Consider the following 144,179-nt stretch of genomic DNA (forward strand, 5'->3'; position numbering starts at 1 on the left):
ACTTGAACTTATTTACATTACCTAACTTGCTATGCAGATGCACATGAACTAACATGCTGTACAGACACACATTGTGTAACAATCTATAACAGTTACATTACTCAAAAAAAACATGCTGTGTGGACTCATTACCTAAGAAACTGTACAGAGTCAAACATTACCTAGCATGCTGTACAGACATTATGTAACATGGTGTATAGCCTCACGTGATCTAATTATGTTCTATAGAATTACATTATCTAACATGCTGTACATTCTCACTTTACCTATCATGCCACACAGAACCACATTACATAACTTGACATATAGAGTTGCACTACCTAACAGGACTTATAGAGTGGCATTGACAGACATGCCATATAAAGACACATTAATGCGACTCTATAGGGCATATGAGGTAATGAGACTCTGCACATATTCTTTGCTGATATTCAGTTTTCAATTCTTTTATTTTTCTATGATCAAAAAATTATTTTGTTATGTTTATAAGATTGTCACCCAGAAAGCATATACATACAATGACATGGTAGAGAATTACCAGACTGGTTTGCATAGGTAAGAATATAACACACAGACACATACACACACAGAGAGAACAACAACAATAACAACAACAACAACGACAACAACAACAAAAATCAATAAAAAAGAGATAATGAATTTGAAAGAGAACCAGAAAACATTCTGGGAATGTTTGGGGTGAGAAAAGGAAAAAAAAATTATGTTATTATAATCTCAACAATACATGGAAATAATGTACAATTCTTATACTTAAAAATTAAATATTCTACATTTTATACTTTGTATATATGGAGAAACCAAATTTTATTTTTGGGTATTTTACTTAAACTAAAGTAATAATTGAACACTTTAAAAACTAAATTACTGTCAGCCACATAAAATGCATTTTATACAAAACTGATGTAAAGTTATACAATATGGCCACTAGAGGGCAGACAAAATCTGTTATACTGTTCTTTTTCTCTTTTCCTTTTTTTTTGGTATTGGGTATTTTTTATTTACATTTCAAATGTTATCCCTTCCCCCACCCATCTACCTTCCCCTTCCCACCTACCCACCCTGACATTTCCCTACACTGGGGGATCCAGCTTTGGCAGGACCAAGGGCTTCTTCTCCCTTTGGTGCCCAACAAATCCTGTGCTACAAATGCAGCTGGAGCCATTGGTCTGTCCATGTGTACTCTTTGGATGGTGGTTTAGTCCCTGGGAGTTCTGGTTGGTTGATACTGTTGTTCTTATGTGGTTGCAAACCCCTTCAGCTCCTTCAATCCTTTCTCTAACTCCTTCAATGGGGACCCTGTTCTCAGTTCAGTGGTTGGCTTCGAGCATTCACCTCTGTATTTGTCATGCTCTGGCAGAGCCTCTCAGGAGAGCTATATCAGACTCCTGTCAGCATTCACTTCTTGGCATCAGCTATATTGTCTGGGTTTGGTGGCTGTATGTATATGGGCTGGATCCCCAGGTGGGGCAGACTCTGAATGGCCTTTCCTTCAATCTCTGCTCCAAACTTTGTCTCCATATCTCCTCTTATGAATATTTTTGTTCCCCTTTCTAAAAAAAAAAAACCCAAAACGAATGAATGAAAATCCTATATATGTAGCTATAGCTGAGGCCTATGAATGAAAAAAATGAAACTCCACTTGCGATTCAGTCACTATAATTAAAATTTAGATGTTCAATTTTAATTTAAAATGAGTTTATATTTTACACATAAAATTTCACAGTTTTCAGTATTCATAAACATTTCTCAGCACTATGGTCGTTTTGTATAAATATGTGTTGTGGTGTGTGTGCTTGTAGGTGTGTGTGTGTGTGTGTGTGTGTGTGTGTGTGTATGTGTGTGTGTGTGTGTAGTTATGTGTGGACTCATGGTTGTCGATGTCCGTCGGTAATGTTCAGTGTATTTCTTTTTGTTCTTCATCTTTTATTTTGATGCAGAGCTTCTAGCTGAACCCTGAGTTCAGCTTTCAACTAGTGTAGCAAACTTGTTACAGGGACTTCCTTTGTCTGCCTTCTTTACCAGTTTACACAACTAAATTTTCTTTGGGTTTTGGGGCCCCAAATTCTGGTGCTATGCTTTGGTGATAGGCCTTAACTGGCTGCAACAATGGATTTTGTAATATGTCATTTTAGATGAACATGAATAAATAAGGAAATGAGTAGAATTAAAGATCTAAAAAGTTGATTTTACTTTTTTAATAGGTAAATTAAATTTTGAATGTTAATATATTTTAAATGTTAACACATTTATTTCTGAATATTAATACATTTATTGTCTTGTTTAAAATTTTTGTTTGTTTGTTTTTTTTTTGGTTCTTTTTTTTTTTTCCGGAGCTGGGGACCGAACCCAGGGCCTTGCTCTTCCTAGGCAAGCGCTCTACCACTGAGCTAAATCCCCAACCCCTTTTGTTTGTTTTTATTATTATGTATATGTGTTGTTAATACATTTGGTATGTCTGCTGTGCAATAGGAGATATAATTTTATGAAATTAATTCTCTCATTCTGAGGATTGTATTTATTGAATTTAGGTCACAAAATTGTGCAGTTATTTTCATGAAGCTAGTTCACAGAAAAATATAAACATAGCTGAATGTACACAACTATACAATTATTCATAGTCAAATTCCTATTATTTTGTCAACTATTCTCTCAGGTTAAGGTCAATGTCTATGATAGTTTAGACACTGAATGTCTCAAAGGCCCCCCCAGAAGCATAGGTTTAGCTCTTTATGCCATTGGAGTGAGGTTTTAAAGGATAATGCAGACCCTAGTTCTTGAATTTATCCCTTCCAGGCTTGTACTGAGAATCATTTCTCTCAATCTTGACCTGGGTCACCTACACTAGAAACTCAAAGAATATGAGGCTGTCATATGTGAGTACAAAATCTCATCTGTGAGTCAATGAAAACTTTTCTCATTCTAAGTTAATTCCTGCAAAACTTGACAGCTATAATATAGGGCTGACTAGTACATTGCTGTAGGGTAGATAGCACATATAGTCCAATCAGATGTCCTGGCTTTGGGCTTTGCTTTTTTTGCTTAATAATCACGAAACATTAGGAAATTTTTGACTGCTTCTGGATTGGAGAAAATAATCTCATTTTTTTTCAAAGATTATATAAGCATAACAGATAGCTTCTAATACATAGTAAAGAAAGCTGTACCATAAAGCTGATATTATATTTCTACTGTTGCTATAACAAACTACCATTAGATGTGTGGGCTGAAGACAGCACAAAATTATCTCATAGTCTAAAATCTTATATCTAAAATGGTCTTAATAGGTAGAAATAAAGTATGGGCGAGCATGCACTACTGTCTATGGGCTCCCAGAAACCCATTTTCTTTTCCTTTTTATCTTTCCAAGGCTTTTCATATAGCTTGCCTAGTTGACCTTTGGCTATTCTCAAATCTAGCCAATGGCAAGTTCAACAATTTCTACATCTCATTCCCCCAAGACTGATTCTTCCATCTCTCACTCTCCAGCATTTAGATGGCCTTTGCATTAAGATTATTGGATTATTTTATATAATTAGGATAATCTTTATTTTAATATTAGGTTAACCTTAATTGTATATATCATTTTAATGTCCATTTACTACATAATTAATGTATTCACAGACTGCAGGGACTCATCCCTGGACATGATTTGAGAGATGCATCCAAGCCTGGAAGGGATAAACTCAAGAACTAGGGTCTGCATTATCCTTCAAAATCTCACTCCAATGACATAAAGAAGCACAGTTTAACTTGGCTCCAAAAACTTAAGCAGTGTTACATAAAAACTCACCATATTTGAACCATCCCTAGAGTTCCAATTAATTATATTGTCAATTCAATGTTAAATAATACACCTAAGCCTCATCTCTCAAAAGTCCAAATACTTAACCATCAAATTAGGTGTGGACCACATCCAGAGATGTGAGACCAAGCACTCTGATGACACAAGCAAGTGGATCTTTGTGATTTATAGGCTGACCTGAACTGCAAAACCCAGGAAGTCATACATAGAGTTTTCTTTAAATAAACAGACATACATAAAACAACACATAAATAAATAAAAATGTAAAAGAAAGAACATAGTAAAAGATTTAAGATGGGGAAGCCCTGCAAAAGATGTCAGTACAATGGAGCTGTAAGAACTGAATAACCTACAAGATCACTTGTCACACAATTACTGTGTAGGACTTCTTCCCCATATACTAGAGATGGAATATTTCCTTTTGGTATCACACACATCTTTATACATTTGCCAAATGAAAATGTTATGGAATTTCTAAGAATACTTATTCCCTCCTCTAGAGCTGAGTTAATCACTTGTTTATTTGTACTCTATCGGTATTTAAAAAACGTCCATTGTGTTGTATGACCAGTGTAATAGTAATAGTAATCTGTTGAAGTAGTGCTTGTCTGCCAACTTGTAAGGTAAATTAGATTATCCATCACGTTATGAATTTTACTGATCTGAAGAAATTTCTCCATCACCATCAATAATGTCTCAGATCTCTGTGTGCTACAGTCTCTTTGTTTCTCCGTAGAAGCATTAGTATAATTATGATGAATGTATTTTATGTAGAAGGCATTTTTGGACCCGAAGGACCACCACCAAAGACCCGCTTGTCCCCAAAGACCACCGGAGCCGAGATTCAATGCAATCAGCAAGAGGTTTATTAATTTAGATTTCCAATATGCCAGGGTTTCTCAGCCTTCAGACAGGAACTGAAGGAGAAGAACCCCGCCCTACAGATACATGTTACTTTTAAGCACAAAAACCACAAGAGCTGCAGGAATGGGGAGGGGGACATCAAGGCATAAAAGGATTGGTTGGACTCCTTCGCCCCTTGACTTCATTGGTCCACGTCGTGGTTACTCTATTACTGGTGACCTTTCTGGGTGGTGGAAAGCCTCTGGCGGTCCTGCAGGCCATGAGAGTCATGGGACTCTGAGGACTGGGTGTAACTAGGTCACAAAACCACAAATAGGTGGGGGAGGTATAACTGGTGGATTTCCCAGCAGGGGAATTTTTCTTAGGGGAGGGGTGTAGCTTGTGGAATTTTCCTTTGGTTCCACAATTCCCCCTTTTTCTTCTGGATGATTTCAATCATGGAATCATAACTCATCTTTTGTAGATAGGGTCTGATACCGTTATTGTAACATTAAGACCTGGGCAGAACTTATCTGCTCTTGGATAAAAGCAACTAAGCAATTAAGAATGCAATGGTCAAAAGTGAACAAAAGAAGCAGAATTAGTAAGGGTGCCAGGAGGGTGGAAATTAAAGTGATAAACCAGGGGGACCTATTGAACCAGGACTCGAACCATCCTTGGTGGCTTTCTCTTTCTATTTGTCTGCTAGCTAAGCGTTCTCTCACTTTGGCCATGGAATCTTTAACAACCCCAGGATGGTCTAGGTAGAAACAACATTCTTCTTTTAAGGCTGCACACAGGCCCCCTTGTTGTAAAAACAGCAAATCTAGGCCCCTGCTGTTTTGCATTACCACTTCAGACAGAGAGGTCAAAGACTCCTGGAGTTTTCAGACAGAGTCTTCTATGGCCTGAATAATCTATATCTATTGCTTCTCTCAACTGATTATAATATCCTGGTTGTTAGGCTAGCGCTGCTACTCTGGTTCCTGTCCCAGTAGCCATTCCCAGTCCTAGGAGCACCACTAGGGTTATGCTTATGGGTTCTTTTCTAACTCTGGTATAGGTAACTTGCCACTCATCAAGAAAAGATTCCTCTGGATGGTAGATGACTCCAGGGACTAGCTGGACTAAAACACAATTGTCTTGGGAATTATTTAAGACTTCTAAAGAGACACAAGGGGTGAGGCCATTTCTACAGGCCCACCACCCATCTGAGGGTGGTAATAGGTATCTAGACTGATTTGTTACTGGACCTTTATGGGAGCAAAGTTGAGCATGTGTAGCTGGGATGTTACCGACACATAATCCTTTTCCAGAGACAGGTGACATAGTTAGTTTTGAATCTCTCCTTCTTTGTTGCCATCGACAGCTCTCTGCAGAGGCTGCTGGGGCAGACAGGTTGGTATTATATCCTATGACCTCATAGTAAGGGGGAGAGATTTCATAGCAAATCCAACAGGCCTCGGTAGCCTCTGGGTTAGTGGCATTGAGAACTTTGAAAGCCCATTCAAATAGATTAATCATCCTACCTGTGGTCTCAGGGGCTGGGGCCAAGGAAGTCTGAGTTTCAGTTTCGGGGGTAGTAGCGATGGTCACCTGTCGAGGTGGAAAAGCAAGTGGGGATAGTACCCCATTTGGCCCTATGGCAATTGGGGCCAAGGATTCAATTTTCAACCTGATGGTCATTAGAAGACTGGTATATCCAGAGGGAGGCCCCATTGTTTCCCTATTACCCATTCTCGGTCTTCTTTTCCTTTATCAGTGAAAGTAATATTGAGTCTATTACAGGTAAAATTGAGACACATTCCTTGTCCTGACCAAGTTCCTTGTGTTCCCTGACCCAGGCACCACTGCCACCATTAATTTTTGATACCTGTCTCTTCTGTTTCATAAGGGTGGGCACGATCTATGATTACAGCATCCCAGTTAGATGTAGGTTTCCAGTAGGCAGTGCCAGTGGTCTCGCAGCCCCACTCTCTGCAGTAGAAATGTTCAGCTCTTCCATACCTGTGCACTAGGCCCCTATTTCCACCATCTCGGGGTCAGGCATATAACTCCTGTCTTCGGAGTCTGGCCTGGAGTTGGGGGTGGCTACATCTGAATTTCTGGTTCCCTATACCACCTGAAGAAGGGCATGGGCATCTTCCTGACTTGCAGCTTGGGACTCGTTCCCAAGGTTCTATCTCGGGAATATCCCAAGTATCTATGCTGGCTGCCAATTCACATAGATCTGGGAATAGCTGTGGCCACCAAGTCCAGGGAGGTGCAGTGTGACTCGTGGGCCACACTACATCCCCTGCTTGTGACAGTACCTGCCATGTGAGTCATTGGGTCTGATGAGGGCTGTGTCCCTCAGGAGAGGCATGGTTGGGGCCAAGGAGGGATACTAGGATCACCAGACTCACACCTTTTGTGATTGTCGGAGTCTGATCTTTAGCAGGTCTGGGGGTGGCGCAGCCTTGACATGAGAGGTGTGGATCCAAGTGGCGATGCCATCGACCTTCACTGCAGTGGGTGATGTGAGCAGGATGAGGTATAGTCCTTTCCACCAAGGCTCGAGTGTCTGGGAGCAGTGACACCATACGTAAACCGAGTCCCTGACCTGGAATGGGGTGAGTTGTCTGGGGATTTCCTGGTTGAGAAGCCTCAGCAAGCTGTGCCCACACTTCTTTCTGGACCACTTGAAGTCCCTTTAGTCTGGCATATAAATCATTATTACTATAACAGGTCGGTTCAATCACTTCTCCTAAGGTTGTCAAAGGGGGAGGGGCCCCATAGAGTATCTCAAAGGGAGTCAGGCTAAAACGGGAAGGGTGTTCCATACACGGAACAAAGCCAAGGGAAGGAGGACTGTCCAGTCTGTACTGCCAGTCACCATGGACAATTTAGTCATGGTCTCTTTTAATGTTCTATTCATTCTATCTACTTGATCTGAACTTGGGATCTGTAAATGTAATTTCCCATCTGACCCCAAATACTTGGCCACTCCCCGACTTATCTGGGCAATGAAGGCCAGGCCATTATCTGACCCGTTTACCTTGGGGACTCCAAACTGGGGAAAGATTTCTTCTAGGATTTTCTTAGCCATTACCATGGCTGTTTTGCTCTTGATGGGGAAAGTCTCAACCCAACCAGAGAAGGTATCTACAAAGACTAAGAGATACTTGTTACCATATTGGGCAGGGTGAATTGAAGAAATAAAGTTTCATAGTTTTTTAAAAACAAGGTTTTGAGAAATACATCTGGTGGTCAGGATGCCTAAGATAAACTTCTGAGAGATACATGTAATGTCATGATGCCCAGTGATTTGAAATAAGTTTTGGTGATCAAGATTCTGAATAAGCTAATTAAGACAAAACAAAACAAAACAAAACAAAACAACAACAACAACAAATAACTGTTCTCAGAAAGACCCCTTCCCCCTCCCTGTGGTATATTCCAAGAACAACTGCAAGATGTCATCCTGACCGTGCCCGACTACCCAGTTCACCCCCTCCCCCACCCTGTCTAAGGTACGTGCCAACTTAGCTCTTTCCCAGTGATTCGGCAAGGCCAGGTGTAGGACTGGATGAGGAAAGTGACCAACTGAGCCAAGAACAGCCCCTTGAACAGGTCAGCCAATACCTGACCAGATCCTTTGTCCTGTGTGCCACCAATGAGAATAGGCCAGCTAACCCTGTTGCTGAAGTCTGCCCTCTGGAATGAATAAAAGTCGTGTGCTTTTTGGGTTTGGGGTTGCCTCTCCCTGCATGGATGAGCAACCCCACATACGTGGATTTAAAACCTTTCAACCTGCGTGCTATTGCAGCAGTCACTTTGTTAATCTGTGCTCTGTGGGTTGCACTCCTGAGGTAAGGCCACTATGGGGTCTTACAACAGAACCTCAGTGAAGTCTACCTCCCAATACGCTCCAGGGCGGTCTTCTCTCAGTTTCTTTCCTGGTTCCATCTTGTTCCTGCAGGCACTGACCTTTTCACACAGTATGCAAGCTTGCACTATCTCGTCAGGCATGGTAGCTAGTCCCAGGATATGATTGTTTTTAACATAGTGGAGATCAACTTTCTGGCACCCAGGTGAGTCCATTGATGCATCTGCTGGATCATGGACCTTGCCTCTTCTGGTGGTAGAATGTTTTTATCCACCTTAGTCTTCCAAACCCCAAAGTGGGATTAAAGTCTTTGTTTAACTTAGCCATCTTCTTAAGGTCATCACAGGTATAGGTGAAGGCTGGGGTTTTCTCTGGTGGTGGTTCCTGAACTGCCAAGGCCGACACTGTCCCATCTGTGTTAGCTACTTCCCGGGCCACCTGGTCCACCAGTTGATTTCCCTTGAGTACTGGGGTGTCACCCTTTTGATGCCCAGGGGAGTGTATAATGCTCACCTTGGTTGGCAAATGAAAGACCTCTAATAGGGCCAGGATCTCGTTCTTGTTTTTGATCTTCCTGCCAGCTGAGGTCAAAAGTCCTCATTGTTGGTATATGGCACCATGCACATGTGCCGTGGCAAAAGCATTTCTGCTGTCAGTATAGATGTTTACCTTTTTGTCCTTGGCTAGCTCTAGCGCCTTGGTCAGGCCAATTAATTCTGCTTTCTGGGCCAATGTGTCTTCGGGCAGGGGAGCTGACCATATGATGCACTTCCCACCCAATACTGCTGCTCTGGCCCATTGCTTACCTCCTTCTAGGTAGCTGCTTCCATCAGTGAACCAAGTGATATCCGTGTCTGGGAACAGTTGGTCAGTAAGGTCTCCTCAACTCCCGTGTACTTCAGCCAGGATTTGCTGACAGTTGTGGATGATTGCAGTCCCGAACTTGGGGTCAGGCAGTAGTGAAGTGGGATTTAGAACAGCAGCAGGGGTAAACTTAGCACAGTCAGCATTTAGTAACAGCGTCTGGTAATGAGTCATTCTGGCATTAGTCAGCCACCTATCAGAAGGCTGTCTCACCATACTTTCTAAGGCGTGTGGGGCTGTTACCACCAAGTCTTGTCCCAAAGTCAGTTTGTCTGCATCCTTGACCAAGGCTGCTATGGCTGCCACAATCCAGAGGCAGGCCAGTCAACCAGCAGCCACTGAGTCTAGTTTCTTTGATGGATAGGCAACCGGGTGGTTCCAGGGTCCTAACTTCTGAATAAGGACCCCCTTTGCAATGCATAGCAGTGGACAGGTTTAGTCACATCAGGCCGTCCCAAGGCCGGGGCTGATAGTAGGGCCCGCTTAATGTTGAAAATCTGTTGCTGGTCCTTTCCCCCATTCAAAGGGGGTGCTTTCCCTGGTGAGAGGGTAAAGCGGGGCAGCCATCTCTGCAAACCCAGGGATCCATAGGCGGCAGAACCCAGCCCTTCCCAGGAACTCTCGGACTTGTCGATGGGTCCTGAGAGCTGAAATTTGTACCAGCATCTGTTTTCTGGCTTCTGAAAGCCATCGCCTCCTATCTTTTAGGGAATACCCCAGGTAACTGACCTGCTGTTGACAAATTTGAGTCTTCTTAGCTGAGGCGCAGTACCCAAGGGTGCTGAGTTCTTTCAGGAGTTCCTCTGTTCCACGGACACAATCGTCTTTCATGGCTGCTGCCCAAAGAAGGTCATCTACGTACTGCAAGAGTGTCACCTGGGGGTTCATCGCTCAGAAAGGTGCCAAGTCCTGGTGCAGGGCTTAATCAGAAATGGTGGGAGAGTTTTTAAATCCTTGAGGCAGTCTGGTCCAGGTCAGCTGCCCTGAAATCCCAGAGGCAGGATCTTTCCATTCAAAAGCAAAGATAGACTGACATTGTGGGCTCAACTTTAGACAGAAAAAGGCATCTTTTAAGTCTAGCACTGTGTACTAGATTCTTTCAGGTGGCAATGAACTCAAGAGGTTATAAGGATTGGGCACAGTCCGATAAGGTCACTCGTTTGTTAACTTCTCTCAAGTCCTGGACAGGGTAGTAATCATTGGTTCCTGGTTTTTGAACAGGTAGAAGAGGGGTGTTCCAGGCAGACTGGCATCATACCAACATCCCCTGCTCTAGAAGGCACAAAATGTGGGGCCAGATACCATCTTGGGCCTCCTTGCTCATGGGGTATTGTTGGACGGCTATTGGGGTGCCTGCGGCTTTGATTTCAACTATGACTGGTGTTCTCACTCTGCAGTTCCCATACCAGCTGTCTCCGCCCATGCCCGAAGGAATCTAGTCATCCAGTCCTGCATATCCACTGACGTAACTTTGGGGACTTCATATAACTGGTGTTGATCCTCTACTTTCATAGTGAGAACTTGGAGTGGTACTCCTCTGCTGTGAACACATCTTGGTGAAAGTGAATCTGGGCCCCCACTTTGGACAGCAAATCCTGACCTAGCAAGGGGTAGGGGCACTCTGGGATGACCAGGAATGAGTGGGTTACCTGGCCCACGCCAAGGTCCACCGTTCTTCGGAAAGTCCAGGAATACTGTCTGTTCCCAGTTGCCCTTGAACCCAAGATCTTTTGTTTGAGAGAGGACCTGCTGATTTGAGGAGGACAGAGTGTTGAGCCCCCGTATTTACCAGGAACTGGACTGGCTTCGCCTTCACACTCAACGTTACCCTAGGCTTGGGGAGGGTGTCCAAGCCCCTTCCTCCCTAGTCACTGTCTTCTAGGGCCAGGGCCCGTGTCTTGGGTGGTCCCCACTTCTTCTTTGGGCAGTCTTTGGCCCAACGACCTTTTTCTTTGCAGTATGCACATTGGTCTTTCCCCAAAGACTGCCTTTTGCCCTGGTACCTCTCTTCCTGTGCTCTCTTCTCTCCTACCACTGTGGCCAAGATTCTGGTTAGGTTTCTATCCTGTCTCCTCTCATGCCTTAATTCACGTGCCTTGTTCTTTCTGTCTTCTTTCCTCTTTCTCTTCTTCTGTCTCTCTTTTATTATAAACCTTATCTGCTTCTTTCACTAAATCTTACAAGGAAAATCCCTGCAATTCATCTGATCTTTGTAACTTTCTCCTTATATCAGGGGCTGCCTGGTCTATGAATGCCATAGCCACTGTGGCTCTGTGCTCCTCCAAAGAGGGGTCGTAGGGTGTAAACCTACGGCAAGCTTCCATCAACCATTCTAAGAACACAGTGGGCAACTTGGTTGGACCCTGAGTAGATTCCCTTACCTTAGCCAAATTGGTAGGGTGTCTCGCTGTACCTCGGAGACCTGCCACTAAAGCCTGGCAGTAGACCCTCAGATGCTCCTTACCGTCAGGCGTATTGAAGTCCCAAGGTGGTCGAGTCAGTGGGAAGCCCACGTCTATCTCGTTGGGCAGCTGTGTAGGCCTCCCGTCATTGCCAGGAACATTTTTCCCAGCCTCTAAAAGGACTCTCTGTCTTTATTCAGTGGTGAGGAGGGTCTGAAGAATTTGTTGGCAGTTGTCTCATGTGGGCTGGTGGGAGAAAACAAGATTCAATTAATTCTCTTAAGGCCTGGGGATTCTCCGAAAAGGAAGAATGGCGGGTTTTCCAGTTATACAGATCACCAGAGGAAAAAGGCTAATAATTCGGGGACTGGTTACCTTGATCATCGGGTGGCCCATATGCTCTAAGGGGTAACACGGAAGTGGTGTCTGAGGTCCCTGTCCTGTGGCTCCTTGTACCCAAGGCTGGCTATTCCCTCGCTCCCTCCTCTACTTCCACTTCTATAGCATTCTCAGTTGAGGCCAAGGGTGCAGGCAGGGTGTCGACAGGGGCTGCCTGGGACACCACAACTGGCTGCAGAATGAGAGTAGGAAGATAAGGAGGTGGAGATCTGTGAGAAGCAGGTCAGTCTGGAGGTCTGGATAGATATCCTTTTCAACAGGCTTGTCCATTTTGTTGTTGATTTCATCTCTAGGCACTCCTTGGAGGGCCAAGACCTCACTCTCACTCTTGAGGCTCCCTGAAAGTGAAACAAAGGGCCAAGCCCACAGAGGGGGAAAGAGAACCAAATCCTCCCAGACCAGAATGTGGGAATGGCCAGAAGGTCTTGGCTGAAAGAGTCTGTTCTTCACTCGTCTCACTTCCTCTAAGAAAAAGGAACCCTCAGGAGGCCACTCTACCTGAAAAGTGGGCCACTCAGAGGCACATAAGGTCTGCCACTTAGATTTCTTTATTTCTACAGATAGATTATGAGCCCTTGTTCTAACTTCAGTCCAATGGTCAAGAGTCAGAGAAAGAGGGGTAGACAGTGACTGTTCCATCATCCGTTTGTCACACAGAAAGACAGCCAGAAGAACAACAGACAAAAACAGAAGTGCATGAAAGACCCCCTTCCAGAAAAGGGATTATACAAGCCCATCCCTAGGCCCTCTACCATAGAAATGACAGATGAATTTTAATACACAGGCCGGGAACTAAAATAAGCCTTATGAGAAAGTTCAAGAAGTTCATATGAGTCCCAAGCTTTGTGGGACAAGCTGACCCAGCATTTAGACAAAATAGCCCCGAAAAGAAAACAAAATGCAGAAACTAGACTAAAATATGGGCATTGCTCCATGGGCCACCTGGCAGGGAAAAAGAAACAGTCCCTGACCCCCTGGGAGACCCGACCACCATGTGCTTTTTGCTAACTCATTGTTATGATTATAGCCAAAATAGGTAATATACATGTATGTTTCATTTATTCCACCAATCACATCCCTGTAACCATGCATCTGCTTCTGTAAGCCTGCTTCTGCTCCCCAAGATACTATAAAAAGCCTACCCTGGATCTGTTAGGCGCGCCAGTCTTCCGAATTGACTGGGATGCCCACAGATACCTGTGTTTCCTGATCAATAAAAATCCTCTTGCGCATTGCAGCCTGTGGACTCGGACTGGTCATTGGGGCTTGAGGATCTCCCTCCTGAGGGAAGATTCTCGCTGAGAGTCTTTCAGTTGGGGGCTCGTCCGGGATCGGAGATCCTCTGCCTAGAGACCACCGACCACCCACCGGGAGGTAAGCTGGCCAGCATTTGTCTTGTCTTGTCTTGCCTTGTGTTGTGACTTGTTCTGTAAATGCTTAGTTACTTGGCTTGGGTCTAGACTGTTTGTATTTGGGCGTGCCAGAGAAGGAGCTGACGAGCTCAGACTTCTCCCCCGCAGCCCTGGAAGACGTTCCAAGGGTGTTAGGAGCCCGATTTGTCGGAGCTCAGTCCGTATCAGAAGGATACGTAGTTTTGGTGGAGGGTGAGGGATCCGGACCCTCAGTGCGCCCCTCCGACTTTTTACTTTCAATTTTGCGCCATAGCCGAGTGGCGCGCTTGACTGTTGCTTGTTTGATTGTTGGGTGTGTTTCTCTTGTTTGCTCTCTAATTTACCTTGAAACTAACATGGGACAGTCTTTAACAACGCCGTTGAGTCTTACTCTCGACCACTGGAAGGACGTCCGGGACCGAGCGGATGAACAAGGGGTCGAAATTAAGAAGGGGAAGTGGCAGACCCTCTGCACTTCTGAGTGGCCAACTTTTGGAGCCGGATGGCCGGTGGATGGTACTTTTAACAAAACTGTTATTTTACAGGTCAAGGATCAGATCTTCCATAAAGGACTACATGGACATCCTGACCAGGTGCCTTACATTATCACCTGGGAAAGCCTTGCCTTTGAGCCCCCTTCTTGGGTGCAACCTTTTGTAGACTTAAGTTGGCCCCCTACTCCCTCAGCCCCACTTGCTCCTCTCTCAACCCCTTCCTCTCTCTTTCCTGTCCGGACCAAGAAGGAATCTCCTAAAGCTACATCCAAACCTAAGCCGGTGCTTCCGGAAGATTCTAACTCTCCCCTTATAGATCTCTTATCTGAGGAGCCTCCTCCATACCCTGTATCTACCAGGTCACCTCAGGAGGCAGAAGCAAGATCGTCTGCCCTCCCAGAAGCTGAACCCCAGTCTGAGGCAGCATCCTCTCCAATAGCAGGGAGACTACGCCATAAGCGGGAAACAGTACCGGATTCGACTTCGCAGGCCTTTCCCCTTAGACAGGGAACGGGAGGGCAGACCCAGTATTGGCCTTTTTCCGCGGCCGATATTTACAACTGGAAGCAGCACAACCCCCCTTTTTCCAAGGACCCAGTGGCCCTTACTGAATTAATAGAATCTGTTTTACTTACACATCAGCCCACTTGGGATGATTGTCAGCAGCTTTTACAGGCCCTTTTGACTTCGGAGGAGAAACAGAGGGTGTTTCTGGAAGCCAGGAAGCATGTCCTGGGGGATGATGGGCGTCCTACTCAGCTGCCTGATGCACTGGATGATGCATTTCCACTCACAAGGCCAAATTGGGATTTCAATACGGTTGACGGTAGGGGACACCTACGCCTTTACTGCCAGTTGCTTTTAGCGGGTCTCCGAGGGGCTGCCCGGCGCCCAACCAATTTGGCTCAGGTGAAGCAGGTATTACAGGGGGCCGATGAGACCCCCTCAGCTTTCTTAGAAAGACTAAAAGAGGCCTATCGCATGTACACACCCTATGATCCAGATGACCCAGGGCAGATGACGAGTGTTTCTATGTCCTTCATCTGGCAGGCTGCGCCAGATATCAGGGCTAAGTTACAGAGGTTGGAAAACCTACAGGGTTATACACTGCAGGACTTGCTTAAGGAAGCAGAAAGGATTTTTAATAAGAGAGAGACCCAAGAAGAGAAGGAGGAAAGATTACGTAGGGAGAAAGATGAGAGGGAGAGAAAAAGGAGTAAGGAGCTGAATCGGATTTTGGCCGCCGTAGTTCAGAGTCAGGGAAGGAAGGGAGACAGGAAGGGAAATCGAAAGGGGCTGAAGCTGGACAAGGATCAGTGTGCTTACTGCAAGGAGAAAGGACATTGGGCCCGAGATTGCCCTAAGAACCCTAAGAACTCCCGTGGACCCCGGAAGAAGCCAGAGACCTCCCTTTTGACCCTAGATGAAGATTAGGGAGGTCAGGGCCAGGAGCCCCCCCCTGAGCCCAGGATAACTCTTGAAGTAGGGGGGCAGCCCGTTACCTTTCTAGTGGACACTGGAGCTCAACATTCAGTCCTCACCCAGGCTCATGGACAGCTCAGTGACCGTACAGCCTGGGTGCAAGGAGCCACTGGTGGCAAGACATATCGATGGACAACAGACCGCCGGGTTCAGCTGGCTACTGGTAAGGTGACTCATTCTTTTCTACATGTCCCAGATTGTCCATACCCTCTACTGGGCCGTGACTTGCTCGCTAAACTAAAAGCACAAATTCATTTTGAAGAAGGAGGGGCCCGGATAACTGGTCCCCAGGGGACCCCTCTCCAAGTTCTAACCCTTCAATTAGAGGACGAATATAGACTATATGAACCGGGACATGACCAGCCACAAACTACAGAAATAGACTCTTGGGTCACGAAGTTCCCACTAGCATGGGCAGAGACTGGGGGAATGGGACTAGCGCTTCAGCAGCCTCCTTTGATTATTCAACTAAAGGCCACGGCAGTTCCAGTTTCTATAAAGCAGTATCCCATGTCACAGGAGGCCTACCAGGGAATAAGACCACATATTAGAAGGCTTCTAGACCAGGGCATTTTAGTCCCTTGCCGGTCACCATGGAATACGCCCTTGCTACCTGTCAAAAAGCCAGGAACTGGAGATTACCGGCCAGTACAAGATTTAAGGGAGGTCAATAAAAGGGTAGAAGACATCCATCCGACTGTCCCAAACCCTTACAACTTACTCAGTACTCTGCCCCCCACACATACTTGGTATACGGTTTTGGACCTGAAAGATGCTTTCTTTTGTCTCCGGCTCAGCCCGGAAAGCCAACCTTTATTTGCTTTTGAATGGAAAGATCCAGATTTGGGACTTTCGGGTCAATTGACTTGGACTAGACTGCCCCAGGGATTTAAAAATAGTCCCACTCTGTTTGATGAAGCTTTACATTGAGATTTGGCTGATTTTCGAGTCCAGTACCCCTCTCTTATACTCCTGCAATATGTTGATGACCTGCTTTTGGCAGGTGCCACGGAGAGGGCATGCCGTTTGGGGACAGAATCCCTCCTACAGACTCTGGGGCGCCTGGGCTATAGGGCCTCAGCGAAAAAGGCCCAAATATGTCAAACTCAAGTCACTTATCTGGGATATCAGCTGAAAGATGGACAGAGGTGGTTAACCTCAGCTCGAAAACAGACTGTGGCTGGCATCCCGGTTCCAAAAAGCCCCCGTCAGCTGAGGGAGTTCTTAGGCACGGCAGGATTCTGCCGCCTCTGGATCCCGGGTTACGCCGAGATGGCTGCTCCCCTATACCCGCTTACTAAACAAGGGACATTGTTCCAATGGGGGTCACAACAACAAGAGGCTTTTGACAACATCAAGCGTGCCTTATTGTCCTCCCCTGCCCTTGGCCTCCCAGATGTTACCAAGCCTTTCGAGCTGTTTGTAGATGAGAAGAAAGGCTATGCAAAAGGAGTTCTTACACAAAGACTAGGGCCCTGGAAGCGGCCAGTGGCCTATTTATCAAAGAAGTTAGACCCCGTTGCTTCAGGATGGCCACCTTGCCTGAGGATGGTAGCAGCAATTGCACTCCTGACTAAGGATGCTAATAAACTGACCCTAGGACAGCCTCTGACTATTTTGGCACCTCATGCGGTAGAGGCCCTGATAAAACAACCTCCTGACCGATGGCTCTCTAATTCCCGCATGACTCATTACCAAGCTATGTTGTTAAACACGGAGAAGGTCCAGTTTGGTCCAGTAGTGGCTTTGAATCCTGCTACCCTACTCCCCTTACCGGAAGGAGCTGAGCCACATGACTGCCTGCAGATTTTAGCAGAAACACATGGAACCAGACCAGATCTAATGGACCAGCCTCTTCCGAATGCTGACTACACCTGGTATACGGATGGCTGCAGTTATGTTGCGGATGGGGAGCGGAGGGCCGGAGCTGCCATCACCACCGAAGATGAGGTAATCTGGGCAAGTGCCTTACCTGCAGGTACCTCCGCTCAACGAGCTGAGCTCATTGCCTTGACACAGGCTCTTAAGATGGCAGAAGGTAAGAGACTAAATGTATATACTGACAGCCGTTATGCATTTGCTACCGCACATATTCATGGTGAAATCTACCGGAGACGGGGATTACTTACATCAGAAGGAAGAGAGATCAAAAATAAGGCTGAAATCTTAGCTCTCTTAAGGGCTCTATTCCTACCAAAAGGACTGAGTATCATACATTGTCCAGGACACCAGAAAGGACAGAGTCCAGAAGCCCGGGGAAACCGGCTGGCCGACGCTTCGGCTCGAAAGGCTGCGGAGAAAGGACAGATCCTGACTCTGGTCAGTGCAGATGACCATGAGCAAGTTTCCCCATGGCCATATGATTCAGAGGACATAAACCTCCTAAAGAAAATGGGGGCAGTATACTCTCCTCGACTAAAAAGATGGGTCTATAAAGAAAAGATTGTCATGCCTACAAAATTGACTTTTGAATTAATATCTTATTTACATAAACTAACTCACCTGGGAATCAAGAAGATGAGAACTCTCCTGGAGCGAGAGGAAGTAGGTCTTTACCTTTTGGGACAGGGTCAGGCCTTGCGAGAAGCGACTGAAAACTGTAAAGCTTGTGCCCAAGTGAACCCAGGGAAGGTGAAAAATGGTATTGGGACTCGTCCCAGGGGGCATCGTCCTGGCATCCATTGGGAGATTGATTTTACTGAAATCAGACCAGGCATGTATGGTTACAGATATCTGCTGGTGTTTGTGGATACATTTTCAGGATGGGTCGAGGCCTTTCCCACCAAACATGAGACTGCAAAGGTAGTCACCAAGAAACTTCTTGAAGAGATTTTTCCCAGGTATGGTATGCCGCAAGTCCTGGGATCGGACAACGGGCCCGCTTTCGTTTCCCGGGTAAGTCAGTTGGTGGCCAAATTACTGGGGATTGATTGGAAATTACATTGTGCATACAGACCCCAGAGTTCAGGACAGGTAGAGCGTATGAATAGAACAATTAAGGAGACTTTATCCAAACTTACGCTTGCAACTGGCACAAAGGATTGGGTTTCCCTCCTCCCCTTAGTTCTTTACAGGGCCCGGAACACACCGGGCTCTCATGGGTTGACTCCTTTTGAGATAGTATATGGGGCACCACCCCCATTTATTGATTTCTTTAATTCCAATATTGCTAATCTTGCTAATAGCCCTTCCCTGGAAACCCATCTACAAGCTTTGCAGCTCGTGCAAAGAGACATCTGGAGACCTCTAGCTGTGGCATACCGGGACAGACTTGATCAGCCGACTGTGCCACACCCGTTCCAGGTGGGAGACCTCGTATGGGTACGCAGAGACCAGATTAAGAATCTTGAGCCCCGGTGGAAAGGACCCTACACTGTCCTCCTGACGACGCCAACCGCCCTGAAGGTGGACGGAATTGCTGCGTGGATCCACTCTTCACACGTCAAGGCAGCCCAACCGGAGGAAGCCACCGCACAGCAGACATGGAGAGCCCAACGCACCCGGAACCCCTTAAAGCTGCGACTCACACGCGTACACTCCTGACACTAATCACCCTGAGCTTGTGCTGGAGGGAGGGGGTTGCTGGACAACCAAGCCCTCACCAGGTTGTCAACCTTTCTTGGGTTATAGGCAACTTGGAGACGGGGTGGACACAGGTGTTAGCCAACGGTGCTCACTCCCCAGGCACCTGGTGGCCTACTCTAACCTTTGATTTATGTCAGTTGGCAAAAGATTCATGGGGACGTACTGCGAAATCTCACCGCAATTCTTACCCCCCTTGCCGGCATTCTAGTTGGTATGTCTGTCCGGGAGGGAAAAGGACCGCCCAATGTGGGGGGCCAGAAACCTTTTACTGTGCTAAATGGGGGTGTGAGACTCATACTAATGGACCCTGGAAAGCTAAAGGGGGAGATCTCGTGACTTTTACTGGCTTAGCTGGGGAATCCAACATCCAAATGAGGTTCACTGAGGCAGGAAAGAAACATGATTGGAAATCTGGGGTACGGTGGGGTCTCCGCCTCAATACCCCTGGGCAGACCCATCCGGGCCTGTTGTTTTCTCTCCAACTGGTTCGAGAGCGAATTGCCCCAGCCGTAGGACCTAACCTAGTCCTAAAGGATCAAAGAACCCCCTTACTTCCGGCTCCAGCCCATTTGCCTAGATTCACTCAAACCCCTCTAGTAACCCACTCCTTCACAAGTAGAGATTCTGCCGCTCCGACCACTCACGCCCCAGGTACAGGGGATCGGCTACTTAATCTAGTAAAGGGTGCATATCTAACTCTCAATTATTCAGATCCATTTAGAACTCAAGAGTGCTGGCTATGTCTAGTCTCCAGCCCACCTTACTATGAAGGAGTAGCAGTTTTAGGCAATTACACCAACCAGACTATAGCCCCAGAGAGATGTTCTGCTAGTCTCAACCATAGATTGACACTGCCCGAGGTCACAGGACAGGGGCTCTGTATAGGAACCGTGCCACCCACTCATCAGGCACTCTGCAATGTCACAAGAAAAGCTCCCACTGGGAAATATTATTTGGCTGCCCCACCAGGCACTTATTGGGCCTGTAATACTGGACTAACTTCGTGCATTTCAGCCATTATTTTAAATCAAACATCTGATTATTGTGTACTGACAGAGATTTGGCCCAAAGTCATCTATCATGAGCCTGAGTATGTGTATTCTTATTTTGAGGAACATCCACGGATTAAGAGAGAGCCCATCACTCTGACTTTAGCCCTGTTGATAGGAGGAATTACCTTTGGAGGAGTAGCTGCAGGGATAGGGACAGGAACGACTGCCCTTATAGAGACAGGCCACTTCCGTCAATTACAAGCAGCTATGAATGCAGATTTGAAAGCAATCGAAGAATCTATAAGTGCTTTAGAAAAGTCTTTGACATCTCTGTCAGAGGTGGTCTTACAGAACAGAAGAGGGCTTGATATGATGTTCCTCCGAGAAGGTGGGTTATGCGCTGCTCTGAAGGAAGAATGCTGCTTTTATGCTGACCATACTGGGATAGTAAAGGACAATATGGCCAAACTCCGTGAGCGTTTAGCACATAGGCAAAGGATGTCTGAGTCCCAGCAGGGATGGTTTGAAGGGTGGTTTAATCGATCCCCATGGTTTGCTACCCTGCTATCAACTTTGATGGGACCTTTGATAATCCTACTCCTGATTCTCCTATTTGGACCCTGCATCCTAAACAAATTAGTACAGTTCATAAAAGATAGGCTTTCAGTTATTCAAACTTTTGTGTTAAGACAACAGTACCAATTAGTAGAACAACAACCAACTGAAGTACCTTAAATGACTCAATAAATGAGTGAAAGATTCCACTCAAGGACAAAAAGAAAATGGGGGAATGAAAGACCCCCTTCCAGAAAAGGGATTATACAAGCCCATCCCTAGGCCCTCTACCATAGAAATGACAGATGAATTTTAATACACAGGCCGGGAACTAAAATAAGCCTTATGAGAAAGTTCAAGAAGTTCATATGAGTCCCAAGCTTTGTGGGACAAGCTGACCCAGCATTTAGACAAAATAGCCCCGAAAAGAAAACAAAATGCAGAAACTAGACTAAAATATGGGCATTGCTCCATGGGCCACCTGGCAGGGAAAAAGAAACAGTCCCTGACCCCCTGGGAGACCCGACCACCATGTGCTTTTTGCTAACTCATTGTTATGATTATAGCCAAAATAGGTAATATACATGTATGTTTCATTTATTCCACCAATCACATCCCTGTAACCATGCATCTGCTTCTGTAAGCCTGCTTCTGCTCCCCAAGATACTATAAAAAGCCTACCCTGGATCTGTTAGGCGCGCCAGTCTTCCGAATTGACTGGGACGCCCACAGATACCTGTGTTTCCTGATCAATAAAAATCCTCTTGCGCATTGCAGCCTGTGGACTCGGACTGGTCATTGGGGCTTGAGGATCTCCCTCCTGAGGGAAGATTCTCGCTGAGAGTCTTTCATGCACACAAAAACGAAAGCAAGTGGCCACCTTGAGGTTGCCACAAAACCAAAACTGATTCAGACAGGAGTTCTCTAAAGCTCACCGAAGATGGATGAAGGGGAGCAGATTCCACTTTTCTTTCCCAGTGGGATTCTAAGGCGTCCCCTAGAAATCTTCCCTCACCTAGAGTGTCCTCCAGGCAGTGGCCTGTGATGTCCAGCATGTCTGCCCATCGCAACTATAAGCCCCTCTTGGGACCCACAGCGACCACTGAGGGGTCTCCAACCCCTCTCTGGGCACCCAAAACAGAAACAAACCAGTAAGATATAAGACAGAAAACAATACGAAACATAAAACACAGAGTATAGCCTTAGCTCGAGCATACCCCCGAACCCGGCATGCGTAAGTCAAGGGGGCAAGCACGATCTCAGACGAGCCCCCAAATGTTGGACCCTAAGGACCACCACAAAAGATCCGCTTGTCCCCAAAGACCACTGAAGCCGAGATTTGATGCAATCAGCAAGAGGTTTATTAATTTCGATTTCCAGCATGCCAGGGTTCCTCAGCCTTCAGACAGGAACTGAAGGAGAAGAGCCCCGCCCTACAGATACATGTTACTTTTAAGCACAAAAACCACAAGAGCTGTAGGAATGGGGAGGGGGAAATTGAAGCATACAATGGTCTCTATGAGGGTTGGACTCCTTCGCCCCTTGACTTCATTGGTCCATGTCGTGGTTACTCTATTACTGGTGACCTCTTTGGGTGGTGGAAAGCCTCTGGCGGTCCTGCTGCCCATGAGACTACTACCTGATAGTCATGGGACTCTGAGGACTGGGTGTAACTAGGTCACAGAGGACAGGGCATAACTAGGTCACAAAACCATAAATAGGTGTGGAGGTATAACTGGTGGAATTTCCTGGCAGGGGAATTTTCCATAGGGGAGGGGTGTAGCTTGTGTAATTTTCCTTTGGTTCTACAGAATTATTAGCTGTACTCTCCCCAAAGTCTTCCCCTCTGCCATCTTTCCTGGCTTTTAAAGTTCCTCTTAATCCTGCAAACTCCCCTTTTCAGGAACTGTCCCTCTGTCAGTCCTTTGTCTCTCTGTGATAGTCTCTTTTAGTGTGAGGTGATTTCTTTATATTGGGAAACAACTATAACTCAAGTTTGGAGGTTACCAGATTGAAAATATGTAAGTTGACTTTGGAATCTAAGAAAAGATTAAATGAAAAATTTCAATGATTAAATTTTACACACACATTATTAAAGAGTTTGCTCCTGTGGAGGAGAGATGATAACTTCATAACCAACTATCAGACTGAGCATGGGTATCCTAATGGAAGAGTTAAGGGAAGGATAGAAGGAGCTGAAGGGGTTTTCAACCCCATAGAAAAAACAACAATATCAACTAACCCCCCCCCCCACACACACACCCTGCAGAGCTCTGAAGTTCTCAGGGACTAAACCACCAACCAAAGAGTACACATGGAGGGACCCATGGCTCCAGTTGCACATATAGCAGAAGATCACCTTATCTGTCATCAATTGGAGAGACCCTTGGTCCTGTGGAGGCTCAATGCCCCAGCATAGGAGGATGCTAGGGTGATGACACAGAAGTGGATGGAGCACTTGCATAGAGACAGGGGGAGGGGGAATGGGGTAGGAGGGTTTTTGGAGAAAAAAAAACAGGGAAAAGGGACAACAATTGAAATATAAATAAATAAAATAACCAATAACAATTAACAAAAACCCCAGTATCCTCTAACTTAATGAAAGTTTAACTGACACACTAGTCACAAGGCCCATCTATGCAACCACTTTGTGCCCCAACCTGCAGTGGGTTCAGCAGAGACCTGAGGATGGGGCGAAAGAATGGAGGACAGGAGACACAAAAGAAGGAGAGCAAGTCCTTTGTCTGATCAAGCTCTCAAACTTCATTTCAGGGCAGTGGCTTATAAAAACAAACAGGAAGACTACACAGGGCCCAAGACCAATTCATCACCCTCACCAACATCCCATTGTTCTTTTCGGTTCCTGCAATCCTAAACAATAAATTGTGGGTGTACTGATAAGAACAGATAACTGGAAGCTCTGATTGGTTGGTATTGTTGTTCTTATGGGGTTGCAAGCCCCTTCAGCTCCTTCACACCTTTCTCTAATTCCTCCAATGGGGGTCCTGTTCTCAGTTCAGTGGTTTGCTGCTGGCTTCATATGTAACAGTTAATAGCCTTGTTGGGGCACCAGTGGAAAGGGAAGCCCTTGGTCCTGCCAAGGTTGGACCCCCAGTATAGGGGATTGTTGGGGGGGGTGGTAATGGAGGGTGGATGGGGAGGGGAACACACATATAGAAGAGGAGGGGGAGGGGTTAGGGGGCTGATGGTCAGGAAACCAGGAAAGGGAATAACACTTGAAATGTCAATAAGAAATACGCAATTTAATAAAAATTGAAGAAAAAAAAAACAAAAAACAAGAACAGATAACTGGCTGGGTTTCCCAGACACAGAGGCTGCATAAGTGGGCCTGAAACATTTCTGAGAACATTCCTGAAACAAAGGGTGTAAAAGTAGGCTTGGCTCCTGGCAGTTTGGTACTTAGATTTAGGATGCTGGTTTAGTAAGAAACTTTAAATTGTTTTGGGTGTTACTGAGGGTTGAAACTGGGGCCTTGTGCATGTAGGAGGAGCCATTTCTCATGGAGCTACGTTCTAGCATCTTTTACTTTTTGTTGCGAGACAAAGTCTCATGAAATTTCTGGAGTCACCCTTGAGTCTACTATCAATTCAGCCAGTTCTTTAGCTGAAATTCATCTACTCTAAACTCCCAAATAACTACAACCCTGATTGGAGATGTATTTTCAAAAAGAGTTTTAAAGGTTTTGTCCTAACTCTCTAACATCTTCCCTCAGCCTTTTAATAAATATATAAATTGGCTGGAAAGTTGTTTAGTTTTTTAGAGTTTGTATGGAGATTTATGCCTCAGAAATCCATAGATTTCATGTCCAATGAAACGTCACCAGAAATATTTGACAAAGATATTGCTACAAGAACCGTATGTGCAGATGCTTTGCTGAAGTTGTTTATCAGCTATAGGAGTTCTGAGGTAGAATTTTTGACTCTAACCAAGTAAGTGAAATATCTGTATGACAATAACTTCAAATATCTAAAGAAAGAAATCAAAGAAGACATCAGAAGACTTAAAGATCTCCCAGGCTCATGAATTGACAGGACTAATATAGCAAAAATGTCCATCTTACTAAAAGCAATCTACAAATTCAATTCAATCCCCATCAAAATTCCAACTCAATTCTTCACCGAGACAGGAATAGCAATTCTCACATTCACCTGGAATAACAAAATACCCAGGACAGCGAAAACTATTCACAACAATAAAAGAACTTCTGGGGATTCATCACCCCTGAGCTGAAGCTGTAGTACAGGACAATAGTGATAAAAACCTCATGGTCATGGTAGAGAGATAGGCAAGTAGATCACTGGAATAGAATTGAAGACCAAAAAATGAACCCACACACCTACAGTCACTTGATCTTTGACAAAAAAGCCAAAACCATCCAGTGAAAAAAAGAGAGCATTTTCAACAAATGTTGCTGGTTCAATTGGAGGTCAACAAGTAGTAGAATGTAAATTAATCCATATCTATAGCCTTGTATAGAGCTCAAGTCCAAGTGGATCAAGGCCCTCCACATAAAACCAGAAACACTCAAACTAATAGAAGGGGAAGTGCAAAAGAGCCTTGAATACATAGTCACAGGGGAATTTTGGCCCGGAAACCGGGAAAGGGAATAACACTCGAAATGTAAATAAGAAATACTCACGTTAATAAAAAAAATTAATAAAAAGAAAGAAAGAAAGAAAAGACACGAATGGCTAATGCTCTAAGATCAAGAGTTGATAAATGGTACCTCATAAAATTGCAAAGCTTCTGTAAGACAAAGGACACTGACAATAGGACAAAATGGCAACCAACAGATTGGAAAAGATCATTACCAACCCTATGTCCAATAGAGGGCTAATATCCAAAATATAGAAAGAACTCACGAAGTTAGACTCTAGAGAATCAAATAATCCTATTAAAAATGGGGTACAGAGCAAAACAAAGAATTCTCTACTGATGAATCTTGAATGGCTGAGAAGTACCTAAAGAAATGTTCAACATCCTTAGTCATCAGGGAAATGGAAATCAAAATGACCCTGAGATTCAACTTCATACCAATCAGAATGGCTAAGATCAAAAACACAGTTGACAGCAGATGCTGGCTAGAATGTGGAGAAAGCGGAACAGTTGCAGGTGAGATTGCAAGCTGTTAAAATTACTTTGGAAAACAGTCTGGAGGTTCCTCAGAAAACTGGAAATAGACCTGAAAACCCAGCTAATATCACTCCTGGGCATATACCTAAGTAATGCTCCAATATATAACAAGGGCATGCTATAATATGTTTATAGCAGCCATATTTATAATAGCCAGAAGCTGGAAATAACAATCTACATGTCCATCAACGGAGGAATTGATATAAAAATTGTGGTACATTTACACAACGAGTACTACTCACAAATAGTAGTGAGTACTACTCAGCTATTAAAATCAATGACTTCATGAAATTTTCAGGCAAATGGATGGAATTAGAAAATAGTTCCTGAAGTAGAAAATATCTTCTGAGTGAGGTAACCTTAACACTAAAGAACACACATGGTATGTACTCACTGAGAAGTGAATATAAGCCCAAAAGCTAAAAATAACCTAGAAACAACCCACAACATAGGAGACTTAAGAAGAATGAAGAGCAAAGTACGGATGCTTTGATCCTACATAGGAAGGGGAATGAAATAATCACAGGAGGTAGAGGGAAGGAAAGAGGAAGAGGAGGGAAAAGGGGTGCAGAATCGGGTATAGGAATGGACTTCGGAGAAGTATAGAGGGTCAGGAAATTGATTAGAAATATGTAGCAGTGGGGGATAGTGAACTGGGGGAAGCCAGTAGAAAGTCCCAGACTGTAGAGAAGCAAGAGTTTCTCAGGACACAATGATAATGACTTTAGCCAAAATCCCCAACAAAGGGGAGAAAGAAGCTATAGAGACCACCTCCAATAGATAGGCATGGTCCTCAGTTGAGGGATGGGCCTACTTACCCATCTCAAAATTTTTAACCCAGAAATTTTCCTGACCAAAGGAAAGACATGGACAAAATATGGAACAGATACTGAAGGAAAGGCCATCCAGAGACCTCCCCACCCAGTGATCAATCCCATCTGCAGATACCAAACCCCCACACTATTGCTGATTCCAAGCAATGCTTGTTGCCAGGAGCCTGCTATTTTTGTTCCCTGAGAGGTACTGCTAGCACGTAACTAATATAGATGCAGCCACTCACAGCCAAACATCAGACTGAGTCCAGGGATCCCAATGGAAGAGCTGGGGGAAGTACTGAAGGCACTGAAGGGGATTGCAACCCCATAGGAAAAACAATATCAACTAAGTGGCCCACTCAGAACTCACAGGGAGTAAACCATCAACCAGAGAATATATATAGAAGTATTCATGGCTTCAGCTACATTGTAGCAGAGGATTGACTTATCTGGCATCAATGGGAGGGGAGGTCCTTGGTCCTGTGGAAGCTTGATGTCTCAGCATATGTGGATGCTAGAGTGGTTACGCAGGAGTGGGTAAGTAGCTGGAGAAGTACTCTCATAGACACAAAGGGAGGGTTATGGGATGTGAGTTTGTGGAGGAGAAACTGGGAAAAGTGGAATATCATTTGAGATGTAAACGAATAAAATGATTAATGAAAAATAATGTGCTTTAAAAAGAGAAAAAGTGTACAAATTAAAAGTAAAATCACTAAGATGAGAAACACACTAGCTGCCATTAGTAGTAAATGAGAATTTATAGGTAGCAGCAAAAACCATTAAAAAATGAAACACTGAGAAAAAAGGCAAAAACAAAAACAAACTAAAAGAATCAAAACAATTAAAACATATGGACAGCAGGGAGTGCACCCAGTGCAGGTCAATGTAAGAGTAACCGCAAGTTTCAGAGCAACAAAGAATGAACACTTAATAAAACACAGACAAAAGTAGATGTCAATCTAGAATTATAAAAGAGCATCAGAAACCATAACCTATGTTCAACTGAAGTTATTCTTAATAGTCTTTTAAACCATCATCAACTTGTGAGAAAAAGGTAAAAGCTTATCATTTTTGTTTACAACATGTAGAAATAAAAACAGGTTGGGGGTAGGGGCAGAGATGAAAATAAGCTGTTGTGATTTGTATGGTCTATATGTAAGACACATTGTAAAATGTGAATAGACACACTGCAAAAGCTAAAACAGACATTATTTGGGGTGTTTATTTCTTATTAACAAATAGTTATTTACTCTTAAGGCAGCAAGAATAAGATAAAGTGATTAAAACATTCATTTAAGAGGGTAGGACATCTGCCCAAAGGCTCATGGCTCGGAAGGACACAGGCCCCAAGGTGAAACCCACTATTGTTCTTCTGCTTATATCCTGTACTAGCTGATTTTGTGTGTCAACTAGACACAGGCTAGAGTTATCACAGAGAAAGGAGCCTCCCTTGAGGAAACATCTCCATGAGCTCCAGCTGTAAGGCATTTTCTCAATTAGTGATCAAGGGGTTAGTGCCCATTGTGGGTGGTACCATCCCTGGGTTCTATAAGAAAGCAAGTTGAGCAAGCCAGTAAGTAACTTCCTTCAATGGCTTCTGCATCAGCTGCTGTTTCCTGATTTGCTTGAGTTTCAGTCCTACCTTTCTTTGGTGATGAACAGCAATGTAGAAAGTGTAAGCTGAATAAACCCTTTCCTCCCTAACTTGCTCCTTGCTTATGATGTTTTATGCAGGAATAGAAAGCCTGACTAAGACACATCCATAGAGCCAGGTTTCTATGAAGCCTGACCTGAGAAGCTTCCCTTTTACAATCAATAGTAGTCAATAGCTCAGCCCTAGTGGGGCATTTTAATACTGTTCCCACCCCTCTTAACATTTAGAGGACATCAAGGTTAATACACTCACAAAAATCACAGTGGCTGTGGTTATGTGCATAAGCTCAAGCCAGACAAAATTCATCAGAGACAAATAGAAGAGGAACTCAGAGTGCCCACCTCTCACTCAGGTGCTGTTTGCAATTGACATCTACTGGGGGCTGTTCATTCTTCTTTGGGGGTGTGGTCATGATCTGGGGAATAGCACTGCATCCATTCACATATGGGAAAGACTAAATGGACTTAGTGGTTTATCAAATTGAAAAAAAATTAAAGAGGACATGAAATTGATCTATTTGTATATATATGATTGTAAATGAATAAATTAATTACAGATAAAAGAAAGAAAATAATGAAAAGTAAACAACAAAATGATAGGAAATCAAAATCTAGATGAAAATGACATTATTAATAACATTAATTAATACTCTAGCTAAAAATTGGAGATATTGAAATGAGTGCAATCCAAAACTTTCTCTTAAGATATATACATATATATAATATTATGTTTATATATACATTTTGATAGGTTGTTTATGAGAGAGTGTAGACTATATTTTAAGTGTATAATGTTCATTTTGACATTTCAAGTGTACTGATTTTTTATATTTCCATATAAATTTTTTCTTATGATAAGTGTAACATATATAAATACATATAAATATATATATTTGTAAATGGAGGAAAATTAGATCATACTAGCCTTAGTAAAAATAGAGCTGGAGCAGATAAGTTAATAAAAAAATCAAGATCCCAATGAAAACTATTTTGCAGTAATAAAGTGGTTTATATAATGATAGCTAGTTATTTTTTAGAAAACTTTTAGTATTTTTTAAATGCAGAAAATAGTGGTTTTTTTTATTATTTTTAACTTGAGTATTTCTTATATACATTTCGAGTGTTACTCCCTTTCCCGGTTTCAGGGCAAACATCCCCCTAATCCCTCCCCCTCCCTTCTTTATGGGTGTTCCCCTCCCCATCCTCCCCCCATTGCCGCCCTCCCCCCAACAATCTAGTTCACTGGGGGTTCAGTCTTAGCAGGACCCAGGGCTTCCCCTTCCACTGGTGCTCTTATTGGATATTCATTGCTACCTCTGAGGTCAGAGTCCAGGGTCAGTCCATGTATAGTCTTTAGGTAGTGGCTTAGTCCCTGGAAGCTCTGGTTGCTTGGCATTGTTGTACATATGGGGTCTCAAGCCCCTTCAAGCTCTTCCAGTTCTTTCTCTGATTCCTTTAACAGGGGTCCTATTCTCAGTTCAGTGGTTTGCTGCTGGCATTCGCCTCTGTATTTGCTGTATTCTGGCTGTGTCTCTCAGGAGTGACCTACATCCGGCTCCTGTCTGCCTGCACTTCTTTCCTTCATCCATCTTGTCTAATTGGATGGCTGTATATGTATGGGCCACATTTGGGGCAGGCTCTGAATGGGGGTTCCTTCTGTGTCTGTTTTAATCTTTGCCTCTCTATTCCCTGCCAAGGGTATTCTTGTTCCCCCTTTAAAGAAGGAGTGAAGCATTCACATTTTGATCATCCGGCTTGAGTTTCATTTGTTCTAGGCATCTAGGGTAATTCAAGCATTTGGGCTAATAGCCACTTATCAATGAGTGCATACCATGTGTGTTTTTCTGTGATCGGTTTACCTCACTCAGGATATTTTCCAGTTCCAACCATTTGCCTACGAATTTCATAAAGTCATTGTTTTTGATAGCTGAGTAATATTCCATTGTGTAGATGTACCACATTTTCTGTATCCTTTCCTCTGTTGAAGGGCATCTGGGTTCTTTCCAGCTTCTGGCCATTATAAATAAGGCTGTGATGAACATAGTGGAGCGCATGTCTTTTTTATATGTTGGGGCATCTTGTGGGTATATGCCCAAGAGGGGTATAGCTGGATCCTCAGGCAGTTCAATGTCCAATTTTCTGAGGAACCTCCAGACTGATTTCCAGAATGGTTGTACCAGTCTGCAATCCCACCAACAATGGAGGAGTGTTCCTCTTTCTCCACATCCTCGCCAGCATCTGCTGTCACCTGAGTTTTTGATCTTAGCCATTCTCACTGGTGTGAGGTGAAATCTCAGGGTTGTTTTGATTTGCATTTCCCTTATGACTAAAGATGTTGAACATTTCTTTAGGTGTTTCTCAGCCATTCAGCATTCCTCAGCTGTGAATTCTTTGTTTATCTGTGAACCCCATTTTTAATAGGGTTATTTGTCTCCCTGCGGTCTAACTTCTTGAGTCCTTTGTATATTTTGGATATAAGGCCTCTATCTGTTGTAGGATTGGTAAAGATCTTTTCCCAGTCAGTTGGTTACCATTTTGTCCTAACCACAGTGTCCTTTGCCTTACAGAAGCTTTGCAGTTTTATGAGATACCATTTTTCAATTCTTGATCTTAGAGCATAAGCCATTGGTGTTTTGTTCAGGAAATTTTTTCCAGTGCCCATGTGTTCCAGAAGCTTCCCTAGTTTTTCTTCTATTAGTTTGAGTGTATCTGGTTTGATGTGGAGGTCCTTGGTCCACTTGGACGTAAATTTTGTACATGGTGATAAGCATGGATTGATTTGCATTCTTCTACATGTTGACCTCCAGTTGGACCAGCACCATTTGCTGAAAATGCTATCTTTTTTCCATTTGATGTTTTTGGCTCCTTTGTCAAAAATCAAGTGCCCATATATGTGTGGGTTCATTTCTGGGTCTTCAATTCTGTTCCATTAGTCTATCTGTCTGTCTCTGTACCAATACCATGCAGTTTTTATCACTATTGCTCTGTAATACTGCTTGAGTTCAGGGATAGTGATTCCCCTGAAGTCCTTTTATTGTTGAGGATAGTTTTAGCTATCCTGGGTTTTTTGTTATTCCAGATGAATCTGCAAATTGTTCTGTCTAACTCTTTGAGGAATTGGATTGGTATTTTGATGGGGATTGCATTGAATCTGTACATCGCTTTTGGTAAAATGGCCATTTTTACTATATTAATCCTGCCAATCCATGAGCATGGGAGATCTTTCCATCTTCTGAGGTCTTCTTCAATTTCTTTCTTCAGAGTCTTGAAGTTCTTATTGTACAAATCTTTTACTTGCTTGGTTAAAGTCACGCCGAGGTACTTTATATTATTTGGGTCTATTATGAAGGGTGTCATTTCCCTAATTTCTTTCTCGGCTTGTTTCTCTTTTTTGTAGAGGAAGGCTACTGATTTATTTGAGTTAATTTTATACCCAGCCACTTTGCTGAAGTTGTTTATCAGCTTTAGTAATTCTCTGGTGGAACTTTTGAGATCACTTAAATATACTATCATATCATCTGCAAATAGTGATATTTTGACTTCTTCTTTTCCGATCTGTATCCCCTTGACCTCCTTTTGTTGTCTGATTGCTCTGGCTAGAACTTCAAGAACTATATTGAATAAGTAGGGAGAGAGTGGGCAGCCTTGTCTAGTCCCTGATTTTAGTGGGATTGCTTCAATTTCTCTCCATTTAGTTTAATGTTAGCAACTGATTTGCTGTATATGGCTTTTACTATGTTTAGGGATGGGCCTTGACTTCCTATTCTTTCCAGGACTTTTATCATGAAGGGGTGTTGAATTTTGTCAAATGCGTTCTCAGCATCTAATGAAATGGTCATGTGGTTTTGTTCTTTCAGTTTGTTTATATAATGGATCACATTGATGGTTTTCCGTATATTAAACCATCCCTGCATGCCTGAATAGTGGGTTTTATTGTCAGTTCTCATGTATGTAGCATAATTTATACAAATCAATTTAAGAAGAAATAATAAGCAACCATATTAACAACATTTTCAATATATATGAGACAAAATTGATTAAAGATGAAGAAATGAAAATGAAACTGCATTTCAATATTCTAGTAATAAGACAATATTACATACATTGGGTTATAAACCCCATGTGAATAAATGTGGACGCATTACTACTACCTTATGAATCAAATATTTCAGTCAGAATGAAAACTAGAGAATGAAAACAGAATTTGTAATGGACATTAGTGTGGTTCCTGAATGAATGGTGATGCATCTGAACCAACACAATGGAACAAGACTTCTATATGAGGTTGAGAGTAAGAACTATGCGTTTCATCTCTCACATATAGCACAGTGATCTATTAAGCTATAAGGAATTCCCTGAAAAGCCTCTAAGAATTTATGCATGTTTTTCATGTGTTCAAGAAGATAAAGTAACTGACTTTACCATAACATTGATTGAAAATTGGAAACCGAAGTTTTTTGTCTTGTTTGTTTTGTTGTTTTGTTTTGTTTTGTTTAACACCATTTAAGATAGTGCTTGCAACATCTAATGAAATTTTAACACTTAAGAGATCATATTGCTCCTGCACAGGACCTGTGTTTGGCTCCAATAGGAACATCTATCATATCACAAGTACTTGTAACTCCAACTTCAAGTGATCTTGGCAGTACACACACACACACTTACACACACACACACACACACACACACACACACACACACATTCAGAAATAAAAACAAGTCTTACCAAAAGAGCAAGGAAGATTGCTTAGAGGGGAAGGGTGTTTGTTGTGTAAGCTTGGTGAAATGAATTCAATCCCAGGCACCACATAAAGATGGTAGTGAGATCCACCTCCATAGAGTTGTCCTCTGACCTCCACCATGTGCCATAGCACATATCTTTCCCTAACCTAGAACAAAAACAAGCACACATACAAGCACATGTACACACACATTGAGAGAAAGAATAATTTTAAAAGGTACCAATAATCTTCATGATTTAAACAAAAATTTGATAAATTTATAGCAAGACCTAAAATTTACACAATCTCTTTGAAAGCATTTAAAGGTTTAACTCATCAACTTACAGTAGCTATAGATACTTGCTGTAGTTTAGGCTAATCAAATACTACCATGAAGTGTGGTAGGGAGGTTTTGATGAACCAACTGCAACTGAGGAACTATTTGCAGTTGCCAGCTGCTGGGGAAGATGTGATCACTAGTATGCTTCAGAAGAAAACCCTGTATTCATGAACATGATGACAGTACTAACTGGACTTCTTGGATTCCCACAAAAGAAAAAGAAGTAGAGAAAAGAAGAGGATGAGAAAGAGAAACAGCAACAGAAGATGTAGTTGGGAGGATGACACCAAAGGAAAAGTTTTGTGTGGTGGATGTGTTCATAGTTAATTATATAAATGCATTGACTTCTCAAGGAATAAAAACATCAGAAACTTCATTCCCAAATATTTACATAATATTGGAAGTTACTATGCAAGTCTTCAAAGGAGGACAACAACTGATAGTACTCCCCAGCTGTGATGCCTATGCAATACAACAACCAGCACAGCACAATAACCCTAAGGATGCAATTGTGGCACTGATATCTTGGCAGTAATCGATAGCTGTCAAATTTTACTTGAGGCTCCTCAACAGGAGGGTATTCATGCCTCTTAGAGTAGGTGAGTGGAAACCTACTCATCGACCAAGGCTAGTTTGATTGTGGATCTAAGAGAAGCTTCCACAGCCATTTTATTAAACCAGCAGAACTCCTGACTGCATTCAAAATACTGTGCCCATACCCACAGATACACATAGCTCTTATTATTCATCAAAGAAACTTCTACATTCAATAGACATAGACCATTACAGAATATCACAACTAGTCAAAATGGAGAGAATAATTGATCCTACAGTGTCCAGTGCCAATGTATACATCTACAACACAACTTCTGGACATAAAGCTCAGGGAATATTGTGAAAGGGTGGAAAGATTGTAGAGCCATAGGATTAGGAAGTCTGCAATGAGATGGTTTCTCCTATAAATGACAGGGATGATTTACCCATGATATTTCAATAATTTGACTGTCTAAAGAAGACTTGAACAAATGCAATAGATAGTCTAACATGGTTTGAGGCAATCTCTTAGGGACCTCACTCTAGAGAAAGAACTACATGAAATTAAGGAATATGGGGAGTGGTATAAATAATATTGTCCAGGAACAAGTTCCTTAATTGTTCAGATAAGTGGTCAGCCCTGAAATCATGTTCATCCAAATAACACTAAATGGGCTGAGAAGGTTGCTTTTACATATTTATGCACAGATAAAAATGTAACAATTACAAGTAAAAAAGAGTCCATGAATTTGAAAGTGTGTAAGAGAATTTTATATGGAAGGGTTGGAGGAAGGAAAAGGAAGAGGAAAATGATGTAAAATACTGACCTATAACCATTACAATTTTGTCTCAGTGTAAAGATGGATATAATGATCAAGAAAACCCAATAGTGTAGAAATAGGACTACCTAAATACAATTAGTTCATACTTTATTTACAAAGTTACTCACCCATTTATTACAGATAGCATAATCTTTTAAACATTTTTCTGAAATAGGCAGACATCTTTCTACCAACAAAACTACCCAGAATCTCTACCCTGTATCACATAAAAACAGAATATAAGTCACAAGAATAGTGACATCCATTCATCAAAAGCAACTTCTAAAAGAAATTCTGAAAAACATTTGTATTTCCAATTAAAGAAATGAATAATGTAAAGTTAAAATAGATGTGAAAATTACATTTACTCCAACTTTGAAAGAGGAAATAATACAAATTTAGATAAAATATTTATTTTGGCAGAGTTCAAATTTTAGTGAAATCTAATCATGGACAAATATTTTATGCATTTGCTAATTCAACTGGCCAAGAGTCAAAACAAATGTTCATCTGGAAATTTAAAAGTCTCCATTATGGAGTGCCTTCTTATTATATTTAGGTTACCAAGGGACAGTCTTGTAAACACACACACAAAAAGTCTAATAATGCATTAGCCAGCTGTGAGAAAAGAGAGAATAGTTTAGGTCTAGAAAGGATTATTTTTGATTTCTTTCTTTTAAAAATCATACATAGAGTTTTAATTATGCAATTTAAGTTATAGTCCACATAAATTCCTAGTACATACTAATGATATTATTTCTATGTCTGATAATACACATAGGCTTGGCAGCCAGTACATATTTAGGTACCTGTTACATATCAGTGAAAGAAATATAATGCATATGTTCGAGGAATTCTTTTTTGAAAGACACCAGACTTTATGGAAAATACCATAGATAACATGCTACTCAAGGGGATAACAGTCTGGGAGCTAGTAATATCCCACTTAAAGACAAGTATAGTAAAGCTTATGAGAACCAAATGAAAAGAATAAGAGAAAACCCAGTTGAGGTGTGTATCTATCATTTTCTATTCACTTCAGCTAAAGAGGACAACCAGGTTCTAGTGATCCTACAAGTATATGGGAATGTATTTCTTAGTGTCTATTATGCTCTTTCCACCCTCCAAATTCAAATTGGATTACTATTGGTGTAACCAAGCTGGAAGCTAGAGACTCTTTTTTGTTGTTGTTGTTTTGTTTTGTTTTGCCCAGACTGTATTTCTCATTTTGCCACTTATATATTTTTTTTAATTAACTTGAGTGTTTCTTATTTACATTTCGAGTGTTATTCCCTTGCCCGGTTTCAGGGCAAACATCCCCCTAATCCCTCCCCCTCCCCTTCTTCATGAGTGTTCCCCTCCCCATCCTCCCCCCATTGCCGCCCTCCCCCCAACAATCACGTTCACTGGGGGTTCAGTCTTAGCAGGACCCAGGGCTTCCCCTTCCACTGGTGCTCTTACTAGGATATTCATTGCTACCTCTGAGGTCAGAGTCCAGGGTCAGTCCATGTATAGTCTTTAGGTAGTGGCTTAGTCCCTGGAAGCTCTGGTTGCTTGGCATTGTTGTTCATAAGTGGTCTCGAGCTCCTTCAAGCTCTTCGAGTTCTTTCTCTTATTCCTTCAATGGGGGTCCCATTCTCAGTTCAGTGGTTTGCTGCTGGCATTCGCCTCTGTATTTGCTGTATTCTGGCTGTGTCTCTCAGTAGAGATCTACATCCGGCTCCTGTCGGCCTGCACTTCTTTGCTTCATCCATCTTGTCTAATTGGATGGCTGTATATGTATGGGCCACATGTGGGGCAGGCTCTGAATGGGGGTTCCTTCTGTGTCTGTTTTAATCTTTGCCTCTCTATTCCCTGCCAAGGGTATTCTTGTTCCCCTTTTAAAGAAGGAGTGAAGCATTCACATTTTGATCATCTGTCTTGAGTTTCATTTGTTCTAGGCATCTAGGGTAATTCAAGCATTTGGGCTAATAGCCACTTATCAATGAGTGCATACCATGCGTGTTTTTCTGTGATTGGTTTACCTCACTCAGGATGATATTTTCCAGTTCCGACCATTTGCGTACAAATTTCATAAAGTCATTGTTTTTGATAGCTGAGTATTATTCCATTGTGTAGATGTACCACATTTTCTGTATCCATTCCTCTGTTGAAGGGCATCTGGGTTCTTTCCAGCTTCTGGCTAATAGAGATAAGGCTGCGATGAACATAGTATAGCACGTGTCTTTTTTATATGTTGGTGCATCTTTTGGGTATATGCCCAAGAGAGGTATAGCTGGATCCTCAGGCAGTTCAATGTCCAATTTTCTGAGGAACCTCCAGACTGATTTCCAGAATGGTTGTACCAGTCTGCAATCCCACCAACAATGAAGGAGTGTTCCTCTTTCTCCACATCCTCGCCAGCATTTGCTGTCACCTGAGTTCTTGATCTTAGCCATTCTCCCTGGTGTGAGGTGAAATCTCAGGGTTGTTTTGATTTGCATTTCCCTTATGACTAAAGATGTTGAACATTTCTTTAGGTGTTTCTCAGTCATTCGGCATTCCTCAGCTGTGAATTCTTTGTTTATCTCTGAACCCCATTTTTAATAGGTTATTTGTCTCCCTTGCGGTCTAACTTCTTGAGTTCTTTGTATATTTTGGATATAAGGCCTCTATCTGTTGTAGGATTGGTAAAGATCTTTTCCCAATCTGTTGGTTGCTGTTTTGTCCTACCCACAGTGTCCTTTGCCTTACAGAGAAGCTAGAGACTCTTAGTTTAGCTCACACAGCTTCATGACTTGAAATCAGAAAGTATGTCAAGGTAAAAAAAATAGTGTGTACCTTGAAAAACAAGTGGAGAAATGTTTTTGAATATAACATCAAAACTTCACACTGATCTTTCTGTAACGAAAATGCTTTTCTCCGATCTCATATTTTGTGTAAGTCCTTAGACAATTTGACAGCTTTTATCATTCATAAACCTTTAATTTAGTTTCATGTTGCTTGCTTTATTAAGTTATTGTCTTAATATTCTTTCAAATTTTCAGATAAGTATACATTTTATTTATATCCTCACTCCACATCCGAACTTCAGCTTACCCAAGGACAGCCATCACATCTCTCTCCTAACTTCACACCTGGTTTTTATATTATTTACTTGTATTTGTTATTTCACTACATAGTCATTTACAAAATTAACCACTGAGTTCTGTTCTTGCTATCTATTCATATGTGAATGGGGGTGTGGGTTTATCCACTGGGGCATAGGGGATCCACCAGAGGTCACACTCTTAAAGAAAAGTGACTCTTCTTTACCCAGGAGTCATCAATTGCCAATAGCTCCTCAGTTAGGGAGCACTCAGTAGCACTTTCAGCCTCCATTCAGAAAGTTTACCTGGATTGATTTTTGCACAGGTCTTATGAAGATAACCACAATGGCAGTGAGTCCATATGTGTTGTAGTCATGTCCATTGAAAAGACAACTCTTCACAGCACTCTACATGGCCTTTGTCTCTCACATTCTTTCTGTTCCCTCTACCTAGATATTCCTGAGCCATCACAGGAGGATATTGATGTAAGTGTATCATCTATGGCTCCAAAGTCATCATACTTATTTTCAATACTTGGAATAGTAGCGCCTCTCTTCATTAATCACTACTCAACCCAATAAGTTTCACTGGTTGGGGACAGCAAAAATCTATAGATATAAACATAAATGTTTGGAGGGCAATTTGAGCGCATGAACATTTAGAAAAATAATAGCAATAGCTTCCTCTATAGGGTCTATAATTTTCTTAGCATTATTATTTTGTTATTAAAACCTAATTTAGAGACATCAGTCAGATCTGAAGGGACACGATCAAAAGCTCCCTGCACCCAAATCCCGTGGGAGGGAGAGCAAAACCTTCAGAAGGGTAGACACGCCTGGGAAGTCAGAAGAGACTACACTGCCCACATTTCTGACTCCAGAGGAAAACACCTAATGCCATCTGGGACCCAGGTGCACGGGGGCTCCCGGAAAAGGTGGCACAGGCCCTCCTGGTTGCCGCCCTCATCGAGAGCTCAAAAGCAGCCCCCCCATGAGCAACTTGAGCCATGGGACCACAGATAAGACCAACTTTTCTGCTCCAAGCGACCTGCCTAGTGGACTCAGGACACAGGTCACATGAACAGCTGAAGACCAGTAGACAGGAAAGACTACATGCCTGAAAGCAGAACACTCTGTTCCTATAACTGGCTGAATGAAAACAGGAAAACAGGTCTTCAGGACTCCTGACACACAGGCCTATAGAACAGTCTAGCCACTGTCAGAAATAGCAGAACAGAGTAACACCAGAGACAACCTGATGGCGAGAGGCAAGCGCAGGAACACAAGCAACAGAAACCAAGACTACATGGCATCATCGGAGCCCAATTCTCCCACCAAAGCAAACACTGAATATCCAAACACACCAGAAAAGCAAGATCTAGATTTAAAATCATATTTGATCATGATGCTGGAGGACTTCAAGAAAGACATAAAGAACTCCCTTAGAGAGTGTGTCCTTGAGCTCTTGGTGAGGGTGGCAACTAGGAGTCTTTGCCACCTTTTCTGGGAGCCCCCGTGCACCTGGGTCCCAGATGGCATTAGGTGTTTCCTTCTGGAGTCAGAAATGTGGGCAGAGTGTAGTCTCTTCTGGTTCCCCAGGCGTGTCTGCCCCTCTGAAGGTTTACCTTTCCTTTCCACAGTACTTGGGTGCAGAGAACTGTTGACTGTGTCCATTCAGGTCCGGGGTTGTCTGGACTGCCGTATTGTTTCTTTTAAAGGCCAACTGACATGGTAATAACAGAAAATATTCATCCCACACTGCTAAGAATTGGAATTTAATTTGGCGAAAAATAAACATATTAAGCCACAACAGTATTAATATAAGTCACAGGCATCTTTCTTGATAAGTCTTAAAACTGGACAGAAAAGTCTGTTTCTTCTTTAGTTATTTTCTCTCAGTTAAGACACTTTGAAAAACAAGCAAGTAAATTCCTTTCACTTTGTTTATATTATGTATGTTTATTATTCAAAGGTAGAGAGATATAATTCACTTTTCAGTCTAGGAGAAGGAATCACAGTCTGCTAGTCAATCACCAAAATTTATGTGGTTTTCATGACAGTGAAAAACAAACTTAGACTCTTAATCAAACTAAGTCTGGCATATAGTCTGTAAATACTCTGAATCCACTGTATTATTTATAAAGCAGCAAGCAGTTTAAATAGCCTAATAATTAGGACTAGTTTTGATTCTAAAACAAAACCATAGAGTAAACTTGGTGATTTCATAACATGGATAGTTTTCCCAGAGGCATAATTTTTGCTACAATTAGATGGCGATTACTGAATAAAGATACAATTATCTTTAACTATGACTTTTTTTCCTATAATTTCTTATACATACCCACAAATAGAACTTATCCACTGACATTGATCAGCAGTCATGCTTTTAAGAGTTTGGAATATAATAAAAGATGGAGGAAATTTGACATTGCCTCATTGTTAAAATTATGGGCAAAAATTTCTTCATTATTGTTTCTTTAAATAAAAAACAGTCAAAGTATTTATTATAAAACAATAAAATGATAAAGAACTTCAAATAAAAATATGAATATACAGCAACTTAAAAGAAAGTGATTGAAAGATGAGAAAAAACAAAATTGTTTGTTACATTTCTTTTTTTTTTCTTTTTTTTTTTAATTAACTTGAGTATTTCTTATATACATTTCGAGTGTTATTCCCTTTCCCGGTTTCCGGGCAAAAATCCCCCTCCCTCCTCCCCCATCCCCATCCTTATGGGTATTCCCCTCCCAACCCTCCCCCCATTGCCGCCCTCCCCCCAACAGTCTAGTTCACTGGGGGTTCAGTCTTAGCAGGACCCAGGGCTTCCCCTTCCACTGGTGCTCTTACTAAGATGTTCATTGCTACCTATGTGGTCAGAGTCCAGGGTCAGTCCATGTATAATCTTTAGGTAGTGGCTTAGTCCCTGGAAGCTCTGGTTGCTTGGCATTGTTGTACATATGGGGTCTCGAGCCCCTTCAAGCTCTTCCAGTTCTTTCTCTGATTCCTTCAACGGGGGTTCTATTCTCAGTTCAGTGGTTTGCTGCTGGCATTCGCCTCTGTGTTTGCTGTATTCTGGCTGTGTCTCTCAGGAGCGATCTACATCCGGCTCCTGTCGGTCTGCACTTCTTTGCTTCATCCATCTTGTCTAATTGGGTGGCTGTATATGTATGGGCCACATGTGGGGCAGGCTCTGAATGAGTGTTACTTCAGTCTCTGTTTTAATCTTTGCCTCTCTCTTCCCTGCCAAGGGTATTCTTGTTCCCCTTTTAAAGAAGGTGTGAAACATTCACATTTTGATCATCTGTCTTGAGTTTCATTTGTTCTAGGCATCTAGGGTAATTCAAGCATTTGGGCTAATAGCCACTTATCAATGAGTGCATACCATGTATGTCTTTCTGTGATTGGGTTAGCTCACTCAGAATGATATTTTCCCGTTCCAACCATTTGCCTATGAATTTCATAAAGCCGTTGTTTTTGATAGCTGAGTATTATTCCATTGTGTAGATGTACCACATTTTCTGTATCCATTCCTCTGTTGAAGGGAATCTGGGTTCTTTCCAGCTTCTGGCCATTATAAATAAGGCTGCGATGAACATAGTGGAGCACGTGTCTTTTTTATATGTTGAGGCATCTTTTGGGTATATGCCCAAAAGAGGTATAGCTGGATCCTCAGGCAGTTCAATATCCAATTTTCTGAGGAACCTCCAGACTGATTTCCAGAATGGTTTTACCAGTCTGCAATCCCACCAACAATGGAGGAGTGTTCCTCTTTCTCCGCATCCTTGCCAGCATCTGCTGTCACCTGAGTTTTTGATCTTAGCCATTCTCACTGGTGTGAGGTGAAATCTCAGGGTTGTTTTGATTTGCATTTCCCTTATGACTAAAGATGTTGAACATTTCTTTAGGTGTTTCTCAGTCATTCGGCATTCCTAAGCTGTGAATTCTTTGTTTAGCTCTGAACCCCATTTTTAATAGGGTTATTTGTCTCCCTGCGGTCTAACTTCTTGAGTTCTTGTATATTTTGGATATAAGGCCTCTATCTGTTGTAGGATTGGTAAAGATCTTTTCCCAATCTGTTGGTTGCCGTTTTGTCCTACCCACAGTGTCCTTTGCCTTACAGAAGCTTTGCAGTTTTATGAGATCCCATTTGTCGATTCTTGATCTTAGAGCATAAGCCATTGGTGTTTTGTTCAGGAAATTTTTTCCAGTGCCCATGTGTTCCAGATGCTTCCCTAGTTTTTCTTCTATTAGTTTGAGTGTGTCTGGTTTGATGTGGAGGTCCCTGATCCACTTGGACTTAAGCTTTGTACAGGGTGATAAGCATGGATCGATCTGCATTCTTCTACATATTGACCTTCACTTGAACCAGCACCATTTGCTAAAAATGCTATCTTTTTTCCATTGGATGGTTTTGGCTCCTTTGTCAAAAATCAAGTGACCATAGGTGTGTGGGTTCATTTCTGGGTCTTCAATTCTATTCCGTTGGTCTATCTGTCTGTCTCTGTACCAATACCATGCAGTTTTTATCACTATCGCTCTGTAATACTGCTTGAGTTCAGGGATAGTGATTCCCCCTGAAGTCCTTTTATTATTGAGGATAGTTTTAGCTATCCTGGGTTTTTTGTTATTCCAGATGAATTTGCAAATTGTTCTGTCTAACTCTTTGAAGAATTGGATTGGTATTTTGATGGGGATTGCATTGAATCTGTAGATCGCTTTTGGTAAAATGGCCATTTTTACTATATTAATCCTGCCAATCCATGAGCATGGGAGATCTTTCCATCTTCTGAGGTCTTCTTCAATTTCTTTCTTCAGTGTCTTGAAGTTCTTATTGTACAAATCTTTTACTTGCTTGGTTAAAGTCACACCTAGGTACTTTATATTACTTGGGTCTATTATGAAGGGTGTCGTTTCCCTAATTTCTTTCTCGGCTTGTTTCTCTTTTGTATAGAGGAAGGCTACTGATTGATTTGAGTTAACTTTATACCCAGCCACTTTGCTGAAGTTGTTTATCAGCTTTAGTAGTTCTCTGGTGGAACTTTTGGGATCACTTAAATATACTATCATGTCATCTGCAAATAGTGATATTTTGACTTCTTCTTTTCCGATCTGTATCCCCTTGACCTCCATTTGTTGTTTGATTGCTCTGGCTAGAACTTCAAGAACTATATTGAATAAGTAGGGAGAGAGTGGGCAGCCTTGTCTAGTCCCTGATTTTAGTGGGATTGCTTCAAGTTTCTCTCCATTTAGTTTAATGTTAGCAACTGGTTTGCAGTATATGGCTCTTACTATGTTCAGGTATGGGCCTTGAATTCCTATTCTTTCCAGGACTTTTATCATGAAGGAGTGTTGAATTTTGTCAAATGCTTTCTCAGCGTCTAATGAAATGATCATGTGGTTTTGTTATTTCAGTTTGTTTATATAATGGATCACGTTGATGGTTTTCCGTATATTAAACCATCCCTGCATGCCTGGGATGAAGCCTACTTGGTCATGGTGGATGAGTGTTTTGATGTGCTCTTGGATTCGGTTTGCCAGAATTTTGTTGAGTATTTTTGCGTCGATATTCATAAGGGAAATTGGTCTGAAGTTCTCTTTCTTTGTTGGGTCTTTGTGTGGTTTAGTTATAAGAGTAATTGTGGCTTCGTAGAAGGTATTCGGTAGTGATCCATCTGTTTCAATTTTGTGGAATAGTTTGGATAATATTGGTATGAGGTCTTCTATGAAGGTTTGATAGAATTCTGCACTAAACCCGTCTGGACCTGGGCTCTTTTTGTTGGGAGACCTTTAATGACTGCTTCTATTTCCTTAGGAGTTATGGGGTTGTTTAACTGGTTTATCTGTTCCTGATTTAACTTCGGTACCTGGTATCTGTCTAGGAAATTGTCCATTTCCTGAAGATTTTCAAGTTTTGTTGAATATAGGTTTTTATAGTAAGATCTGATGATTTTTTTAATTTCCTCTGAATCTGTAGTTATGTCTCCCTTTTCATTTCTGATTTTGTTAATTTGGACGCACTCTCTGTGTCCTCTTGTTAGTCTGGCTAAGGGTTTATCTATCTTGTTGATTTTCTCAAAGAACCAACTTTTGGTTCTGTTGATTCTTTCTATGGTCCTTTTTGTTTCTACCTGGTTGATTTCAGCTCTGAGTTTGATTATTTCCTGCCTTCTCCTCCTCCTGGGTGTATTTGCTTCTTTTCGTTCTAGAGCTTTTAGGTGTGCTGTCAAGCTGGTGACATATGCTCTTTCCTGTTTCTTTCTGCAGGCACTCAGCGCTATGAGTTTTCCTCTGAGCACAGCTTTCATTGTGTCCCATAAGTTTAGGTATGTTGTACCTTCATTTTCATTAAATTCTAAAAAGTTTTTAATTTCTTTCTTTATTTCTTCCTTGACCAGGTTATCATTGAGTAGAGCATTGTTCAATTTCCAAGTATATGTGGGCATTCTTCCTTGATTGTTATTGAAGACCAGTTTTATACCGTGGTGATCAGATAGCACGCATGGGATTATTTCTATCTTTCTGTACCTGTTGAGGCCCGTTTTTTGACCAATTATATGGTCAATTTTGGAGAAAGTACCATGAGGAGCTGAGAAGAAGGTATATCCTTTTGTGTAGAGGGCCGCAATATCATTCGCCACCGCTAGATGGCGCTGGCTTCCACTGCGCCCCATGTGGAAGGCCAGGATAGCCTCTGCCATTACATGATGGTGCCAGCCTTCGCTGCGCCAGCCAACTTCCCTTCAGGAAGTTAACTGGGTGCGCATGTGCAAGAGTGCCTTCATGCCAGGTCTCTCCCCACTCTGGGGCGTGCCTATGAGATCATGGGTAAGCAACCAATCAGGCGTGGACACCCCACATTAGGGTGTATATAAGAAGCACCATTCTGGGCCTCGCTCTCTCCTCTTCAAGATGTAATAAACGCTTTGCTGCAGAAGGATCCTGGTGTCCGCGCGTCGTTCTTGCTGGCGAGACGTTGGGCGCGAGATATTTGGTGCCGAAACCCGGGACAAAAGCCTCACCATCACCGACGCCGAGGAGAGCCTTCGTTCGCGGAGAGGGTCCAGAACTGCAGGTCGAGAGGTAAGCTCTGAGAGGCATGTTTGGTCTTGATACAGCATGTCAGAGACAGGCGGGATGAAAGATTAAAGAGCTCAAAGAGAAAAGGTGCACATAAGAAAAAAGGCCCTTCCAAGGACTTTAGATCCGAGGAAGCGAGAGATAGGGGAAAGGACGCCCTGAAAGAGAAACAGGGAAAGGAGGAGAAAGCCCCGAAAAGGAAAAGCCTTTATCCGGTAAAGGAGTTAGAGGCTTTGGGGCTTGATAGTGCAGAAACAGACGAGCTTAGCCCCTCTGAGGAAGAGGATTTAGAAGATGAGGCAGCTCGCTATGAAGAAGAAAGATATGGGCCTAGGTGGAGAGCCACTGTGAAGAAACCGAAAGTTATGGATCCTTTGTGGGCAAGGCTGGTAATTTTGTTTATTTTTTTCTTTGTGTGGGAAGCCGTTACAGCCTTTAGGACAGTTCAGAGGGTCCTTGCAGAGCAACAAGAAAGTATGTCAGAGGGAGAAAAGGTCTCGAAAGAAAAAAAGAAAAGAAAAGGAGATAAAAGGAACACAGCATTTTGGGAGAAAAATTTTGTCTTTGTGCCTGTAAGAAGTGTGCTTAAGCTCCGGCTTTGCAAAGTCATACTGATTAGGCTTGATAGAGGCAGACCGCCTGAAAATTTATTCAGGAAAATCAAACAAAAGGACATCTCAGTGCCCGTGCACAGCCTGATGGAGTTAATGTAATTGGGTTGTGAGTGAAAATATTCAGGACTGTGTTTCACTTCCATACCATTGGTGAATGTCAGCCGTGCTGCTCAGATAATATATCTCAGTATCTTACAGGAATTGGGTTTCAACACGTTGGTGGACTAGTCCAGGAATTGAGACAATCCATCGCCCATATCGACTCCACTCGAGTGGATAGTCACCGTGAACACCATCTGGTTTTTTCCCTCTTTGTCTATTGTCTGTCCCTGGTGCACCAGGATGTCCCCATGTCTGTCAGTGTATGTCTGTGGTTTTTATTTCTCGTTGTTTAAATGTTTTATGTTTCATGTTCAAAAGAAAAAATGGTAAAAACTTTATCTGCTGGTCGTGCACACCTTGACTTGGTTTTAACTCGTTTCAAAAGGGAACAAATGAATAAAAAACAGTTTCAATCAGGTCTTTGGACCCCTATGCCTGGAGCCAGGTGTCTAGATTAGCTGGAGAAGCTGCCTAGAGGCTAAGCGTCTACACGAGCTGATCTTAAAGGTGCCAACAGCTTCTCGGCTTCTTCCATACAAGAGTTGATAGCTGTTTCTCTTAGAAAAATCCCTGACTTAGTATTTGACTCAACAGGTGACAAGGTGCTTCTCTTAAAATCATAGCTAAAAAGGTAAAAATGGTGTTTGGTCTAAATATTAAAGATATGTGTAGCCACTTCAATTTGTTTCTGATTGGTTTTAAATGTGTAAATATGCTCTACTTGCCTTGGTTATGGACTATTGGCTTTCAAGTTGTTGGATATGGTTAAAAAGGTATAATATTGGTAACAGAAAGTTGACATAAAACTGGTAATTTGGATAGAGTCATTCTAGACAACATGTGGCATGAGCCAACCCAGGGAAACAGGTCTAAATTGAGATAATTTTTTTATGGAATTCTTACTCTAGAAACCAGGCTTCTAAAAGAATTTAGGACAATGTCTCTTTGTTGAGGTATTGGAGACCGCACCATCATGTGTTGATATGTAGGAAATGGCAGTCAAACTTCGTAGCATGAAGGATAGACTTGGTGTCTTGGAGACTGGATTTTGGAGACTAGATTGTTGGAGGTTGAGTTTTGATTTCCAAAGTTGTGGTTTGCCCTGAAGCTATCTGTATTTTAATGCTAATCCCACTGCCCCAAGGACAGCTGCCTAATCACATACTCAGAACTCAGGTGACCTTGTGGTTGTGCTCTGGTGTTACAAAGAGAACTTAAAGATTGTGATTAAGGATTGCCAGTGTTACATTGACTAACTCAAACTTATTTTTAATTAAGAAAAAATCAAACAGGTAGAGATTGTTACAAGATTTACGAAGGATTGATGAGGTTTTGGAACTTGTGAGAACATTACAGCCAGTTTACTTACTCCAACTGCCATTTCAAGATAGATTTAGAGGATTGATTTTGAGTTTTCATTTCGTGAGCATGCTTATAATTTTAGAGAGCCCATAGAGTGATATCATTAAGAATGGCTAATAGCCTTATATTATGTAATTTTGTTGCTTCTTCGATGTAAGAAGTTAGAACCTTAAATCTTTCAATGTATATGGAAATTTTTACTACAAACCTTTGCTCTCAAAATGAGCTTTAATATTTGGGGAGTAGCTGTTACACTACTCCAGATAAGAATATTTGAAGCTAATTTTAAGCTTCTAAGGATATGTTAATTGGCTAAGTACCTCACCCTACCAGAGGACTTAGGTCTTGGTTATGCACATTGGAGATAAAGCTTCAGCTGTGTTAATACAGAATTGTAGACTAGAGTCATGGAAGTATTTTAAAAAGAAACCTGGTGAAACATATCTTATTCCAAACAACATTTAATTGGTTATTACAAAATACTGATATTTGGCCTATTACATATACAAATTTTTCAGACCAAATTGATAATTTTACTCTTTACATGCTTTTGTACTTCCTGTATATTTGTGCATACAACCTATAGGAAATGCGCTTACTATATTTATAGGTGGTTCATCTAATGAAAAGGCTACATGTATGATTGGATCATTTGTTTATTCTCTTGAGTTTCTATTGCTTCAACACAGATTATTACATTCTGTAGTTTAGCCACTGTTTTTAAATCAAACTTTCTATTCACATACTGATAGCCAATGTGTGGCTTGTAGTTTACAATTGATTTCAATTACTTAATGCTTTATTAGAGACAGGTTTTCTACTTAAAATCAGTGAGTGATTTCAGTATAAATTGTCTGACAACTCACTGTCCTTTCAGTGCTCTGGCTCAGACAACTAAACAAAACCATAGACCCAGCTCTTTGAAAATGGTAATGGAGTTGATAACACACCCTCATGAAAAGAGGAAGACTCCATTTGCTTACTTTCAACTCCCAGCCTCACCCTGCCAGCTCAGGGATTTCTAGTACGACTGAATCTGGACAATATTTACAAGATTTGACATTTCTAATTAATGCTTATGTTTAGGTAAATAAAGTTTGTGAGGTGCTAGAGAGATGGCTTAGTGGTTAAGAACACTAAATACTGTTCCTTTATAGGACATTTAAGAACTCAAACTGGATTGCCTGGGCTCTTTAGCAAGGGAGGACTAGATACCAGACAGCTTATAGTCCTTACATAAAAACAATTAGTGAAAAAAATCTCATTCTTTATATATCCAATACAATTATGCTGGAGACAATAATTTGGTATACAAGTCAATTTGTAAATACAAATGCTCAGTGTCCTCAATTTAATCCTCGAGGACTTACCTTAATAAATAATATCTTTACTATATCTTAATAAATAAAAAGGGGGAGTTATCCCTGTATGCTAAATAATGCTCCTTTTATTTCAATTTTAAAATTTGGATGCCAAAGTTTATGGCACCCTACAACTAGGCATACTTCTGCCTAGGTGAAATAGAGAGATCCACATATTGGCATGATCCTGTCCAGATATTTTATATGGGGAAGAGGGAATGTTTGTGTTTTTTCTACAGGATGCTACAAGAGTGTGCCAGCTGCCTGAGTGGTTGCTGAGACTTGCTGATCCTGGTTGCATAAAGATTCAGCTCTCCTGGTTCGGGTCCCTGGAGTCATTCCTCTGCCCTGAGAGGAAGATAGAAGATTCCCCTTCATCCTTTGTCATCACAGAGATTTTGCCATTGCTGCAGTCAGTGTTACCGCTGCGTGTGTCCCGTCCCACTATGGCCTGCTCTCTTACCCTCTGTACACTGCTGCTTGCTGGGGAAGACTGAAGTCCAGCCGTTGCTGCCCCCTTCATTTTCCCTGGTGACTCTTGCTGCCTTAACTGGTCATTTTACAGACTGTAGCTTTACAGGAATGCTACCTGCATAAAGCTACAGTGGACTGGGGAACTCTGTCCTGGTTATACAGATCTCAGAAATGGTTCCATTGTCTGCTGGTTGTTCCAGAGAAAAATGACTGATCCTAAACTGTCCTGGAAAAGACCTTGATACTTTTGCTGCTATTGTAGCAGCCATTACTGCTGCAGACATTGTGTCTGCAGTGTCTTTAGTTATCCTCCCCCAATCTATTGTTAGACAAGTACAGTGGGTGAACTTTCTGGAGTAGCTACTAACGATTTGGAATGCTACATTTTATTATAGGAGCGGCTTGACTACGGCCCTTGGTGGTAACAGCTGAGGAGGACCAAATGAGGTGCCCACTACTTATCGGGAGTGGCTCTGTCTGGTGCAGCCCTATGCTGTGGATCAGTGTTCATACTTGGTTGGTTTGCAAACTCAGATCTCAACAGAAACGTGACAAGGCCGTTATCACTCAAGCACTTGTGGCCATTGTACAAGGGGCCTCCCCTGGAATTTGGTTATCTATGCTGAGGAATTAGTCGGTATCTGAGTTCTCTGCTCCTGCACCCCATGGATCTGTGGATCCATTGCACTGGGAGGAGAGAGACTCACTCTCGGTATCTGAGTTCTCTGCTCTTACACCCCATGGATCTGTGGATCCATTGCACTGGGATGAGAGAGACTCAGTGATCCTTTGATCAGCCCTTGCACATCGCTGAGGTTTCCTCATTGCACGCGATAGGGTGATCATGATTTGCTATAAAATAATTGATTTGTTATAAAATAAATAAATAGGGGGAGATGTAGAGGGCCGCAATAACATTCGCCATTGCTAGATGGCGCTGGCTCCACTGCGCTCCACTTGGAAGGCCAGGATAGCCTCCACCATTACAAGATGGTGCCAGCCTTCGCCGTGCCAGCCAACTTCTTTCAGGAAGTTAACTGGGTGCGCATGTGCAAGAGTGCCTTCGTGCCAGGTCTTTGCCCACTCCGGGGCGTGCCTATGAGATCATGGGTAAGCAACCAATCAGGCGTGGACAAGCCACATTAGGGTGTATATAAGCAGCACCATTCTGGGCCTCGCTCTCTCCTCTTCAAGATGTAATAAACGCTTTGCTGCAGAAGGATCCTGGTGTTTGCGCATCATTCTTGCTGGCGAGACGTTGGGCGCGGGACACTTTTGCTTTAGGATAGAATGTTCTATAAATATCTGTTAAGTCCATTTGGCTCATGACTTCTCTTAGTCTGTCTATGTCTCTGTTTAATTTCTGTTTCCATGATCTGTCCATTGATGAGAGTGGGGTGTTGAAATCTCCCACTATTATTGTATGAGGTGCAATGTGTGTTTTGAGCTTTAATAAGGTTTCTTTTACGTATGTAGGTGCCCTTGTATTTGGGGCATAGATATTTAGGATTGAGAGTTCATCTTGGTGGATTTTTCCTTTGATGAATATGAAGTGTCCTTCCTTATCTTTTTTGATGACTTTTAGTTGAAAATTGATTTTATCTGATATTAGAATGGCAACTCCAGCTTGCTTCTTCCGACCATTTGCTTGGAAAGTTGTTTTCCAGCCTTTCACTCTGAGGTAGTGTTTGTCTTTGTGTCTGAGGTGTGTTTCCTGTAGGCAGCAGAATGCAGGGTCCTCGTTGCGTATCCAGTTTGTTAATCTGTGTCTCTTTATTGGGGAGTTGAGGCCATTGATGTTGAGAGATATTAAGGAACAGTGATTATTGCTTCCTGTCGTATTCATATTTGGATGTGAGGTTATGTTTGTGTGCTTTTCTTCTCTTTGTTTTGTTGCCAGGACGATTAGTTTCTTGCTTCTTCTAGGGTATAGCTTGCCTCCTTATGTTGGGCTTTACCATTTATTATCCTTTGTAGTGCTGGATTTGTAGAAAGATATTGTGTAAATTTGTTTTTGTCATGGAATATCTTGGTTTCTCCATCTATGTTAATTGAGAGTTTTGCAGGATACAGTAACCTGGGCTGGCATTTGTGTTCTCTTAGGGTCTGTATGATATCTGTCCAGGATCTTCTGGCCTTCATAGTTTCTGGCGAAAAGTCTGGTGTGATTCTGATCCGTCTGCCTTTATATGTTACTTGACCTTTTTCCCTTACTGCTTTTAATATTCTTTCTTTATTTTGTGCATTTGGTGTTTTGACAATTATGTGACGGGAGGTGTTTCTTTTCTGGTCCAATCTATTTGGAGTTCTGTAGGCTTCTTGTATGCCTATGGGTATCTCTTTTTTTAGGTTAGGGAAGTTTTCTTCTATGATTTTGTTGCAGATATTTACTGGTCCTTTGAGCTGGGAGTCTTCACTCTCTTCTATACCTATTATCCTTAGGTTTGATCTTCTCATTGAGTCCTGGATTTCCTGTATGTTTTGGACCAGTAGCTTTTTCTTCTTTACATTATCTTTGACAGTTGAGTCAATGATTTCTATGGAATCTTCTGCTCCTGAGATTCTCTCTTCCATCTCCTATATTCTGTTGGTGAAGCTTGTATCTACAGCTCCTTGTCTCTTCTTTTGGTTTTCTATATCCAGGGTTGTTTCCATGTGTTCTTTCTTGATTGCTTCTATTTCCATTTTTAATTCCTTCAACTGTTTGATTGTGTTTTCCTGGAATTCTTTCAGGGATTTTTCTGACTCCTCTCTATGGGCTTCTACTTGTTTTTTTATGATTTCCTGGAATTCTTTCAGGGATTTTTGTGACTCCTCTCTATGGGCTTCTACTTGTTTTTTTATGATTTCCTGGAATTCTTTCAGGCATTTTTGTGATTCCTCTCTGTAGGCTTCTACTTGTTCTCTAAGGGAGTTCTTCACGTCTTTCTTGAAGTCCTCCAGCATCATGATCAAATATGATTTTGAAACTAGATCTTGCTTTTCTGGTGTGTTTGGACATTCCATGTTTCTTTTGGTGGGAGAATTGGGCTCCGATGGTGCCGTGTAGTCTTGGTTTCTGTTGCTTGGGTTCCTGCGCTTGCCTCTCGCCATCAGATTATCTCTAGTGTTACTTTGTTCTGCTATTTATGACAGTGGCTAGACTGCCCTATAAGCCTGTGTGTCAGGAGGGCTGTAGACCTGTTTTCCTGTTTTCTTTCAGCCTGTTATGGCGACAGAGTGTTCCTCTTTCGGGCGTGTAGTTTTCCCTTTCTACAGGTCTTCAGCTGTTCCTGTCGGCCTGTGTCTTGAGTTCACAAGTCAGGTCACTTGCAGCAGAAAAGTTGGTCTTACCTGTGGTCCCGAGGCTCAAGTTTGCTCGCGGGGTGTTGCCCAAGATCTCTCCGAGGCAGCAGCAACCAGGAAGATCTGTGCCGCCGTTTCTGGGAGCTTCAGTGCACCAGGGTTCCAGATGGCCTTTGGTGTTTTTCTCTGGCGTCCGAGATGTGTATGCAGAGTGCAGTCTCTTCTGGTTTCCCAGGCGTGTCTGCCTCTCTGAGGGTTTAGCTCTCTCTCCCATGGGATTTGGGTGCAGAAAACTGTTTATCCAGTCTGTTTCCTTCAGGTTCCAGCGGTGTCTCAGAGGCAGCGGTCCTGCCGCTCCTGGGCCCTCCCCCACGGGAACCCAGGGGCCTTATACAGTTTCCTCTTGGGCCAGGGATGTGGGCAGGGGTGGGCAGTGTTGGTGGTCTCTTCCGCTCTGCAGCCTCAGGAGTGCCCACCTGACCAGGCGGTCGGGTCTCTCTCCCACGGTGTCTGGGAGCAGAGAGCTGCTACGGGCCGGGCGTTTGTTACATTTCTAAACTTACAATGTATTTTATTGTGGAAAATTAAAACACAGAGAGCTTAGATTTTACTTGTTATCATTATTTTATTCTCATCCTTTCTTTTCACTCTCCAATTCCTGTGTCTTAAAAGTATAACATGTAGGCTTTTGTTGTTGTTGTTGTTGTTGTTGTTGTTGTCATTATAGTTGCACATGAATAAGAGCACTTCTCGAGTCTCAGAGGAGACTTAGAACTTTACCTTTTGCATAGTTGTAAATGTTAATATTACAAGATTCATTGTAGTGAACTGGAAGAAATTTGCGTTTTTGAGTTGAATATTAGTATTTTGGTTAATCAGGAAAAGAATTTTATAGTTTAAGATGCATTTGGATGTTGAGTTGACAAGGGACAGAGTACCGGGGATTAACTTATTATGAACTTGATCTAACTGAGAGACAGGAAAATAACAAACCAAACCTATGGACATATGCTAGCACATTTTCAGATAAGATTCAGATCTCGTCTAAATGAGGTCATACAATCAAATGGGCTGGGAACCTGGATGAAATAAAAGAGGAATGAGGGAAATCTTGGCCGGGCTTTCTCTCTGCAACCTGGCTACTAGGACATGAGCATCTCTGTGCTGCCTTACCTCCCTAATGGAATGAAACTCTAAAATCTTGAATGAACTAGAAATTTCTCTTTTAAAGTTGAATTTTGTCACAATGACGATAAGTATTCCAAATTTAGTCCATCCACATGCTATTCCTCTTCCCCTTTGCCTCTGATATATAATCTTAATAATGTTGATGGTCTAAAGTGTGTATTGGTCAGAATACTCCTTGCTCACAAATCCTCTCCCTTTAAAAATCAGCTTCTATGAGCTGAGGTTTTTCTTCACAGGAAGAGTTTTCATAGCAGTCAAGTATTTTTTATCTACGTTTATCTTGTGTTTTTTGAACCAGAAATCTAGTACTATGCTTTATTGGTTATAACAAAAGTATAAGAGAGCAAGGCCATGTGCATGATACTTCCTTACCAATGTGATGTCACCTTCCCTCTTATCCATTGGCTAGAGTAGCAGGTATATTAGATTATATGTAAGCAGAAGAAAACTCATTAAAGAGTCTCAGTTTATTCTGCTTTTATATTTATCAAAACAAATATTTTATTGGAGATAGTGTGAGCACATCTAAGATTAGAAAAAGTCAAGGTTAGTAAAATAGGAGGTAGCTAACAATGATCTCTAGTGTTCCTGAATATAAGAGTGTACTGAAAACTAAGTTTTGGCTTTTCACAGGAAGCAAATTAAAATATCCCCACTGCCTTAGGAAAACTACTGTCCTTATAACTCAAAGGTTGAAAGATTTATTTCCCTGTAGACCAAAGTTTTAGCAGATCGATTAATAGAGTCTGTTCTTCTCTTCTGCTGCCATGTGCAGCAAGAAAAATGTGTTGATTATACCATTTCAAAATAGTGTACACAAAAGTCAACTTGTTGAGCTGGTCTAGCCTACTGTGCACAACTCAGAAATTGGGAACCAGAAAATAATCATTCTCTGTCCACTTGGCAGTAGCAACTGTCCTGAAGGTCAGTGGTTAGCAGGAGGATCTGGAGCCCAGAATGGCTCTTGCTTCACAGCTTCTGATCAAAGGAACACCATTGCCTCACCTCAGCAACACTTGTTTTCTAAAACTTAGGAAGGGCTCAGAGCAATGCTCTCTTTCCCTCTGGACATACAATGTGTCCCAGGATTTAGGTGTCACAATATTGTGAGGGAAGGAAACTTCCATTGATGCCCCCAACTCGTCCATAATGGGTTCTCTTTCAGCACAGAGCTATTTTTTTTTATTTTGGCTTCTCCTACAGAAGAGAAACCTCTCAGAGTTGAACCTCTGTTAGGATAATTGCAAACACCTTATGAAGCAAGGCAATAAATAAATTAGTCTCATAATACTAACATAAGCCCCTGTAATTCCATGACTTTTAAGGATATAGTAGTGAACTGTCTTAAATAGTGTCTATGTAGCCAAAGTCTTTAGTATCTCAAAAACACATAGTGAAATAACAATTCTTAGCCACTGGGATACCATAATGGCTCATGATTATCATGAGCCCTTATGGCTGAAAGTGACCCAAGATGCTTAATCTCATTGTGTGTTAGGATATAAATCGATTTTAAAGTCATTCATTTTCTCATGAAGCACTTTCATTGAAAAGAGTCTTTTTGTATAAAGTGGAGGAGCAAACTTGAACAATTTTCACTAAATACCATGATGCTTAGTTCCCAAAATGCAAAATGTAGATGGTTTTTAAGAAAGAGAAGAAGAGACTGACGGACACACAATCAGAACACCTGCATAAGAAATGGAATAATTCATGTTGTGATTCCACTTCACTCTGTATGTGCATGTTTCCTCTTCCCAAGTGTGATTTTTGAAGGAAGGAGAGAAGATGTGCGAAGAGTCTTGTCAGCTGTACTCAGTTCCAAAGAAAGAATGTGATTTTCTGGAACATAGTCTGTGATAGCAGGAGAGCCTGGCCAGGAGTGGGTTATGTTTGGCTGGATAGCTGTTGGCACTATAAGAAATATTAAAAATGTAGATTTGAGAAAGGAGGAAACAGACTCAAGGAAAATTGAAACCCAGATGTAATCCCGAGGGTGTGAAGCAATGGCCAGCAGAGAGTTAACACAGTTTTGCCCTCTTTTTCTGGACTCACTAGCTTCAGTATTTCACTTAAATTAAGCAAACAATTCTCTTATTGTTAAGAATGGGGAATACCTGTATGGGGGAGGTGGAGGGGAAGCAATGGGGGCTTATGGACAGGAAACTGGGAAGAGGAATAACATTTGAATTGTAAGTAAAGAAGTATATCTAGTAAAAAATTTAAAAAAAGAATTAACAGAAAAAGAAATAATAAAATAAATGAAAAACAGGAAAAAGAAAAAATGAATTTTACTAAATAAATATTGGAAAGAATCATTTATTCCATATACTTTATACTTTTTTAAGTTTTACTTTTTTATGATTTATGCTATCCAAATCACAGGTGAATAATAAATCTTGGTTATCTTAGGCTGTCTATAGATTAAGATAACTTCCAAAGAGTTTGCATTTTCAGTTCTCAATAAGCAGTGATTTTTATATGGGAATTCAAAGATTTTATCTCTTTTAGGTGTAATGTCCTACCTTCTTAAAACCAAAGATGGCATACTTTGTTAAAACCTTGATAAGATAAAATAAATCACTATTAAAATTATTTTTAAAAAGTCCAAAAAATTTGTTTTTACTATTCTGGGCTTTTTGTTTGAATTTGAGAATTGCTCTTTCCATGTCTTTGAAGAAATGTGTTGGAATTTTGATGAGGATTATGGTAGATATTTGGATTGCTTTTGGTAGGATGGCCATTTTAAGTTTAACTATGTTAAATCTACCAATTCATGAGCATGGGAGATTTCTCCATTTTATGAGGTCTTCTTTAATTTCTTTCTTGAGAGATTGAAGTTCTTGTTACATAGATCTTTCACTTGTTTCACCTTAAGATAGTTTATATTATTTGTGACTATTGGCAAGGGTGTTGTTTCTATAATTTCTTTCTCAGCCCATTTATCATTTGTATAAAGGAAGGGTACTGATTTATTTGAGTTAATTTTATGTCCACCCACTTTGCTGAAGTTCTTTATTAGCTGTAGAAGTTCTCTGGCAGAACTTTTGGGGTTAGTTATGTATACTATCATATCATCTGCAAATAGTGATACCTTGACTTCTTCTTTGCCAATTTGTAGTTGCCCAACAGTGGGGAGAGGGAGCCTGTAGAGTCCACCTCCTGTAGAAAGACAGAGCATCAATTGGAGGGATGGGGTTGAGATCCCACAGTCAAAAACTCTGACCCAGAATTGTTCTTGTATAAAAAAACTGCAGGGACAAAAATTGAGAAGAGACTGAGGGAATGGAGGTCCAGTGTTTGGCCCAACTTGGAATCCAGCTTAAGGGGAGGCTCCAAGGTTTCACAATATTACTGATGCTGTAGTGTGCATACAGACAGGAACCTAACATGGCTGCCCTTAGAAAAGCCCAATGAGAAGCTGAAAGAGTAAGGTGCAGATACTTACACCCAACCAATTGGCAGAAGCCAGAGTCGAATTAGCTGGAAGCAGCTGAGGAGGAGTATGACACCATAGGAAGACCAGCAGTTTCAACTAAACCAGACACCTGAGATTTCTCAGACACTTGAGTCACCAACCAGGCAGCATACATGAGATGATATGATATCCCTGACACATATGCAGCAGAGAACTGCCTGGTCTGGCCTCAGTGAGAGAAGATGCACCTATTCCTCAAGAGATTTGAGGCTCCAGGAAGTTGGGAGGTCTGATGGGGTAGGGGTGACTTGGGTAGGAACATTCTCTTGGAGACAGTGGAGGAGGTATGGGATGAGTAACAGACAGAGGGCAGACCAGGAGGGAGAATAGTGACTGGACTGTAAAATAAGATTAAATAATAATAATAATAATAATAATAATAATAATAATAATAATAATAATAATAAATGACAAAAAAGGAATCAATTCTCAAGATTTGTAGCAACACACATTGCTACTTTCCTCCTAAAGACAAGATATAGGAAAATCCCAGCAGATATGCTACTTTAATACATAACCAACATAAACATGCCAGGCATGCCTGCACACACCTTTATTCTCAGCACTCCAGAGGCAGGGGCTGGGAGATCTCTGTAAGTTGAAGGATAACCTCCTCTATGTGTTCTAGGCAGCCAGCCTCCACAGTGAGGCCCTGTCTAAAACAAGAAAAATGTAAAAAAGTTTTCTCCCATTTGTTGCAGCCATGTTGCCTCTGGAGACCACATTGGTACCTGTAGCCCATGTTGTCATCAGAGCCCTGTGGAGCCAAGGGCAGTGATGATGCCTCTGGTCCATGCTGCAGTTGAGAACCATGTTGATGACTATGGTTTGCCTGCTACTGGATACCATGCTGAGGACAATGTTCCGTGCTGACTCCAGAAGCCATGCATATATTTGTGGTTTGTGCTGTTGCAAGAAAACATGTAGAACTTTGTGGTCTATGTTGCAAACCATGTAGGATTCCATGATCCATGCTCCCATTGAGTGTAAATAGCAAGGCATTTACTTTTGCCATGGTATTGACTACAGACTCACAGTTGTGAGTCAGAGACATATAAGGCTTCTGTGACAACCTAAACAAACCAAATTTAGACAACACAGTGCTGATCCAGGATCTCAGTGGTGGTCACAACGTTAGGTGCCCCATCTGTATTTCCATTCACCACCTCTAACATGGAAATTTGATTCTCATGTATCAGGAAATCAAATTTTTCTTAAATATATAAATTGAATTTTACAATTCTGACCTTACAACCACAGTGCCACTAGGAAGAAAAATAAGCAAAATGTAGACAATTGAAATTGACACTTCAGAAGCAACATTTTTCTGGACATAGTTATCAAATTTCTGCTTACATTTTATGGACCATCAATCTATGTGGAAAGCCTGAAAAAATGTTTTCTAGCTAGACAAGTGGCTTCCTTATTAAAAAACAAAAAACAAAAACACAGAGTTTACCAATAAGAAAGTCTGTCAAGTGAAATTAGCATTCTACCTCTAAACTCAGGGTTCTCAATGATTTCCACTTGTCTTAGTCACAGCACATGGCTGTGATTCTATAGAGGTGTTCAATACAAAAAAACAGTAGTGGAGGGAACTGAACTGAACTGAACTGCAGCTGAACAAGAAATTAAAGATAAAAGAAAAGATGTTATGGAGAAAGACCAATGAGACTCAGTGTGCAAAGGTCAACAGCATATAGCATACAGCATTTTACATTAGGAAAAGAAGGATTTGGTTCTTGTCACTGGATTCCCTCCAAGGCCTGCTGAAGCTCCTTGGAATCACAGGAGCACAGTTTCTTAAAAAGATCCCTTCAAACATATCAGAAAATGAACAGCCTCTTTCCTTTGTGTTTGAGTAGCCTGTTTGCATCTGGAATGCAGCAAACACATTATCATATCCTTTGAAATAAGGAATAATGAAAGACAAAAACAAAAAACAAAAACAAAAAACGCTCTTGTCTGACTGCCAATTTTGTTTAGTGGAACCAGTTAGTAACCCACAAGAATGTTATCAGGTTCTAATTTTATTCTGGGTCTCCCTTAAACATTCTTATAGCCACATGTCTATACACTCTCTGGGTTTTGACTCCTGGAATTTTTGGTCTACCTTCTATTCTATTTGGTCTCTGCCTTTCTGAGTTAAAAATAGCATACTGAGATGAGAAGCACATGATATTTACCGTTAATATGGCTCCTGATTCCTGGCTACATCTTCCTTGTAAAATTGTAGTGACATGTCTTGACCAGGCTAATGAGAGTTGGTGTGCAGATCTGAGAAGGCAATCAATTTTGGTTCCCACACAGCTCCCAAGCTTGGGCAGGTTCAGCATCAGCTGCCTCTCTCTGTTTCTCCATTGTGTCTTCCCTCCTTACTGGCCACGCGTTGGTCCTCTCATTTTATCTTTATTTCTTTTCCTCTTATAAGACACACATTTAAGTAATATCAATCATTTAATCCAAAGTTACAATAATTGTCATTTTCAGAAAGCACTCCTTCACCCTGTGCCAGGAATCCAATCAGAAAAATCTGGAATCTCAGAGAACTTCTGTTTTGAAGGTGACAGGCCTGTGTAAAGTGTTTGCTAAAAGTTTCCTGGGCAAGCTGACTGTTTACTTTTGTAGAGACAGAGTTTCACAAGTCAAAGTTTGACTCATCATCAATAGCAGTGTCTTTGGCCACTTTTCCTTTTATATTTCTGTTCTACCTTTGTGCATTTCCGACATATTCCACTCTTTATTTTTCTCTACTAAAAAAAGTTCTTAGCATTGCCATTGTCTTTTTAAAAATAGCCCTCCTTATTTTACAAAACATTTTGAATACTGTCACGTTGCCAATTGCATCTCAAGGGTTTGTCACACAAAACCAGCCAAATGCATTTAAACTAGCTGGGTTACATTTCAATGCCTCTCCCAGGCTGTATCACCTGGGCAATGAAGCCATTGAATTTTCCTTGGACCAAAACAGACATTCTCAGGTTTTGGAGATAATTAAAAAAAAAAACCTTCTGGCCCAAATAAAAAATAGAAATAAATTTATTCTTTTCTGTCTACATATACAATAAAGGTTTTCATTATAAAATTTTCATATTTATATGTATATACATATATATGAATATATATAATAAAACTTCGCAAATTTTAGCACCTTTGTCTCAATTTCTTTTTCCTTTTCCCCCTCTTTCTTCAGTTTGACTCTTATTCCTGAAACTTCTCTCTCTCTCTTTATATATATGTATATATATATATATATAATTTACATTAGACATAACAGAGGTATTTTATCTTCCTCCAAAAATTTAAGATTGTTATGCTTCTATGAGAACTCCCAGTTCTCTGTCACTGTCCTTCTGCCCCACAGTCTTCAACCTTCACACTATGATTATACACAGTTTGCATATAGATTTCTAGTACAAAAGAAATACATTACTTTTTCTAAACATTGATATGATTTTCAGTTCAATGCATTTTTTGTCAATGTTATTTTTTCATACTTATTAGCATCTACTTCCAACTGTAGGCAATAGGAACCACATCACCTTTATTCCTTTAATGTGTTGATGGACATCAGACTAGTTTCATTTCCTAGCTATTGTAATAGTAAACATGGACAGATAAGAATACGAGTGGTAGGTCTTAAGTCCTTTGAATGTAAGTAGCCACCTTTTTTTTTTTATTAACTTGAGTATTTCTTATATACATTTCGAGTGTTATTCCCTTTCCCGGTTTCCGGGCAAACATCCCCCTCCCCCCTCCCCTTCCTTATGGGTGTTCCCCTCCCAACCCTCCCCCCATTGCCGCCCTTTCCCCAACAGTCTAGTTCACTGGGGGTTCAGTCTTAGCAGGACCCAGGGCTTCCCCTTCCACTGGTGCTCTTACTAGGATATTCATTGCTACCTATGAGGTCAGAGTCCAGGGTCAGTCCATGTATAGTCTTTAGGTAGTGGCTTAGTCCCTGGAAGCTCTGGTTGCTTGGCATTGTTGTACATATGGGGTCTCAAGCCCCTTCAAGCTCTTCCAGTTCTTTCTCTGATTCCTTCAACGGGGGTCCTATTCTCAGTTCAGAGGTTTGCTGCTGGCATTCGCCTCTGTATTTGCTGTATTCTGGCTGTGTCTCTCAGGAGCGATCTACATCCAGCTCCTGTCGGTCTGCACTTCTTTGCTTCATCCATCTTGTCTAATTGGGTGGCTGTATATGTATGGGCCACATGTGGGGCAGGCTCTGAATGGGTGTTCCTTCAGTCTCTGTTTTAATCTTTGCCTCTCTATTCCCTGCCAAGGGTATTCTTGTTCCCCTTTTAAAGAAGGAGTGAAGCATTCACATTTTGATCATCCGTTTTGAGTTTCATTTGTTCTGGGCATCTAGGGTAATTCAAGCATTTGGGCTAATAGCCACTTATCAATGAGTGCATACCATGTGTGTTTTTCTGTGATTGGGTTACCTCACTCAGGATGATATTTTCCAGTTCCAACCATTTGCTTACGAATTTCATAAAGTCATTGTTTTTGATAGCTGAGTAATATTCCATTGTGTAGATGTACCACATTTTCTGTATCCTTTCCTCTGCTGAAGGGCATCTGGGTTCTTTCCAGCTTCTGGCCATTATGAATAAGGCTGCGATGAACATAGTGGAGCACGTGTCTTTTTTATATGTTGGGGCATCTTTTGGGTATATGCCCAAGAGAGGTATAGCTGGATCCTCAGGCAGTTCAATGTCCAATTTTCTGAGGAATCTCCAGACTGATTTCCAGAACGGTTGTACCAGTCTGCAACCCCACCAACAATGGAGGAGTGTTCCTCTTTCTCTGCATCCTCGCCAGCATTTGCTGTCACCTGAGTTTTTGATCTTAGCCATTCTCACTGGTGTGAGGTGAAATCTCAGGGTTGTTTTGATTTACATTTCCCTTATGACTAAAGATGTTGAACATTTCTTTAGGTGTTTCTCAGTCATTCGGCATTCCTCAGCTGTGAATTCTTTGTTTAGCTCTGAACCCCATTTTTCAATAGGGTTATTTGTCTCCCTGTGGTCTAACTTCTTGAGTTCTTCGTATATTTTGGATATAAGGCCTCTATCTGTTGTAGGATTGGTAAAGATCTTTTCCCAATCTGTTGGTTGCCGTTTTGTCCTAACCACAGTGTCCTTTGCCTTACAGAAGCTTTGCAGTTTTATGAGATCCCATTTGTCGATTCTTGATCTTAGAGCATAAGCCATTGGTGTTTTGTTCAGGAAATTTTTTCCAGTGCCCATGTGTTCCAGATGCTTCCCTAGTTTTTCTTCTATTAGTTTGAGTGTGTATGGTTTGATGTGGAGGTCCTTGATCCACTTGGACTTAAGCTTTGTACAGGGTGATAAGCATGGATCGATTTGCATTCTTCTTCATGTTGACCTCCAGTTGAACCAGCACCATTTGCTGAAAATGCTATCTTTTTTCCATTGGATGAATTTGTCTCCTTTGTCAAAAATCAAGTGCCCATAGGTGTGTGGGTTCATTTCTGGGTCTTCAATTCTATTCCATTGGTCTATCTGTCTGTCTCTGTACCAATACCATGCAGTTTTTATCACTATTGCTCTGTAATACTGCTTGAGTTTAGGGATAGTGATTCCCCCTGAAGTCCTTTTATTGTTGAGGATAGTTTTAGCTATCCTGGGTTTTTTGTTATTCCAGATGAATCTGCAAATTGTTCTGTCTAACTCTTTGAAGAATTGGATTGGTATTTTGATGGGGATTGCATTGAATCTGTAGATCGCTTTTGGTAAAATGGCCATTTTTACTATATTAATCTTGCCATTCCATGAGCATGAGATCTTTCCATCTTCTGAGGTCTTCTTCAATTTCTTTCTTCAGTGTCTTGAAGTTCTTATTGTACAAATCCTTTACTTGCTTGGTTAAAGTCACACCGAGGTACTTTATATTATTTGGGTCTATTATGAAGGGTGTCGTTTCCCTAATATCTTTCTCGGCTTGTTTATCTTTTGTGTAGAGGAAGGCTACTGATTGATTTGAGTTAATTTTATACCCAGCCACTTTGCTGAAGTTGTTTATCAGCTTTAGTAGTTCTCTGGTGGAACTTTTGGGATCACTTAAATATACTATCATATCATCTGCAAATAGTGATATTTTGACTTCTTCTTTTCTGATCTGTATCCCCTTGACCTCCTTTTGTTGTCTGATTGCTCTGGATTAGCTACCTTTTTTATTCAAAATTTTCTTAAAAACCTACATAAGGAACTTAATAAAATATCCCATTATTGAGACAGTGTAATGTTTATTTTCTGATATTCACTCAATAGAGTTGCAGAAACATTTTGACTAAAGTAAAGTTATTTACTGTTCTTATGATCGTAAAAGGGTCATTGAAGCTGGGTCATCACTGATGATACAGGTTTTTTCTCCTGTTCTCTGCTTCATTATATTTTTCAAGACAGAAGCCATCAGCTTATTTATTTTTCATTTGATTAATTTTCCTTGCTTATATCTAGATACATTGCTTAAGATGTGTTACTGTTTCAATTCTATGCTTTCTGCCCTTTTAGCCCATTCCCAAATATAGATGGGTTTGTATTTCTGGCAAAAGTCCACGAAAGGAAAATTATGTAAGTTATTTACTGTTATGATAAATTTATCGTAGGGTCTAGAGACATGGCGCTGTGATTGTTAAGAACAGACATTACTCTTTAAGAATTCTCAAGTTTGGATCCCACAACCTACTTTAGGTGTGTCACCACCAACCCTAACTACAGTTCCAGAGGAATCTTATATTCTCTTCTGGCCTCTGTGGGAACTGCATAAGTATATACCCATACACAGATGCATGCATATATATTATTAAAATGAAATTTCTTTTTATATGATAGAGTTTTATTATATAGCCATGCTGGCCTAGAAATTGATATATAGACAAATCTGGACTTAAATTCAATGGTCTTTGTGGTTCTATGTACTGAGTAATAAGATTAAAAGTGTGAAATACCATGCCAGACTGAAAAAATAAATCTTAAAAAGTATTTATTATACCTTAGGAATATAGCAATAGATTGGTTCAATATGGAATGCAAGAATGAATAGAGACTATCATAATTATAGATAAAAATGGTTTTCTAGTTCTTTTGTGTTGCTGAGAAACTTGACACTATTCTGATAACTTGTGCTTCTGTATAAAAATCTAGCTTCAGGAAGAGAAGAGATCACTCAGTGATTTAAGATTGTTTGCTATGCTTCTGTGAGAATCCTAGTTCAGATCCTAATACACATGAGCTCCACCTTCAAAAAGAATAAAACAGAGATTGATGATGGAGGGGGAAACTGGAAGCCTTCATCTGATCAACATATGTACTTGCACACACATGGACTAAATACCAGACATAAACTATACACATTACAGCACACAGACACAGGCACACAGAAAGACAAACAGACAGACAAACAGACAGACAGACAGACAGACAGACACACACACACACACACACACACACACACACACACGCTCACTCACTAAAACACCCAAAAAACTCACACACTGAAATACCCACACCCAACCACACATACTGCTTTATCTTCTCAGATCTTTAGATTATTTTTCAAAGTAGGCGCCTTTGGATTTTTGGATTTTCCACTGAGACTCCTTGGTTATAGATTTTTCCTTTATTATTATTTATTAATTATTTTGTTTACATTTCAAATGTTATTTCCCTTCCTGGTCTCATCTTCACAAACCCCTTATCCCCCCTCCCATTTACCTCTAAGAGGGTGTTCCCCCACCCACCCACTCCCACTTCACCCCTAAGGCGTCCCCTTTCCTAGAGTATCAAGCCTCCACAGAACCAGTGCCTCCCCTCCCACTGATGCAGATGAGGCAGTACTCTGCTACGTACATATCAGGAGCAAGGGGTCCATGATATACTCTTTAGTTGGTGGTTTAGTACTTGGTTATAGGTTTTATGCTTAGTACTTAAGACCTCTCAGTTTTGTGAGAATCTGTTTCAATATTAAATTCTTTGTTTGGTGGTGATGCTTTTAGATGTGAATTTTTCATTTTGTTGAAAATATTTTTTCTCACAAATTATATTTGGAAAATAGTTTGCCCTCCCTCTACTCCTCCCAGTTCCTCTCCATATTCCCTCACATTCCAATCCACTTCTTTTTCATCTCTCATTATCAAACAAATTCTAAGGGATAAAAATAAAATAAAATATAATCTAAATTTGAAGCATACACACACACTTTATAATATTTATACAATATTGTATATAGTATAAGTATGCATACATACATAAACATATAAATTATACATAGATATATAAATATACACACACTCACATATACATACAAACACACACACACACACACACACACACACACACACACACACACACACACACACACACAAAGGACCTGGTATGGACCTCTTCACATCCTGAAGCAAGGCCTGAACATACTATCTCAGCCTCTATGAGTTCATATGAGCTTTACTCATATTGATTTAGAAAGCCTTGTTTGCTTCGTGTCCTCCATCTCTTACACTCTTACACTCTTTCTGCCTCCTCTTCCATAGGGTTCCTTAAGCCCTGAGGAGAGTGTTTTGATGGAGAAACATATTTAAATCTGAGTGTTCAAATGTCTCACATTGTCTGCATAATATTTGGCTTTGGTTCTCTGTCTTCATTACCAATTGTTCCAGGAGAAAGCTTTTCTGATGCTGGTAGAGCAAGGCACTGATCTATGAATATAGCAAAATGTCATTAGGAGTCTTTTATTGATAATTGCTATCTTTTGTAAGTACTGTAGTATTTTGTTTTACCCTAAGTCTCTTACCTATTTATTCTTAGTTTTTGTCACTCAAGCAGTATCAAGTATGGATTTCATATCCTGGGATTGATCTTAAGTTGAATTGGTTATTGATTATTTACTCCCACAATCTTTGGGCCACCATTCTCCTAGGATATCTGGTATGCAGGACACCAATGTCTATCAAAAGGGTTTGTTGTTGTTGTTGGGTTAGTATTTATGTTTTGCTTTTTGATTATGTGCCAAGTATCTTCCCATACTAAAGACACCAGCACATATCAGTGAAGACTCTATGTAGGCACCAGCTCATTCTCTCTACATTCAATGAGCTGTTTACATGCTGTTTTCCTTAATGGACCTTTTCCTGTAGTTTTTGGAGAATAACCTATAGTATTGGCAACAGCCTGGGTTGTTTTGTGGTTCATATGGGATCCATTTGGCCAACAATTTAATAACATTATAACCTTTTTCACTGAGACTGGAAGCTTTATTGGCAAGAAATGTCCAGTTGGGGCTCTATCTTCTCCCTTATTTTGCTATTTTATTTATATTGCCCCCATACATATATACATTTTAGAAAGCTTATACTGTATTGTCAATGTCTAGTGCATTGGGGGCCCTGGGTACGGTCACAAACCATCAGGACACAAGGGGTGCAGAGCAAAGGCAGCTATGAATATGTATTACTACAATTTCCATTTTGGCAAGATACCATAAGATCATTATTCTCATGATACCAGGAACAACTGAGGCAAGACTAAACAAAGAAATATGACTAAACAAAGGTTTCTTCCCAAAATATTCACATAACAAATCACCCCTCTTCTTTTTTTTAAGAAAAAGGGAAACTTTTTCTTTATTTAGTCTTATTATCAAAGTATACTCACCGTAACCAAGAGAGCATGAGAACTGCTTCCACAGAAACAGGACACAGCAGAACATAGTTTAAGGCCAAGATGATAAAAACATTTTCTTCTCAAGGGTAGCATTCCAGCCCCTACTTGCACCTGTCACCAGTCCTTACTTGACCCTGCCTGGGAGCTGCATTTCTATGCTTCCTCAATTCCTTCTTTTTTCTTTTGTTTTAAATGTAACACTTTCCGTAACATAGCTAAATGTCCTTCTAGGGGTTTAATCATGTAAAAATAAAGCAACATAATACATAATGTACATAATATTGTGGCAAAACTAGCTCCCCCCAAGCTATGGAAAGTACTTTGAAGCCAAGCCTTGGGATCTAATCCTGTCAATTGATCAGCCAATAATTTAGCTATTTCCTCAGAGGTAGTATCTTCTAGTTGTTTACCAAAAGATGTTCGAACATCATATTTCAAGGCCTTAATTACTTTTGTAGCACTATCATTACCTTCTAAATTGGCTTGAATTAACTTCCAATCATGTTCTGTATCATTATATAATGCAGGAACACAAAAAGTAGTAGAATTTCAATCACATCTTAAGTCCACATATTTTTCAATAGATAACATCTTTCAACTCAACCATTCTACTGTTTGTTTTAAAACATCTACTTGAAGTTGAAGTCTAGTATCGATTTAGTTTGCTCTATCCATAACTCATGTGAATCTTTACACCAGTCTTCAAGAAGCTGCTTTGTCTAAATAGATGTCTTTAATGATATGCTGGAAACTGTTGCCAAAGTAGCAATAGTAATAAGGCTTAAAATAGTGGCTACAATGGCTCCAATAATTCTTTTACTTCTCTTCAGCAGATTATTTTTTCCATCTTTATTAACTTGAGTATTTCTTATTTACATTTCAATTGTTATTTCCCTTCCTGGTTTCAGGGCCAACATCCCAATCCTCCCCCCATTACCACCCTCCCACCAACAATCACATTCACTGGGGGTTAAGTCTTGGCAGGACCAAGGGCTTCCCCTTCCACTGGTGCTCTTACTAGGCTATTCTTTGCTACGTATGCAGTTGGAGTCCAGGGTCAGTCCATATATAGTCTTTGGGTAGTGGCTTAGCCCCTGGAAGCTCTGGTTGGTTGGCATTGTTGTTCATATAGGGTCTCAAGCCCCTTCAAGCTCTTTCAGTCCTTTCTAAGATTCCTTCAACGGGGGTCCTGTTCTCAGTTCAGTGATTTAATGAAGGCATTCACCTATGTATTTGCTGTATTCTGGCTGTATCTCTAAGGAGAGATCTACATCTGGTTCCTGTCGGCCTGTACTTATTTGCTTCATCTATCTTATCTAGTTTGGTCGCTGTATATGTATGGGCCACAGTTGGGGCAGGCTCTGAATGGGTGTTCGTTCTGCCTCTGTTCTAAACGTTGCCTCCCTATTCCCTCCCAAGGGTATTCTTATTCCCCTTCTAAGAAGGAGTGAAGCATATACAGCCATCCAATTAGACAAGATGGATGAAGCAAAGAAGTGCAGGCCAACAGGAGCCGGATGTAGATCTCTACTGAGAGACACAGCCAGAATACAGCAAATACAGAGGCGAATGCCAGCAGCAAACCACTGAACTGAGAATAGGACCCCCGTTGAAGGAATCAGAGAAAGAACTGGAAGAGCTTGAAGGGGCTCGTGACCCCATATGTACAACAATGCCAAGCAACCAGAGTTTCCAGGGACTAAGCCACTACCTAAAGACTATACATGGACTGACCCTGGACTCTGACCTCATAGGTAGCAATGAATATCCTAGTAAGAGCACCAGTGGAAGGAGTAGCCCTGGGTCCTGCTAAGACTGAACCCCCAGTGAACTAGACTGTTGGGGAAAGGGCGGCAATGGGGGGAGGATGGGGAGGGGAACACTCATAAAGAAGGGGAGGGGGAGGGATTCGGGGATGTTTGCCTGGAAACCGGGAAAGGGAATAACACTCGAAATGTATATAAGAAATACTCAAGTTAATAAAAAAAAAGGAAAAAAAAAGAAAAAAAGAAAAGCAGATATATTGTCAAAATAAAAAAAAAAAGAAGGAGTGAAGCATTTGCATTTTGGTCATCCTTCTTGAGTTTCATGTGTTCTGTGCATCTAGGGTAATTTGAGCGTTTGGGCTAATATCCACTTATTAATGAATGAATACCATCTGTGTTTTTCTGTGATTGAGTTACCTCACTCAGGATGATATTTTCCAGTTCCATCCATTTGCCTATGAATTTCATAAAGTCATTGTTTTTGATAGTCTTCAGCAGATTATAAAAAATTCAATAATTACATGATTAAAAGGATCTTGAGACTAATGACATCACAAATTAACAGGCTATACATATAATTTTTGCTGAATAATCGTAATAGAATCTTGATTCATATTAAACTGAATAGATGAATTAATGCATGAATACAAATGACAGTTAATAAAAGCAAATCCATTAGTAAAATTAAATCTACCTATTAAAAGCAAACATGGCATAGGAATACAAGTAGTAACTTTTTCTTTCTTAAATGTGGTAAAATTATACTGATAGGCAGATTGAGAAGTTCCAGAAAAGCTTCCATTAGCAAACACAACTTCTTTTAATGCAGCATCAGTCTTCCACAAATGAGTTTGAAGTGCAGTGGGATCTTCCACAGAGGCCAGTAGATTACCAGCAATGCCACCATCTCCCCACACAATCTCCAAGCATCCATTAAGGTGTTTATTCTCCTCTCCATTCATTCTGGTAACATTAGACAAATCACAAGTTGTAACATTCCATTCTGACCATGTATTAATAAATTGACCATAAGGACCCCAATTCATCCATTTATCTTGAATAATTTTTCCAAATGTGCCAAGGTAATTTTTACAAATGAATGGGTGATATTTTAAACCTATGTAAGTAAATTGATCACAAATAGGATATACTGACTCACTACCAAATGTAATGTTATTCCAATTTGGTTTATAGAACAAGCTGTCAATCACTATAGACGAGTCCTGGAGCTTGTAACATTTATTCCTGGTAATAGCCAACTTTGATAGCCCATTTGGAGGCATGGTATCTCTCCTAAACATAAAGGCATCTTAGAACCAGCATAAGTAAAATTATCAAAACTCCATCATGGTTATTCAAATAAGTCAAATTATGATAAAATATTTGGAATAGTGTATAACAAATCTGTTTCTCCCCAATAACAGGCTCAAATAAAGGTGAATTAGGAATATAAGCCCAATAACTCACATTGGCCTCAGCAGAAGATAGTGTAAGTAAAGCCCAAAGCACACATTGCTAAAAATAAATGCTCAGCAGTAAAGGACTTTCCCGTACAAGACAATATTTTTTTGTTCTTCAGTGGTTAAATGCTTCACCTGACCCGACGTAGGTAATGGGATTGTCACTGCACATATCCTTCTCTGTCATCTTTTATCAACCTTAAGAGAAGCCATGGTCTCCGTAACAGAGGACACCTCCTTCAGGTGGTGAAGGACTTCCATCAGGAGAAAATACAGCTCGTTTAATTGGATTCCTACGGGGGTAGGACACAGTTCTTATCAGTTCGTGCTTGAATTCATCTTCCGGGTAACCAGAATTCTCTCCCATCCTGTAACGAGACAAAACCCTATCTCCTACCTAAATACAGTAATGTCTCTTCCTGCCATTCAGTATCTCGGGCAATTTTTATTCATACTGGCTGTTCCGTGCCTTCAGGGGGAAGTTCAATAAAGTCTCTATCTGCTCTTGATGAAACTTCACCTCGTGGTAAATTAAGAAAAGTAATAACAAATAATACTTGTGCCAATATAGCTCTGGGATTAGTCTGCAAACTCCATTCAGGCTGTGTAAGGTCATCTTTTTTCCTCCTTTTAAATTTTATAATTTGCTGTTTCAAGGTATGGTGAACTTGTTCAACAAAAGCTTGTCCTTGTGAATTATATTCTATACCAGAAATATGTATGATATGATATTGTTGACAAAATTGTTTAAATTTATAAGAAATATATGTTGGTCCATTATCAGTTTAATTTTAGAGGGCAGTCCCATAACAGCAAACGTTTTGCATTCTCCAGGCAATGGCGTAGCGCATACAAATTTTGAAAAAGTATCTATGCTTACATGTATATATGAAAGGCAACCAAACTCAAAAATATGGGTTACATTCATCTGCCACAACTCATTAGGTTGCATTCCTCTGGGATTAGTGCCAGACAGAATACATCTTGTATATAAAGGCTTAGAAATAGGACAATTAGCAATAATTTGTTTGACTTGAGAATAGGGAATTACATATTTAATATGTAAATATCCTGCATTGGCATGATTATGATTATATTCTTCTTCTGTGGTAGCAAATGTCACTAACTGGTCTACCATGTGATTGCCAAATGTTAAACGTCCTGGCAATTTTGAATGTGATCTAATATGAGTAATAAATATTCTAGAGTATCGTAATAACAATAGTCCTCTAATATGTGAGAATAAAAATTTTAATATGGGCTTAAATGTAGAAACAACAGCAGTTGTAATTCTGTACTACTCCTACAACATAAGCTGAATCAGCTATAATATTTACATCATGAGTCAAATCCTGTGATACATGAATTACTGCTAATAATTCATTTTGTTGTACTGACCCAAAAGAAGAATCTTGTACCCAAAATGTATCTTTGGTCCAATAAGTACTCTTGGTTTTAGAGCCATCAGTAAACACAGTAACAGCAGATGGTAATGGTTCAACAGAAATAAGTGTATTTATCACAACTTTTTGTTTTCTAAAGAAATCCCATAATTTACTATTTGGAAAATGAAATTCAATATTTCCAGTGTAAGAAATCATGACTAATTGAAAAACTTCAGAATATGCATTAAATATCCAACTTTATCTTTACTTAATGGGGAAACAATAGCAGCACAATCATATCCCCACAGTGTAACAGGTCTTTGTCTGCCTTGTTGAACAATTAAAGAAATTTGTTCCTCATAAGAGAGAGAAAGGAAGAGGAAGAAAAAGGAGGAGGAGGAGGAGGAGGAGGAGGAAGAGGAGGAGGAGGAAGAGGAGGAGGAGGAGAAGGAGGAGGAGGAAGAGGAGGAGAAAAGAAAGAAAGAAAGAGAGAGAGAAAGAAAGAGAGAAAGAAGGAAGATGGTGGGAAAATGAATCCCAGTGATGTTCTGTTATACGAATGGATTGAGGCCTTTGTCATTGGTGGGACTTCCTCATGAAGCAGGTGGGAATGAGCACAGATCCATGGCCAGACAGCTCTGAAGCAAATGTCTCCAACAGGTCCCTCCCTCTCAGAGCTGGGGGAACCCCTTAGAAGAAGAGGTAAAGAGGGTGGAGGAGTCAGGGGAATAGAAGATACCAGGAGACTATGGCCTTCTAGAGCCTCTGAAGTAGCTGGATAAGGTTCACGTGAGTTCACAGAGAATGAAGCAGTAAGAAAAGAACCTCCAGTGGTCTGCAGTGGGTCCACTGTGTGTGTGTGTGTGTGTGTGTGTGTGTGTGTGTGACACACACACACATATATATATGTATATATGTATATATGTATACATGTATTTACATCATATACATATATATACATATGTACATATGTATGTACATATATGTATATATACATATATATGTATATATGTATGCATATATGTATATATATATATATATATATATATATATATATATGCTTCCAGCTTAGTGTATTTATAGAATTTCTGAGTGTATGATGTCTCTTGTTTTGTGTCTCACTCTTGAGCTCTTTCCCTTCTATTGATTCACATTGTTAAAGCTGATGTAATTTTTTGTTGTTTATTTTCTTGCTGTATATTTTTATTGGGTTTTGTTGTTATCTTTTAGTAGTCTGTTCTTTTTTAAGGAGAAGAAGAAGGGGAGTAGATCCAGATGGGAAGGGATATGTGGTGAGTTTAGGGGGACTGGGAAGGAAAAGGAAATTGTGATCAGGATATATGGTAAAAAGAAAAGTATTTATAATAAAATAAAAGAAGCTGCCAACTTTGAAATTCCAGATAGAAGACTGAAAGTTCATTTGAGAACTCTAACTAGATGTAAAAGAAAAAAGAAAATAAACATTTCATAGTTTACTTATATCATTGATATAAAGACACAGATTAATGGAATGGATGGAAAAACTGGATCTATCCTGCTGTATCTAAGAACCACAACTTAACATCAAAGATAGCCATAACCTCAGGGCAAAAGAATGAAGAAAGATATTCTACGGCAATGAACCTAAGGAATAAAATAGTGTAGCAATTTTAATATTTAACAAAACATATTTTAAACCTAAACAAAGCAGAGGAGACAGGAAAAGGCACTATATACCATAAACGGAAAAATCCACAAGAATTATATACCAATTTCTCTTAAGAACAGAGGCATTCATTTTTAAATTAATTATTTGTAAACGAAATCAAAGAGAAAACATAAAGACAATCCATTATGATCAAGTAGAATTAATCCAAGAGATGCAAGAGTTCAACAAACATAAATTAATAAGAATAAACCACCATGTAAACAAAAATGACCTGGAGACACTAGTGATACAAGGGACACATTTCAGCATAATCATGGCAATCAATCCACAGAATGCCTACAGCCAAATCAAGCTAAATGGAAAGAAATTTGTCTTACTTAGGATTTTACTGCAGTGAACAGTAAAGTAAAACCAATGCAAGTCTTATAAAGTACAAAACTTAATTGGGGCTGGATTACAGGTTCAGAGGTTCAATTCATTATCATCAAGGCAGGAGCATGTCAGCATCTAGGCAGGCACAGTGCAGAAAGAGCTGAGTGTTCTACATCTTCATCTGAAGGCTGCTAGAAGAATACTGACTTCCAGTTAGCTCAGATGAGGGTCTTAAGTTCACACCCATAGTGACATACCTACTCCAACAAGGCCACACCTTCTAATAGTGCCAATCCCTGGGCCAAGCATATATAAACCATCATAAAGCTCAAAACATTTCCACTAAAATCAGAATCAACATAATGATGTCCACTCTCTCCAATCATATTAAATATAGTTCTTAAACTCTTAGCCAGAGTAGTAAGACAAATGAAATAAGATCAAGTGGATACATATTGGGAAAGTGTCTTATTTGCAGATGATATGATTATACAAATACATAACCTGAAAAATTCCAGTGAGAAATTCCTATAGCTGATTAACACTTTTAGGAAAGTAGCAGGACATAAAAATAACTCCCAAGCAGCTCTCTGCTCCCAGACACGGTGAGAGAGAGACCCAACCGCCTGGTCAGGTGGGCACTCCTGAGGTTGCAGAGCGGAAGAGACCACCAACACTACTCACCCCTGCCCACATCCGTGGCCCAAGAGGAAACTGTATGAGGCCTCTGGGCTCCCGTGGGGGAGGGCCCAGGAGCGGCAGGACCCCTGCCTGAGACACCGCTGGAACCTGAAAGAAACAGACCGGATAAACAGTTCTCTGCACCCAAATCCCGTGGGAGGGAGAGCTAAACCTTCAGAGAGGCAGACAAGCCTGGGAAACCAGAAGAGACTGCTCCCTGCACACACATCTCGGACGCCAGAGGAAAAAGCCAAAGACCATCTGGAACCCTGGTGCACTGAAGCTCCCGGAAGGGGCGGCACAGGTCTTCCTGGTTGCTGCCGCTGCAGAGAGCCCGTGGGCAGCACCCCACGAGCGAACTTGAGCCTCGGGACCACAGGTAAGACAAAATTTTCTGCTGCAAGAAAGCTGCCTGGTGAACTCAAGACACAGGCCCACAGGAACAGCTGAAGACCTGTAGAGAGGAAAAACTACACGCCCGAAAGCAGAACACTCTGTCCCCATAACTGACTGAAAGAGAGGAAAACAGGTCTACAGCACTCCTGACACACAGGCTTATAGGAAAGTCTAGCCACTGTCAGAAATAGCAGAACAAAGTAACACTAGAGATAATCTGATGGCGAGAGGCAAGCGCAGGAACACAAGCAACAGAAACCAAGACTACATGGCATCATCGGAGCCCAATTCTCCCACCAAAGCAAACACGGAATATACAAACACACCAGAAAAGCAAGATCTAGTTTCAAAATCATATTTGATCATGATGCTGGAGGACTTCAAGAAAGACATGAAGAACTCCCTTAGAGAACAAGTAGAAGCCTACAGAGAGGAATCGCAAAAATGCCTGAAAGAATCGCAAAAATCCCTGAAAGAATTCCAGGAAAACATAAATAAACAAGTAGAAGCCCATAGAGAGGAGACACAAAAATCCCTGAAAGAATTCCAGGAAAACATAATCAAACAGTTGAAGGAATTAAAAATGGAAATTGAAAGCAATCAAGAAAGAACACATGGAAACAACCCTGGATATAGAAAACCAAAAGAAGAGACAAGGAGCTGTAGATACAAGCTTCACCAACAGAATACAAGAGATGGAAGAGAGAATCTCAGGAGCAGAAGATTCCATAGAAATCATTGACTCAACTGTCAAAGATAATGTAAAGCGGAAAAAGCTACTGGTCCAAAACATACAGGAAATCCAGGACTCAATGAGAAGATCAAACCTAAGGATAATAGGTATAGAAGAGAGTGAAGACTCCCAGCTCAAAGGACCAGTAAATATCTTCAACAAAATCATAGAAGAAAACTTCCCTAACCTAAAAAAAGAGATACCCATAGACATACAAGAAGCCTACAGAACTCCAAATAGATTGGACCAGAAAAGAAACACCTCCCGTCACATAATTGTCAAAACACCAAATGCACAAAATAAAGAATATTAAAAGCAGTAAGGGAAAAAGGTCAAGTAACATATAAAGGGAGACCTATCAGAATCACACCAGACTTCTCGCCAGAAACTATGAAGGCCAGAAGATCCTGGACTGATGTCATACAGACCCTAAGAGAACACAAATGCCAGCCCAGGTTACTGTATCCAGCAAAACTCTCAATTAACATTGATGGAGAAACCAAGATATTCCATGACAAAACCAAATTTACATAATATCTTTCCACAAATCCAGCACTACAAAGGATAATAAATGGTAAAGCCCAACATAAGGAGGCAAGCTATACCCTTGAAGAAGCAAGAAACTAATCGTCTTGGCAACAAAACAAAGAGAATGAAAGCACACAAACATAACCTCACATCCAAATATGAATATAAAGGGAAACAATAATCACTATTCCTTAATATCTCTCAATATCAATGGCCTCAACTCCCCAATAAAAAGACATAGATTAACAAACTGGATATGCAACGAGGACCCTGCATTCTGCTGCCTACAGGAAACACACCTCAGAGACAAAGACAGACACTACCTCAGAGTGAAAGGCTGGAAAACAACTTTCCAAGCAAATGGTCAGAAGAAGCAAGCTGGAATAGCCATTCTAATATCAAATAAAATCAATTTCCAACTAAAAGTCATCAAAAAAGATAAGGAAGGACACTTCCTATTCATCAAAGGAAAAATCCACCAAGATGAACTCTCAATCCTAAATATCTATGCCCCAAATACAAGGGCACCTACATACGTAAAAGAAACCTTACTAAAGCTCAAAACACACATTGCACCTCACACAATAATAGTGGGAGATTTCAATACCCCACTCTCATCAATGGACAGATCATGGAAACAGAAATTAAACAGTGATGTCGACAGACTAAGAGAAGTCATGAGCCAAATGGACTTAACGGATATTTATAGAACATTCTATCCTAAAGCAAAAGGATATACCTTCTTCTCAGCTCCTCATGGTACTTTCTCCAAAATTGACCATATAATTGGTCAAAAAACGGGCCTCAACAGGTACAGAAAGATAGAAATAATCCCATGCGTGCAATCGGACCACCACGGCCTAAAACTGGTCTTCAATAACAATAAGGGAAGAATGCCCACATATACGTGGAAATTGAACAATGCTCTACTCAATGATAACCTGGTCAAGGAAGAAATAAAGAAAGAAATTAAAAACTTTTTAGAATTTAATGAAAATGAAGATACAACATACTCAAACTTATGGGACACAATGAAAGCTGTGCTAAGAGGAAAACTCATAGCGCTGAGTGCCTGCAGAAAGAAACAGGAAAGAGCATATGTCAGCAGCTTGACAGCACACCTAAAAGCTCTAGAACAAAAAGAAGTAAATACACCCAGGAGGAGTAGAAGGCAGGAAATAATCAAACTCAGAGCTGAAATCAACCAAGTAGAAACAAAAAGGACCATAGAAAGAATCAACAGAACCAAAAGTTGGTTCTTTGAGAAAATCAACAAGATAGATATACCCTTAGCCAGAGTAAGGAGAGGACACAGAGAGTGCGTCAGAAATGAAAAGGGAGACATAACTACAGATTCAGAGGAAATTCAAAAAATCATCAGATCTTACTATAAAAGTCTATATTCAACAAAATTTGAAAATCTTCAGGAAATGGACAATTTCCTAGACAGATACCAGGTATCGAAGTTAAATCAGGAACAGATAAACCAGTTAAACAACCCCATAACTCCTAAGGAAATAGAAGCAGTCATTAAAGGTCTCCCAACCAAAAAGAGCCCAGGTCCAGACGGGTTCAGTGCAGAATTCTATCAAACCTTCATAGAAGACCTCATACCAATATTATCCAAACTATTCCACAAAATTGAAACAGATGGAGCCCTACCGAATTCCTTCTACGAAGCCACAATTACTCTTATACCTAAACCACACAAAGACACAACAAAGAAAGAGAACTTCAGACCAATTTCCCTTATGAATATCGATGCAAAAATACTCAATAAAATTCTGGCAAACCGAATTCAAGAGCACATCAAAACAATCATCCAACATGATCAAGTAGGCTTCATCCCAGGCATGCAGGGATGGTTTAATATACAGAAAACCATCAACGTGTTCCATTATATAAACAAACTGAAAGAACAGAACCACATGATCATTTCATTAGATGCTGAGAAAGCATTTGACAAAATTCAACACCCCTTCATGATAAAAGTCCTGGAAAGAATAGGAATTCAAGGCCCATACCTAAACATAGTAAAAGCCATATACAGCAAACCAGTTGCTAACATTAAACTAAATGGAGAGAAACTTGAAGCAATCCCACTAAAATCAGGGACTAGACAAGGCTGCCCACACTCTCCCTACTTATTCAATATAGTTCTTGAAGTTCTAGCCAGAGCAATCAGACAACAAAAGGAGATCAAGGGGATACAGATCGGAAAAGAAGAGGTCAAAATATCACTATTTGCAGATGACATGATAGTATATTTAAGTGATCCCAAAAGTTCCACCAGAGAACTACTAAAGCTGATAAACAACTTCAGCAAAGTGGCTGGGTATAAAATTAACTCAAATAAATCAGTTGCCTTCCTCTATACAAAAGAGAAACAAGCCGAGAAAGAAATTAGGGAAACGACACCCTCCATAATAGACCCAAATAATATAAAATACCTCGGTGTGACTTTAACCAAGCAAGTAAAAGATCTGTACAATAAGAACTTCAATACACTGAGGAAAGAAATTGAAGAAGACCTCAGAAGATGGAAAGATCTCCCATGCTCATGGATTGGCAGGATTAATATAGTAAAAATGGCCATTTTACCAAAAGCAATCTACAGATTCAATGCAATCCCCATCAAAATACCAATCCAATTCTTCAAAGAGTTAGACAGAACAATTTGCAAATTCATCTGGAATAACAAAAAACCCAGGATAGCTAAAGCTATCCTCAACAATAAAAGGACTTCAGGGGGAATCACTATCCCTGAACTCAAGCAGTATTACAGAGCAATAGTGATAAAAACTGCATGGTATTGGTACAGAGACAGACAGATAGACCAATGGAATAGAATTGAAGACCCAGAAATGAACCCACACACCTATGGTCACTTGATTTTTGACAAAGGAGCCAAAACCATCCAATGGAAAAAAGATAGCATTTTCAGCAAATGGTGCTGGTTCAACTGGAGGGCAACATGTAGAAGAATGCAGATCGATCCATGCTTATCACCCTGTACAAAGCTTAAGTCCAAGTGTATCAAGGACCTCCACATCAAACCATACACACTCAAACTAATAGAAGAAAAACTAGGGAAGCATCTGGAACACATGGGCACTGGAAAAAATTTCCTGAATAAAACACCAATGGCTTATGCTCTAAGATCAAGAATCGACAAATGGGATCTCATAAAACTGCAAAGCTTCTGTAAGGCAAAGGACACTGTGGTTAGGACAAAACGGCAACCAACAGATTGGGAAAAGATCTTTACCAATCCTACAACAGATAGAGGCCTTATATCCAAAATATACAAAGAACTCAAGAAGTTAGACCGCAGGGAAACAAATAACCCTATTAAAAAATGGGGTTCAGAGCTAAACAAAGAATTCACAGCTGAGGAATGCCGAATGGCTGAGAAACACCTAAAGAAATGTTCAACATCTTAAGGGATAAGGGAAATGCAAATCAAAACAACCCTGAGATTTCACCTCACACCAGTGAGAATGGCTAAGATCAAAAACTCAGGTGACAGCAGATGCTGGCGCGGATGTGGAGAAAGAGGAACACTCCTCCATTGTTGGTGGGATTGCAGACTGGTAAAACCATTCTGGAAATCAGTCTGGAGGTTCCTCAGAAAATTGGACATTGAACTGCCTGAGGATCCAGCTATACCTCTTTTGGGCATATACCCAAAATATGCCTCAACATATAAAAGAGACACGTGCTCCACTATGTTCATCGCAGCCTTATTTATAATAGCCAGAAAATGGAAAGAACCCAGATGCCCTTCAACAGAGGAATGGATACAGAAAATGTGGTACATCTACACAATGGAATATTACTCAGCTATCAAAAACGAGTTTATGAAATTCGTAGGCAAATGGTTGGAACTGGAAAATATCATCCTGAGTGAGCTAACCCAATCACAGAAAGACATACATGGTATGCACTCATTGATAAGTGGCTATTAGCCCAAATGCTTGAATTACCCTAGATCCCTAGAACAAACGAAACTCAAGACGGATGATCAAAATGTGAATGCTTCACTCCTTCTTTAAATGAGGAAAAAGAATACCCTTGGCAGGGAAGGGAGAGGCAAAGATTAAAACAGAGACTGAAGGAACACCCATTCAGAGCCTGCCCCACATGTGGCCCATACATATACAGCCACCCAATTAGACAAGATGGATGAAGCAAAGAAGTGCAGACCGACAGGAGCCGGATGTAGATCTCTCCTGAGAGACACAGCCAGAATACAGCAAATACAGAGGCGAATGCCAGCAGCAAACCACTGAACTGAGAATAGGACCCCTATTAAAGGAATCAGAGAAAGAACTGGAAGAGCTTGAAGGGGCTCGAGACCCCATATGTACAACAATGCCAAGCAACCAGAGCTTCCAGGGACTAAGCCACTACCTAAAGACTATACATGGACTGACCCTGGACTCTGACCCCATAGGTAGCAATGAATATCCTAGTAAGAGCACCAGTGGAAGGGGAAGCCCTGGGTCCTGCTAAGACTGAACCCCCAGTGAACTAGTCTATGGGGGGAGGGCGGCAATGGGGGGAGGGTTGGGAGGGGAACACCCATAAGGAAGGGGAGGGGGGAGGGGGTTGTTTGCCCGGAAACCGGGAAAGGGAATAACACTCGAAATGTATATAAGAAATACTCAAGTTAATAAAAAAAAAAAAAACTCCCAAAAATCAGTACCCCTCCTATATAAAAATGACAAATTAACTGAATAAGAAATTAAGGAAACAATACTTTTCACAATAATGTTAAATAATATAAAATATATTGGAGTATCTCTAACCAAGAAAGTGAAAGATTTTTATGATAAAAACTTTAAGACATTGAAGAAATTGAAGGAGATATCAGAAGATAGGTAGATCACCAATTCTGTCTTAATCAGTGTTCTACTGCTGTTAAAAAATATAACCACTAAAGCTCTTTAAATGAAAGTATTTAATTGTGTCTGGCTTACAATTTCAGAGTCTTAGTCTATTGTCATCATGGCAGGAAATGTGTCAGAATGCATGTAGACATGGTAGCATAGTAGTTAACTGAGTGTTTTATATCTGGATCCCCAGGCAGCATAAAAAAAGAGAGAGAGAGAGCTACTGAACCTGTCTTGGGCCCTGGAAACTTCAAAGCCTGTCTCTGGTAACATATTTTCTTCCAAAAGTCCACACCTACTCCAACAATGCCGCATCTCCTAATACCTGCCAAAGAGCATTATTTGGTTTCATGAGATTCCATATATTAATATTTTACCTTAGTACCTGTGCTAACATTGTTATGTTCAGAAAATCAACCTCTTGAAATGGACTCTGAGTAGAAGAAACTCTGGATACTATCTAGAAGCAATTAACTGGTGACACATGGGAGATTGACAGAGTTCTCATTGCAATTTTGACTATCAGAAAAGGACCTAATAACAGTCCTACTATAAAAGAGCTTAGTAAACACTGATATGGTTTTAGGAATTCATATATGATCATCATTAAGAATTAAGAAGTCATCCATTTGTCTATATGGCATCACTACAAGACAGTACATCTTCATAGATCTGCAGAGATCTGCTCAAAAGGGTGGGTTAATATCTAGTGGTTGTTATATATGTTTAATAATAACATGGAAGGCATACTAAAAGCAGGAATCTTTCCTAAAATGATTTTTTCTAGGTCTTGCCTATGGGAGCTTTCTCTCTCTCTAACGCTCTCTCTCTCTCTCTCTCTCTCTCTCTCTTTCTCTCTATCTCTGTTTGTGTGTGTGTATGTGCAAATGTGTGTGTGTGTGTGTACATGGTGTGTGTGTGTGTGCGCACATACATGTGTACAAACATATGCACAAACATATATCAGGACAGTTTTCTAGTATAAGCAATCATATACCATCACCCTCTCCTGTAAGAATAAGTCCAAGTGGGTTTAACTTAGATAGGATATGATCCTAAGAAAAGCTGTATTCTCCAGATACTTTGTTAAACTAAAAAACATGGATATTACATAGATCATTATAGTGGTTCCTTTGGCTATTTTCCACTCTCTTAAGAATTTTTTTACATTACAATGAAAGTAAGTTTTTAGCATTGGGAGATATGGAGTCTGAAGTGGCCACATCCTTTAGCAAGACTTGACTTAACCGTAGTTGAAGGGGAACACCAACCCATTCACAAAAGTTTCAACTCAAAAATTGTCTTGCATCCAAGATGTGTAGAAATAAAGATAGAACAGAGATTGAGGAATGGCCAAGTAATGACTTGTCCAACTTGAGACCCATCCTGTGGAATGAGTCTCCCAGAGAACAATCTTTAGCACTATTAATGATACTCTGCTATACTAGTAGAGAGGTGCCTAGTATAACTGTCTTCTGAGAGGCTTCATTTAGCAGCTGATGGAACCAGGTGAAGAGACCTATTTGGCTGTGGAGCCAATATTGAGTGAAGCTTGAAAACTCTTGTGGAAGAGCAGGGAGAAGAATTAGGGGAGCCAGAGAGTTCATGGGCTCCACCACAACGAGAACCACAGAGTCAACTACTCAGGGCCAATGGGGGCTTGCAGAGATTAAACCACCAACAAAGGATCATTCTTGGGCTGGGCTTAGGCCACCTGCACATATGTAGCAGATGTACATGTGAGTCTCCTAACAATTGGAACTAGGACTCTGACTTCAACTTTGTTGCCTACGTTTGGATCTCTTTCCCCTTGCTGGGCTGCCTTATTTGGCCTCAGTGAGAGAGGATGCACTTAGTTCTGCTGAGATGTGATATGGCAGGGCATGTTGGTACTCAAGGTGGGCCTCCACTTTTCCGAGAGGAAAAAGAGGTGGGGGAAGAGGGGAAGATGGCACTGAAAGGAGAGTAGGCAGGGGGCTGCAATCAAGATGTAAAGTGAATAAAGAGGGAAAGAAAGCTTCTAGTAGAAAAGTATGTGTGGAAAAAAGCAAAAATCAGATTTGATGACAAAATGCTTCAAGTTTGAGATACAGTCCTTCAAATGTAATGATTCTTAACCTGTAGGTCACACTCCATACAGGGGTTGACATGTCAAATATTTTGCACTTCAGATACTTAACACTATGATTCATAACAGTAGCAAAATTACATCTAGAAAGTAGCAACAAAATTACTGTGTGCGTAGGGTTCACCACAACATGAGAAACTATATTAAAGTGTTGCAGCATTAGGAAGATTGAGAGTCAGTGTTAATGTAAAACTGCATCTAGTTTTAGATAAGTTTTATACAATTGATAGGAACTTAATATTTTGTTCATACAGTAAAAATCATAATAGAATTTACATTATAAATATAGTAATGCAATTTCTGCATGGAGAGATTCCTTTTAGATAATCTGCTTATTTTGCCATGATTAATGTTCAAATACATTGTTCAAGTAAAACCAGTACTACATGGAAACAGAAATTGTTCCTCTGCAAGATTTTCTATACATAAATTTGAAAGTAAAATGCTAACTAGCATATTTTACCTGTATACCAAAGCCAGTGATAGCCATTCTTTTATGGAAAACTACAGAATAATTCAAAAGAATGTGGAAAATATGAGCAGAATTCCTCAGTCTTGCCACATGTGCCTGGCACCTAGATCTGGATTATGCATTCCAATTACTGAAGACCCTTAGGAATCTGGGAGCCCTTGATCTAACTATGAGAAAAGACAAAAAACCAATATGTTTAAAATGAGTCTGTGGAGATTTCTCAGTGCCATGCATCTATAATCCTAATAAAATTGCTTTTAAAAATAGGGATTTACAAGAGTAGTTTATATATCAATAAACACATGTATATATGTTATATTTATCAAAACAGTACCTGCGAGTCTGCAAAAATGAATTCATATGAGAAGAATTCCTGTGGGAAGAGTGCTAAAGTGAAATAGAAAAATCTAGCAAAATCATCGAGGTGTAAGGCAGTACAAATAAAGACTGCAGCAGAAAGCTGTATAAATATAAGCCATTTAGACAAGTATTTCAATAACAAAGAGATCAACCAAATTGTGTGGTTATATCAGAGGTGGACAACCTTTCTGTCAGTAATCAGATGGCAAGAGTTTCAAGTTGCACAAACCAATATGGAGGCACACACACACACACACACACACACACACACACACACACACACACACACAAATGCAATAGTCATCAAAAGGAAGAATTCCAAAAATCGACAATTGAATTTGGGAGTTTAAAGTCAATGCTCCTAATTAAGTGGTCCATTGTAACTGTTTCTTTCTGTGATGGGATATTTGTTGCTGGTCCAAATCCACATGTTGAAGATTTCAGCCTAAACTTAACATTCTATGTAGAGAAGGACTGATAATAATGCACGTTAAGCTATGTTATGAAGGTGAAACCATATTTTTCAGGAATTACTTCATTTTAAAAATGTATTGGGGAGATTGTTCTACAATGCCTCTGTTCAAGTGGGTATATTTTGTATTAGGGTGATCCTAGTAGACTCAAATAGTCAATAGGTAAGTTCCCCATTGCATTGAAGCCTTATCTCATGCACAGGGAGGAATAGATCTTAAAGTGTGTTAAAGAAATGTGTCCCTATTTAGGAGTTTGCATGTGAAATGAAGGTACAAAAGTCTATATAGCAAATGAAGGTATAGACACTTATGACCATCGGGTTTTTTTTTTTTTTTCTGTAACAAACATGAGGTTTATTGATAGGAACCAGTGCACTGGGGTTGAGACTCATATCCCAGGCAGGGCAGAGGAATTCGATCCTGAGAGGCTGGGAGAAAGGGTATTTAAAGGAAGAAGCCACAACCCAAGGGGGCAGGGATAGCGTCATTGGAAAATGACAAGGAGAAGCTTCCTGTCTCTCAAGATTGCTTAACTTTATGGTCCGCTAGTTCCTAGAAGCTTCCTGCTTCTAAAGGTTGCTTTCTAAGATTTTAATTTAACTTTATGGTCAGCTAGTTCCTGGAAGAAGCTTCCTCTTATCTTTACTAGGTTGGGATCTAAGGGCCTTATCTTAACCCCTTTTATCTGGACCCTGGGAGAGCAGGTTCAAGAAATGTGACCCTTTATTTACTTACAGGTAGAGGGCAGAGTCTGGAATTTGAGGTATTTAGGGCTTCTTAGGGGTGAGACAGCATTCCTGAACTTCTGGCTTTTTGGCTGTATTTTTTATTCTTTAATTCCCTACTTCTTCTACTGGCTAGTTCTAATCATAGAACTAAATTTTAGTATCTTTATATTATTGGCTCTCTTGTCCTCCTAAAACATGATACTGTTCGCATAACATCAAAATCTGAACAGTACTCACTCTTTCTCTAATGAAGGTAACTAGTTAATTTAACACACATGGACCTATAATCAGAAGCAGAAGCAAAACTAAAAAGGGTCCCATAAGGGAAGATATCAGAGAAGTCATCCAAGGAGATCTACTAAACCAGCTCTCGAACCATCCCTGATGCGCTTCTCGGTCTCTGTCTTTTGTCTAACCTTTCACTAAGTTTACTCATGGAGTCTTTAATTACTCCTGAATGGTCTACATAGAAGCAACATTCTTTTCTTTAGTGTAGCACACAGACCTCTTTATTTAAGGAATATCAGGTCTAATCTTCACTTATTCTGAAGGACTATCTCTGAGAGGGAGGTTAGGTATTCTTGGAGGTCAGCTAAAAAAAGTCTTTTTCACTCTTTTTATATCTAAGTAAATGGCAGTTCTGAATTCTCCATAAGCTTTGTGTTGCAGGGCAACAGCAGATGTCCTTGTAGCTGCCCTTGCAGCACCTAGACTCAGCCTTAGGATAGCCCTAAGTAATTCTCAACTCTCTTTTTTGTCTAAGTCTTTAGCATTAGGATTCCAACCTGGACACTATCTGAACCTACACACAAAGGTCATGACTTTTAGAACTTCTAAACTTATACAGGTTGTGATCCCTGAGGCACAGTCCCAAGAAGTGTTAGGAGTACTAACATATGCAGTGTTATATCATTTGCAATAGAAATCAAGTCTATCCGCACACCTAACCTGATGGAACCCAGGGCAAACATGAAATTCTTGTTTTAAAGCACACTCCTCAAGTGAGCGTTATAGCAAATCCCCAGTCATGTCTCTGATGTATCCACTTATCTGAAGTTCAAGTCTAGGGAGCTTTTGCAAGATCTGAGTGTCCCTCTAGGTCCCAGCTCTCAGCCCCAAGTTCTAGTACGTGACTGGTGAGGCCTGAGAATTGACGTCTGTCAGGGTGGTCAGCAGCACCAGGTACAGTCCTTTCCAGTGAGGCTCGAGTGTCTGGACTCCGTGTCATTGTATGTATCTAGAGTCTCTGACCTGGAACTGATGAGTTGTCTTGGGGGTCCCCGAGTCATAGGCTGCTGTCAGCTGTGACTAGACTTCTTTCTGTATTACTTGTAGGTCTTTTAGCCTGGCATACAAATCCTTATTACAATGACATGTTGGCTCAGTAACATCATCTAATACAGTCAGAGGAGCTGAGGCCCCATATAAGATCTCAAAGTAGGTAAGGCTGAATATGGAAGGGGTATTTCTTGCTCTGAAGAGAGCAAGAGAGAAGGAGTGCCACCCAGTCTGTGCCAGTCTCCATGGGCAATTTGGTCAGGGTCTCTTTTAGAGTTTTATTTATTTACTCTACCTGTCCTGAACTTTGAGCTCTGTAAATACAACGTAATTTCTAATCGACCTCTAAATACTTGGCCACACCCTGGCTTACCTTGGCAATGAAAGTAGGGCCGATGTCTGACCAGATTACCCTGGGCACTCCAGACCAGGGGAAGATTTCTTCCAGCATCTTCTTGATTACTACTGAAGGCATCTCATGCTTGGTGAGGAAAGCTTCTATCTATTCCTGAAAAGGTATCTACAAGCACTAGGAGATACTGTGATCATATTTTCCTGTTTTTATCTCAGTGAAGTTCACTTTGACTTCCCACTAAACTCTCTATGTCTCTTTGCCCTATTTGCTTGCTAAGCATTCACTTACTGACATATCTTTTACTTTCTTTTTACTGACTCTCTGGCTAAAATCTTAAAGTCTATTACATATACCTTAACTACTTGGACAAACGTCTTATCTCCTAAATGAGTCCATTTGTATATTTGGCAAAGTGAGTCTTTTGTTTGTTCTGTGAGGAATATAGTTTTCCCTCAAGTGTGCCATTGTCTTTTTTTCATTTAAGCAATTTGGGATTTTCTTCTGTTGTACATTCTAAGTGAGGCCATCCCTTAGTCTGCTCCCAGTTCCCAGTGGCTGTCTCTTGCAGGCCTATAACCAGGATAGGCTCCTGCAAAGACATTTCTCGAGCCACTTGATCTGCTTTGTTACTGCCCCATGCCACAGAATCTCTTCCCTCCTGAGGTCCTGGGCAATGAATAATACTCACAGTTGCTGGCTTCATCAGGGCATCCAAGAGATGGCAAAGGCATCTGTGGGGCTGATGTGTTGGAGGGTAGAGGTTCAGCCATCCCAGATGACATTTGCGTTGTCCACCATGGCAGCACCCACTTATCTCTGACCTTCATGAAGAGAACTGTTGCCGTCTGTGGACAAGGTAGCATCAGCTTTCAGCAGGGGTCGATCGGTCAGTTGCAGAGGTCTTCCCTCCACCCATGGGCTTCTGCCAGTGCTTGACACTCATGCTGTGGTGGCTGCAGGTCAGGATTGGGCAGCAAGGTGACCAGATTGCCCCCAAACAGGTGGAGAATCTAGTCCATGTCAGCTGACCGGTGGTCCCATCCTCTGGGACATTTCATTTAAAGGCAAAACATCAGCCACTCTATCACAGTTTAAGTCCTGGATTGGGTGATAATTGTTAGTGCCCAGTTGGCAGGAGCATTGTGTTCCAGGCAGAATGGCGCTAAGCCACACATCTACCAGTATCAGGTACTGGTGCACTGAGACAAGTCTTAAGTTCCACATACACAGTCTGCAGATATGCATACACATGGCCTCACCCAGCCATTTCAGCCCACGCAAGCCATTTTGGAGAGCAAATTTCTCATGAGCAAGGGATAGGGGCAGTCAGGGATGACCATGAACTAGTGGAGTTACCTGGCCCACGCCAAGGTCCGCTGTCCTTCAGGCAGTCCATAAGTATTGTTTGTTGCCAGAAGTCCCCTGTACCCAAGGTCTTTGGATACTGGCCCACTGGGGCATAGGAGCACAGAGTGTTGGGTCCCTGTATCTACAAAACAACTGGGTGGGCTTCCCTTCTATCTTTGTGCATAGCCAGCACTTTAGGACCCAGAGGCTCTCCAGTGGCCCATCTTGTTCTTTCTGGGGCAGTCCCTGACCCAGTGTCCTTTTTCTTTGCATTAGGCACGCTGATCTTTAGCCAGGAATTCTCTCCTGTTGCCAGGTACTGTCTTCCTAGGTTCCCTAACTACTGTGGCCAATATATGTTCCTGTCTTGTCTTTTATCTCTCTTTAGCTCTCTAGCTTCCTTTTCTTTTTGTCTCTTTTCTTCCCTAGCTTTCTGCTCTTTTTGTCTTCTTTCTCTCTTTCTTTCTTTCTTTCTCTCTTTCTTTCTTTCTTTCTTTCTTCCTTCCTTCCTTCCTTTCTTTCTTTCTTTCTTTCTTTCTTTCTTTCTCTCTTTCTTTCTTTTTTCAGTCTCTCTGTCTGCATCTTCTTCTACAGCTATTAGGTGCTGTCCACTTTTTTGCACAGACCCTGAACCACACATCAACCTTATTTTCTCTGCAACTTACAATAACTATCTCAGCAACTTTTTCTTCATATCTTTTCCTTTCTTTAGCCAAATTGGTGGGGCGTTTTTTTCAGCCCCTCAGAGACCCACCATTGGAGTCTGACAGTAGACCTGGCGCTCCCTATCTTCAGGTGTATTGAAGTCAACAGGCAGAAGTGAGGGCCTTCCATCCATGTCTGGAACATTTTTCTTGCCTCTAGTAGGATTCTGTATTTCCTGTAACAGCTACTAACAAGCATCTCAAGTGAGATGGCAAGAAAACAAGAGTCCAGAAAATAGAGGTCAGTCGAACAGGACAAATAGCATTCAGTCACACAGAAAGACAATCAAAAGATTAACAGACAAAAAATAGAAGTGCGCACAAAAACAAAACACAAGCAGCCGCCGCGAGATCACCACAAAACTGAACTGATTTAGAAGGGAGCTTCCGTGAGCTCACCAACGACAGATGAAAGAGAGTGGATTCCACATCACTCTTCCTTCTCAACCACAGACAGATGAAAGGGAGTGGATTCCACTTCACTCCTCCTTCCCAAGGGGACACCAAAGACCGATGAAGGACAGCAGATCAAAAATAATGGTTAAGTCAAAGGTGCCTTCTGGAGGCCAGTCAATATCAAACGCTGGCCACTCTAAGGAGCAAAAAGTCTGCCACGGTACAAATTGTGTGCTCTAGCAGTCCAGTGGTCTAAAGTCAAACTCAGTAGTCCCATCATCAAAGTCACAAGTAACAGAAAACAAAGACCTAAAACACACAAAGACCACTCTAGCAAACTCAGAGGAGTCCCATCACCAAAGTCACAAGTAACACAAAACAAAGACCTAAAACACACAAAGACCACTCTAGAAATACAGACAGCTGGGAGGACGGGTCTCTTCTTCAGTCCAGGAGAATCACCGAATTCTCACCGGCACCCAGAAGGTATCTCCCAGGCATCCCTGGGGTTTCCCCAGACCTCCTGGGACATCTCCCTGGGCAACACAATCGGTGAGCCCCTGGCACATCTACCGCTCACACTCGTGTCACTCCTGAGACATGAGCCTGAGACACGAGCCTCCCTTCTCAGCCAAAGACAAGCGACTGCAAAACCAGAACTCCAGAACTCATGAGCAAATACAGACCCAAAGTAGCAAATACAGACCCAGAGTTTAGCTGGCACAAAACACAAGGACACAGACAAAGACACAGATGCTATCTCACCTCCAAGTGGGTCTTCTGAGATGAGGGAGGTCGCTGATCCTGGACAAGCCCCCAAATGAAAGACCCCTGGAGCGGGGAGACCCTCACTCAAGTCTCGGGATGATGCAATCCCCCAAGAACTCACATGAGACCGTCCTTGCTGTAATAAACACGAGGTTTATTGATAGGAACCAGTGCACTGGGGTCGAGACTCATACCCCACACAGGGACACAGGAGTTCGTCCGACCATCAGATATTTTAAAAAGTCTGCTGTAATTACATTATAATCTAAAAAAAGGAAAAAAGTATCTCCCTGAACTATCTGGACAGTTGTCACATGATCTCTAAGAAACTGGATAAAAGACAGCAGCAACTTATACTTAGAAGCTGTTACTCCAGAGAGGAGAAGCTAAAGTATGTGATTATAGGTTGCCTTGAGCAAGTCCTGTCTTGCTGCCTCCTCAAACTATCAGAGCTTATGGGCAGAGTTCATGGAGTTAGATTTCTCAATGGTCATTTACTACATGCAACCGGAATTTCTGAAAATTAGTTGAGGATTCCATCTCTATCAGTGTTGGCAATTACTCCTACAAAGGAGAATATTTGCTCTCAATAGAAGCAAGTGCTGATTTAAAAAATATTGAGGAGGGATTAAAAGAATTCAGCAGTTTATATTGGATTCTCAGGCTTTAGAATGAATAATTCAACCTGTATCATTTTTACTGAAATAAGAACTCAATTTCAAGTAATTAAAGTTGTCAATTTTTCTAAGGATAGTTTTCATAGATTTTTAAAGTCCCTTTTCTGGATGTGTCTATTGTGCTAAGACAGCAAAATGACATGTTGAAGTAAAAAAATACAAAGAGATGTTTAGATGGTTGTCTGGATAAATGTACTTGACATCATGACTTACGTCTTCAGTTAAATTCTGGGAACCTACATGGTGGAAGGACAGGACCAACTCTTAAAAATTGTCTTCTGACATCCACATTCATATGCTACCCCAATCTCATAAATACAAATAATACGTAATTAAAAATAAGCAATGCTGATAGATGCAATAGAAATATATCCAGAATACTTTTATAAAAGTAGTTCTAAAAAATCTTTATTTGGTTAAGGCAGGAATTTTGAACCTACTTAAAGATGAGTTAGTAGTGCTTCCATGGTCAAAACAATATAAATTTCTCTTGAGAAAAGAACACTAGACCACAGAATAATTCCCATCACTGTAATATGATGACTGCTGAGTTTAAAAAATGTTACAGATGATTCCTAAGACTTTGTTTTATTAATAATTTTATTTACTTTTATCAGATAAAATTGTTTTGGACAGACTACTATAAATTCATCTGAAGAATCACTCCGTATTTAGTTGAGAATTTAGTTCTTCATGAATTATTTTCATTTATATAAACAACTATTCTAGATGCCTATCAACTGATGAATGGATGATGAAATATTATACATTTAAACAACTGAGTATTATCAAACTATTAAATAATTAATGAAACTGTGCTGGGAAGATGAGTCAGAGGTCAATAGCACTGGCTGTTCTTCCAAGTTCCCAGGTTCCCAACACAGCACCACATGGTGACTTACAAACCCATGTAGTTCAGTTGACTGAGGATCTGATGCTGTCTTCTGGTAGACAGAAATGGCTATAAATAAACAAGTAAATTGTAAAAAATGAAATTTTCAGTTAAGCAGATGGAGATTGAAATAACCATTCTGTTAAACAACTCAATCACAGAATGACCAGTATCACATGCTTTCTTTCATTTGTGGATGCTATATTTGAGTCTTCAGTTGTATAGGATTCGTTTGGAATACCCATAGAAAAATTAGTAAGGGGCCATGGAGAAAGGCTTTCAAGGAATAAGAGACAGAATACAGTGGTACAGATAGATATAGGGGAAAGGAATTAGGGCAGAAAAGATTAAGTGAGGTGATGGCTGAGAGAGAACAGTAGAGGGGAAAATATAGAGGAAGTTAGCATGTAAGGTCTTTTGAAAAAGTTGTATGGAAACCTAATATTTTAGAAGCATCTATATATAACAAATATATCATACATTATATATATGAATTGCCATATAATGGGCCAACAAAGCCTTTTTTATATACCTCAAGCTAGCAATTAAAAGCCCAGTGCCAGAATTAGGTAGTATGTTTTGGAATTATTAGCTAGTAAGATCATGTAGAGACAAACCTACCTACCCAAACACTATAGGATATTGTGAGTGTTCTTGGTTACCCTGGAGAACTTGATAGTAAGACATGATTGCTAAAGATATTATATACGTAAGTCATAAAACCTGGAAAAATAAAGATGGTATTAACCTGGAAGTTTCATTACTACTGTATAACTTTCATACTGAGAAAAGGCACTAAATATGCTGCAAGAGCAGTGATAATCAGTCTGATTCAGCTGTGAAACTTGCAATCTACAGTGATGACTAGCCTGGCAACATATTCACTGGTGTAATAGTGACATAATGTCATGGGAATAACTAACAACCTATTGGTTTACTGTAATCTCCACAGGATGAAACTAGTGCCTGGCTGGTATCAGTATCTGGGCCAAAATCCTGTGGCTAGATAAACCACAGGCCTTAAGGAAGAAATTAATACCATTTTTTAATGAAGGCACTTTTAACTTTTAATGACATATCTTTATGCCAAGAGATTAATGCATCTTTATTTCTTTCTGTTTAATCTTCAATTAAAGTAGGTTTTATTTTCTCTAGAAGGTAAATCTTGATACCCAAAGACAAGCATTTCAAGAGACTCATATCTGCTCCAAATTTTTATGACAGAATTTAATGAGAAAAGGCATTTCCTATGTAAATGCTAGCAATACTGGCAATGTGATTTTAATAATAAATATAAATGGCAGTGACAATACTCCATGATATAAATATGACAGTACTTTAAGCTCAGTAATTTCCTTCCTTCTTTCTCTTCTATTCCACACCTTGGCCTGATTCATGGTCCTTACTCTGTGATGAAATCCCTAATGGCAATTATCATTGCCCTTTTTGCTTGACAATTTCACCATCCCTCAAAAAACCATCAGCATCACATCCAGGTAAAGTCTGTGAGAAAAGCTGTAAGATGTCACTCTTCTTTTCAAAACATTCCACATACCTATTCCACATGGCCATCTTAAATTTAATTTTCATGTCATACTCTGTAGAAATTGTTGATTTCTTTACCTTAACCCCCAATTCCTGATTTAAAAAATGAGGCTTTAATAATAGTCTTAATTTTCATAGAGCTACCTAAAACAAATTTTCCCAAACATAAATGTACCCTATTAATCACCTGTGTCTTACTAAAACACATTTGTAAGACAGCAGGCCTTTGAATCTGAGATCATGCATTCTAACAAATTCCAACTTCTCGTCCACAAAGATGAAAATAGGAGGCTCTAGAGGACTCTCACACAGTCAAGAACATTGATCTAATCTTGAGGATAAAGCAAGGAGTGTTTATGACTAGTGCAGCCTCCCTCTCACCAGTGATCACAGCATCTTGCTGTAAAAGAGCTCCACTAATACTGAGCTTCACCACCTCATTCAGCTTCCAGTCTCAAGCTGCTCTGAATAGCTAGCATTGTAGTTAGATCTCTTTCATCTAGGAGTTATAGTCCTTGCTAGCTAGCCTATAATTCTCAGAGTGGTTGTTTCATCTCTAACTATGTGTGAGTTCAGATCAACAAATGTATAAATGTGGTTGGGAAAAATATGGGAGCCTGAGAGGTTACAGTCTGAGGCCTCCAGGCATCAAAGACTGATGGAATTTTTCTCTCTGGCTTTATATTTAGAAATATCCAAGTTCTTTAGAAGGTAGTTTATTTTTAACAATACAAAATATGATATCTATTTACTGGCTCATTTTGTTTTTTATTGGCATTATTTAGTTTTCAAATTAAGATCTCTGATGTTTTGACAGAAAAAAATAAAATAAAACAAAAAACAAGGAAACATGGATATAGTGTAATTGGCAGTGTTCATTTCACATTCATGATTGCCCAGGTTAGATTTTCACACACACAGACACAAAGACACGCACACACACAGACACACAGACACACACACACACACACACAGAGAAACACACAGAGACAGTCAAACACAGACACACACATACAACACACAAAGAGGCAGACACATATAAACCCACACACAGAGACAGACACACACTCTACTGAGTGCACTGAACACTGCTTGTACATACAAAAGTCCAGAGTTCACTTTTAAAAATTAATTTTTTATAAGGAACTGAACTGAACCTGTGCCACAGCTCACTGTGTACAAATCCTGTGGGGGAGAGAGCTGGACCCTCAGAAGCGGACAACCCATAGTTGATAAAAATTTTTGGCCTACATTCCTGACCCAAGAGGACATCACTTAGTGCCATCTGTGCCCCCTGGCTACAAGGACTGAAAGACCCCTGGAGCAGGGAGACCCTCACTCCAGTCTCGGGATGAAGCAACCCCCCAAGAACTCACGAAAAACCAATCTTGATGCAATCACACAAGGTTTATTGACAGGGATGACAGAAACCAGTGCACTGGGGTCGAGACTCATATCCCACACAGGGGTAGTGGAGTAACACCTCAAATGGTTGGAAGAAGGGTTATTTAAAGGAAAAACCATACCGAGTCACAAGGAAGAACCTCCTTTTTCTCATGATTGTTCCGAATCACAAGGAAGAATCTCCTGTTTCTCATGATTGTTCTTTAAGATTTTAATCTAACTTTACGGTTAACCAGTTCCTGCTATTATGATCAGCTGCTATTATGGTTAGCTAGTTCCTGGAACAAAGTGGCTGAACCAGCTGGTGCAATTACTCTTTCTGTGATCAGCTAGTTCTTGGAACAGGCAGTTCCAGGGCCTGCTTTTGGCTTCAACTTTTGTCTAAGGGGCAATTTTAAACTTTTTCCTTTCATTCTCCATTTCTTCTAATGGCTAGTTCTAATCATAGAACTAAACTTCAGTATCTTCATAATATTGATTTTCTTGTCCTCCTGAAGCATGATATTGTTGGCATAACATCAAAATCTGTACAGGACTCACTCTTTCTTTAACAAAAGTTACTAACTTATTAAGGACACATGGCAAGGAGCAAGGGTAAAACTAAGAGAGATCCTATTAATGAAGAGATTAAAGTAGTCAACCAGGGAGATCTATTGAACCATCCTTCCTTGTAGTTCCTCTCTTAAGGCAGCACATAGCCCTTCATCTTTGAGGAAGAGTAAATCTAGCCCCCTCCTGTTTTGTAAGACTACCTTGAAGAGGGAGGTCAGGGATTCCTTGAGCTTAGATATTTATCCACTATTGGTAAGACACTTGCGGCATAGTCACAACTTAAGAGGATCAGTGTCTTACAGTGTCTTTGTGTCTTACTAAGTCTTTAGCATCAGGATTCCAATCTGGGCACTATTTGAACCTACACACAAAACTCATGACTGCCTTTTAGACCTTCTAAATTTATAGAGATTGTGATCCCTGAGGCACAGTCCCAAGAAGGGTTAGGAGTACTAACATACGCAATGCCTTTACATCATTTGCAATAGAAATCAAGCCTACCCCCACACCTGCGATTGGGGGACCCATCTCGATGGAACCAAGGGTAAACATGAAATTTTTGCTTTCAAAGCACACTCTTCAAGTGAACATTACAGCTCACATCTCTGAAGTATCCACTTATCTTAGCCTTTTCTCAGCTCCCAAACCCAACGTCTAGTATGCGGCTGGTGAGGGCTGACACTTGACGTCTGTCAGGGTGGTCAGCAGCACCAGGTATGGTCCTCTCCAGCAAGGCTCAAGTGTCTGGACCCGTTGTTGTCATACGTGGATGGAATCTCTGACCTGGAACTGGTGAGATGTCTCAGGGGTCCTCAGGACATAGGCTATTGCCAGCTGTGACCAGACTTCTTTCTGTATCATCTGTAGGTTTTTTAGCCTGGCATACAAATCATTATTACTATGATATGCTGGTTCAATAACATCTAATACAGTCAGAAGAGCTGAGGCCCCATATAACATCTCAAAGTGGGTAAGGCTGAATCTGGAAGGGATATTTCTTGCTCTGAAGAGAGCAAGAGGGAAGGAGTGCCACCCAGTCTGTGCCAGTCTCCATGGTCAATTTGATCAGGGTTTTTTTTAGAGTTCTATCATTCTCTCTACCTGTCCTGAGCTTTGAGGTCTGTCATGCAATTTCCAGTCGACCTCTAAATAACTGGCTACACCCTGGCTTACCTTGGCAATGAAAGCCCGGCCGTTGTCTGGCCCGATTACATTGGGCACTCTAAACCGGGGTGCCGAGGCCATCTCTTGCTTGGTGGGGAAAGCGTCTATCTATTCCTGAAAAGGTATCTACAAGCACTCCTGGCTTTATCTCAGTGAAGTTCACTTCGACTTCCCACTAGGTCTCTTTGCTCTGTTTGCTTGCTAAACATTCACATACCTTCAATTTTCTACTGTCTCTCTGGCTAAAATCCTAAAGTCTATTACATATACCTTAACTACTTGGATACGCTTCTTATTCCCCTAAATGAGTTCATTTGAGTCTTTTGTTTATTCTCTGGGGAGTATTGTTTTCCCCTCAAGTGTGCCATTGTCCTTCCTCTTCTAAGCAATTTGGGCCTTTTCTTCTTTTGTACATTCTAAGTGAGGCCATCTCTTAGTCCAATCCCAGTTCCCAGTGGCGGTCTCTTGCAGGCCTGCAACCAAGATAGACTCCTTCATAGCCATTTCTCAAGCCACTTGATCTGCTTCGTTATTGCCCCATGCCACTGAATCTCTTCCCTCCTGATGTCCTGGGCAATGAATAATACTCACAGTTGCTGACTTCATCAGGCTGACTTCAAGAGATGGTAAGGGATAGGGGCAGTCAGGAATGACCATGAACTAGTGGATTACCCAGCTCACACCACTGTCCACAGTTCTTCAGGTAGTCCGTAAGCTTTACTACCCTAGTTTTCTACAATTGACCTTGATAGCTTGTTTGGAAGTTCTAGCAGGGGAGCACAACTACTCATATACCCTTGCCTGAAGACCAGTCCAGCTAACCAAAACCATAGTCATCACAATACAACCCAAAGCAAAATCAAATTCTAATTGTCCAATGTCTAGGATCCACTTATAATCTTCTAGGCTCCCCCAAGGACTTAGATCACTTTTCCAGCTCTGCCCTTTGTAGCACACACATTATCTTCTAGGTTCCACATGCCTGTACTCCACTGCTGCTGCTCTTGCTGGTCATCTCATGGTACTGGCATCTCCAAAATACTGCTCTCTTCTGCTGCAACTAGGCTTCACCAATAGCCTCTCACAGGTTCTCTTCATGGTGCCAAGCCTCAACTCCTTTTCATGACCCCCTCAGTCCTGGGCCATCAACTACAACTGATGGTACACCTTCTCCAATGGCCTTCCATGGCCTCTCACAGTGCCCAACCTCAGCTGCTCTTCATGACTCCTTCATGCCTTCAAAACCAGTACCACCTGGGTGACTCTTATACACTACTAAGTCCAGTCACAGCACCAGGCACAACCTTGGTTTTCTCTGGAACACAGCCTCTTTTTGCTCTCAGAAAACACTTTTAAGAAGATTTCATATCAATGATGCTGGTCTCTTCTTAATCACCACTAATTTCTTAGATCCAGCTGACCAGCATCAATTGTCCCAGTAATGCAAAGGTTCTCTTTAGTAGTTCAGGTATCTTGTTAATCACACCGTCTCATAGCCCCAGCTAACCAAAACCACAGAATCTCCACAATCAAAACAGCAATGGTCCAGATGTCTGTTCTCTATTGCTGCTGTTGCTGCTCTTCATGGTACTGGCATTCTCTGGCCTCACAACTCATCGGGTACTATTATACCCGGATAGGGGAGGCACTGGCTTTCAGTACAACCACAATGGGAGGGACCTTCTCTGCCATCCCCATGTCACCAGTCTTCACTCAGGCTTTTGGAAATTCTTTTAGTCATTTGCTAATGTCTGGGGCTTCTTGACCTCTAGCTTTAAAGCCAATATCGTGGAAGTGGGAGTACCCCACTTTACTTCGGGTCCTGTCTGAGTAAACTGAATCTGTGCCTTTAACTTTGTCCCAACAAAGGCACAGGACATTCAGGAATGACCAGAAAGGAATGGGACACCCATCCTTTTCCCAGGTCAACTGTTTGTGATGTGGTCCAAGGATATTGTTTCTGCCCAGTTGCCCCCACAACTATAGTCTTTTTGTCTTTTAATTTTCCCAATGATTGTTTTAGGACTGAATACTCTGCTCCAGTATTCACCAGAAAGTCTATAGGGGTCCTTTCCACATTTAAGTTTACCCTAGGCTCAGGGAGGAGGTCCGAGCCCCATCTCCTAATCATCTTCAAGAGCCAGGACTTTAGGGGTCCTGCCTTTCTTCTTTGGACAATCTCAGGCCCAATGTCCTTTTTCTTTGCAATACTGATCTTTCTCCAACGAACATCTCTTCATCTCTCCGCTCCCATTCGGTCTTAGTCTTCTATTGCCCAGGTTCTCTGTCTGTTTAGATCCTGCCCTCTCTCTATCTCTATCTGCTACTACTGTGGCCAGTAATCTAGTCAAGTTTCTCTCTTGCTTACAATCTGCTTATCCTCTCTCTCTTCCCTTTCTCTCTTTTCTTTTCTGCTTCTCTTCCTCAGTCTCTCTAACGTCACTTTCTCTACAACTTACACTAACTCCCTAAGTGACTTAGCTTACCCCTTCATGTTTCTGCAACTTCCTCTTCATATCTTTCCTTACCTTAGCTAAATTGGTGGGGCATTTTCCAGCCTCTCAGAGATCCACCATTGAAGCCTGGCTATAGACCAGGCCCTCCCTACGGTAGGGCCTATTTAAGTCAAAAGGCAGGAGCGAGGGCCTTCCATCCACATAACAGCTACTAGCAAGCATCTCAAGTGGGCCAGTGAGGAAAAAGAAGAGAGTCTAGAAAATAGAGGTCCACCGAAGACAGCAACTAAAATTTAGTCACACAGAAAGTCAATCAAAAGATTAACAGACAAAAACAGAAGTGTGCACAAAAACAAAAAAACAAGCGGCTCCGGCGAGATCACCACAGAACTGAACTGATTCAGATGGGAGCTTCCATGAGCTCACCACAGACAGATGAAGGTGGGGAGCAGATTCCACATCACTCCTCCTTCCCAAGGCGAGCAGATCAAAAATAATGATTAAGTTAAAGGTGCCCTCTGGAGGCCAGCCGACATCAAATGCTGCCACCCCAAGGAGCAAGAAATCTGCCATGGTCCTTTCTTCATCTTAACTGACAGGTTGTGTGCTCTAGCCTTAACTTCAGTCCAATGGTCTAAAGTCAAACTAAGAGGCGTCGTCACAGTCTGTCCCATCGTCAAAGTCATAAGTAACACAAAACAGAGACCTAAGACACACAAAGACTAACAAACACCCTCTTCACCTAGACAGGCAAGACCATTCTGGAAAAACAGACGGCCAGGAGGACATTTCGCTTCTTCAGTACAGGAGAACTACTGTGTCTTCACCAGCACCCAGAGGGCTGGGAGGGCAGCCAGGAGAATCACCGAATCCTCACCAGCACCCAGACAGGAATCTCTCAGGCATTCCTAGGGTCCCTACAGTCCTCCTAGGACATCTCCCAGGACAGCGCAGTCAGTGAGCCCATGGCACATCTACCAATACTCACACACCTCCGCCTCTACCCAAGATTCGAGTGACTGCAAAACCAGAACTCGTGAGCAAATATAGACCCAGAGTTCAGCCAGCACAGAAACACAAAGACACTGACAGTATCTCACCTCCAAGTGGATTTCCAGAGAAGAGGGTGGTTGCCGATCCTGGACGAGCCCCAAAATGAAAGACCCCTGGAGTGGGGAGACCCTGACTCAAGTCTCAGGATGACGCAACCTCCCAAGAACTCATGAGAGACCGATCTTGATGCAATCACACAAGGTTTATTAATAGGGACAACAGAAACCAGTGCACTGGGATCGAGACTCGCATCCCACACAGGGGTAGAGGAGTAACACTTCAAATGGTTGGAAGAAGGGTTATTTAAAGGAAAAACCATTCCGAATCACAAGGAAGAACCTCCTTTTTCTCATGATTGTTCCGAATCACAAGGAAGAATCTCCTGTTTCTCATGATTGTTCTTTAAGATTTTAATCTAACTTTACGGTTAACCAGTTCCTGCTATTATGGTCAGCTGCTATTATGGTCAGCTGCTATTATGGTTAGCTAGTTCCTGGAACAAAGTGGCTGAACCAGCTGGTGCAATTACTCTTTCTGTGATCAGCTAGTTCTTGGAACAGGCAGTTTCAGGGCCTGCTTTTGGCTTCATATTTTTGTCTAGGGGGCAATTTTAAACTTTTTCCTTTCAGGACCTACAAGCAGCACAGGGCAGGACCCATCAGGTTTCAGCCTGCTCTGAGAGCTGAAAGCCATTCACCAGGAGTGCCTGCATACCTGAGAGCAGAGATCTCTGCTCCCATATCTGGATGAAAAAAAAAAAAAACAGGTCTACAGAAGTGCTGACACACAGGCCTACAGGAGGGCCAAGCCACTTTCAGAGTGAGCAAGACAAGTAAAAATCAGAGACAACCTGGTGGAGAGAGGCAAGCACAGGAAACTAAACAACAGAAACCAAGATTGATTGGCATCATCAGAGCCTAGTTCTCCTACCAAAGCAAATACTGGATATCCGAACACATAGGAAAATCAAGATTTGGTTTAAAAATCATATTTTATGATGAAGGACATAAATAGCTCCCTTAAATACAGGACAACACAAGTAAACAAATAGAAACCCTTAAAAAGGAAATACAAAAATCCCTTAAAGAATTCCTTAAAGAATTACAGGAAAACACAATGGCACAGGTGAAGGAAATGAACAAAACCATCCAGGATTTAAAAATAGAAATAGAACCACTAAAGAAAGCACAAAGGAAGCCAACTCTGGAGATTAAAAAATCTAGGGAAGAGATCAGGAATCATAGATGAGCAGAACACAAGAGACAGTATGGAGAGCCTAAGGGGTAGAAGATACCATAGGAAACATGAACACGACCACCAAAAATGAGGTAAAATGTAAAAAGCTCCTGGCAGATAAAAATCCAGGAAATCCAGGACAAAAAGAGAAGATAAAACCTAAGGATAATAGGTATAAAAGAGAGTGAAGACTCCCAACTTAAAGGGTCAGCAAGTATTTTCAATAAAATTATAGAAGAAAACTTCCTGAACCTAAAGAAAGAGATGCCCATAAACATACAAGAAGCCTACAGAACTACAAATGGTTTGGACCACAAAATAAATTCCTCCTGTCACATAATAGTCCAAATATCAAATGCACAAAACAAAGAAAGAATTTTAAAAGCAGTAAGGGAAAAAGGTCAAGTAACATAAATGGGATCCTATCATAATTAAACAAGACTTCTCACAAGAGACTATGAAAGCCAGAAGATCCTGGGCAGATGTCATACAGACACTAAGAGAACACAAATTCCAGCCCAGGCTACTATATCCAGTAAAATTCTCAATTAACAGAGATGGAGAAACTAAGATATTCCATGACAAAACCAAATTTACACAATATTGTTCTACAAATCCAGTCGTACAAAGGATAATAAATGGAAAACTCTAACACAAGGAGGAAAACTACACCCTCGAAAGGGCAAGAAAGTAATCTCCTTGCAAAGACACCAAAAGAAGAGAGACACACAAACATAATTCCACCTCTAACAACAAAAACAACAGGAAGAAACAATCACTATTCCTTAATATCTCTTAACATCAATGGACACAATTCCCCCAATAAAAAGACAGACTAACAGACTTGATAGTTAAAAGGGATCCAGCATTTTTCTCCATTCAGGAAACACATATCAGCAACAAAGACAGACAGTATCTGAGAGTAAAATGCTGGAAAACTACTTTCTAAGCAAATGGTCTGAAGAAACAAGGTAGAGTAGCCATTCTAATATTGAGTAAGATCGACTTTCAACCAAAAGTTATCAAAAAAGATTAAAAAAGGACACTTCAAATTCATCAGAGGAAAAATTCACCAAGATGAACCCTCAATCCTATATATCTATGCCCCCACACAAGGGCACCTATATTCATAAAGGAAACCTTACTAAAGCTCAAAGCACACACTGTACCTCACAGAATAATAGTAGGAGATTTCAACAACCCACTTTCATCAATAGACTGATCATGGAAACAGAAATTAAACAAAGACATAGAGAAACTAACAGAAGTTATGAACCAAATGGACTTAACAGATATTTACAGAACATTATATCTTATAAGAAAAGGATACACCTTCTTCTCAGCACCTCACAGTACCTTCTCCAAAACTGACCACATAATTGGCCACAAAACAGGCCTCAACAGGAATAAGAAGATTGAAATAATCCCATGCATCCTATCAGATCACCATGTGCTGAAGCTGGTCTTAATAACAACAAAAATTACAGAAAGCCCACATATACATGGAAGTTGGACAACACTCTATTCAATGATAACTTGGTCAAGGAAGAAATAAAGAAAGTAAAGACTTTTTTAGAATTTCATAAAAATGAAGGCACAACATACCCAAACTTATGGGATTCAATGAAAGCTGTGCTAAGAGAAAAACTCATAGCTGTGAGTGACTGCAGAAAGAAACAGGAGAGAGCAAAAATCAGCAGACCTAAAAGCTCTAGAACAAAATGAATCAAATGTACCCAAGAGGAGTAGAAGGCAGGAAATAATCAAACTCAGGGCTGAAATCAACCAAGTAGAAACAAAAAGGAATATACAAAGAATCAGCAAAATCAGGAGATGGATCTTTGAGAAAATCAACAAGATAGATAAACCCTTAGCTAGACTAACAAGAGGGCATGGACACAGGATCCAACGTAACAAAATCAGAAATGAAAAAGGAGACATAACAATAGAATCTGAGGAAATTCAAACAATCATCAGATCCTACTGCAAAAGCCTATTTTCAACAAAACTGGAAAATCTGGAGGAAATGGACAGTTTTCTAGACAAATACCAGATAAAGTGTTGTGGTTTGCCCTGGAGTTATCTGTATTTTGATGGTAATTCTGCTGCCCCTAGGAAGGCTGCCTAGTAAAGGACTCAGGTGACTTCATCAGAAACTTCTCCCCATTTAATTTGTAAAATAAAGGTGAGAACCTGTGATTGGGCAGGGAAAGAGAAGTTGGAGGAAAGGAGGAGAGAGAGGGGGTCTAAGGAGAGGAGGAATATGGAGCTGAAGCACATGGCATGGAGAAACTGCAAGTTATGAGGGATTTCACAGCTTGAAAATAGAATAGTGTAGTGGTAGATCTGCCTAATCAAGGTGCGCTCTTGTATTATATTAATCAAGTTCTGTTTTCTTTGCATGGACATATTCGGGTTGAAGAGGTTACTGAAAAACCAAAGTTAAATCAGGATCAGACAATCCATTTAAACAACACAGTAACTCCTAAAGAAATGGAAGCAGTTATTAAAAATCTCCCAAACAAAAGATACCAGGACCAAATGGGTTTAGTGTAGAATTCTATCAGACTCCATAGATCTCATACTTTCCAAACTATTTCACAAAATAGAAACAGATGGAGCACTACCCAGTTCCTTCTCTGAAGCCACAATTACACTTACAGCTAAAACATACAAAGACCCAAAAAGAAAGAATTTCAGACCAATTTCCCATATGAATATCGACACAACAATACTCAATAAAATTCTTGCAAATCAAATCTAAGAACACATCAAAACAATCATCCATCATGACCAAATAAACAACCAAGGATGCAGGGATGGTTCAATATCTGAAAATCCATCCATGTAATCTGTGGAAAGCCGCAATAACATTCGCCACCACAAGATGGCGCTGGCTTCCACTGTGCCCCACGTGGAAAGCCAGGATAGCATTCACCATTACAAGATGGCGCTAGCTTCCGCTGCGCCAGCCCGACTTCCTTTCAGGAAGTTAGCTGTGTGCGCATGTGCAAGAGTGTCTTTGTGCCAGGTCTTTGCCCACTCTGGGGCGTGCCTATGAGATCATGGGTAAGCGACCAATCAGGTGTGGATGTGCCGCACTAGGGTGTATATAAGCCGCACCATGCTGGGGCACCGGGCCCCCCTCTTTAAGATGCAATAAACGCTTTGCTGCAGAAGGATTCGTGTATCCGCGTGTGCGTTCTTGCTGACGAGACGATAGCACGGGATATCTGGTGCCGAAACCCGGGAGAAACGCCACACCATCGCCAGGTGCTGAGGAGGCCCTCCGTCTGTGGAGAGAATCCAAAAGCTGCAGGACGCGGGTAAGCTCTGAGAGATATGTTTGGTCTTGATCTCTTTCACTTCTCTCCCCCATTAGAAGATGCGGCGGAGGCTTTTGTTATCGTTTTAGCAGCCCTCATTCTTTCTCTTTTGGTTTTTGATTTTGCAGCTGCTGCTAGGCACCATCAGAGGTCGTGCCTAGAAGATGGGAAATGCCGCCCAACAGTGATAGCAGGACAGGGAGTGCTAGGGGAGTTACAAGACAGCATGTCAGAAACAGAGCGGGATAAAAGATTAAAGAGCTCAAAGAGAAAAGGTACACATAAGAAAACAGACCCTTCCAAAGACTTCAGATCCGAGGAAGCGAGAGATAGGGGAAAGAACGCCCCGGGAGAGAAACAGGGAAAGGAGGAGAAAGCTCTGAAAAGAAAAAGCCTTTATCCGGTAAAGGAGTTAGAGGCTTTGGAGCTTGATAGTTCAGAAACAGACAAGCTTAGCCCCTCTGAGGAAGAGGATTTAGAAGATTAGGCAGCTCGCTATGAAGAAGAAAGATATGGGCCTAGGTGGAGAGCCACTGTGAAGAAACTGAAAGTTATGGATCCTTTGTGGGCAAGGCTGGTAATTTTGTTTAAACTTCACAGAGTCATACTGATCAGATTTGATAGAGGTAGACCGCCTGAAAAATTTATTCAGGAGAATCAAACAAAAAGATATCTCAATTCTAAACTTTTGTCTTCAGAGTTGCAGTGTTTCACTTCCATACCATTTGTGAATGTCAGTTGTGCTGCTCAGATATCCCGTAATATATCTCAGAATCTTACAGGAATTTGGTTTCAACACGATGGACTAGTCCAGGAATTGAGATAATCCATCGTCCATATCAACTCCACTCGAGTGGATGGTCACCATGGAAGTGGTGGGAAAGGGAAAATCCTACCTCTCTGCTGACTCCTATTGGAATCTGGGTCCCTTTGCTGGGACACCATCTAGTTTTTCCCCTTTGTCTATTGTCTGTCCTTGGTGCACCAAGCTGTCCATGTCTGTCAGTTTATGTCTGTGGTTTTTGTTTCCTGTTGCTTAAATGTTTTATGTTTCATGTTCAAAAGAGAAAATGGTAAAACCTTTATCTGCTGGTCGTTCACACCTTGATTTGGTTTTAACTCGTTTCAAAAAGGAACAAATGAATAAAAAGCAGATTCAATCGGCCTTTAGAGCCCTACACATGTAGCTAGGAGCATAGGTCAGCTGGAGAAGCTGCCGGGGGGTGAGCGTCTACATGAGCTCATCTTAAAGGCGCCAGCAGCTCCTCAGCTTCTTTGGTACAGGAACTGATGGCTGTTTCTCTTAGAAAATTCCCTGACTTATTATTAGACTTAGCAGGTGACAAGGTGCTTCTCTTAAAATCATAGCTAGAAAAGTAAAAATGGTGCTTGGTGTAAATATTAAAGACATGTGTAGTCACTTCAATTTTGTTTCTCATTGGTTTTAAATGTATAATTATTCTCTACATGCCTTGGTTATGGACTATTGGCTTTTAAATTATTAGATATGGTTAAAAAGGTGTAACATTGGTAACAGAAAGTTGGCTTAAAACTGTAATTTAGATGAAGTCATTCTAGACAACATGTGACATGGGCCAACCTAGGGAAACAGATCTAAGTTGAGGTAATATTTTTATGGAATTCTTATTCTAGAAACCAGGCTTCTAAAAGAATTTAGGACAATGTCTCTTTGTTGAGGTATTAGAGACCGCACCATCGTGCGTTCAAATATAAGAATTGGCAGTCAAACTTTGTAGCATGAAGGATAGACTTGGTGTTTTGGAGACTGGATTTTGGAGACTAGATTGTTGGAGGTTGAGTTTTGCTTTCCAGAGTTGTGGTTTGCCCTGAAGTTACTGTATTTTAATGCTAATTCTACTGCCCCAAAAACAGTACTCAGAACTCAGGTGACTTGCCAAAGTTGTGGTTGTGCTCTGGTGTTACAAGGAGAACTTAAGGATTTGATTAAAGATTGCCAGTGTTACATTGACTAACTCTAACTTATTTGTAATTAAGAAAAAATCAATCAGATAGAGATTGTTACAGGATTTACAAAGGATTGATAAGGTTTTAGAACTTGTGAGAACATTACAGCCAGTTTACTTACTCCAACTGCCATCTCAAGACAGATTTAGAGGATTGATTTTACACAATTTGTTTACGTCATAGCTATTGTGAGTTTTCATTTCATGAGCTTGCTTATAATTTTAGGGAGCCCATGAAGTTATATCATTAAAAATTTTTACAAAAGAATGGCTAACAGCCTTATATTATGTAATTTTGTTGCTTCTTCAATGTAAGAAGTTAGAACTTTAAATCTTTCAGTGTATATGGAAATTTTTACTACAAATCTTTGCTCTCAAAATGAGCTTTAATATTTGGGGAGTAGCTGTTACACTACTCCAGAAAAGAATATTTAAAACTAATTTTAAGCTTCTAAGGATATGTTAGTTGGCTAAGTACCTCACCTTATCAGAGGTCTTAATTTTGTTATCCTCATTGGAGATAAAGCTTCAGTTGTGTTAATACAGAATTGTAGGCTAGAGTCATGGAAGTATTTTAAAAAGAAACCTGGTAAAACATATCTTATTCCAAACAACAGTTAAATTGGTTATTACAAAATACTGATATTTGGCCTATCACTTATACAAATTTTTCAGGCAAAGTTGATAATTTTACTCTTTACATGCCTTTGTATTTACTGTAAATTTGTATATGCAACCCATAGAAAATGCGCTTACTGTATTTATAGGTGGTTCATCTAATGAAAAGGCCACATGTATGATTGGATCACTTGTTTATTCTCTTGAGTTTCTGCTGCTTCAGCACAGATTATTAAATTCTGTGCTTTAGCCGCTGTTTTTTAAATGTTAAAAAATCAAGCTTTCAATTCATATACTGATAGCCAATGTGTGGCTTGTGGTTTACAATTGATTTCAATTACTTAATGCTTTACTAGAGACAAGTTTTCTACATGTCAGTGTAAATTGTCTGACAACTCACTGTCCTTTCAGTGCTCTGGCTCAGACAACTAAACAAAACCATATACCCAGCTCTTTGAAAATGGTAATGGAGTTTATATGAAAGGAGGAAGACTCCATTTGCTTACTTTCAATTCCAAGCCTCAAACTTCCCCTTTCAGGGATTTCTAGTAGGACTGAATCTGGACAATATTTACAGGATTTGGCATTTCTAATTAATGCTTATGTTTAGGTAAATAAAGTTTGTTGAGGTGCTAGAGAGATGGCTCAGTGGTTAAGAACACTAAGTACTGTTCCTTTATAGGGCTTTAAGAACTCAAACTGGGTTGCCTGGACCCCTTAACGAGGGAGGACAATGATAGTAGACAGTTTATATCTTAATAAGTAAAAAGGGGGAGTTATCCCTGTATGCTAAATAATGCTCCTTTTATTTCAATTTTAAAATTTGGATGCCAAGGAACCCTTGAGTGTTTATGGCACCCTACAACTAGGCATACTTCTGCCTAGGTGAAATAGAAAGATTCACATATTGGCATGATCCTGTTCAGATATTTTATATGGGGAAGAGGGAATGTTTGTGTTTTTTCTACAGGATGCTATAAGAGTATGCCAGCTGCCAGAGGTGGTTGGTGAGACTTGCTGATCCTGGTTACATGAAGATTCAGCTTCCATGGTTCGGGTCCCTAGAGTCATTCCTGCCCTGAGAGGAAGATGGAAGATTCCCCCTCATCTTTTGTCATCACAGAGATTTTGGCGTTGCTACAGTCAGTGTTACCACTGCGTGTGTCCCGTCCCACTGTGGCCTGCGCTCTGACCCTCTGTGCACTGCTGCTTGCTGGAGAAGACTGGACTCCAGCTGTTACTCCTGCCCCCCTCATTCCCCTGGTGACTCTTGCTGCCTTGACTGGTGTTGTCATCTTACAGTCTGTAGCTTCACAGGAATGCCACCTGTGTGAAGCTGCTGTGGACTGGGGAACTCTGCCCTGGTTGTGCAGATCTCAGACATGGTTCCATTGCCTGCTGGTTGTTCCAGAAAAGAATAGCTGATCCTAAACAGTCCTGAGAAAGACCTTGTTACTTTCGCTGCTATTGTAGCAGCCATTACTGCTGCAGACATTGTGTCTGCAGTGTCTAGAGTTACCCTCCCCTAATCTATTGTTAGGCAAGCACAGTGGGTGAACTTTCTGGAGTAGTTGCTAACAATTGGGAATTCTAAATTTTATTATAGGAGCGACTTGACTACGGTGCTTGGTGGTAGCAGCTGAGGAGAACCAGATGAGGTGCCCACTACTTATCGGGAGTGGCTCTGTTTGGTGCAGCCCTATGCTGTGGATTAGTGTTCATGCTATGGTTGGTTTGCAAACTCAGATCTCAACAGAAATGTGACAAGGTCGTTGTCACTCAGGCACTTGTGGCCATTGAACAAGGGGCCTCTGCTGGAATTTGTTTAATTAGTCGGCATCTGAGTTCTCTGCTCTTGCACCCCATGGATTTGTGGATCTCATCATTTGGGACGAGAGAGACTCAATGATTCTTTGATTTGCCCTTCTACATCGCTGAGGTTTCTTCATTGGACGCGATAGGGTGATCATGATTTCTCCACTAACTCATTTTCTGGCTGGCCTCTTTTATAGAGTTTGCCCTAGGTCGTTTAGCAGTTACTGTCACACAGCACTGCGGTATCCAGAGACGGACAACTTTCCTCATGCACAGACCAATCTAAGACACGGGGCCTGGTGGCGATAGGGTTACCCTATGATGGATAAGGCTGTGACATAGAAGAACGACCTAAGACAGGAGCCACAGCAGATGGACGTAACTGCAGGGACCTAGACCAGCCTCATACTAGTAAAACAATAAGGGGGAGATGTGGAAAGCTGCAATAACATTCGCCATCACAAGATGGCGCTGGCTTCCACTGCGCCCCACGTGGAAAGCCGGGATAGCATTCACCATTACAAGATGGCGCTGGCTTCCGCTGCGCCAGCCCGACTTCCTTTCAGGAAGTTAGCTGTGTGTGCATGTGCAAGAGTGTCTTCGTGCCAGATCTTTGCCCACTCCGGGGCATGCCTATGAGATCATGGGTAAGCAACCAATCAGGTGTGGATGCGCCGCACTAGGGTGTATATAAGCCGCGCCATGCTGGGGCCCCGGGCCCCCTCTTTAAGATGCAATAAACGCTTTGCTGCAGAAGGATTCGTGTGTCTGCGCATGCATTCTTGCTGGCAAGACGATAGCGCGGGACAGTAATCCACTATACAAATAAACACAAAGACAAAAACCACATGATCTTTTTATTAGATGCTGAGAAAGCATTTGACAAAATTCAACACCCTTTCATGATAAAAATCCTTTAAAAATCAGGAATTCAAGGTCAATACCTAAACCTATTAAAATGCTTAGCAAATCAGTAGGTAGCATCAAACTAAATGGAGAGAAACTTGAAGCAATCCCACTAAAATCAGGGACTAGACAAGGCTGTCCACTCCCTACTTAGTCAATATAGTACTCAAAGCCCAGGCAGAGTAATCAGACAACAAAAGACGGTCAGAGGGATACAGATCAGAAAGGAAGAAGTAAAAAATCACTATTTGCAGATATTATAGTATACTTAAGTGACCCCAAAAGTTCCACCAATGAACTACTAAGCCTAATAAATAAGTTAAGCAAAATGACTGGGTAAAAATTAACTCAAATCAATAGCTTTCCTCTACTCAAAGAATGAACAGGCTGAGAAAGAAATTATGTAAATGACACTCTTCACAATAGTACCAAATAATATAAAACACCTTGATGTGTCTCTATCCAAGGAAGTGAAAGATCTGTATGATAAGAACTTCAAGTCTTCTTAGAAAAACATTGATGAAGATCTCAGAAGATGGAAAGACCTCTCATGCGCATGTATTGGCAGGATTAATATAGTAAAAATGGCCATTTTGCCAAAAGCAATCTACAGATTCAATGCCATCCCCATCAAAATTCCTACTCAATTCTTCACAGAGTTAGGAAGACCAATTTCAAATTCATTTGGAATAACAAAAAACCCAGAATAGAGAAAACTATACTCAACTACATAAGAACTTCTGAGGGAATCACCATCTCTCACATAAAGCAGTATTACAGAAAAATAGTGATAAAACTGTATGGTATTGGTACAGAGACCAACAAGTGGATCACTAGAATAGTGAAGACCCAGAAATGAACCCACACACCTATAGTTACTTTATCTTTGACAAAGTAGCTAAAGCCATACAGTGGCAAAAAGAGAGCATTTTCAACAAATGGTGTTAGTTCAACTGGAGATCTGCATGTAGAAGAATGCTTATCAACCTATTCTTATCACCTAGTACAAAGCTTAAGTCCAAGTGAATAAAGGACCTCCACATGAAACCAGATACACTCAAATAGAAGAAAAAGTGGGGAAGAGTCTCAATCACATGGACACTGGGGAAAATTTCCTAAACAAACCACCAATGACTTATGCTCTAAGATCAAGAATCGACCAATGGGATCTCATAAAACTGCAAAGCTTCTGTAAGCCAAAGAAAACTGTCATTACCACAAAAGGGCAACCAACAGATTGGGAAAACATCTTTATCAATCCTACATCTGATAGAGGGATAATATCCAAAATATACAAAGAACTCAAGAGGTTAGACTTCAAAGTGCCAAATAACCCTATTAAAAATGGCTAAGAGCAAAAATTCAGGTGACAACATATGCTGGCAAAGATGTGGAAAAAGGGGAACACTCCTCCATTGTTGGTGGGATTGCAAACTGGTACAACCACTCTTGAAATCAATCTGGAGGTTCCTCAGCAAATTGGACATTGCACCACCTGAGGAACAAGCTATAGCACTCCTGGATATATACACAACATATAACAAAGACTCATGTTCCACTGTGTTCATAGCACCCTTATTTATAATAGCCAGAAGGTGGAAAGACCTCAGATGCCCTTCAACAGAAGAATGGATAGAGAAAATGTGGTACATCTACACAATGTACTACTACTCAGCTATCAAAAACAATGACTTCATGAAATTCATAGGCAAATGTTTTGAACTAGAAATTATCATCTTGAGTGAGGTAACACAATCACAGAAAAACACACATGGTGTGCACTCACTGATAGGTTGATATTAGCCCAAAAGCTTGAATTACCAAAGATATAATCCACAGACCACATGAAGCTCAAGAAGAAGGATGACCAAAATGCAGATGCTTCACTCCTTCTTAAAAGTAGGAACAAAAATATTCATAGGAGTGTATGTTGAGGCAAAGTTTGGAGCAGAGACTGAAGGGATGGCCATTCAGAGCCTGCCCCACATGTGGAAGATAAAATTGATGAAGCTAAGAAGTGCATGCTTACAGGAACCAGATATAGATGTCTCCTGAGAGACTCAGTCAGAGCATGTCAAAGACAGAGGTGAATGCTAGCAGCAAACCATTGGACTGAGAATGGGATCCCCTTTAGAAGAATTACAGAACAGATTGAAAGATCTGAAGGGGCTTGCAAACTCATAATAACAACAATGCCAACCACTCAGAGCTCCCAAGGACTAAATCACCAACCAAAGACTATACATGGACTGACTCATGGCTCCAACTGCATATGTAGCAGATGATGGCCTTATTGGGCAAGAAAGGAAGGGAAAGGCCTTGGTCTTACTCATGTTGGACTGCCAGTATAAGGGGATGTTGGAGGGGTTGGGAATGAGAAGATGGATGGGGAGGGGAAACAAGGGAAGGGGGAGGTGATAGGGGACTTATGGATAGGAAACTGGGAAAGGGAATAACATTTGAAATGTAAATAAAGAAATATCTAATAAAAATATTTTTCATGGCCAAGACATTTATTTGGCTTAGCTAGCAAAGCATGGTGAAAAGAAATTCAGTTTTTACCCCACTTTTAAATCATACATGCTAGCACCTTCAAGAAGCATCTAGGATATCATATGAGATTAGTACATCTTTCGATAGTCATCAGACAATGTTTTTGCATATTTTTGCAGTAGGCAGTGGATAATACAGAGACCCACAACTGGCCAAGGTATAGTTAATGACTGACTAAGGAGTCACTGCCATAAATAACACATGTATATCACCCCTACCGTACATACCCAAGGCTCAGGTATGGAAAGCTTGTAAAGGCCAGCAGTGGTAAATAACCACAGGGAAACAGTGTTTTCCTGACATAATGGACAGTTATATACTAATGCAGTTGTGACCCCACACACTAGACTTGAATAAACTCACACAGGACAAAACCTCAGTATAAAGAGGGAATGTGAGCACCAAGTCTTACCCTTAACTGAGGGGGTATTGGCAATGATAGTTGCTGGAAGAAGCAGAATCATTTTCCTTTAAGGATATGCCTCTGGTAGGTTGACCATTCTCCATTGGTCACACACTTAAACATATGTGGGCAGCATAAATTGCTCTTGATTTTTAAAAGGAGTGTATAAAATGTATAAGTACAAAAGAGGGATTAATGTGATCAAAATACAGTATATGAAATTCTCAAAGCATCAATATATTTTAAAATATGTTAGAAATCTCTCTTCGCCATTGAAGGAATCAGAGAAAGGACTGAAAGAGCTTGAAGGGGCTTGAGATCCCATATGAACAACAATGTCAACCAACCTGAGCTTCCAGGGACTAAGCCACTACCCAAAGACTATACATGGACTGACACTGGGCTCCAACCACATGGGTAGCAATGAATAACCTAGTAAGGGCACCAGTGGAAGGGGAATCCCTTGGTCCTGCCAAGACTGAACCCCCAGTGAACATGATTGTTGGGGGGAGGACCGTAATGGGGGGAGGATGGGGAGGGGAACACCCATAGAGAAGGGGAGAGGTTAGGGGGATGTTGGCCTGGAAACCAGGAAAGGGAATAACAATCAAAATGTAAATAAGAAATACCCAAGTTAATAAAGATGGAAAAAAAAGAAGAAAAAAAGAAAAAAGAAATCTCTCTTCGGAAACATATAAAACAATAAAATGTAAGTAAACTAAATATTCATGTGTAGTTTATTCCTTGTGTGGAAATTGTATGTTGGTGGCATATCTTTTGTTCATAGTCAAAATCTTTAAAGAAAACAAAACCCTTCACTAAGATGTCAGGGTTTCTACTCCTACACAAAACATCATGACCAGGAAGCAAGTTGTGCAGGAAAGGACTTATTCAGCTTACATTTCCACATTGCTGTTCATTACCAAAAGAAGTCAGGACTGGAACTCAAGCAAGTCAGAAAGCAGGAGTTGTACAGGCCATGCATGTACTTACTGGCTTGCTTCCAACTGGCTTGCTCAGCTTGCTTTTTTATAGAACCCAAGACTACCAGCCCAGGGATGGTACCACCCAAAATGGGTCCTCCCCATTAATTAAAAAAATGCCTTACAGCTGGATCTCATGGAGGCATTTCCTCAGTGGAGTCTCCTTTCTGTGATAACTCCAGCCTGTGTTAAGTAGACACACATAACCAACCACTACACTGGATCACTTAATTTTATTTTTTCTGTTGGTTGGAGAACACTTCGTGTCTCTGAAGCATGGTTCTCCTTCATCTGTTGAGAACCTCTGTGTTCCTCTCTGCTATTTTCTCTCTTGCTACCCAGTTGCTCAAAACAGCAAAAAACTTCTGTCTCCTTTCTCCTCTCTACAGCATTTGCTGGACTGTCTTTGCTTGCCACATAGGCTTGCAGAGATGCAGTTATATGACAGTTTTGTCCTCTGGAGCTTTATATTTTTCAGTTTTAAACTACTGAGTTTTCTTTCTTCTCTTCTCCTCAAACTTCTTTTGTTGTTGTTATTGTTTCCTGACTTTTTTTTAAAATTAAAAGTCAAGATCTTATTGTCTTCATAAGAAAATCGTCTTAGAAGTGGATCACTTGGCCCTTTCTCTTCTTGTCACCTACCAGTTCAAAATGCTGGCATCTCTAAATAGCCATCATCCTCTTAGATCTGTAGTTGGGCTAAACACACTCCAGTCTCAGCACAATCTTCTTTGTAGTTTTAGCCTTTTTGCAGAAAATGGGTTAGTCTGCCCACTATAGCAAGTCTATTTCCTGTCATAACGCATCTTACCCTGGGCATACAAAGAATGCTGGCCCTTCTTGTACTGTGTCATCTTGTGGGGTTAGTGGTTCCCACATTTCTCGCAGAATGTCCGGTGGGTCTTAGGAACATCCACCATGTTTGCAGGAGCACAATCAGAAAGAGGATAGAGCAGCAATGAAACTTTACAGGCCCTGACTATGTATTTTCAAGTTATATTTAAATGACTGTTGTTTTTAAACATTATACCATTGCTTTGCCATCCATTTCATATGTTCCTATGTTGGTGCTCTTCCTACCTTTTTTTTTATTTAGGGAAAACAAATAAAAAGATGGAGAATGACAATTACCTTTTAGCAACCTAAAATTTCTTCTCTGAGTTCTATATAATGAACATATAACCTGTGATATTACTTGCTGGTAATACTATTCGCTAATCAAATATAAACATGTTGATCACTTGAATAAGACTTGCAACGACAATAATGATCAGTAAGTTAAGGCTTAGAAAAAATAATAAATACTACTGGTCCTGAAGTTGGTGACTTTCATTAAACATGCAGTAATTGGACAGGCAATTGGGTACACAGGACACTACCAGGTTATTCCCCACAGTGTTAGTTATACAATTCCAGACAAACTATTTAGTCTTGAGAATGCAAAGCAAGTAGTTTTAATCAGTGATAAATTAATGTAGTAAAGCATTTAAGTGAAGCAGCATTATAACTTACACAATGAGGTAGGCGTAGACCATTAGAGCTTAAATTATTACTCCATTTTAAAAGTTGCTAGTTTCTTATTTTCTGGAAAGAAAACAGTAAGTCATTTTAGAACTTTGGCAGGGCTAAGTGTATTTTAGCACAGTTTCAAGATAAAAAAACTCAACTTGTTATGTCAATAACTGAGGCAAAGAAGTTAATGAGAGACAGTTTAATACCTAAGTATTATATTTGGTTATGTAACTAGTGAGGAAAAGAGCTGACAACTGGATTCTACATTTTATCTTACCAGTAACAAAATTACCACCAGTGTTGAGAATAATTTTATCTAAATAATATGCAACACTGCTATTTTAAAAATCTGTTCTCAGGGTGGTGTGCTCATCTTCCTGTGTCTGGGATGGCCTGAGAACATTGTTGTTCTTTTTTACCATAATGTAGTATACTAATGTGAAGTTCTGAGAAGTTATATGACTATCTTTGCTATGGCTTTGCATGCACAATCTGTCAAGGGCCATTTTCAGCTTGCATTTCTCTCACCCTTCCTTTCTTTTATTTCTCCTCTTATTTTGCCTTTTATGCTAGTGGTGGTGGCCAACTGCATGCTATATAGATTTCTCTTCCTGGACCCTGAAGTGAAGTAAGAATGTTGTTTCTTTGAGCCTTTTATTTTATTTTATTGCTACAGAAGCATCATATCCAGTGTGTTTTACACTTTACCCCATCTCAAGAACAAAAATTCACTGTCACAATATTAAATACAAACATGAAAAAATATATATGTTTGCTTCTCATTCATTTCTGGAACTAGATTAATGATGAAACTGAAAGCAAAAATTTACACTTAAATTTGTCCAGATGTTAGTACTTTCTAATAAGATGGGGTTGGCAAACAAGTCAAGTGTTCTTATATTTTTGCCTTTAGATTTTTATTTTTATAGAACTTAAAGAATATGTCACATATCCATATAAAAGTATCTTTTATTCTCCTGATATAATTATCATCTCAGGTCTTTTTGAAAAATTTATTTATTTGTTTGTTTGTTTGTTTATTTTTACACTCCAAATTTTATTCCCCTCTGGGTCCATCCCTGAGAGTTCCACATCCCATACCTCCTCCTTGTCCCCCTGCACTCCCTTCCCACCATCTCCACAAGGATATCCCCACCCCACCAGACGTCTAAACTTCCTGTGGCCTCCAGTCTCTTGAGGGTTAGGTGCATCTTCTCTGACTGAACCCAGATCCAGCACTCCTCTGTTGTATATGTATTGGAGGCCTCATCTCAGCTGGTATATGCTGCCTGGTTGGTGATTCAGTGTCTAAGAGATCTCAGGTCTCCAGGTTAATTGAGACTGTTGGTCCTCCTACAGAGTTACCGTCCTCCTTAGCTTCCTCTAGCTTTTCCCTAATTCAAACGGAGGGGCCAGCAGCTTCTGTTTATTGGTTAGGTACACATATCTGCATCTGGCTCTTTCAGCTGTTCGTTAGGTCTTTTGTAGAACAGTTATGGTAGAAGCCCCATAGCCTCAGTAATGGTGTCAGGTCTTAGGGCCTCCCCTTGAGTTGGAACCCACTTTGGGCCTGTCACTGGACCTACTTTTCCTCAGACTCTTCACTTCTCTCCACTGTAGGGCCTTTCATCTACCCCACCTGCTTCGAGTCCTGAGAGTTTCTTACTTGTACCGGGTCTCTGGTACATTCTAGAGGGTCTTCTCTACCTCCTTCCTTCCAAAGTCTCCTGTTTCCAGTCTGCTAACCTAGACCTAGTCCTGGAAGATGCTATACAATCTAATCTAAGCCCAGAATGTTTTCAGTCTCTAATACTTGCTGCTGAATAAGCTCACCTTCCTAGTTCTTTCTGATCTCTCTCTTGCTGCTGGTTCAACTCAACTGTTTTGGCTCAGACTCCTCTCCAGGATGACTGATGACTGATACAATCTCTCTCTCTCTCTCTCTCTCTCTCTCTCTCTCTCTCTCTCTCTCTCTCGCCACCATTTTTAGTAGCTGCTCTTTTCCTCTTCTTGTGAGTTTTGGACACATACTAGATATTTTCTCTGATTTGTCACTTTGTCTGACATCAATTTCAAACATGGGTGCTTCCTTTTACCAACTAACTTTACCCTCATTATCTGGGATTAAATATATATGCTAAGGGTTTGTCTATATTTCAGGCAGAGGATTAAAGATGTGTGCTAAGGCTGAGCCATACCACAACTAGAAAGTTCTTCCAGTAAATAACACACTCTTGGGGTTCACAGTGTGAGCAAATATCCTGCAACATATCTCAACCAAACACTACTCAGGCATTTATACATTTGTTTTTCAAGTATTTTTTTAGGTGGACATGTTTTCATCATCTTTGTAATTAATATTTCAATTTGTTTATTTCATTTCAAAGGACTTTAAAAGTAATTTTAAATCACCATGAAATTAAGTAGAAAGTATGGAGTCCCTTATGAGCCTCCCACATCCATTTCTTGTAGGCACCACCTCTGTCACCCTCTGTCAACATCCCACCCTAAGATGGAGCATTTGTTACAATAATTAAAAAAAAATCTAAGAAATCACCACCATTCACAGTACCAGGTTGCGTATGGACTCCACTTTGGTGTTATACGACAGGTTTTTCCACAAATATTATTCCATATTACCTCTCTTGGTGTTTTACAGGATAGTTATACTGCTCTAGAAAGTCTTCTTCACTTTTTGGTCATACCTCTGTTTCTCTGAACCCCCATCCTTTTCATTTCCTGCTTGAATTTTCCAGACTGATGCATGGTTAGAATTATATAGTCTGTAAATTTTTCAGATGAACTTCTATACACTTTAAAGTTATTCAGTCTCCATGTTGTTCCACAACTTGTTCTTTGCCTCTTTTAGGATAAAATTGTATTCCATCTTTTGGATACACCATAATATATTCTTCCCTGAATCTGCTGAGAGGTATCTTCTTAATTCAAATTTTTGACATGAGTTTGTTTCTTTAGAACTTACTGAACAATACCTTGAATATCTTAGCTTTGATCTTCTTTTGTTAAGACTTAAATTGTGACCCTCATTTAAAAATTCCACTGTATAAAAGAATTAAAAACATATGTGTGATTTCATTTGAAGAGATTATGTTTAAGTCTATTAAAGAGTCCTATGAAACCTGCCTTCTGTTATTATCAAACATAAGAACACTATATATATTTTTGAAAGACCTACTACCTTTAATATTTTGACATTTATGAAACCATTTTACACAATGGTCATAAAATTTCATGGTGTTTTGTATCTTAAAAGTGAAACTCCTGGAGCAAAGTATCTTTGGGCATGAATATATTAGTGAATAACTCTATGAGTATCTCACAAGAAAAAGTACCTCTTGAGGAAAGCTTTCTTCTTCTCCTCTGTGAGGTTTGATGGTATGAACTTTTCTGTTATGTGCGTTTTTTACTTTGTCCCAACAGAAGGTTGGAAGGGAGCAATTCTGTCCTCAATTCTACTGTAACTGTTTTCCTTCCTTGTGTTGGTCAGTGCATTTTTAGGTTTAATGTATAGAAAGTAGGCATCTAACTCAGACTTCTTTGCAGTCTAGCTGATGTACATCTTAATCTTTGTTGTATTATTTTCCCTAGATTAAAAGTTATTTGTCTTATTTTTGTCTATAGCATGTAAAACTTAATAAAAATTCTTGAAATTAATATAAATGAGGATACATAGTAAATATAGGACTAAAAATATCCCCATGTATTTCTTACTCTCAGGATCATTATAATTCTTTTTTTCTTTATACTTTATTTGTAATTTTCAAATAGTTTATTTCATCTGCTGGTGAGGTTCTTAAGTAAAGAACTAAGATTTCTGGCATGACATACTGAAGTGGACAAATGCTGGTGGAATTTCACAGACCTTCCCCATTTTGTCAGAGAAAGCTGACTGCATAGTCCTTGAGGAACCAGGAAATGAAGACACCTGGCTACAATTTCTCACCATTCATTTTGGCTCCCCAAACTCTGTGTCTTGTAAACTTTTATTGCGTCTGACTTTCCTCATTAGATCTTTCAACTACATCATTACATTGTTTGCAAAGTTTACAAACGTTCAGGAAATCTGAGGCTTAAAATACTATATAGTGTGTGGACTAGAAGGTTTGATTTTAGATTCTTTCATATACATCAATGGCTTCACGAGCTTAGACATTGTTGCTTCCTTTCTCACCTACTGTTTCTTGTAAGGAGTCTAGGGGAAATGTTTCAAAAATGGTTTAATTTAATGAAAATTTTGTGGTTCATTGACCTTGTTCTTTTTTTAAAAGAAATCATTAGTAAAGGAGAATTTGTGTCTATAATTGCCCTACTTGGCTCACCAGAAAAATCTGGCCTCAAGGTACACCCACACACAAGCATTTGAATCATTCTTTCTAAGTTCAACATCCTCAGAATTTCGGATGAGATGGATAGCATCATTCAGAGCCATCTGTATGTCTAATATTAAAAATTTTTTATGAAAGAACCTTTCTTTCAATATCCATACATTTTTCTCTCCAATAATATCACTCTTAGGAACTAGTATAACCTCGTTCCCACAATTTCCTGAAGAAAATCATCCTTTTCGGTTAAAGATGTTTAAAACTAACTTTAGCTAACAAACTTATCCTGAAAATATAGCAAATTACTTACTGACATTCTTTTTCCAACAAAAAAGTAAAGCTAGTTTTAAAAGGCTTATTGTGTGACCATAGCACCTTAGAAGGTGGGCCTTCAAATCTATCATTTTCAAACTGCCATTATAAGAATTGACTCAGAGCAGAATCATAAACAGTTGCTGACAAACTGCTGTTCAGAAATATCAGGATATCTACCATATCTCAGCACATCTCATAACAAGATAATATATCTAGTATAGTTCTAAGATACACAGTAACTCTGCAGGGAATATTCTGAACATGTGCTAACCAATCTGATTAAATTAACAATATCAAAAATGAAACTAATGTCCTGAAAATCATTAAAAACATTAATGATGTAAAGACATTATCTCTGAAATTTACTTTGTTTTTCTTTAGCAGTACTTTATTTTCTATAAGGAGACCCCTCAGGAGGCCATCGCATGAAGCTGTGAATATTAATCCTAGGCTACAATGGAAAGCCAAGAACATTGGAGATGTTGGATCTTAGAGTAACCTACCAAGGTAAGTTGAACTAGCCCAACACAGAGGGTGTGCATGCTACAAATGGCACAAATGAAGAGCAGGACTTCTCAAGAATGTTGGAGTTCAGATGATTCTATTATGAATTCTAAATGCCAGAATTTGCTTTCTCTGCTGGATTTGATTTTGGTCCAGTATTTCCTTGCTGTGGCCCCAACCTTTCCTTTTGTAATGGGGATGTTTACTCTGTGACATTGTATATAGGAAACTTACAATGTGTAGACTCCCATAAGTATGCAGTGAAGAGGTTGCCTGAATCTTGGAAGAGACCTGACTTTTACACTTTTGAACACTTTTAGAAGTGTTAAGACTTTGGTCTTTAGCAGATGGACTAAACACATTTTGCATTATGAGATGAATGGGAGGCTTTAGGGATGAGGTGTAAATGCTATGAAGTAAAGTTGATGCTTTTCTTGTCAAATTAACAAGGGTAGACTTGGGGATGGTTGATATTGGCTGTCTTCTTGGCAGGATTTAGAATCATCTAAGAAACAAAACCCTGGATAAATCTGAAAGGGTGTTACCAGAGAGGTTTTACTGAGATGGGAACACCAGTCTGCCTGTAGGTAGCACCATTCTATAGATTGAGATCCCAGATTAAGTGAAAAGGGAGAAAGTGAGCTGAGCACCAGTATTCAGCTCTCTCTATTTCCAGAGACTGAAGACAATGGAAAGAGTCACATAATATTACTTCAGCCCCCAGATAGATCTTTTCTTATGGCCATACTCCCCAACTATGATGGAAAGAAACCTCAAACAATGAGCCAACATAGGCCTTGTCTTCCTGCCTTCCATAAGTAGATTTGGCTGGGCATTTTGTCATGGCAATGAGGAAAGTAATTAACTAATATATCTACATTCTGAGTTCTTGTTGCGGTTAATGTGGGTTATAATAATACTTGTGTATGCATTACCTTCTATCTATGTGGAGGTTAATTTCATGACCCCGTGGTCATAAGGTGGCCCAATATATAAGAACTATGTTGAATAAGTAGGGAGAGAGTGGGCAGCCTTGTCTAGTCCCTGATTTTAGTGGGATTGCTTCAAGTTTCTCTCCATTTAGTTTAATGTTAGCAACTGGTTTGCTGTATATGACTGTTACTATGTTTAGGTATGGGCCTTGAATTCCTATTCTTTCCAGGACTTTTATCATGAAGGGGTGTTGAATTTTGTCAAATGCTTTCTCAGCATCTAATGAAATGATCATGTGGTTTTGTTCTTTCAGTTTGTTTATATAAAGGATCACGTTGATGGGTTTCCGTATATTAAACCATCCCTGCATGCCTGGGATGAAGCCTACTTGATCATGGTGGATGATTGTTTTGATGTGCTCTTGGATTCGGTGTGCCAGAATTTTATTCAGTATTTTTGCGTCGGTATTCATAAGGGAAATTGGTCTGAAGTTCTGTTTCTTTGTTGGGTCTTTGTGTGGTTTAGGTATAAGAGTAATTGTGGCTTCGTAGAAGGAATTCGGTAGTGATCCATCTGTTTCAATTTTGTGGAATAGTTTGGATAATATTGGTATGAGGTCTTCTATGAAGGTTTGATGGAATTCTGCACTAAACCCGTCTAGACCTGGGCTCTTTTTGGTTGGGAGACCTTTAATGACTGCTTCTATTTCCTTAGGAGTTATGGGGTTGTTTAACTGGTTTATCTGTTCCTGATTTAACTTCGGTACCTGGTATCTGTCTAGGAAATTGTCCATTTCCTGCAGATTTTCAAGTTTTGTTGAATATAGGCTTTTATAGTAAGATCTGATGATTTTTTGAATTTCCTCTGAATCTGTAGTTATGTCTCCCTTGTCATTTCTGATTTTGTTAATTTGGACACCGTCTCTGTGTCCTCTCGTTAGTCTGGCTAAGGGTTTATCTATCTTGTTGATTTTCTCAAAGAACCAACTTTTGGTTCTGTTGATTCTTTCTATGGTCCTTTTTGTTTCTACTTGGTTGATTTCAGCTCTGAGTTTGATTATTTCCTGCCTTCTACTCCTCCTGGGTGTATTTGCTTCTTTTTGTTCTGGAGCTTTTAGGTGTGCTGTCAAGCTGGTGACATATGCTCTTTCCTGTTTCTTTCTGCAGGCACTCAGACCTATGAATTTTCCTCTTAGCACAGCTTTTATTGTGTCCCATAAGTTTGGGTGTGTTGTACCTTCATTTTCATTAATTTCTAAAAAGTTTTTAATTTCTTTCTTTATTTCTTCCTTGACCAGGTTATCGTTGAGTAGAGCATATCGTTGAGTAGCATTGTTCAACTTCCACGTATATGTAGGAGTACTTTCCTTATTGTTATTGAAGACCAGCTTTAGGCCGTGGTGGTCTGATAGGACACATGGGATCATTTCTATCTTTCTGTACCTGTTGAGGCCTGTTTTTTGACCAATTATATGGTTAATTTTGGAGAAAGTACCATGAGGAGCTGAGAAGAAGGTATATCCTTTTGCTTTAGGATAGAATGTTCTATAAATATATGTTAAGTATATTTGGTTCATGACTTCTCTTAGTCTGTCTACGTCTCTGTTTATTTTCTGTTTCCATGATCTGTCCATTGATGAGAGTGGGGTGTTGAAATCTCCTACTATTATTGTGTGAGTTTCAATGTGTGTTTTGAGCTTTAGTAAGGTTTCTTTTACGTATGTAGGTGCCCTTGTATTTGGGGCATAGATATTTAGGATTGAGAGTTCATCTTGGTGGATTTTTCCTTTGATGAATAGGAAGTGTCCTTCCTTATCTTTTTTGATGACTTTTAGTTGAAAATTGATTTTATTTGATATTAGAATGGCTACTCCAGCTTGCTTCTTCTGACCATTTGCTTGGAAAGTTGTTTTCCAGCCTTTCACTCTGAGGTAGTGTCTGTCTTTGTCTCTGAGGTGTGTTTCCTGTAGGCAGCAGAATGCAGGGTCCTCATTGCATATCCAGTTTGTTAATCTATGTCTTTTTATTGGGGAGTTGAGGCCATTGATGTTGAGAGATATTAAGGAATAGTGTTTATTGCTTCCTGTTATATTCATATTTGGATATGAGGTTATGTTTGTGTGCTTTTCTTCTCTTTGTTTAGTTGCCAAGATGATTAGTTTCTTGCTTCTTCTAGGGTATAGCGTGTCTCCTTATGTTGGGCTTTACCATTTATTATCCTTTGTAGTGCTGGATTTGATCTCTAGTATTCTGTTGGTGAAGCTTGTATCTACGGCTCCTTGTCTCTTCTTTTGGTTTTCTATATCCAGGGTTGTTTCCATGTTTTCTTTCTTGATTGCTTCTATTTCAATTATTAATTCCTTCAACTGTTTGATTGTTTTTTCCTGGAATTCTTTCAGGGATTTTTGTGATTCCTCTCTGTAGGTTTCTTCTTGTTTATTTATGTTTTCCTGTGTTTCTCTAAGGGAGTTCTTCACATCTTTCTTGAAGTCCTCCAGAATCATGATCAAATATGATTTTGAAACTAGATCTTGCTTTTCTGGTTTGTTTGGATATTCCATGTTTGTTTTGGTGGGAAAATTGGGCTCCGATGATGCCATGTAGTCTTGAATTCTGTTGCTTGGATTCCTGCATTTGCCTCTCGCCATCAGATTATCTCTAGTGTTACTTTGTTCTTCTATTTCTGACAGTGGCTAGACTGTCCTATAAGCCTGTGTGTCAGGGGTGCTGTAGACCTGTTTTCCTGTTTTCTTTCAGCCAATTATGGGTACAGAGTGTTCTGCTTTCAGGCGTGTTGTTTTTCCTATCTACAGGTCTTCAGCTGTTCCTATGGGCCTGTGTCCTGTGTTCACTAGGCAGGTCGCTTGGAGTAGGAAGGTTTGTCTTACCAGTGGTCCCGAGGCTCACGTTTGCTCGTGGGGTGTCGCTTATGAGTTCTTCGTGGGGGCAGCAACCAGGAGGACCTGCACCTCCCTTTCCGGGATCCCCTGTGCACCAGGGTGCCAGATGGCGTTTGGTGTTTTCCTCTGGGATCAGTAATATGGGCAGAGTGCAGTCTCTTCTGGTTTCCCAGGCGTGTCTGCCTCTCTGAAGGTTTAGCTTTCCCTCCCATGGGATTTGGGTGCAGAGAACTGTTTATTGGTCGGTCCCTTCAGGTTCCGGCAGTGTCTCAGACACAGGGTACCTGCTGCTGCTGTCCCCTTATCCAAGGGAATCCAGAGGCCGTATACAGTTTCCTCTTGGGCCAGCGATGTGGGCAGGGGTGGGCAGTGTTGGTGGTCTCTTCCGCTCTGCATTCTCAGGAGTGCCCACCTGTCCAGGCGGTGAGGTCTCTCTCCCACGGGGTTTGGGCGAGATTCTCTCTTCTATCTCTTGTATTCTGTTGGTGATGCTTGTATGTACGGCTCTTTGTCTCTTCCTGTGGTTTTCTATATCCAGTGTTATTTTCCTGTGTCCTTTCTTTATTGCTTCTATTTCCGTTTTTAACTCCTTCACCTGTTTGATTATGTTTTCCTGGAATTCTTTGAGGGATTTTTGTGATTTCTCTCTTCTACTTGTTTATTTATATTTTCTTGCACTTCTCTAAGGGAGTTCTTCATATCCTTTTTAAGTCCTCCAGCATCATGATCAAATGTGATTTTAAATCTAGATCATGCTTTTCTGGTGTGTTTGGATATTCAGTGTTTGCTTTGGTGGGAGAATTGGGCTCTGATGATTCCGTGTAGTCTTGGTTTCTGTTTCTTGGGTTCCTGTGCTTGCCTCTCGCCATCAGGTTGTCTCTGGTGTTACCTTGTTCTGCTTATTCTGACAGTGGCTAGACTGTCTTTTAGGCCTGTGTGTCAGGAGTGCTTAGACCTGTTTTCCGGTTTTGTTTCATCCAGTTATCGGAACAGAGGGTTCTACTTTCGGGCATGTAGTCTTTCCTGTCTACTGGTCTTCTGCTGTTTCTGTGGACCTGTTTCCTGAGTCCACCAGGCAGGTCGCTTGGAGCAACCTGTGGTCCCGAGGCTCAAGTTGCTCGTTCGGGGCTGCTTTTGAGCTCTCGATGAGGGCAGCAACCAGAATGGTCTGCGCCTCTTTTTCTGGGAGTCTCCGTGCACCGGGATCCCAGATGGCATTAGGTGTTTTCCTCTGGAGTCAGAAATGTGGGCAAAATGTAGTCTCTTCTGTCTTCCCAGGCGTGTTGCCTCTCTGAAGGTTTAGCTCTCCCTCCCTCAGGATTTGGGTGCAGAGAACTGTTGTCCGATTCCCTTCAGGTCTGGGCGGTCGCAAAAGATCTTTATGACAAGTCCCTGAAGAAAGAAATTGAAGAAGGTCTCAGAAGATGGAAAGACCTCCCATGCTCATGGATTGACAGGAATAATATAGTCAAAATGGCCATTTTGCCAAAAGCAAGCAACAGATTCATTGGCATTCCCATCAAAATTCCAATTCAATTCTTCATAGAGTTAGAAAGAGCAATTTGCATGGTCATTTGGAATAACCAAAAACACAGGATATCAAAAATTATTCACATGAATAAAAGAACTTCTAGGGTAATAACCATCCCTGACTTCAAGCAGTATTACAGAGCAATAATGATTTTTAAAAAACTGTAGTGTTATTGGTAGAGAGACAGGCAGCTAGAGCAGTGGAATAGAATTGAAGACCCAGAAATGAACCCATACACCTATGGTCATTTGATTTTTGACTGAGGAGCTAAAGCACTCTAGTGGAAAAAAGATACCATTTTCAACAAATGGTGCTGGTTCACCTGGAGATCAGCATGTAGAAGAATGAAAATTGACCCATTCTTATCACCGTGTATAAAGCTTAAGTCTAAGTTGATCAAGGACCTCCACATCAAACCAGATACACTCAAATTAATAGAAGAAAAAGTGAGGAAGAGTCTTGACCACATGGGCACTAGGGAAAATTTCCTGAACAAACCACCAATGGCTCTAAGATCAAGAATAGACAAATGGGAACTCATAAAACTGCAATGCTTCTGTAAAGCAAAGAACACTGTCATTACCACAAAATGGCAACTATCAGATTTTGAAAAGATCTTTGCAAATTCTACATCTGATAGAAGGATATTATCCATTATATATCAAGAACTCAAGAAGTTAGACTCTACAGAGCCAATTAATCTTATTAAAAATGGGGTACAGCGAAGCAAAGAATTCTCAGCTGAGGAATGTCTAATGGCTGAGATGTCCCTAATGACATGTTCAACATTGTTAGCCATCAGGGAAATTTAAATCAAAACAACCCTGAGATTCCACCGCACACCAGTCAGAATGGCTAAGATCAAAAATTCAGGTGACAACAGATGCTGGCAAGGATGTGGAGAAAAGGGAACAGTCCTCCATTGTTGGTGGGACTGCAAACTGGTACAATCACTCTGGAAATCAGTATGGAGGTCTTCAGGAACTTAGACATTATACTACCTCTGGATCCAGCTATACCACTCCTGGGCATATAACCAAATGATGCTCCAACATACAACAAAGACACATGATCCACCATGTTCATAGCAGCGTTATTCATAATAGCAAGAAGCTGGAAAGAACCCAGATGCCCTTCAACAGAGGAATGGATACAGAAAATGTGGTACATCTACACAATGGAGTACTAGTCAACTATCAAAAAACAATGACTTCATAAAATCCTTAGGCAAATGGATGGAGCTAAAAAATACCATCCTGATTGTGGTAACCCAGTAAGAAAAAAAATGACATGGTATGCATTCACTGATAAGTGTATATTAGCCCAATAGCTCAAAATACCCAAGATACAATCCACAGACCCCATGAAACTCAAGAAGAAGCACTTTCTTTTTTTTTTTTTTTTATTAACTTGAGAATTTCTTATATACATTTCGAGTGTTATTCCCTTTCCCGGTATCCGGGCAAACATCCCCCTCCCCCCTCCCCTTCCTTATGGGTGTTCCCTCCCAACCCTCCCCCCATTGCCGCCCTCCCTCCACCAGTCTAGTTCACTGGGGGTTCAGTCTTAGCAGGACCCAGGACTTCCCTTTCCATTGGTGCTCTTACTAGGATATTCATTGCTACCTATGAGGTCAGAGTCCAGGGTCAGTCCATGTATAGTCTTTAGTTACTGGCTTAGTCCCTGGAAGCTCTGGTTGCTTGGCATTGTTGTACATATGGGGTCTCGAGCCCCTTCAAGCTCTTCCAGTTCTTTCTCTGATTCCTTCAACGGGGGTTCTATTCTCAGTTCAGTGGTTTGCTGCTGGAATTCGCCTCTGTATTTGCTGTATTCTGGCTGTGTCTCTCAGGAGCGATCTACATCCAGCTCCTGTCGGTCTGCAATTCTTTGCTTCATCCATCTTGTCTAATTGGGTGGCTGTATATGTATGGGCCACATGTCGGGCAGGCTATGAATGGGTGTTCCTTCAGTCTCTGTTTTAATCTTTGCCTCTCTCTTCCCTGCCAAGGGTATTCTTGTTCCCCTTTTAAAGAAGGAGTGAAGCATTCACGTTTTGATCATCCGTCTTGAGTTTCATTTGTTCAAGGCATCTAGGGTAATTCAAGCATTTGGGCTAATAGCCACTTATCAATGAGTGCATACCATGTATGTCTTTCTGTGATTGGGTTAGCTCACTCAGGATGATGTTTTCCAGTTCCAACCATTTGCCTACGAATTAAATAAAGTTGTTGTTTTTGATAGCTGAGTAATATTCCATTGTGTAGATGTACCACATTTTCTGTATCCATTCCTCTGTTGAAGGGCATCTGGGTTCTTCCCAGCTTCTGGCTATTATAAATAAGGCTGCAATGAACATAGTGGAGCACGTGTCTTTTTTATATGTTGGGGCATCTTTTGGGTATATGCCCAAGAGAGGTATAGCTGGATCCTCAGGCAGTTCAATGTCCAATTTTCTGAGGAACCTCCAGACTGATTTCCAGAATGGTTTTACCAGTTTGCAATCCAACCAACAATGGAGGAGTGTTCCTCTTTCTCCACATCCTCGCCAGCATCTGCTGTCACCTGAGTTTTTGATCTTAGCCATTCTCACTGGTGTGAGGTGAAATCTCAGGCTTGTTTTGATTTGCATTTCCCTTATGACTAAAGATGTTGAACATTTCTTTAGGTGTTTCTCAGCCATTCGGCATTCCTCAGCTGTGAATTCTTTGTTTAGCTCTGAGCCCCATTTTTTAATAGGGTTATTTGTTTCCATGCGGTCTAACTTCTTGAGTTCTTTGTATATTTTGGATATAAGGCCTCTATCTGTTGTAGGATTGGTAAAGATCTTTTCCCAATCTGTTGGTTGCCGTTTTGTCCTAACCACAGTGTCCTTTGCCTTACAGAAGCTTTGCAGTTTTATGAGATCCCATTTGTCGATTCTTGATCTTAGAGCATAAGCCATTGGTGTTTTGTTCAGGAAATTTTTTCCAGTGCCCATGTGTTCCAGATGGTTCCCTAGTTTTTCTTCTATTAGTATGAGTGTGTCTGGTTTGATGTGGAGGTCCTTGATCCACTTGCACTTAAGCTTTGTACAGGTTGATAAGCATGGATCGATCTGCATTCTTCTACATGTTGACCTCCAGTTGAACCAGCACCATTTGCTGAAAATGTTATCTTTTTTCCATTGGATGGTTTTGGCTCCTTTGTCAAAAATCAAGTGATCATAGGTATGTGGGTTCATTTCTGGGTCTTCAATTCTATTCCATTGGTCTATCTTCTGTCTCTGTACCAATACCATGCAGTTTTTATCACTATTGCTCTGTAATACTGCTTGAGTTCAGGGATAGTGATTCCTCCTGAAGTCCTTTTATTGTTGAGGATAGCTTTAGCTATCCTGGGTTTTTTGTTATTCCAGATGAATTTGCAAATTGTTCTATCTAACTCTTTGAAGAATTGGATTGGTATTTTGATGGGGATTGCATTGAATCTGTAGATTGCTTTTGGTAAATGGCCATTTTTACTATATTAATCCTGCCAATCCATGAGCATGGGAGATCTTTCCATCTTCTGAGGTCTTCTTTAATTTCCTTCTTCAGTGTCTTGAAGTTCTTATTGTACAGATCTTTTGCTTGCTTTGTTAAAGTCACACCAGGGACTTTATGTTATTTGGGTCTATTATGAAGGGTGTCCTTTCCCTAATTTCTTTCTCGGCTTGTTTCTTTTTTGTATAGAGGAAGGCAACTGATTTATTTGAGTTAATTTTATACCCAGCCACTTTGCTGAAGTTGTTTATCAGCTTTAGTAGTTCTCTGGTGGAACTTTTGGGATCACTTAAATATACTATCATATCATCTGCAAATAGTGATATTTTGACTTCTTCTTTTCCGATCTGTATCCCCTTGACCTCCTTTTGTTGTCTGATTGCTCTGGCTAGAACTTCAAGAACTATATTGAATAAGTAGGGAGAGAGTGGGCAGCCTTGTCTAGTCCCTGATTTTAGTGGGATTGCTTCAAGTTTCTCTCCATTTAGTTTAATGTTAGCAACTGGTTTGCTGTATATGGCTTTTACTATGTTCAGGTATGGGCCTTGAATTCCTATTCTTTCCAGGACTTTTATCATGAAGGAGTGTTGAATTTTGTCAAATGCTTTCTCAGCGTCTAATGAAATGATCATGTGGTTTTGTTATTTCAGTTTGTTTATATAATGGATCACGTTGATGGTTTTCCATATATTAAACCATCCCTGCATGCCTGGGATGAATCCTACTTGGTCATGGTGGATGATTGTTTTGATGTGCTCTTGGATTCGGTTTGCCAGAATTTTGTTGAGCATTTTTGCGTCGATATTCATAAGAGAAATTGGTCTGAAGTTCTCTTTCTTTGTTGTGTCTTTGTGTGGTTTAGGTATAAGAGTAATTGTGGCTTCGTAGAAGGTATTCGGTAGTGATCCATCTGTTTCAATTTTGTGGAATAGTTTGGATAATATTGGTATGAGGTCTTCTATGAAGGTTTGATAGAATTCTGCACTAAACCCGTCTGGACCTGGGCTCTTTTTGGTTGGGAGACCTTTAATGACTGCTTCTATTTCCTTAGGAGTTATGGGGTTGTTTAACTGGTTTATCTGTTCCTGATTTAACTTCGGTTCCTGGTATCTGTCTAGGAAATTGTCCATTTCCTGAAGATTTTCAAGTTTTGTTGAATATAGGTTTTTATAGTAAGATCTGATGATTTTTTGAATTTCCTCTGAATCTGTAGTTATGTCTTCCTTTTCATTTCTGATTTTGTTAATTTGGACGCACTCTCTGTGTCCTCTCGTTAGTCTGGCTAAGGGTTTATCTATCTTGTTGATTTTCTCAAAGAACCAACTTTTGGTTCTGTTGATTCTTTCTATGGTCCTTTTTGTTTCTACCTGATGATTTCAGCTCTGAGTTTGATTATTTCCTGCCTTCTACTCCTCCTGGGTGTATTTGCTTCTTTTTGTTCTAGAGCTTTTAGGTGTGCTGTCAAGCTGCTGACATATGCTCTTTCCTGTTTCTTTCTGCAGGCACTCAGCGCTATGAGTTTTCCTCTGAGCACAGCTTTCATTGTGTCCCATAAGTTTGTGTATGTTGTACCTTCATTTTCATTAAATTCTAAAAAGTTTTTAATTTCTTTCTTTATTTCTTCCTTGACCAGGTTATCATTGAGTAGAGCATTGCTCAATTTCCAAGTATATGGGCATTCTTCCTTGATTGTTATTGAAGACCAGTTTTAGGCCGTGGTGGTCCGATAGCACGCATGGGATTATTTCTATCTTTCTGTACCTGTTGAGGCCCGTTTTTTGACCAATTATATGGTCAATTTTGGAGAAAGTACCATGAGGAGCTGAGAAGAAGGTATATCCTTTGGCTTTAGGATAGAATGTTCTATAAATATCCGTTAAGTCCATTTGGCTCATGACTTCTCTTAGTCTGTCTACAGCTCTGGTTAATTTCTGTTTCCATGATCTGTCCATTGATGAGAGTGGGGTGTTGAAATCTCCCACTAGTTTTGTGTGAGGTGCAATGTGTGTTTTGAGCTTTAGTAAGGTTTCTTTTACATATGTAGGTGCCCTTGTATTTGGGGCATAGATATTTAGGATTGAGAGTTCATCTTGGTGGATTTTTCCTTTGATGAATAGGAAGTGTCCTTCCTTATCTTTTTTGATGACTTTTAGTTGAAAATTGATTTTTTTTGATATTAGAATGGCTACTCCAGCTTGCTTCTTCTGACCATTTGCTTGGAAAATTGTTTTCCAGCCTTTCACTCTGAGGTAATGTCTGTCTTTGTCTCTGAGGTGTGTTTCCTGTAGGCAGCAGAATGCAGGGTCCTCGTTGCATATCCAGTTTGTTAATCTATGTCTTTTTATTGGGGAGTTGAGGCCATTGATGTTGAGAGATATTAAGGAATAGTGTTTATTGCTTCCCGTTATATTCATATTTGGATATGAGGTTATGTTTGTGTGCTTTTCTTCTCTTTGTTTAGTTGCCAAGATGATTAGTTTCTTGCTTCTTCTAGGGTATAGCGTGTCTCCTTATGTTGGGCTTTACCATTTATTATCCTTTGTAGTGCTGGATTTGATCTCTAGTATTCTGTTGGTGAAGCTTGTATCTACGGCTCCTTGTCTCTTCTTTTGGTTTTCTATATCCAGGGTTGTTTCCATGTTTTCTTTCTTGATTGCTTTTTTTTCTTGATCTCTTTTTTTAGGTTAGGGAAGTTTTCTTCTATGATTTTGTTGAAAATATTTACTGGTCCTTTGAGCTGGGAGTCTTCACTCTCTTCTATACCTATTATCCTTAGGTTTGATCTTCTCATTGAGTCCTGGATTTCCTGTATGTTTTGGACCAGTAGCTTTTTCCGCTTTACATTATCTTTGACAGTTGAGTCAATGATTTCTATGGAATCTTCTGCTCCTGAGATTCTCTCTTCCATCTCTTGTATTCTGTTGGTGAAGCTTGTATCTACAGCTCCTTGTCTCTTCTTTTGGTTTTCTATATCCAGGGTTGTTTCCATGTGTTCTTTCTTGATTGCTTCTATTTCCATTTTTAATTCCTTCAACTGTTTGATTGTGTTTTCCTGGAATTCTTTCAGGTATTTTTGCCATTCTTCTCTGTAGGCTTCTACTTGTTTATTAATGTTTTCCTGTGTTTCACTGAGTGTGTTCATGTCTTTCTTGAAGTCCTCCAGCATCATGATCAAATATGATTTTGAAACTAGATCTTGCTTTCTGGTGTGTTTGGATATTCCATGTTTGTTTTGGTGGGAGAATTGGGCTCCGATGATGGCATGTAGTCTTGGTTTCTGTTGCTTGGGTTCCTGTGCTTGCCTCTCACCATCAGATTATCTCTAGTGTTACTTTGTTCTGCTATTTCTGACAGTGGCTAGACTGTCCTATAAGCCTGTGTGTCAGGAGTGCTGTAGACCTGTTTTCCTCTCTTTCAGTCAGTTATGGGGACAGAGTGTTCTGCTTTCGGGCGTGTAGTTTTTCCTCTCTACAGGTCTTCAGCTGTTCCTGTGGGCCTGTGTCTTGAGTTCACCAGGCAGCTTTCTTGCAGCAGAAAATTTGGTCTTACCTGTGGTCCTGAGGCTCAGGTTCGCTCGTGGGATGCTTCCCAGGGGCTCTCTGCAGCGGCAGCAACCAGGAAGACCTGTGCCGCCCCTTCCGGGAGCTTCAGTGCACCAGGGTTCCAGATGGTCTCTGGCTTTTTCCTCTGGCGTCCGAGATGTGTGTGCAGGGAGCAGTCTCTTCTGGTTTCCCAGGCTTGTCTGCCTCTCTGAAGGTTTAGCTCTCCCTCCCACAGGATTTGGGTGCAGAGAACTGTTTATCCTGTCTGTTTCTTTCAGGTTCCGGCGGTGTCTCAGGCAGGTGTCCTCCCGCTACTGGGCCCTCCCCCTAGGGAGCCCAGAGGCCTTATACAGTTTCCTCTTGGGCCAGGGATGTGGGCTGGGGTGAGCAGTGTTGGTGGTCTCTTCCGCTCTGCAGCCTCAGGAGTGCCCACCTGACCAGGCGGTTGGGTCTCTCTCTCACCGGGTCTGGGACCACAATTACTCTTATACCTAAACCACACAAAGACCCAACAAAGAAACAGAACTTCAGACCAATTTCCCTTATGAATACCGATGCAAGAATACTCAATAAAATTCTGGCAAACCGAATCCAAGAGGACATCAAAACAATCATCCACCATGATCAAGTAGGCTTCATCCCAGGCATGCAGGGATGGTTTAATATACGGAAAACCATCAACGTGATCCTTTATATAAACAAACTGAAAGAACAAAACCACATGATCATTTCATTAGACGCTGAGAAAGCATTTGACAAAATTCAACACTCCTTCATGATAAAAGTCCTGGAAAGAATAGGAGTTCAAGGCCCATACCTAAACATAGTAAAGGCCATATACAGCAAACCAGTTGCTAACATTAAACTAAATGGAGAGAAATTGAAGCAATCCCACTAAAATCAGGGACTAGACAAGGCTGCCCACTCTCTCCCTACTTATTCAATATAGGTCTTGAAGTTCTAGCCAGAGCAATCAGACAACAAAAGGAGGTCAAGTGGATACAGATAGGAAAAGAAGATGTCAAAATATCACTATTTGCAGATGATATGATAGTATATTTAAGTGATCCCAAAAGTTCCACCAGAGAACTACTAAAGCTGATAAACAACTTCAGCAAAGTGGCTGGATATAAAATTAACTCAAATAAATCAGTAGCCTTCCTCTACACAAAAGAGAAACAAGCCGAGAAAGAAATTAGGGAAACGACAGCCTTCATAATAGACCCAAATAATATAAAGTACCTCAGTGTGACTTTAACCAAGCAAGTAATAGATTTGTACAATAAGAACTTCAAGACACTGAAGAAAGAAATTGAAGAAGACCTCAGAAGATGGAAAGATCTCCCATGCTCATGGATTGGCAGGATTAATATAGTAAAAATGGCCATTTTACCAAAAGCGATCTACAGATTCAATGCAATCCTCATCAAAATACCAATCCAATTCTTCAAAGAGTTAGACAGAACAATTTGCAAATTCATCTGGAATAACAAAATACCCAGGATAGCTAAAACTATTCTCAACAATAAAAGGACTTCAGGGGGAATCACTATCCCTGAACTCAAGCAGTATTACAGAGCAATAGTGATAAAAACTGCATGGCATTGGTACAGAGACAGACAGATAGACCAATGGAATAGAATTGAAGACCCAGAAATGAACCCACACACCTATGGTCACTTGATTTTTGACAAAGGAGCCAAAACCATCCAATGGAAAAAAGATAACATTTTCAGCAAATGATGCTGGTTCAACTGGAGGGCAACATGTAGAAGAATGCAGATCGATCCATGCTTATTACCCTGTACAAAGCTTAAGTCCACGTGGATCAAGGACCTCCACATCAAAGCAGACACTCAAACTAATAGAAGAAAAACTAGGGAAGCATCTGGAACACATGGGCACTGGAAAAAATTTCCTAAACAAAACACCAATGGCTTATGCTCTAAGATCAAGAATCGACAAATGGGATCTCATAAAATTGCAAAGCTTCTGTAAGGCAAAGGACACTGTGGTTAGGACAAAACGGTAACCAACAGATTGGGAAAAGATCTTTACTAATCCTACAACAGATAGAGGCCTTATATCCAAAATATACAAAGAACTCAAGAAGTTAGACCGCAGGGAGACAAATAACCCTATTAAAAAATGGGGTTCAGAGCTAAACAAAGAATTCACAGCTGCGGAATGCCGAATGGCTGAGAAACACCTAAAGAAATGTTCAACATCTTTAGTCATAAGGGAAATGCAAATCAAAACAACCCTGTGATTTCACCTCATGCCAGTGAGAATGGCTAAGATCAAAAACTCAGGTGACAGCAATGCTGGCGAGTATGCGGAGAAAGAGGAACACTCCTCCATTGTCGGTGGGGTTGCAGACTCGTACAACCATTCTGGAAATCCCTCTGGAGGTTCCTCAGAAAATTGGACATTGAACTGCCTGAGGATCCAGCTATACCTCTCTTGGGCATATACCCAAAAGATGCCCCAACATATAAAAAAGACCCGTGCTCCACTATGTTCATTGCAGCCTTATTTATAGTAGCCAGAGGTGGAAAGAATCCCGATGCCCTTCAACAGAGGAATGGATACAGAAAATGTGTTACATCTACACAATGGAATATTACTCAGCTATCAAAAACAATGACTTTATGAAATTCGTAGGCAAATGGTTGGAACTGGAAAATATCATCCTGAGTGAGCTAACCCAATCACAGAAAGACATACATGGTATGCACTCATTGATAAGTGGCAATTAGCCCAAATGCTTGAATTACCCTAGATGCCTAGAAAAAATGAATCTCAAGACGGATGATCAAATCGTGAATGCTTCACTCCTTCTTTAAAAGGGGAACAAGAATACCCTTGGCAGGGAAGAGAGAGGCAAAGATTAAAACAGAGACTGAAGGAACACCCATTTAGAGCCTGTCCCACATGTGACCCATACATATACAGCCACCCAATTAGACAAGATGGATGAAGCAATGAAGTGCAGATCGACAGGAGCCGGATGTAGATTGCTCCTGTGAGACATAGCCAGAATACAGCAAATACAGAGTCGAATGCCAGCAGCAAACCACTGAACTGAGAATAGGACCCCCTTTGAAGGAATCAGAGAAAGAACTGGAAGAGCTTGAAGGGGCTTGAGACCCCATATGTACAACAATGCCAAGCAACCAGAGCTTCCAGGGACTAAGCCACTACCTGAAGAGTATACGTGGACTGACCCTGGACTCTGACCTCATAGGTAGCAATGAATATCCTAGTAAGAGCACCAGTGTAAGGGGAAGCCCTGGGTCCTGCTAAGACTGAACCCCCAGTGAACTAGACTGTTGGGGGGAGGGCAACAATGGGGGGAGGGTTGGGAGGGGAACACCCATAAGGAAGGTGAGAGGGGAGTGCCATGTTTCCCCGGAAACCGGGAAAGGGAATAACACTCGAAATGTATATAAGAAATACTCAAGTTAATAAAAAAAAAAAAGAAAACTTCCCTAACCTAAAGAAACAGATACCCATAAGTATACAAAAGGTCTACAGAACTCCAAATAGATTGACCAGAAAAGAAACTCCTCCTGTCACATAATAGTCAAAACACCAAACGCACAAAATAAAGAAAGAATATTAAAAGTAGTAAGGGAAAAAGGTCAAGTAACATATAAAGGTAGACCTTTATATAACACTCGAAATGTAAATACTCAAGTTAATAAAAAAAAGAATGTAATACCAAAGAATAAATGAAAATATTTTAAAAATACAGAATTATGTGACAGATAATACTTTCATAATTCACTTTTTACAAAAAAAGATATATGCTCTTATGACTACTAGATGGTCAAAATTGCATAGTTCTGAACATATAATGACTATTTATCTGTATCACACTGAGAATACAAGACAGATTAATTGCCTGTTCTTCTTGTAATACATGGACATTTTGCAATGAAGAAATGCCCTATTCCTGGCCTCTCTTGTTTTTCTTCTATACTAGAAGAGAATATCTAAGGCTTAATTTGACCTGTAATGAAGAAGGTATAAATTGGATTTATTAGGCTGAACCAAATTTCCAGGGGAAAAAACAAGATTATACTTATTTTTTTCTGAGCTGAAATTAAAATTCCTTGAGCAAACTTATTTCTACTGATTCATTGAAAATTAATAACAGCTTACAAAATGTTCAATGCAATTTCCTTTGCTCTCTAGAAGGATTTGCTACTATTTATAGCAGTACACATATGTCATTTCTAATGTAATTCATAGGTACATTCTTTCATTTTTTCAGCACATTTAAGAATTTCCACATGTTTGCAAATCACTGTTACATGACATTGTCTTTCTTATGATCATATTATTTGAAACCCAACATTAAGTTTAACAGTTGATGTCATTTATGATGGCACAAATAAATAATGGCTAATTAAATATCTATAATGATTCTCCCCACATGGTCCCACTATCCATAATATCTCATTTTTAAAGTATCTACCTTAAAATTTTACTTTCATAATTTTCTTTAAATTGATTTATTAAAATTCATTATATAATATCTTTGGACCTATTTTTGTATAGACATTTAATTAATCAATAGTCTAAGAGTTACTTTGTCTAATTTTCTTCAAAGTCGCCATTATTGGGACATGAACACTTAATGGCATAAACTTTTTTTGCCACTTATTCCTTGTCCACACATCCCTAGGCCCATGCAGTCCACTTGAAAGAGACTACTAGAGAGCCTCTCTGACACTGTATTACTCACACATCTTCCTTCCACATTGCTTCTGATAGGTTTCTTCTGTAGACACACCCTACTCCATCGAGAATGCCCTCAACTGAAACCATTATTTCTAATGCCTATGCTGATTCTTCAGTCTAGTGAACAGTGTCATGTTCCTATGGGATGAATTTATTGTAGAAATATGGTGGCATGACATGACTCTTTAAAGTCCTTCATAACATTTTTTTTTATTTTTAATTTGTGTGTTTGTTCCAAAATTCAAAACAAAACTTTCAAACACAAAGTATACTAGATGATGTAATACTGTCATTACATAATATGTGTTAGCATCAATGTTTTAGAAAAGTAGCTTTATCTATAACTTTAACCTATTATGCATCATTGACAACTCAGCATCTTCCTTCTGTCAATGCCTCATGACTCACAATATACTCAAAACAATCACTTGCCACCTCTGAAAATTAACACTAATTATTTAATATTTCCATTTGTCCCCAAATATCCACTTTATGATTGGCACAATTATGTCTATCTGAATAACCATTGTGCATGCCCTAAATCACTATTTTAATTGTAGCCATTTCTGGCTAAATAGAACAATTGTTCCATACTATGAAATGGAGTCCAAGATAAACATAGAATGAGGTCATTTGATGCTGAGGTTTCCTGTTCTAGGTCTTCAGGCAGACTAGGCTCAGACCCTTATGCGTCTGATAGTGAGTAAATTGATCACCCTCTCGGTAATTAGTTCATCAGTAAAAGGTGAGCTGTTTTGGTCATTTACTGACTATACTATTTACTTAGTATTTAGAGAAGGTAATAAGTGCCTTTAACTTATTTCTTGTCATTCTTTCAGTATGTGTCTATGTGTATTGTGTGCATATGTGTGTGCGTAAGTGCATATGTATGTGTGGTCTTAGGGTATAAAACTTTATATGTACTTATAGCAAATTAAAATAGATATACATTAGTCTTTCAAAATGAAAGGAAAGGAGATTTTGTCTGTAAATTTCAGATTAGTTACAAAGTCTGAATGTGTCACATGAACATGCCACCTCTGAGTTCTTTCCATCATGTAAACTGATAGAGCTTTTGTGCTCTTCTTGTGAAGCCTAGTTGAGTAGAACCTGGACAATCCACTATAAATTGCTTGAAATCAAGGAACAGCATTATAGTATTTATTGAAACACACATATTTATATACACACATACACACAAACAGGTGCCATCTAATACTTAAGTTCAGTGACCTATCCTTTGGAGTCCAGTGTAGGATGACTGGAGTGAATGGGTACAGGGATAATGGTACACACAATTCCAAGAGCTTCAACAACAGTCACATGTTATAATGGCCATGCACTGATAAATATTCAAACTATTAAAACTATGACTATTTTCTCATTTACATGAAGTTTTAGAAGCATATACCCTATTTATTTTACAACACTACTAGTGTTCTTTTATTTAAGATAATTTCCCATTGGTGTGTTTCTGTGAATTTCTTCCTGATTCTTTGATTTTTGCATCACAAAGAAATACTACCAACACCTGTTTTTGTTTCTCATTGCAGTGATATAATGCTTAGCACAAACAACTGAAGGAGAATAGATTTATCTAAGTTCACAATTTTAGGTTTACTTCATACCCTATGTGCTGGAGAAGAATAAACATACCAGTGGAAGCTCAAGGAACAGGACAGCTGACTATTTCGTGATAGAGAGGAACAGGTGTATAAAGCAGCAGCAGACCTTCTATATGATGAAAAAGGAGCCCACTTTCTCAAGGCGGCTGCATAAAATTTCCAGAATTTTCCCAGATAGTATCGTTATCTAGGGACCAAGACCTCAGCATCTAAACCCAAACAGCTTTAATATCATTATTCAGAGAACTATATGAAAAATGTGATCTTCTGAAGGGGATTGCAACCCCATAGGAAAACCTAAATCAATTAACTGGACCCCCAGAGTTCCCAGGGACTAATCCACCCTACCCACCAAAGCATACACATGGAGGGACCCATGGCTGCAGCTGCATATGTAGCAGAGGATGGCCTTATCTGGCATCAATGAGAGGAGAGGCTCTTGGGCCTGAGGAAGGATGTTAGGAGTGTGAGGTGGAAGTGTGTGGGTGGGGAGAGGGGGGAAAGGATAGGGGATTTTTGGAGGGGAAACTGGGAAGGGGGACAAGATTTGAAGTGAAAATAAATAAAATAACCAATAAAGAAACTTAAATAAAATAAAATATAAATGTGATCTCCATTTACAAATTTAATTGAAACTTGAAGAAAGGATGTTTATAGCTTTGCCTATGAAACAGGAAGGCATTAATGAAGATAAGAGTGGGTAAATTACATATAAATCAATTGTACCTTAAAATATCAGTACCAACTACTAAACAAAAGAATAAAATGACCACCAGTTACAGATAATAAACGTAACAAGTCTCTGCCAATGATCTTGAAATAGAGATTTTTCAGCTAAAGTTTTCAAGTTTTGGGATAAAACATATAACTGAAATTTCCACAAATAAAGCCTTACCATTTTTGAAAATATGCTGTTCTTATAAAAAGGCTTTATTTATTTAGATAGTTTCCATATTAATTAAAAATTAATTGTGGTCTCTTGTGTTCTATCCTAGTATCACATAATTCTTTTTGTGAGAAGCTAGTCTTTGAAAGATAGCAAATAAAATTCTATGATCAAAGAAAGAATAGTCGGATAAGTGTAATCGTTCTAACAATGGTGCTCACATTAACTGTTTGTTTGCTTGTTTCTTTGTTTTTTACAAACTCGTGACAATAAACTGTTGAAGTGGTAAGACTGGGAATTTGTGAATAAAACCAAACACTTTAACTCTTTGTATACAGATTCAACTGGGAGTAAAATATTGCTTTCAGTTTAAACATCAATTCCTGGGAGAAATTAATTTTATGCTTCTTTTTTCTTTTTTTATTGGATATTTTCTTTATCTACATTTCAAATATTATCTCCCTTCCCAGTTCCCCATCAGAAACCCTCTATTGCATCCCCCCACCCCTGCTTCCATGAGAGTGCTCCCCTACCCACCCACCCACTCACTCACTCCTTTCTGTCTCTTTGTTATATCATTCCCCTAAACTGGGGCATTGAGCCTTCACAGGACCAAGGACTTTTCCTCCCATTGATACCTAACAAGGACATCCTCTACTACATATGCAGCTGGAGCCATGGGTCGCTTCATGTGCACTCTTTGGTTGGTGGTTTATTCCCTGGGATCTCTGGGGTGTTGATATTGTTGTTCTTCCTATGAGGTTGAAACCCCTCTCAGGTACCTCAGTCCTTTCTCTAACTCCTCCACTGGAGACCTCATTCTCAGTTCAATGGTTGGCTGTGAGCATCTGTCTCTGTATTTGTCAGGCTCTGGCAGAGCTTTGCATGAAGCAGCTATATTAGGCACCTATCAGCATGCATCTCTTGCCATCTCCAGTAGTGACTGGGTTTTATGACTGCATGTGGGATGGATCCCATGTGTGGCAGTCTTTGGATGCCTTTCTTTCAGTGCCTTCTCTACACTTTGTCTCCATATTTCTTCCTATAAGCATTTTGTTCTCCCTTCCAAGAAGGATTGAGACATCTACACTTTGATCTTTCTTCTTCTTGAGCTTCATGTGGTCTGTAAATTGTACCTTGGGTACTCCAAGCTTTTGGGTTAATATCCACTGATGCTTAAGAGAACCTTTCCTGTGAGACATTTTTATCTGTGGCAATGTAAAGTAGATGTCACATAGTTCTATCTTAACTTATATTGGTTTTTAAGACTCTATATGTGAATATGTATATGTATGTGTATGTGTGTGTCAGAGAGAGAGGGGGTGAGAGAGAGTACAACATAGGTATATGTAACTGTAGGTCAAACATATTAATGAACTTTTAAGAAAAGGTAAGCAGTCCCTTATGTTATCAATATAAAACTTAACTCTCCTTTTCTTTTTTCTTTCTTCCTGGCAGGTGGTAAAGTAAATATAGAAATATATCAAGCAGTTTGGCAACATACTTAGCATCATTTTCTTCCAATACAAATTGGATTAGTAAGAAGACAATGTGCAGAAGAGCCTCGAGCACACAGGAAAAGTTGAAAATTTCCCGAATAGGAACACCTATGGCTTATGCTCCACGATCAAGAATTGACAAGTGAGACCTCATAACATTAAAAAGGTTCTGTAAGGCAAATGAAATTGTCATTAGAAAAAAATGGCAACCAACAGATTGGGAAAAGATCTTTACCACTCCTACATCCAATAGAGGGCTAATATCTAGCATATACAAAGAAAGCTAGAAGTTAGATGCCAGAAAGCCAAATAAAGCTATGAAAAACTGGGGTACAGAGATAAACAAAACATTCTCAGCTGAGGAATATTGAATGGCTGAGAAGCACCTAAAGAAACACTCAACATCCTTAGTCATCAGGGAAATGAAAATCAAAACAACCCTGAGATTCAATATTACACCAGTCAGAACATTTAAGATAAAAAACTCAGTTGACAACAGTTGTTGGAAAGGATATGGTGAAAGAGGAACACTCTTCCATTGTTAGTGGTATTGCAAGCTGGTACAACCACTGTGGAAATCAGTCTGGTAGTTCCTCAGAAAATTGGACATAGTACTACCTGAGAACCTAGCTGTAATTCTTCTGGTATAAAAGATGCTCCAACATATAACAAGGATACATGCTCCACTATGTGAGCATAGCAGCCTTATTTATAATAGTCAGAAGCTGGAAATAACCCAGATGTTTTTCAACAGAGGAATGAATACAGAAAATGTACATTTACACAATGGAGTACTACTCAGATATTAAAAATAATGACTTCATGAAATTTTAGGCAAATGGATGGAACTAGAAAATATCATCTTGAGTAAGGTATCCCAGTAACAAAATAACACACATGGTATGCACTCAGTGAATGATAAGTGGATATTAGCCCAAAAGCTCAGAATACCCAAGATAAAATTCACAGAACTCATGAAACTCAAGAAGAAGGAAGACCAAAGTGTGGATGTTTCAATCCTTCTTAGAAGGGGGAACAAAATACTCAAGGGAGGAAATATGGAGACAAAGTGGGGAGCAGAGAGTGAAGAAATGGCTATTGAGGGACTGCCCAACCTGAGGGTCCCTCCTATATATAGACACCAAACTAGACACTATAGTGGGTGCCAAGAAATGCTTGCTGGCAGGAACCTGATATAGTTCTCATCTGAGAAGGTCTGCCAGAGCCTGACAAAATACTGTTGTGGATGCTCAAAACCAACCATTGGTCTGAGAATGGAGTCTATGATGGAGGAGTTAGAGAAAGGCCTGAAGAAGCTGAAGGGTTTGCAATCCATAGAAAGGGCAACAATATCAACCAAGCAGACTCCCCAGACCTCCCAGGGTCTAAACCACCAATCAAAGGATACACATGGAAGAACCTATGGCTCCAGCCACACATGTAGCAGAGGATGGCCTTGTTGGGCATCAATGGGTCCTGTGAAGGCTCAATGCCCTACATTGATAGGGCAATGCCAGGGTAGAGAGGCAGGAGGGAGTATATAAGTGGGTGTGGGATAACACATTCATAGAAACAGGGGGAGGTATGGGATAAGGGGGATTATGGAGGGTAAACCAGGAAAGGGGATAACATAACATATGAAATGTAAATAAATAAAATATCTAATAAAAAAGAAATTATATTAATAACAATAATTTAAAATATGAAAATAAAAAATTAAAAATTACAGGAATGAATAATTGGTTCTATAAATATATGTATGTATATATGTATGTGTGTATATAGATATATATATCCTTTTGTCACTCAAGAGATTAAGGAAAAACAAGTATAATGATGACCTTCATGTTTGCTCATGTGTAAATGTCAAAAATGTGTATTATTAAAGTCCTTTCAATCTCTCATTAAAATACACATAATTAAAAACAGTAAATAATTGTGATTATTACTAAAATACTTTAAATAGTAGCCTGAGCTAAATTTCCAATAATATTATGTTTTCAAAATATCTTATTAAGCACAATATTGACTTCCCATTACCAGATTTCTTTAACAGCATGCTTTTATTTGATTTGATTTGAACCCTAGATGATATACTTTTAATTTTGTCTTATAAAATAACTGACAGCTCTGTATTTATTAATCTTACTGTGTTTTCTTCACATTTTGTGGAAAACACAAGTTCCTGCAAAGGAAGAGAAATCATTACCTACTCAGAGCCAACTTATTTGTTGTATATTACATAATGAGACATGTTCTATGGTCATGGAAAGCTGTGCATGAGTTCAAATCAATTAACTAACATGGTCTCCTCAAGTAGAGCAAGCATCCATGATAAAGCACAGTGATGAGAAGGCTTGTCTGTCATGTTGACTTGACAGGAGTATTATGATCTCACATAGAAATGAGTATAAATTTCATTCTTAGTTGATTTTTAGATGGAAAACTATAGCCAAGTATACACAAAAATGTCATCAGAATATAAACACTAAGTGCTAAAATATGCTAGAGTTGTGGATGGCTCCTTCATTCTTTTCTTTCCTTCTCCCTTTCTTCCTTTCTTCCTTTCTTTCTTTCCTTCTTTCTTTCTTTCTCCCTTTCTTTCTTTCTTTCTTTCTTTCTTTCTTTCTTTCTTTCTTTCTTTCTTTCTTTCTTTCTTCCTTCCTTCTCTCTCTCTTTCTTTCTTTTTTCTTTCTTTCATCTTTCTTACAAAAACTAAAACCTAAAATGCTCAAAGTGAAATGTACAGAAAAGTTACTCAGCTCTCCTTTTAGAAACTGAAGATTCTTGGGTCCAGGGAAAACTGACCTTATGTTAACTGTTTTGTATGTTCATGTTCCAGTGTGCTGGGTTTTCTTCAAGAAAAGTATGAATTTACTTTGTTGAGTGGAGAAATTTATTATTTACAAGTTCAGTGCTGCCTTGTCTCATGAAACATGTTATTAACTACTAATTCGTACAACACTCCTTGCTAAATAGGTCATTATTATTATCTTCTCTTTCCAGCCGAGGAAACACATCCAGAAAAGTCACAGAGTGAGTCAGGGCCAGGATTAGCAATGAAAAGCACCCAGTTGTCTATGCTTTTCTTGGTCTATGTGGCCACGTTAAATAGGTGACATGGCCTGCCTAGATACCCACAAAGAGTGGGACCTGGTCCAGAGTTTATATAACTGAAGTTCTCATAAAGGCAGCCTGTGTAGTCCTGGCTCTGTGCTGCACACAAGTTACCCTAAATTTGAATTGGTGGAGCCTTCAATAATGTTCTTGACTAAGATCCTGGCCAGCCCCTTTACTGTTCCTGACCTCAAGGCACCATCCCTACAGAATCCCTGATAGTTTACCTATGGTTTTTGCTCCACACTGAACTCATTTCTGAGGAAAGGAAGGTAAATAGTATGAAGGGAACTTTACAACTTTGGGGTTATATTTTTGGAGGGAATGCAATC

At 40.4% G+C, this 144,179-nt stretch overlaps 1 protein-coding gene across 1 annotated transcript; it reads left to right on the forward strand.

Moving 5' to 3' along the window:
- The first annotated feature begins 19,048 nt into the window (after positions 1 to 19,048).
- LOC148005606 (MLV-related proviral Env polyprotein-like) lies at positions 19,049 to 103,612 on the forward strand. Its single transcript, XM_087551556.1, has 4 exons — positions 19,049 to 20,447; positions 44,774 to 44,883; positions 44,919 to 45,269; positions 103,499 to 103,612. Exons 1-4 carry the CDS (start codon positions 19,049 to 19,051, stop codon positions 103,610 to 103,612), a joined length of 1,974 nt encoding a protein of 657 aa, XP_087407682.1.
- The last annotated feature ends 40,567 nt before the right edge of the window (positions 103,613 to 144,179 follow it).

This window comes from Rattus norvegicus, chromosome 5 (assembly GCF_021556685.1).
Source record: "Rattus norvegicus strain SHRSP/BbbUtx chromosome 5, alternate assembly SHRSP_T2T, whole genome shotgun sequence".
NCBI classification, from domain to species: domain Eukaryota; kingdom Metazoa; phylum Chordata; class Mammalia; order Rodentia; family Muridae; genus Rattus; species Rattus norvegicus.

Coding starts and splice junctions, on each gene's coding strand:
- LOC148005606 (XM_087551556.1), top strand. CDS start 19,049: ATGGAGAGCCCAACGCACCCGGAACCCCTTAAAGCTGCGACTCACACG. Junction 20,448..44,773: donor AGCAATCGAAGAATCTATAA/GTGCTTTAGAAA, acceptor CTTGCTGGCGAG/ACGTTGGGCGCGAGATATTT. Junction 45,270..103,498: donor ATCCTTTGTGGGCAAGGCTG/GTAATTTTGTTT, acceptor CTTGCTGACGAG/ACGATAGCACGGGATATCTG.